Below are 144,179 nucleotides of genomic sequence, written 5' to 3' on the forward strand. Positions count from 1 at the left end.
TATTATTTTGTGAAGAATCAACAACAAGTGGGACACAATCATGAAGTGGAACGACATTTATTGGATATTTCAAACTTTTTTAACAAATCAAAAACTGAAAAATTGGGCGTGCAAAATTATTCAGCCCCCTTAAGTTAATACTTTGTAGCGCCACCTTTTGCTGCGATTACAGCTGTAAGTCGCTTGGGGTATGTCTCTATCAGTTTTGCACATCGAGAGACTGAAAATTTTTCCCATTCCTCCTTGCAAAACAGCTCGAGCTCAGTGAGGTTGGATGGAGAGCATTTGTGAACAGCAGTTTTCAGTTCTTTCCACAGATTCTCGATTGGATTCAGGTCTGGACTTTGACTTGGCCATTCTAACACCTGGATATGTTTATTTTTGAACCATTCCATTGTAGATTTTGCTTTATGTTTTGGATCATTGTCTTGTTGGAAGACAAATCTCCGTCCCAGTCTCAGGTCTGTTGCAGACTCCATCAGGTTTTCTTCCAGAATGGTCCTGTATTTGGCTCCATCCATCTTCTCATCAATTTTAACCATCTTCCCTGTCCCTGCTGAAGAAAAGCAGGCCCAAACCATGATGCTGCCACCACCATGTTTGACAGTGGGGATGGTGTGTTCAGGGTGATGAGCTGTGTTGCTTTTACGCCAAACATAACATTTTGCATTGTTGCCAAAAAGTTCAATTTTGGTTTCATCTGACCAGAGCACCTTCTTCCACATGTTTGGTGTGTCTCCCAGGTGGCTTGTTGCAAACTTTAAACGACACTTTTTATGGATATCTTTAAGAAATGGCTTTCTTCTTGCCACTCTTCCATAAAGGCCAGATTTGTGCAATATACGACTGATTGTTGTCCTATGGACAGAGTCTCCCACCTCAGCTGTAGATCTCTGCAGTTCATCCAGAGTGATCATGGGCCTCTTGGCTGCATCTCTGATCAGTCTTCTCCTTGTATGAGCTGAAAGTTTAGAGGGACGGCCAGGTCTTGGTAGATTTGCAGTGGTCTGATACTCCTTCCATTTCAATATTATCGCTTGCACAGTGCTCCTTGGGATGTTTAAAGCTTGGGAAATCTTTTTGTATCCAAATCCGGCTTTAAACTTCTTCACAACAGTATCTAGGACCTGCCTGGTGTGTTCCTTGTTCTTCATGATGCTCTCTGCGCTTTTAACGGACCTCTGAGACTATCACAGTGCAGGTGCATTTATACGGAGACTTGATTACACACAGGTGGATTGTATTTATCATCATTAGTCATTTAGGTCAACATTGGATCATTCAGAGATCCTCACTGAACTTCTGGAGAGAGTTTGCTGCACTGAAAGTAAAGGGGCTGAATAATTTTGCACGCCCAATTTTTCAGTTTTTGATTTGTTAAAAAAGTTTGAAATATCCAATAAATGTCGTTCCACTTCATGATTGTGTCCCACTTGTTGTTGATTCTTCACAAAAAAATAAAGTTTTATATCTTTATGTTTGAAGCCTGAAATGTGGCAAAAGGTCGCAAAGTTCAAGGGGGCCGAATACTTTCGCAAGGCACTGTATCTAACTGCCTGTAGCTCAGGATCTGAAGCAAGGATATGCATATTCTTAATATCATTTGAAAATAAACACTTTGACATTTGTGGAAATGTGAAATTAATGTAAGAGAATATAACACATTAGATCTGGTAAAAGATAATACAAAGAAAAAACATCTTTGAAATGCAAGAGAAAGGCCTTAACGTATTTTAGCATCAAGACTGCCCAGGTGTGCCTAATTGGTTTATTAATACATTTTCAAGTTCATAATTGTGCACGCTCCTCAAACAATAGCATGGTATTCTTTCACTTTAATAGCTACTGGAAAGTGGAATGTGCAGTTAGATTAGCAAGAATTTAAGCTTTCTGCCCATATCAGATATGTCTATGTCCTTGGAAAAAATGTTGTTACTTACAACCTAATGCTAATCACATTAGCCTACGTTAGCACAACCGTCCCGCGGGGGGACACCGATCCCGTAGAGGTTTTAACAGAGGTCAGACCGAGAGCTTGATAACTGTCATGTCAGTCAGTGCTCCTCCCCCCTATGCAAACAAACAGTCTTCATTGTAACCAGACAACATGGTTTAGTCAAGGTCAAAGTGTTCATGCTGCTGCCACTAACAATTTAGTTATTAATTTAAATACCAAAGGCTACTACAAGAAATGTGAAATACTAATTAAATATTTCAAATGCAATCAGGGAAGGACTGGTCATCTGGTATTTCAGGCAAATGCCAGATGAGCTGATCCATTTTTAGCCCAGTACAGCACACAGAAACAGTACAGTACACAGAAACAGTCTGCAAAATTAGAATTATCTGGCTACAACTTGGGGTCATAATGGGAAAAAAATGGGCCGGTGTGTTATAAATGCCAGGGATGATTTCTGGTCCAAGTCCGCCTCTGAATTAAATACTAAACCAAAAGAGTAAACAGCACATACAAGGGAAGGGAGTGTCCTCAGCACACAGTGGTTTATGGTAATCTTTTGCTGCCCTCTTGTGTCTACATGTGAGAAGACAGTTTTGGCATGGAGTCGCCACACCTCCCTGAAGAGTGCACCTGCTCACTCTCTCTAATGAATTAAAGAAATTCAATAAAAATACAATTTTATTGGTTGTATACACTTATTTTGCAGATGCTCATGTTTCTAACTCCAACAGTGCAGTAACACCTCAAAATACAAAACAATACACACAAATTCCCCAAAATAAAAATAAACACATTAAGAAATGTCAGAACGAGCAACATCAGAGTCCGGAATATATATATATATATATATATATATATATATATATATATATATATATATATATATACACACACACACACACACACTGAGTGTACAAAACATTAGGAACACCTGCTCTTTCCATGACATAGACTGACCAGGTGAATCCAGTTGAAAGCTATGATCCCTTATTGATGTCACCTGTTAAATCCACTTCGATCAGTGTAGATGAAGGGGAGGAGACAGGTTATAGAAGGATTTTTAAGCCTTGAGATAATTGAGATACGGATTGTGTATATGTCCCATTCAGAGGGTGAATGGACAAGACAGAAGATTTAAGTGCTTTTGAACGGGGTATGGTAGTAGGTGCCAGGAGCATCGGTTTGTGTCAATAACTGCAATGCTGCTGGGTTTTTCCACACTCAATAGTTTTCAGTGTGTATGAAGAATGGTCCCCTACCCAACGGACATCCAGCCAAGTGCAGGCCAGTGGTCGAAAACGGGTCATTGATGAGAGAGGACAATGGAAGCTGACACGAATTGTACAGCGCAACAGACGGGCAAAGTTATTCAACTCACAGTCGAGTACAACATTGGTGCCCTAGGGTATGGAGAAAACCACATGAGTACATGCATCCATCATGCCGCGAGTCAAAATTGCAGGCCGGTGGTGATGAAGGTGTGGGGTGAGTTTTCATGGCACACATTGGGCCCCTTGATAAAAGTGGATCAATGTTTGAATGTCACAGGATATCTGAACATCATTGCCAATCAGATGCATTCCTTCATGGAAGCAGTGTATCCACCTGCAAATAGATTTTTTCATCAGGATAATACCTATGCCACAAGGCTAGGATTGTCCAGGAATGGTTCCACAAACGGTTCCACAGCTTACTGCAGTGGCCTGCCCAGTCACCAGATCTCAATCCAATTGAGCATCTCTGGGATGAGATGGACAAGCTATTCGGAGTAGAGATCCACTACCAGCCAACTTGACACAACTGTGGAAACATTGGAATCAACATGGGCCAGTATCCCTGTGGATCTCTTTCAACACCTTGTAGAGTCCAATTGAGGCTGTTCTGAGGGAAAATGGGGTGCAACTCAATATTAGGAAGTTGGTCATAATGTTTGTACACTCAGTGTATAATGATGTGTATGGACAGTATATGAATAGAAGAGGTGTAGGATGAGCCTTAACAAGATTATGAAGCCGGTAAAACAGTATGTAAACATAATTAAAGTGACCGGTGTTCAATGACTATGTACATAGGGCAGCGATCTCTAATATGCAGGGGCGAGTAGAGATTGGATTATCGGCTAGTGACAGTGACTAAATTTAGGGTAGGTTCCTGAGCGATGCCCGGCTTGTGGTGACTATTTAACAGTCTGATGGCCTGGAGATAGAAGCTGTTTTTCAGTCTCTCTGTCCCTGCTTTGATGCACCTGTACTGCCTGTGCCTTCTAAATGGTAACGGTGTGAACAGGCCGTGGCTCGGGTGGCAGAGGTCCTTGATAATCTTCTTGGCCTTCCTGTGACACTGGGTGCTGTACATGTCCTGTTTGGCAGGCAGTGTGCCCCCGGTAATGCGTTGGGCTGATCACACCACCCTCTGGAGAGCCCTGCGGTTGCGGACAGTGCAATTGCCCATAACCTGACAGGATTCTATCAATGGTGCATCTGTAGAAGTTTGTGAGGGCCTTAGAGGCCAAGACAGACGCTATTGCGCCTTATTTACCACACTGTCTGTGTGGATGGATCATTTCAGGTTGTCAGTGATGTGCACACCGAGGAACCTGAAGCTTTATCACCCTCTCCACTGTGGCCCCGTCGATGTGGATGGAGCGTGTTCTCTCTGCTGTCTCCTGAAGTCCACAATCAGCTCCTTCGTTTTGCTGACGTAGGAGTGGTTATTTTCCTGGCACCTGTAGAGAAATGCTATTTCTTATACAGGTGACCAAACTATTGTTAATACAGGGCTACGACTCAAAGTAAAGCTTATGGCGTCCCCTACAGGATAGCTCCCGCATTACACTAATTGCCAAAACCAGCGCACACACACATAATCTCCTTTGTAGCTGAACATTGTGTGCCCGAAGAGGATTCTACGATGACGGACAGACAACTGAGCCAATGGCGGAAGACTACAGACTACACCCCAGCTGAACCAATCCAAAGATCCGATCTTCCAGAATCAACCTACTTTCTGTTCTATATATAAGTGGTGTACTGATTGTAACGGTCTCTTTGCCTGCAGTTCCGTACGAACCAGCGGAGGAGCCGTAGTTACGCTGTTCTAGATATCTTCACTCTGAATAAACTGTCGCTTGTCATACAATTTACCACCTTGTCTGAATCGATCCTTGACCGACTCGCCCGTCTACATATCTAATTTCTAACACACCACTCCACCAGGGCCCTCACCTTCTCCTTGTAGGCTGTCTCGTCATTGTTGGTAATCAGGCCTACCGCTGTTGTCTCATCAGCAAACTTGATGATTGAGTTGGAGACGAGTAAATAATGTAAGAAATAAAACAAAAAACTAACAAAATACTGAAAGTTGGCTAGAAACAGGGCGACCCTTTCTGTCATCACCATCTTGTCTGGCACTTTCAATGTAAAAGAAATGTCACTGCACTTTGGTTTGTTCCTCAGGACTTTGTTTCTTTCTAGGAACTGGCTAAGCTGGATGGCCTTATAGGCAAGATAAGGGCTTCTAAACCCAGTAATCACCACCCTTCTAGATGTACAGTCATTTGTGGCTGTGTTCAAGGCCATCTCATTACAGATAAACTTGATCTGAGGAAATTTGAGCTGTTGTTCAGAAACAACTATGGCGATTGCTGTTTTAAACTAACTGTCCAGTGAAAATATAACTTATAAAAGTTAATATTCTGTTAACTCATACCCAAATAATGTTGTTGACTCGTATTTGTGGCCAAAGCATAAATTGGAGAAAAAAACACCCCACCTCAAACTTGCATCTCAAACAGACCGTTTCATAAAACGCGAACTATTTCAAAGTAAAGGTAGCTGCGTCCCGGACTGTTCTCGGAGTAGTGGGCATGTCTAAAGAAGTGGGTGTATGAAAGCAATTGTGACAAGACATGAAGATCTGCCGCCAGGATAACCTAATTCGACAAGATTAATAATGACATTGCGCACAGTAACCTACACAATTGCAATGAAATGTGATACATTTAAAATGTTCACAACATAAATGTTTTTCCACACCCTGAGTGATTTCATGACACCATCATTTTGAGTTTCCCAAACGTCCTCAAGTTAATTTCGATGTGCCTTCCTACACAGTCATGTTTCCATGAATCTCTGCACTAGCTGGCAAGAACTGACAGAAAATCTGACCAATTACATGTGCGCTTTCGATACACCTACTTTTTTTTTTGAAACCTCCATTTCTTTCGATGCACCCAGTCTCTGGCTGCCATATTTGGGCTGCAGCTACCCTCTTCTCTGCTATTTCCTCATAGAACATGATGTCATGTTGGCTCATTGGCTGAGCTGGCCAATCATCGGTCGACTTGCATGAATGATATTAATGAGCAGTATAGGCCCACACCATTCTGTTTGTTGGGTATGCCCACACCATTGCAACACTTAAAAGCTGATTTTAGTGTTCAACACTAGCCATAAACCTCAACATATTTCCCTCGACGAGAAATGTAACAACTATTATCGCATGTCGACTTAAACTGCGCAAAACAATGCACCTGATTCTAAGTCGGCATGCGATAATAGTTGTTACATTTCTCTTTGGGGGGGAATATGTTGAGGTTTATCGCTAGTGTTAAACACTAAGTAATAACGTTGTAGACATACATTTTTCTTATCTTGGTGGCTGTACACAGATGCTCAGTAGCGCTGTATTATCGCCAGAGGCCTGGGTCAGATACGGTGATTTTCAAATCCTAGATGCTGCGTGAAACGGAACATCACATTACGTTCGGCATCGTAACAAACCGTGCAAACGTGTAAAAAACTGTCTTAATGCAGACGCAACTGACATGTTGCCACGACGCCAATGTAAAATACCCTAAAGTATAGCCAATCAATAATGAGAAGCAGCTCAGGAGTGTAGAAATGTACCAGGCTAGAGTGGAGTGCAAAACCTTTACCTTACTTACTGTCCTAAATGGATTACTCCTGGCTCCCTCGGAATTGCTCATAGGACAGGAGGGGACAAATTACACAGAACAAACCAGGATTTGTGTGTGTGTGTGGGCCTGTGCTTGTGTGTCTTGAGCAGCACTGCGTGGTAGGTTACTAATTAATTTAAAATCCTAGACTCCATGGTTTATTTCTAATACTGATTGCCTCCCACAAGCACTCTAAAATGTAATTTAAAAAATAAAGTAGATTAATTGATATGTTTAAGTAGATTCATTATTTTGCATTTCTTAACCTGGTTATTTCTGTAAAATAAAGTGGAACCGTTCATTCAGGCATTGTTTAGGCTCGACCAAGTATCAATGTATAGGCTACAGTAGCTGCCGGCAACAGTCAAGTGATTTTAAAAAATCTAGTTGCCCATCCCTGGCCTATAGAAATGTGTGTAATGTGGTGCATTGTTACATAAACAGATTGAAATCCAACAAACATCACCAGACTACTGCCTTCTGTCACCCCCTGAGAATGCTATTTATGGAACAAAATATTCTGTGTGGAGCAGTTTGGCTCTTGCCCCTCATCTCTTTAATATGTTTCCTGTCTTCAATAGGCTTATAGATCTTGATTTATTCCCCCACACTGGTCTCCGCCCCAAGGTCTCATAATACTCTTAACCAGCCACTGACCATTTAATCAATTTACTGTAGTATTTCAATTAATCCCATCACAAAGCACTCAGTTGACTTAACCATAGTCTTGTTAAACTCTCATGCAGCCTTGGTTTTGTTTAAATTAACAATGAACCCTCAGGTCAATGTATAGGCTACAGTAAGACGCGGCATTAGCATGAGACTTTCGATAGTTGCCCTTAGGCACAGATCTAGGATCAGCCTACCCTCTAATCCCAACCTTAATTAGTGGAAACTGCTAAATTGACCAGAGATCAGTGTCTAGGGGCAGCTTTATACCTACTGGGTGAATGGAGGTGGGGATGGTAGGGATGAAGGAGGAATAGGGGAGGAGACAATGGTTTAATTAGAAGACAGGGTGGAGATAAGGATGGGGAGGAGGGGTTAATTAGAAGACTGGTGGAAGTAAGGATGGGGAGGAGGGGTTAATTAGAAGACTGGTGGAAGTAAGGAGAGGGAGGAGAGGAGGGGTAATTAGAAGACTGGGTGGAAGTAAGGAGGGAGAGGAGGGGTTAATTAGAAGACTGAGTGGAAGTAAGGATGGGGGAGGAGTGGAGGGGTTAATTAGAAGACTGAGTGGAAGTAAGGATGGGGGAGGAGAGAGAGGTTAATTAGAAGACTGAGTGGAAGTAAGGATGGGGAGGAGTGGAGGGGTTAATTAGAAGACTGGGGGAAGTAAGGATGGGGTAAGAGTAGATGGGTTATTTAGAAGACTGAGTGGAAGTAAGGATGGGGGAGGAGTGGAGGGGTTATTTAGAAGACTGAGTGGAAGTAAGGATGGGGGAGGAGTGGAGGGGTTATTTAGAAGACTGAGTGGAAGTAAGGATGGGGGAGAGTGGAGGGGTTATTTAGAAGACTGAGTAGAAGTAAGGATGGGGAGGAGTGGAGGGGTTAATTAGAAGACTGGTGGAAGTAAGGATGGGGGAGGAGTGGAGGGGTTAATTAGAAGACTGGGGGAAGTAAGGATGGGGGAAGAGTAGATGGGTTAATTAGAAGACTAAGTAAGGATGGGGGAGGAGAGGATGGGTTAATTAGAAGACTGAGTGGAAGTAAGGATGGGGGAGGAGAGGATGGGTTAATTAGAAGACTGGGTGGAAGTAAGGATGGGAGAGGATGGGTTAATTAGAAGACTGGGTGGAAGTAAGGATGGGGAGGAGAGGAGGGGTTAATTAGAAGACTGGGTGGAAGTAAGGATGGGAGAGGATGGGTTAATTAGAAGACTGGGTGGAAGTAAGGATGGGAGAGGAGAGGATGGGTTAATTAGAAGACTGGGTGGAAGTAAGGATGGGAGAGGATGGGTTAATTAGAAGACTGGGTGGAAGTAAGGATGGGAGAGGAGAGGATGGGTTAATTAGAAGAATGAGTGGAAGTAAGGATGGGGGAGGAGAGGATGGGTTAATTAGAAGACTGGGTGGAAGTAAGGATGGGGAGGATGGGTTAATTAGAAGACTGGGTGGAAGTAAGGATGGGGGAGGAGAGGAGGGGTTAATTAGAAGACTGGGTGGAAGTAAGGATGGGAGAGGATGGGTTAATTAGAAGACTGAGTGGAAGTAAGGATGTGGAGGAGAGGAGGGGTTAATTAGAAGACTGGGTGGAAGTAAGGATGGGGGAGGAGAGGAGGGGTTAATTAGAAGACTGAGTGGAAGTAAGGATGGGAGAGGATGGGTTAATTAGAAGACTGGGTGGAAGTAAGGATGGGAGAGGAGAGGAGGGGTTAATTAGAAGACTGGGTGGAAGTAAGGATGGGGGAGTAGAGGAGGGGTTAATTAGAAGACTGGGTGGAAGTAAGGATGGGGAGGAGAGGAGGGGTTAATTAGAAGACTGGGTGGAAGTAAGGATGGGGGAGGAGAGGAGGGGTTAATTAGAAGACTGAGTGGAAGTAAGGATGGGAGAGGATGGGTTAATTAGAAGACTGGTGGAAGTAAGGATGGGAGAGGAGAGGAGGGGTTAATTAGAAGACTGGGTGGAAGTAAGGATGGGGGAGTAGAGGAGGGGTTAATTAGAAGACTGGGTGGAAGTAAGGATGGGGGAGGAGAGGATGGGTTAATTAGAAGACTGAGTGGAAGTAAGGATGGGAGAGGATGGGTTAATTAAAAGACTGAGTGGAAGTAAGGATGGGAGAGGATGGGTTAATTAGAAGACTGTGTGGAAGTAAGGATAGGAGAGGATGGGTTAATTAGAAGACTGGGTGGAAGTAAGGATGGGAGAGGAGAGGAGGGGTTAATTAGAAGACTGGGTGGAAGTAAGGATGGGGTTAATCAAAACTCAGGGACAGATTAGAGTTAGATCATAATCCCCTTCACCATCCCCAATGTCCCAATACTGTATAAACCCTAGAGACTTTAACAGGAACTGCAGCTCAGATGTCTGAAAATGAAAGATATACCTTGATGTCTTGTTATTATACAAGATACAATATTATAGTTGTCTTATACATGCAACAATACATAGAATTCATCATCATAGAAGTATATTGGATAGATGTAGGCTACTGTATAGGTCTTTACCAATAAATTGTCAGGTGCAGAGCGTACAATTTGCTTCTGGGGGGCAAGGATACCCCCAAGCTCTGCTAAAACCAATGGCTAAGAACATCCCGTGAATTGTTGTGGCATCCACAAGATTGAAATGGAATCAGACTCGCCACATAATTAATAACCTCGCTGTAAGAGCCAGCTCTAGCTTTTTGGTGGCCTAAGCAAGATTTGGTTGGGGGCCCAGCCACCAAGCAGGCAAACACATGTAGATGCCCGCCTCTTGACAGCAGAGGGAACAATTTAATTTTAAAGTACATTTCCTGCAATTCTACACATTCCGCTGTGGGGTGTAGAGAAAATGTTTCTGTTTTAAAGCAAGTTTTCTTCAGTTATAGACATTTTGCCATGGGGTGAACATTTTTGCCACTTTGTAACACATTGCATGCAATTCTACTTATTTTGCAATAGGGCAGAGAGGCATTTTTGCAGTTTTATAGCAAATTTCCTGCAATTCTACACATTTCCAAGACTTATGCCATGTTAATGATATCTGAGTGAGAGTGACTAACAAAATCAAAGTCCCCCCTCTGGAGGTCAGTGTCCCTTAGGACTTGTATGCTGATATGGCTAATTGAGTGACTGACAAAACAAGAGATGGGCAGCCGGTTATATATATATATATATATATATATATATATATATATATATATATATATATATGAGAGAACTTTAATCTCTTTTGCCCACTAGATGGTGATAATGGCTTTACAGTCAGTATTCAGCGTTACAGTGGCGACGTCAAGGTAGACTAGTGCCAAGTGATAAACTGAGCTAGTCTGGCTGCATTTACACAGGCAGCCCAATTCTGATATTTTGCCTACTAATTTGTCTTTTGAACAATCACATCAGATCTTTTCCAGAGCTGGTCTGATTGTTCAAAAGACCTATGGGTGAAAAACACATTTCCTGTGTTAATGCAGACTAAATGAGTCAGACATACCACAGGCTTAAAGATTGAAATCAAAGTTTATTGATCGCGTACAGAGTTTAGCAGATGTTATAGTGCGTGCAGCGAAATGCTTATGTTACTAGCTCCTAAAAATGCATTACAGTGCTTAATTTGAGCGAGATCTTGCCAGAACAGGATCAGGCACCTCGCAGTTTTGGATTGTTTTGTTACGAAAACATTTGCTAGGATCCGGTACCTCTCCTAGCATGCCAAATCATTTGCAATGTAAAAAAACTAATAAAAGCAATTGAGAGTTAATTCAAATTCACTTCTCTGTATTTCTCCTGGCTGCCCCCTGAAAAACACAATGTGAGATTCTAGGAATTGATTCAAGTGTTAAGGCTGGTCCGGGTTTATGGATTGCGCAACATTTTAGCCGAATACTGTGGCGAGGGTGACAAGCATGCCTGTATTTCTCACATAACTCAAACAAGATTCACTTTCTATGATCTCTCTCTGCTCTAATAGACATGAGCCTGCAACTCTCATCTCTTCAGCGTTGCACTTCATCATTTCTTTCCTTATGGAATCATAGCCGCGGGAAGGGTGCTGGAGGTGGTGCAGCATCCCTGATAAATATAAATACATTTGCCAAAGTTATAGAATTACTGTTGTCTGTTCAGAAAAAAAATAGAATTCTGAATACTACACCAGGAGTAGGCCTATAATTTAGCCACAGTGGTTCATTCGTTTTTTTTAAATGATCTAGCTGTGGATTGTTTGTAGGCCAATCACAAGCCATGCCTACAGTCGGGAACACTCAAATCTGTCAGTGAATAGCATGCAGCCAAAACAGGCCTTTTGTAATATTTCAAATACAATCGTGGGAAAACACAGGTTGGAAAGCAAGTGGGTCCTGCTAAAAAGAGAAGACTAATCTGTCTGTACCTTACAAGTTATCAACTCCCAAATAGGCCTATTGAGTGAACAGTGAAAAGCTTTTGGCAGGAGTGCATAGGCCATCGCCTGGTGAGTGAGCTGCCCATCATTGGGTGAGTCAGTGAAACTGGAAAGCTTGTTTAGGACTATAAGTTCCTCATATTGTACAATCTCTGTCTTCACACAGAGTGGCTACCCGTTATTTAGGGCAGATGGGGCAGATCCCCACCTGTTTTGAGCCCCACATTTGTTTTTTTGTGGAGTGATTTCCTGTTTTCTATGTTATTTTGGCATTAATACGTGTCACATATCAGTTTGTAAACCATGTAAAATAATATATATATAATTGAGTTAATAAAGCCGCATACTGTACAAACAGGGTCTCTTTTTTAGTTTTTTTTTAAGGCAGCTCCAAAATGCAGGTGTTTCAGCCTAGCTCAGTGCTTTTTGTGGTGGTGGTGGGGCAAGCCAGCAGAAAATATGGAGCGTTGCGCCGTGATTGGCTCTGTTCTGTCACTCATAGGAACACTACATCCCCACCAAGTCTAATATTAGAGCTAGAAAATTCAAGCCCCTTGAGTGCTGCCATAGAGTTACATTAGAAGTGCCCATCCAAGAAGGCTTAAGGTCATTGGCCACAGATTAAATTATGTCAAATCACATATCTACAGTAGCTTTGATTGAACTGATGTCAACATCATACTTTAAAAATCTTAGCTAGCAGTCATACATTTTCTATCTCGTCCCTTGGCGGTAACGTAGTGTCTCCATGAGTGACAGAACACTGAGCCAATCACGGCTCAATGCTCTGTATTTTCTGCTGGCTTGCCCCACCACCACAGGAAGCACTGAGCAAAGCTGAAACACCTGCATTTTGGAGCTGCCTTACTCAAGAACACAAAAGACCATGTTTGTATGTAGCTTTATTAACGCAATGATATACACTGCTCAAAAAAATAAAGGGAACACAAAAATAACACATCCTAGATCTGATCTGTGTGGCCTCCACGTGCCTGTATGACCTCCCTACACGCCTGGGCATGCTCCTGATGAGGTGGCGGATGGTCTCCTGAGGGATCTCCTCCCAGACCTGGACTAAAGCATCCGCCAACTCCTGGACAGTCTGTGGTGCAACGCGGTGTTGGTTGATGGAGTGAGACATGATGTCCCAGATGTGCTCAATTGGATTCAGGTCTGGGGAACGGGTGGGCCAGGCCATAGCATCAATTCCTCTTGCAGGAACTGCTGACACACTCCAGCCACATGAGGTCTAGCATTGTCTTGCATTAGGAGGAAGCCAGGGCAAACCGCACCAGCATATGGTCTCACAAGGGGTCTGAGGATCTCATCTCGGTACCTAATGGCAGTCAGGCTACCTCTGGCGAGCACATGGAGGGCTGTGCGGCCCCCCAAAGAAATGCCACCCCACATCATGACTGACCCACCGCCAAACCGGTCATGCTGGAGGATGTTGCAGGCAGCAGAACATTCTCCATGGCGTCTCCAGACTGTCACGTCTGTCACATGTGCTCAGTGTGAACCTGCTTTCATCTGTGAAGAGCACAGGGCGCCAGTGGCGAATTTGCCAATCTTGGTGTTCTCTGGCAAATGCCAAACGTCCTGCACGGTGTTGGGCTGTAAGCACAACCCCCACCTGTGGACGTCGGGCCCTCATACCACCCTCATGGAGTCTGTTTCTGACCATTTGAGCAGACACATGCACATTTGTGGCCTGCTGGAGGTCATTTTGCAGGGCTCTGGCAGTGTCCTCCTTGCACAAAGGGGGAGGTAGCGATCCTGCTGCTGGGTTGTTCCCCTCCTACGGCCTCCTCCACGTCTCCTGATGTACTGGCCTGTCTCCTGGTAGCGCCTCCATGCTCTGGACACTACGCTGACAGACACAGCAAACCTTCTTGCCACAGCTCGCATTGATGTGCCATCCTGGAGGAGCTGCACTACCTGAGCCACTTGTGTGGGTTGTAGACTCCGTCTCATGCTACCACTAGAGTGAAAGCACCGCCAGCATTCAGAAGTGACCAAAACATCAGCCAGGAAGCATAGGAACTGAGAAGTGGTCTGTGGTCACCACCTGCAGAACCACTCCTTTTATTGGGGGTGTCTTGCTAATTGCCTATAATTTCCACCTGTTGTCTATTCCATTTGCACAACAGCATGTGAAATTTATTGTCAATCAGTGTTGCTTCCTAAGTGGACAGTTTGATTTCACAGAAGTGGGATTGACTTGGAGTTACATTGTATTGTTTAAGTGTTTCCTTTATTTTTTTGAGCAATGTATATATATATTTTTACATTGTTCACACGCCTAGGCTATTTCTAGATGTCACGTTCTGACCTTAGTTCCTTTTTTATGTCTTTTATTTTAGTTGGTCAGGGCGTGAGTTGGGGTGGGCATTCTATGTTATTTTTTTCTATGTGTTTGGCCTAGTATGGTTCTCAGAGGCAGGTGTCAGTCGTTGTCTCTGATTGGGAGCCATATTTAGGTAGCCTGTTTTCTGTTGTGTTTTGTGGGTGGTTGTATCCTGTGTTAGTGTTTTCACCATACGGGACTGTTTCGGTTGTTTGTGCTTTTGTTAAGTGTTCTGTTGATTTATTAAATATATCATTATGGACACTTACCACGCTGCACATTGGTCTGATCCTTGCTACTCCTCCTCTGAAGAAGAGGAATTCCGTTACAATAGATTGAATATGGATTTATTGATCTCAGTTTGTCAGTATCAAAGTAGCCTCTCATTTCGATCATGTGAGGTATTCAAATATTTCTGCTGAAGTCTTCAGTCATCTAAAATGATATAGAATTGCATGAAATGCGTTTATAAAAGCCACATCTCACAGACCTTAGGCTACAAAAATGTTTCCCCATGTGTGCAACTTCTGCAAGCACCTCAGCTCTACTGCTCTACGCCAGTAGCAAAAGCGATGATAATGCATGCAATGCTTTATTATAAAGGTGATTTGTTTTCATGTGTTCCACTACCTCCTGAGGTTGAAGAGGCGCTGCTGCGCCTTCTTCACAACGCTGTCTGTGTGGGTGGACCAATTCAGTTTGTCTGTGATGTGTATGCCGAGGAACTTAACTTACTACTGTCCCATCGATGTGGATAGGGGAGTGCTCCCTCTGCTGTTTCCTGAAGTCCACAATCATCTCCTTAGTTTTGTTGACGTTGAGTGTGAGGTTATATTCCTGACACCACACTCCGAGGGCCCTCACCTCCAGTCCTGTGTCATGCCAACAGTAAAGCATCCTGAGACCATTCATGTGTGGGGTTGCTTCTCCGCCAAGGGAGTGGGCTCACTCACAATTTTGCATAAGAACACAGCCATGAATAAAGTAGGGTACCAACGCATCCTCCGAGAGCAACTTCTCCCAACCATCCAGGAACAGTTTGGTGACGAACAATGCCTTTTCCAGCATGATGGAGCACCTTGCCATAAGGCAAAAGTGATAACTAAGTGTCTCGGGGAACAAAGCATCGATATTTTGGGTCCATGGCCAGGAAACTCCCCAGACCTTAATCCCATTGAGAACTTGTGGTCAATCCTCAAGAGGAGGATGGACAAACAAAACCCCACAAATTCTGACAATCTCAAAGCATTGATTAGCATACCACTATGCATCCCACTGTTGGCTTGCTTCTGAAGCTAAGCAGGGTTGGTCCTGGTCAGTCCCTGGATGGGAGACCAGATGCTGCTGGAAGTGGTGTTGGAGGGACAGTAGGAGGCACTCTTACCTTGTCAAAAAAAAAAACCTAGGGCAGTGATTGGGGACATTGCCCTGTGTAGGGTGCTGTCTTTTGGATGGGATGTTAAATGGGTGTCCTGACTCTCTGAGGTCATTAAAGATCCCATGGCACTTATTGTAAGAGGGGTGTTAACCCTGGTGTCCTGGCTAAAGTCCCAAGCTGTCCCTCATGCCATCACGGTCACCTAATCATCCCCAGCTTACAATTGGCTCATTCATCCCCTGTAACTATTCCACAGGTCGTTGCTGTAAATGAGAATGTGTTCTCAGTCAACCTACCTGGTAAAATAACAGTATAAAAAATGTAATTCTGCAAGAATGGGCTGCCATCAGTCAGGATGTGGCCCAGAAGTGAATTGACAGCATGCCAGGGCAGATTGCAGAGGTTTTGAAAAAGAAGGGTGAACACTGCAAATATTGACTCTTTGCATCAACTTCATGTAATTGTCAATAAAAGCCTTTGACACTTGTGAAATGCTTGTAATTATACTTCAGTATTCCATAGTAACATCTGACAAAAATGTCTAAAGACACTGAAGCAGCAAACTTTAACACAAATATTAATTTCCAAATTCTCAAAACTTTTGACCACGACTGTAGGAGAAGAAAGTGTGTGTAAACCGGGACATGTTTGATCAAGTGCATGAAATCTAGGCTTATTATATTCTTAGAAGAGTATGAGTTGGCCTAGGTCCATAGAGAAGACAGGTTAGGAACCATAGGTGTCACAACAAATTGCAGTCATATGTTGTCATCATTAGGATGTTCATAATCAGTGAGTCAAATTTCCTGCTCACACAAGCTGGTAATGCAGTACAGTACTCATAGAAAGCAATATGTCAGTGAATAAATTGGTAGGTCTTATGTTTCTGAAGTGTCAACATCACAAGCAGATCTTGGAAGTCAGTCATATGTCATGCCTGGAACTGGTCTAGTCTGTAAACTACAGTATGTGGATTATGTAACTCACAAAATGAAGGCTATATTTAATTAGACCTTAAATAAAAATATAAAAGATAATGACATTTTAGCCCATGAAAAAAATACATTCATAGAAACAACACTATACTGATCTCAACACTGTATAAAATAATAGTAGTCTGTAGTCTGTAGTGTGTCCATCTTTCTATGGGTTACCTTCAGGTTATTGTAGGATATTTTGAAGTTGACTATTTTGTTATATTTACGTGTGTGTGTGTGTGTGTGTGTGTTAATGGGGTGATTGGTGGCTAATCGAGTGGTGTATGTGTATTCCTCTCTCAACTCAGTTTGAAGGGAGCGTGTCTGAATTTCGCGGCACACGTTATGCCCCCGGCTCAACCACGCCTCGCGTCGCACGGTAAAGTTCGACGGCCATATTGACTGTCTACACCTCCTCTCTTGCCCGGCGGTGAAACTGGCTCAGTCGCTTCATACATCACACTCCATACCAAGGCTGAGAAACAGCGGAGTGTCTTAACGGTAAACAAATCGATCTATTTTGGTCGCGTTGGATATATAAAGTAGACTACCCTGTGGACCCAGTTTACCATTTTCTGAACGCAGTCCATCTACTGAGGTGAGTTTTTACTGTGTGTATTTCTTCGCTGGTGGCTCCTAAACAGCTCAGAATGAAGAGGATTTGCCCTGTGCTCGACCGTGGCTGTTTGTCGTCGTTACGCAGGCTTGTTGCCTACCTAAGTATAGCCTACGTGCGCTCTATATGCATATTGGTATTAATCCCATTTTTTTGATGTAATTGTGTAAATATTTGGTATCATGTTCCACATTTCATTCAAGAGCATTACTGAGGTCCATCGACAATAGATCAACATTGTAAGCGCAAAACATTTCAAAAGTTATCTAATTAGATAAGCGCTTCATGACTAGTGTTGCACCCTTAGGCTACTGTGACTCAACATTAAGCTAATTGGAAACTTCATACACTTTAAAACGTTACATTTAATTAATTGTACTGGCATAGATAAGGATTTAAGTGTTTATTTAGAAATATATATAATTTGAGATTCATGGACATGCTCCCCATTGTGGCATAGTGGAAACAACGTTGTGCAACTTTGTTGCAAGTGATTATATGCAGCATTTGTAACAGCTGTTTCTTTTTGCACTCTTGCGACCAGGGTCCTCAAAATAGCTTGCCAGTGGAGTGTTTTTCTTGGGCTTTAGATTTCTTTTCGTGTTAGTAACTTAATTCAAATTTGACTTGTCTCCTCAGGCAGGGTTGCCAGGTTAATTAAGCTAACATGTCTAGCCCAATGACCATTCAAAACCGTCCCAAAAGGTCTGAAAACTAGACCATTTATGAATTTTTTCACATCAAGAGAGGTGTTGCCATATTTACACAATAAACCCTTTTTCCATAGAGTTATCGAGACAAATAAGAAGGAATATAATAGTAACTTGGGTTTAAAGCTAAATTTGGGTTTCAAAATTATAATTATTGCAAGCAATGACATGACATAAAAGGAATTTGAATATGTGGCAAGAGAAGAGACAATTCGCCCTTATTAATCTCACCAGATCATTTGCACAAGGGGGTATGGTATATGGCTAATATAGCACAGCTATGCATGATGCAACGTGGAGTGCCTGGATACAGCTGTTAGTCGTGGTATAATGGCCATATATCACAAACCCCTGGGGTACCTTATTGCTATTATAAAATGGTGACCAACATAATTAGAACATTAAAAAGTTATGTTTAATCATACCCATGGTATATGGTCTGATATATCACATCTTTCAACCAGTCACCATTCAGGGCTCGAACCAGGTTTATAATTGTAAATAAATCCCCTTTGCGCATGTGCATAACTGTAGATACATCTGACAGGAGAGTTGGACAGAGGATCTCAATCTCTGAGCAAGGAAAACTTGGTTAAACAAGGCCTACATCTCATTTAGCCTACACAAGATCTACATGTAACAGTATAGACTTTACGTTCGTCCCCTCGCCCCGACCTGGGCGCGAACCAGGAACGCTGTGCACACGTCAACAGTCACCCTCGAAGCACCGTTACCCATCGCTCCACAAAAGCCACGGCCCTTGCAGGGCAAGGGGAACCACTACTTCAAGGTCTCAGAGCAAGTGATGTCACCGATTGAAACACCACTAGCGCGCACCACCGCTAACTAGCTAGCCATTTCACATCGGCTACATAGGCATGATGAAAACTGAACAATTTAACAGCTTGCTTAGTTCAAATTAACTGACTAATTTATTCAACATGAATAACGAGGCGATTAAGAGGTAAGAAGTGTTTGTTTCCCGATAGCCTGCTGGAATAGGCTACTGAGGATGGGGTTATTTCAATGACTGAAATAAATATTAATAATATGTATATGAACTGAATATGCTTGTCAACAGCCAGTGTTTATATTTTAGAATTTGTTTTACCTGTAGCACAATCTGACTGCTATTACCGTCAATCTATTGCATTCTAACAATTGCGATAGAGCTTTGATAATTTCCAATTTAATTAACCAAACATGTCCATTAATAATTGCATAATAAGACAAGGCTACAACAACAATAAACTGAAGTTTAAGGCTATTTATTAAATTGGCTACACAAGTGGCACAAATTGATTTGCAATGACTCCAGTGATATTGTCATTTCATATTTATTGTATCAAATGGTAGCCGACAATGGCATATACATTAATTGGCTACTTGATGACCAACAGAGGCAAATGTATCATTCCTCAGATTTTGCCTACTGTCAGTTTCATTGAGGACTTTCTCCATAAAAAGAGCCACATGAGGAAGTTTCATAACCTCCATTTCAAATTTCCCCAATATCCAAGAGCTAAGCATGCATAAGCACTTCGCTTGATACCGTTTTCTTTAAGCATTAAACATTAGACTGCACTTTAAACCAACTACGGCCGACTTCATCTAGTGTGCCCAAAGTATTTTTCCAGTGCTTTGTCTCCATTATTTCTTGATGTGCATCAGCTTTAGCATATTAATGGTTTATGTTTAAAGAGTGGTGTCTCCATAATGACAATTTTCAAATCTAAATAGCCTACATACAACTGGCAGTGGCTGTTCTAGCTTGTATGGCTCCCTGGGTGACCCCCCCCCCTTCAAATTCTGAACTAACTGTAATTTATATTCAGACATTTGGAACACACATAATCATAACATTTAAAACTATATAAATATATATATACAAAAATAAGACTCATAAATATCAAAAAGAAGTAGCAAAGACAAATGGAAACAAGTTGTAGTATATAAATGATTACACTATTACCCTATTCCTAACAAAAACCACACAAATAAAACTAAATGGAACAAATCCTATATCCCACAAATACACAACTAGAATAACACACTTATAAAGAAGACAACCTGATTATTACACTACTGCACTTCAAACAAAAAATACAAACTATATTGCACAACTAATTGCTTTAGTACTGTACAAAGTTAGAGGTGTGCTATTTGATAGATTCTCCCCCTACCTCGGGCTTCCAGTTGGGAGACCTGAGGTCAACCTACCCCTGCCCCCTCCCCATCTCGTACTTCTGAGTGGCAGACCTTCCCAGCGAGCCCACTCCGACAAGGTTAATTGACCCGCATTCCCAAACAGTGACATGATATCATTGACGTGCCGTGCAAAGGAGCGATAGAAAACCGACCACGCAAAAGTCACCTTTCGGAATATATATATTTTAGTTTATTTTGTGCGGGCGCCCCATGCCGCTCCTGGGAAGATGCCGCCCTGAGCGGCTGCCTATGTCTAAATCTGCCACTGTCAACTGGTAATAAGTTGTCACAACATGCATGCGTGCTGCTCACACACACACCTCCGGTCCGACCCACCACTCACTCATCAATAGCCTGCCTCACTGCCTCAGCAGCAGGTCACAGTGAAATCTATATTTAAGAGGAATGCCATGACGGCCACGGTGCAACTTAGAAGTAGCCCAGAAACCTGCAACAATTACATTGTCACCTGCAAAATCGTTTTCAAATGAGCCTAATTTAGCGGGAAAACAGCGAACATGGCAACTCTGTTCTCAGGGCACCAAATTGTTCAGATCCTACAAACTACAATATGGGGTACAATGCATTTGGGCAGGTTGCGTTTTCCTGGCATCTGCCCAACCCAGTTTAGTCTGTTGGACCACCAGATGGTGAAGCATGATTCATCACTCCAGAGAACGCGTTTCCACTTCTCCGGGGTCCAATGGCGGCAAGCTTTACACCACTCCAGACAACACTTGGCATTGCGCACTGTGATCTTAGTCTTGTGTGCGGCTGCTCGGCCATGGAAACCCATTTCATGAAGCTCCAGATAACAGTCAGTTCTTGTGCTGACGTTGTTTCCAGAGGCAGTTTGGAACTCGGTAGTGAGTGTTGCAACCGAAGACACGATTTTTACCTGCTACGCGCTTCAGCACTTGGCAGTCTTGCTCTGTGAGCATGTGTGGCCCATGACTTCGTGGCTGAGCTGTTTCCACTTCACAATAAAAGCACAGTTGACCAGGGCTGATATTTGACAAACTGACTTGTTGGAAAGGTGACATCCTACAGTATGACGTGCCACATTGAAAGTCACTGAGCTCTTCAGTACGGGCCATTCTACTGCCAATGTTTGTCTATGGAGATTGTATGGCTGTGTGCTCGATTTGTATATACCTGTCAGCAACGGGTGTGGCGGAAATAGCCGAATCCACTCATTTGAATGGTTGTCCACTTCTCTTCACTATAGTGTACCTTAATTGAAAATGACTAAAGTAAAAATGATTTAAATTTTTTTTTTAATTGATAGCCAGAGGCACACTCCTAAACTCAAGACATAATTTACAAACGATGCATTTGTGTTTGAGTCCATCAGATCAGAGGCAGTAGGGATGACCAGAGATGTTATCTTGATAAGTGTGTGAATTGGACCATTTTCCTGTCCTGCTAAGCGTTCAAAATGTAAGAGGCATTGTCAAAAAAAGTTGCCAAAAATATAAAGTATAAAGTACAGATACCTCCAAACGACTTAAGTAGTACTTTAATGTGTTTTTACTCTCTTTATGTAGTGTTGTCTCTCGTTGTGATGTGTGTTTTGTCCTATATTTATATTGTATTTTATTACGAATCCCTTTTGGCCCGACAGTCTAGGGGGGATGGTAATGAGACCCATAACATAACTCATGCAAATTATAATTGTGACAAAGTAAAAGTGTGAACGAAATAACCACGACAACTGAAATTATACCGTCAAACTCAGGGTTTATTGTAAAACACATGGGTAATGGGGGGGAGCAGGAAAAGGGGCTGAGCTGGACCCAAGGAAAGAAACAATAAGCATCCAAAACACCCCTAAGCTAGACTAGCCTATTTTAACAACAGCTAACTAACTAACCAAAAATACAGTGGGTGGTCCGCCCAGTTCTAACTAGTGTTTTTAACAAAGTCTACCTACGGGTAGTGTATGCCCATGGGCGACTTGTCTTGGTTTCCCCTTTTCCCACCAGCAATCAAACAAACACCATAACCAAAAACAATACTCACAGGAGATGACAAAGTGATTTGGAGGTGCTCAAACAAAAGAGAGGTTAAGACACAAAGAGAGAGTGAAACACAGAGATCTACATACATGGCATTTACAGAGAGATTGAGCTCCAGAGCAAACAACTGATGGGGTTTTTAAACCAAGGGAAAGGAACTGTGATAGGGTAGGAAACAGGAGGAGGTGTGTCTTCTGATTGATGATTGATTGTTGACTGATTGGGGAGTGATGATGTTCACCTGTGAGGGGAGAAGGAGAGAAAAGAAACACACACAGGATACACACACAGGATACTTGTATCCGTAACATATTTATTTAAAAAATATTTTTGAATCCCAGGCCCCTGTCCTCGCAGGAGGCTTTTTTGCCTTTTGGTAAGCCGTCATCGTAAATAAGATTTTGTTCTTAATCGACTTTCCTAGTTAAATAAATTAAAATAAAATACTTTACCCCACTGCTATTGAGGAGGGGTTAAGGTCCCTTCTGGACAGGGCCTAACTATAAAAGTAATATATTACCCCCAATACTGGTCCGAAGTGATTCTGTTGCAATTTGTCTATTTTTCCACATTAAAAGTTGGAGATGGAACTCTGTGTTTATTGTTTTGGTATAACTGGCATCATTGCTTAAATGGCAAATGTGAGAGTACAGACATGCTACTGTAAATATACACATTTCTGAGAATATGGCAACCATGTTCTGGGTATGTTTCTATCAGAAGCAACACTACTACCTCGGACCTAATGACATTAGCATACACTGCTCAAAAAAATAAAGGGAACACTGAAATAACACAGCCTAGATCTGAATGAATGAAATATTCTTATTAAATACTTTTTTCTTTACATAGTTGAATGTGCTGACAACAAAATCACAAAAAATCAATGGAAATCAAATTTATCAACCTATGGAGGAGGTCTGGATTTGGAGTCACACTCAAAATTAAAGTGGAAAACCACACTACAGGCTGATATAACTTTGATGTAATGTCCTTAAAACAAGTCAAAATGAGGCTCAGTAGTGTGTGTGGCCTCCACGTGCCTGTATGACCTCCCTACAACTCCTGGGCATGCTCCTGATGAGGTGGCGGATGGTCTCCTGAGGGATCTCCTCCCAGACCTGGACTAAAGCATCCGCCAACTCCTGGACAGTCTGTGGTGCAACGCCACGTTGGTGGATGGAGCGAGACATGATGTCCCAGATGTGCTCAATTGGATTCAGGTCTGGGGAACGGGCGGGCCAGTCCATAGCATCAATACCTTCCTCTTGCAGGAACTGCTGACCCACTCCAGCCACATGAGGTCTAGCAGTGTCTTGCATTAGGAGGAACCCAGGGCCAACCGCACCAGCATATGGTCTCACAAGGGGTCTGAGGATCTCATCTCGGTACCTAATGGCAGTCAGGCTACCTCTGGCGAGCACATGGAGGGCTGTGCGGCCTCGCAAAGAAATGCCACCCCACACCATGACTGACCCACCGCCAAACCGGTCATGCTGGAGGATGTTGCAGAACGTTCTCCACGGCGTCTCCAGACTCTGTCACGTCTCTCACATGTGCTCAGTGTGAACCTGCTTTCATCTGTGAAGAGCACAGGGCGCCAGTTGCAAATTTGCCAATCTTGGTGTTCTCTGGCAAATGCCAAACGTCCTGCACGGTGTTGGGCTGGAAGCACAACCCCCACCTGTGGACGTCGGGCCCTCATACCACCCCCATGGAGTCTGTTTCTGTCCATTTGAGCAGATACATGCACATTTGTGGCCTGCTGGAGGTCATTTTGCAGGGCTCTGGCAGTGTCCTCCTTGCACAAAGGGGGAGGTAGCGATCCTGCTGCTGGGTTGTTCCCCTCCTACGGCCTCCTCCACGTCTCCTGATGTACTGGCCTGTCTCCTGGTAGCGGCTCCATGCTCTGGACACTACGCTGACAGACACAGCAAACCTTCTTGCCACGGCTTGCATTGATGTGCCATCCTGGATGAGCTGCACTACCTGAGCCACTTGTGTGGGTTGTAGACTCCGTCTCATGCTACCACTAGAGTGAAAGCACCGCCAGCATTCAAAAGTGACCAAAACATCACCCAGGAAGCATAGGAACTGAGAAGTGGTCTGTGGTCACCACCTGCAGAACCACTCCTTTATTGGGGGTATCTTGCTAATTGCCCATAATTTCCACCTGTTGTCTATTCATTTGCACAACAGCATGTGAAATGTATTGTCAATCAGTGTTGCTTCCTAAGTGGACAGTTTGATTTCACAGAAGTGGGATTGACTTGGAGTTACATTGTGTTGTTTAAGTGTTTCCTTTATTTTTCTGAGCAGTGTATATTGCTAAGAATGTGAGCGTAGGGGGATTCCCCAAGTGGGTCGCAAACCAAGGCCACTAACACCAATGACAAACACCTTAACCACTGTCCCAGTAAGGGATATCTCTAGGGCATGTGCTAATTGGGCCAGTACAGTTATGCCTTGTCCAGAAGAAACCGTAAACCCTCCTCCCTAGGCAATTGTGTAGATCTGAAACAACTTGATAGGGGTAAGCAATAGGGTGAAGGCACTTGAATGTCAGCTCTGTTAAAGGTACACTTAAGAAAAACTATTATTGATCATAGTGATCACTTTAACCATATCTAGTTACTTTAACCATATCTACATGTACCCACATACCTCAATCAGCCTGACTAACCAGTGTCTGTATGTAGCCTCGCTACTTTTATAGCCTCGCTACTGTTTTATTTCTTTACTTACCTATTGTTTATCTAATACCCTTTTTGCACTATTGGTTAGAGCCTGTAAGTAAGCATTTTCACTGTAAGGTCTATACCTTTTGTATTCGGTGCACGTGACAAATAAACTTTGATTTGATTCAGGAGTATCCTTATAAAACAGGTTAATATGCCCCATCAACATTAGATAACTAAGCCCTTACATCAATGACGAAGATATTCAAATGACCTAAATGATAACTGACATAGACATGGTGGCGTAGCAGCAAGATGTGAACCAAGAGGACATGTTGAATACTGTGTAAATGAACATGCACGATGTAATAATGTGTGTTAAATATATAAGTTGAAAACACTGTTAAAAGCACTGTGTGTGGAGCAGTGGTTAGCCAATCAGGGTCTTTCTTGATGGGCTTGGCAAAAGTAACAAGGTTTGATGTGTAATATCTTTTGGGGGGGTGAACTTTACTTTGGAACCATCAGGCGAGGTCATGACAGAGATCAAACACAGTGTCACTCTTGTGAGCCTTTCACCCAACTCTCTGGAAATTGTAATGCCCCCATAAGGAGAGCCTAGTACAGTTTCTTGTTGTTGTAGTGGGTTCTACATCTTCTTTTGTTTGTATACCCTCTGTAGTTTCACTCACACCACAACTGGAGATGTGGCCATCAGATCTGTAAACACACACACACACCCCGCAAACCCATTGGCCCATGTGTTCAGCAGGCCTTCTCCACTCGCTTGTACCACTGCAGTGAAAGTATGAAATGAGAGGGGAACAAGGTAACGGAGAGGAGGGAAACAGGATTTGTGAGGAGTACACTGACAGGGTGTGGAAAAGGCTTGTCACTTAGATGCCTGTAACTAGTTTTATGAGAGCTATAAGCCATGTCCTGTTAAAAGCTACTGCGTCAGAGAGAGCGAAAGAAAAATACAAAGGGAGAGCGATGAAAGAGTAATGTGTGTGGAGAGCAGAGCCTGTTACTTTCTGCATGAATGGTGACCTGGAAGCTGTATCCGTTTTGAGAGTGACGCTCAGGATTTGGTGAATGGAGGGGTCAGGTAACACACACACACTGCAGACCAGATTATAGCTTTTCTCTGCCTAAAAGTGAAAGTATTTGGCACCGGATGCTAATTAATGACCTCACAAAGTCGCAGGTTAAGGCTGCCCTGAGGTGGGTGGGGAAATCATAGGTCATCTTTCTCCCAAAGACTCACCGGAGGTCCTTTTATAGAGACTAATATAGCTAGAATATATAGAAACCAGTCCTGCTCTAGGGATGAAATCTAAGCACCTGTGTCACGTTGAGGACGGTAATAGATATGATTGCTTCCTCTACATGTTAGAGAGGCATGTCTGGCCTGATATTTCTATCTCAGCGTACCACAACGTTGTGCCCTACTAAACGCAGGGAGTCCAGGGACTTGACTACACCCTATAATTTATGAGGGAGATAAAAGGGAGATTAAAAAGTAGAGGAATAGCATGAAATGTCTATTTGGACTCAATACCTTATCTAAAATAGTTCCTGTGTCCTTCAAAAGGGTAATTATTACTCAGAAGTTAGAATAACCTTTTATTTTTCTTCCTTTGTGCTCAATTAGGGAGAAAGTTTAAGTTAGGAAGCAATGTGGAGCTTCTGCCCCTTCTTCCTCCATCATTCTCTAGTGATTCTGTCCACTCTTTTATCTCCTCTGTACCAGGTAAGTGGGGCAGGCTCAGCTTGGGTTCTCTACCTCCCCTATCACACTGCAGTATATCTGTTCCCCCAGTCTCTGCTAGGGAGAGAGAGAGGTAAAGGTAGAGTCAGATTACCGTTCCTCAGTAAGCCTGCTCCTCATTTCCTGCTTAGTTCTGCAGCCCTGCCTGCCTGGCTGGCTGCTATCACATCTCTCTGGGCTGACTTTCATTACTTCATTAGCAGAGCCTATTTCTGGCCTTTGCCATCTCAGGGCTCTGTCACCACAGGGACTACTTCAAGGCCTACCTGGCGCTCGAGCCCTCCCCCTCCCTCCCGCCATGTACGTTCCCCCCCATTTTCTCTTTTCACTGTTTGGAGTTGTTGTTCAGGAGCCAGCATATGTTTCCAGTTGGGAAGTGTAGTAACCACTACAACTGCCTCAATACAAAATAAATTGAAATGTGATGTAGTCACCATTTTCAGACTTGTTTACGTGTTGCTGTGCGTTTTGTTGCCAACCTTACTTAGCTACCTGACAACTTTACAGTTTTTACTTTTTAATTACCATTTATATTTTTAGTTTTTCCCTCACTCAACTTTTTTTCATTCAACTTTTTCACTCCGGACGCTTTATCAGGACGTGGTTCGTCAGGACCTCCATCAGCCGAAGCTAAGTAGTAACATTAACATGATGCCTTCTAATTAGTCGTTAACTAACTAGTCGCTGTACTCATAATATACAGGAGAACGATCACCTTACGAGGATAGCTGTGAGGATAGCTGTGCTGCAAGCCCAGCTTCAGACGCAAGGGAAATTTTAGTGTAGGAAAGGATGAAACGGCGTCTGTGCCACCAGTAAGTACAGATAGTAACGTTAGTATAAATCCCCTCGCACGGTCCCCGCAGCCGGACAACGTTCTCATGGCTTCTGGAGGGAAATGCTGTAGGAATGCTCAACTGGTGTCGCTCATTCATCCGACAAACTTTCAACCGGTTTTCCCCATTAAGCAGCGAGTCGGAGTCTGAGGCCGAGCCTTCTCTGGTCTCTACTCCTCCCATTACAGGGTCTGAGACACCGAAGCTTCCCACCATTAGCTCTGACAAATTGAAAACCCTAGTCATATGCGACTCCATTACCCGCAGTATTAGACTTAAAGTGAATCATCTAGCGAACATACACTGTTTACCAGGGGGCAGGGCTACCGACGTTAAGGCTAATCTGAAGATGGTGCTGGCTAAGGCTAAAACTGGCGAGTGTAGAGAGTATAGGGATATTGTTATCCACGTCGGCACCAACGATGTTAGGATGAAACAGTCAGAGATCACCAAGCGCAACAGCTTCAACGTGTAAATCAGCTAGAAAGATGTCGGCATCGAGTAATTGTCTCTGGCCCCCTCCCAGTTAGGGGGAGTGATGAGCTCTACAGCAGAATCTCACAACTCAATCGCTGGTTGAAAACTGATTTCTGCCCCTCCCAAAAGATAGAATTTGTAGATAATTGGCCCTCTTTCTGGGACTCACCCACAAACGGGACCAAGCCTGGCCTGCTGAGGAGTGACTGACTCCATCCGAGCTGGAGGGGTGCTCTCATCTTATCTACCAACATAGACAGGGCTCTAACTCCTCTAGCTCCACAATGAAATAGGGTGCAGGCCAGGCAGCAGGCTGTTAGCCAGCCTGCCAGCTTAGTGGAGTCTGCCACTAGCACAGTCGGTGTAGTCAGCTCAGCTATCCCCATTGAGACCATGTCTGTGCCTCAATTTAGGTTGGGCAAAACTAAACATGGCAGTGTTTGCTCTAGCAATCTCACTGGAATAAAGACCTCCTCCATTCCTGTCATTATTGAAAGAGATCGTGATACCTCACCTCAAAATAGGGCTACTTAATGTTAGATCCCAAACTTCAAAGGCAGTTATAGTCAATGAATTAATCACTGATCATAATCTTGATGTGATTGGCCTGACTGAAACATGGTTTAAGCCTGATGTATTTACTGTGTTAAATGAGGCCTCACCTCCTGGTTACAGTAGTGACCATATCCCACAAAAAAACGACGTTTTCGTCTTTTGAGCTTCTAGTCATGAAATCTATGCAGCCTACTCAATCACTTTTTATAGCTACTATTTACAGGCCTCCTGGGCCACATACAGCATTCCTCACTGAGTTCCCTGAATTCCTATCGGACCATGTAGTCATAGCAGAAAATCTTCAAATTTTTGGTGACTTTAATATTCACATGGAAAAGTCCACAGACCCACTCCAAAAGGCTTTCGGAGCAATCATCGACTCAGTGGGTTTTGTCCAACATGTCTCTGGACCTACTCACTGTCCCAGTCATTCTCTGGACCTGGTTTTGTCCCATGGAATAAATGTTGTGCATCTTAATGTTTTTCCTCATAACTTCCTGGACTGGACTATCGGACCACCATTTTATTACGTTTGCAATCGCAACAGATAATCTGCTCAGACCCCAACTAAGGAGCATCAAAAGTCGTGCTATAAATTCTCAGACAACACAAATTTTCCTTGATGCCCTTTCAGACTTCCTCTGCCTACCCAAGGACGTCAGAGGACAAAATTAACCACCTAACTGAGGAACTCAATTTAACCTTGCGCAATACCCTAGATGCAGTTGCACCCCTAAAAACATTTGTCATAAGAAACTAGCTCCCCGGTATACAGAAAATACCCGAGCTCTGAAGCAAGCTTCCAGAAAATTGGAATGGAAATGGCGCCACACCAAACTGGAAGTCTTCCGACTAGTTTAGAAAGCCAGTACCGTGCAGTATCGAAGAGCCCTCACTGCTGCTCGATCATCCTATTTTTTCCAATTTAATTGAGGAAAATAAGAACAATCCAAAAATGTATTTTTGATACTGTCTTTGAATGGTTTGTCCTCTGACAAATCAACTGTAAATTTCAGTGTTCCTCAAGGTTCCGTTTTAGGACCACTATTGTTTTCACTATATATTTTACCTATTGGATGTCATTCGAAAACATAATGTTAACTTTCACTGCTATGCAGATGACAAACAGCTATACATTTCAATGAAACATGGTGAAGCCCCAAAATTATCCTCGCTAGAAGCCTGTGTTTTAGACATAAAGAAGTGTATGGCTGCAAACTTTGTACTTTAATTTTAAATTTATTTCACCTTTTATTTAACCAGGTAGGCAAGTTGAGAACAAGTTCTAATTTACAATTGTGACCATGCCAAGATAAAGCAAAGCAGTTCGACACATACAACGACACTGAGTTACACATGGAGTAAAACAAACATACAGTATAAACAAATCTATGTACGATGTGAGCAAATGAGGTGACATAAGGGAGGTAAAGGCAAAAAAAGACCATGGTGGCAAAGTAAATACAATATAGCAAGTAAACCACTGGTGCAAAGGTGCAAAATAAATAAATAAATAAAATAAATACAGTAGGGAAAGAGGTAGTTGTTTGGGCTAAATTATAGGTGGGCTATGTACAGGTGTAGTAATCTGTGAGCTGCTCTGACAGTTGGTGCTTAAAGCTAGTGAGGGAGATACGTGTTTCCAGTTTCAGAGATTTTTGTAGTTTGTTCCAGTCATTGGCAGCAGAGAACTGGAAGGAGAGGTGGCCAAAGAAAGAATTGGTTTTGGGGGTGACCAGAGAGAGATACCTGCTGGAGCGCGTTCTACAGGCTATGCTATGGTGACCAGCGAGCTGAGATAAGGGGGGACTTTACCTAGCAGGGTCTTGTAGATGACATGGAGCCAGTGGGTTTGGCGACGAGTATGAAGCGAGGGCCAGCCAACGAGAGCGTACAGGTCGCAATGGTGGGTAGTATAGGGGGCTTTGGTGACAAAACGGATGGCACTGTGATAGACTGCACCCAATTTGTTGAGTAGGGTATTGGAGGCTATTTTGTAAATGACATCGCCGAAGTCGAGGATTGGTAGGATGGTCAGTTTTACAAGGGTATGTTTGGCAGCATGATGGAAGGATGCTTTGTTGCGAAATAGGAAGCCAATTCTAGATTTAACTTTGGATTGGAGATGTTTGATGTGGATCTGGAAGGAGAGTTTACAGTCTAACCAGACACTTAGGTATTTGTAGTTGTCCACATATTCTAAGTCAGAGCCGTCCAGAGTAGTGATGTTGGACAAGCGGGCAGGTGCAGGCAGCGATTGGTTGAAGAGCATGCATTTAGTTTTACTTGTATTTAAAACCAGTTAAGCATTAGGGGGCACTATTAAAATGTTTGGATGAAAAACGTTCCCGTTTTAAACAAGATATTTTGTCATGAAAAGATGCTCGACTATGCATATAATTGACAGCTTTGGATAGAAAACACTCTGACGTTTCCAAAACTGCAAAGATATTGTCTGTGAGTGCCACAGAACTGATGTTACAGGCGAAACCCAGATCAAAATCCAACCAGGAAGTGCCGCATTTGAAACCGCCTCATGCCAATGATTCCTTATATGGCTGTGAATGAGCTGCCAATGAGCTTATGTTTTCCACGTATTCCCCAAGGTGTCTACAGCATTGTGATGTCTTTTTACGCATTTCCATTGAAGAATAGACGTAAGGGACCATATATAGCAAGTGGTCACATGGTGTCTCCCGCAGAAAATCTTGCGTAAAATACTGAGGTAGCCATTTTTCCAATCGCTTCTTATGAGAAACCAATTGCCTCGACGGATATATTATCGAATATATATGTTAAAAACACCTTGAGGATGGATCCTAAACAACGTTTGCCGTGTTTCTGTCGATATTATGGAGCAAATTTTGAAAAACGTTTGGCGTTGTAGTGGTAGCATTTTCCGGTCGATTTCTCAGCCAAGCATGATGAACAAACGGGAGCTATTTCGCCTACAAAAATGATCTTTTTGGAAAAAAGGAACATTTGCTATCTAACTGGGAGTCTCCTGAGTGAAAGCATCTGAAGTTCTTCAAAGGTAAATGATTTAATTTGGTTGCTTTTCTTATTTTCGTGAAAATGTTGCCTGCTGCCAGCAGAGCCTAGCATAGTATTATGCCATGATAAACTTACACAAATGCTTATCTAGCGTTGGCTGTAATGCATATTTTGAAAAACTGAGATGACAGTGTTGTTAACAAAAGGCTAAGCTTGTGTTTGAATATATTTAATTCATTTAATTTGCGATTTTCATGAATAGGAAAAGTTTCTAGGGGTATTTATGTCCGCTGCGTTATGCTAATTTGTTTGAGGCTATGATTACAATCCCGGATCCGGGATTGCTCGTCACCAGAGGTTAAGAGCAATTGGAGGCCACGGAAAGAGTTGGATGGCATTGAAGCTTGCCTGGAGGGTTGTTAACAGTGTCCAAAGAAGGGCAAGAAGTATACAGAATGGCGTCGTCTGCGTAGAGGTGGATCAGAGACTCACCAGCAGCAAGAGCGACATCATTGATGTATACAGAGAAGAGAGCCGGTCCAAGAATTGAACCCTGTGGCACCCCAATAGAGACTGCCAGAGGTCAGGACAGCAGACCCTCCGATTTGACACACTGAACTCTATCAGAGAAGTAGTTTGAGAGTCAGAGTAATCATTTGAGAAACCATGGCTGTCGAGTCTGCCGATAAGGATGTGGTGATTGACAGAGTCGAAAGCCTTGGCCAGATCAATGAATACGGCTGCACAGTAATGTTTCTTATCGATGGCGGTTAAGATATCGTTTAGGACCTGAAGCGTGGCTGAGGTGCACCCATGACCAGCTCTGAAACCAGATTGCATAGCAGAGAAGGTATGGTGAGATTCGAAATGGTCGGTAATCTGTTTGTTGACTTGGCTTTCGAAGACCTTAGAAAGGCAGGGTAGGATAGATAGAGGTCTGTAGCAGTTTGGGTCAAGAGTGTGTCCCCCCTTTGAAGAGGGGGATGACCGCAGCTGCTTTCCAATCTTTGGGAATCTCAGATGACACGAAAGAGAGGTTGAACAGGTTAGTAATAGGGGTGGCAACAATTTTGGCAGATAATTTTAGAAAGAAAGGGTCCAGATTGTCTAGCCCGGCTGATTTGTAGGGGTCCAGATTTTGCAGCTCTTTCAGGACATCCGCTGACTGGATTTGGGAGAAGGAGAAATGGGGAAGGTTTGGGCGAGTTGCTGTGGGGGGTGCAGTGCTGTTGACCGGGGTAGGGGTAGCCAGGTGGAAAGCATGGCCAGCTGTAGAAAAATGCTTATTGAAATTCTCAATTATAGTGGATTAATCAGAAGTGACAGTGTTTACTATCTTCAGTGCAGTGGGCAGCTGGGAGGAGGTGTTCTTATTCTCCATGGACTTTACATTGTCCCAGGACTTTTTTGAGTTAGTGTTGCAGGAAGCAAATTTCTGCTTGAAAAAGCTAGCCTTGGCTTTTCTAACTGCCCTTGTATAATGGTTTCTAGCTTCCCTGAACAGCTGCATATCACGGGGGCTGTTCGATGCTAATGCAGAACGCCATAGGATGTTTTTGTGTTGGTTAAGGGCAGTCAGGTCTGGGGAGAACCAAGGGCTATATCTGTTCCTGGTTCTAAATTTCTTGAATGGGGCATGCTTATTTAAGATGGTTAGGAAGACATTTAAAAAAAATAACCAGGCATCCTCTACTGACGGGATGAGATCAATATCCTTCCAGGATACCCCGGCCAGGTCGATTAGAAAGGCCTGCTCGCTGAAGTGTTTCAGGGAGCGTTTGATAGTGATGAGTGGAGGTAGTTTGACCGCTGACCCATTACGGATGCAGGCAATGAGGCAGTGATCGCTGAGATCTTGGTTGAAGACAGCAGAGGTGTATTTAGAGTGCAAGTTGGTTCGGATGATATCTATGAGGGTGCCCGTGTTTACAGCTTTGGGGAGGTACCTGCTGGTTCATTGATAATTTGTGTGAGATTGAGGGCATCAAGCTTAGATTGTAGGATGGCTGGGGTGTTAAGCATGTTCCAGTTTAGGTCGCCTAGCAGCACGAGCTCTGAAGATAGATGGGGGGCAATCAGTTCACATATGTTGTCCAGAGCACAGCTGGGGGCAGAGGGTGGTCTATAGCAGAAGCAACGGTGAGAGACTTGCTTTTAGAGGTGGATTTTTAAAAGTAGAAGTTCAAATTGTTTGGGTACAGACCTGGATAGTAGGACAGAACTCTGCAGGCTATCTTTGCAGTAGATTGCAACACTGCCCCCTTTGGCAGTTCTATCTTGTCTGAAAATGTTGTAGTTTGGGATGAAAATTTCTGAATTTTTGGTGGTCTTCCTAAGCCAGGATTCAGACACAGCTATAACATCCGGGTTGGCAGAGTGTGCTAAAGCAGTGAATAAAACAAACTTAGGGAGGAGGCTTCTAATGTTAACATGCATGAAACCAAGGCTATTATGGTTACAGAAGTCATCAAAAGAGAGCGCCTGGGGAATAGGAGTGGAGCTAGGCACTGCAGGGCCTGGATTCACCTCTACATCGCCAGAGGAACAGAGGAGGAGTAGGATAAGGGTACGGCTAAAATCAATAAGAATTGGTCGTCTGGAACAGAGAGTAAAAGGAGGTTTCTGGGGGCGATAAAATAGCTTCAAGGTATAATGTACAGACAAAGGTATGGTAGGATGTGAATACAGTGGATGTAAACCTAGGTATTGAGTGATGATGAGAGAGATATTGTCTCTAGAAACATCATTGAAACCAGGAGATGTCATTGCATGTGTGGGTGGTGGAACTAATAGGTTGTATAAGGTATAGTGAGCAGGACTAGAGGCTCCACAGTGAAATAAGCCAATAAACACTAACCAGAACAGCAATGGACAAGGCATATTGACATTAAGGAGAGGCATGCTTAGTCGAGTGATCAGAAGGGTCCAGTGAGTAGTGAGGTTGGTTGGGGTCACGGCGATTCAGACAGCTAGCCAGGCCATCAGTAGCAAGCTAGCATAGGATGGAGGTCTGTTTTTATCCACCCTGTGCGTTTCCGTCGGTAGGATTAGTGGGGTTCCGTGTGGTAGAGGGGATCAATCCATTTCGCAAAAAAAAAAACAATAGATATATTTATATAGGCCCAAGAAAAATTCAAATAAAAAAAATTGTCCGATAGCTGTCTTATCGGCTGCTATCTGAATAGACCTAACGATTAGCGGACCGCAGATGGGCAGGTAACGTTGCGCCGGAGGAGCCAGCCGGATAACTCCCTCGGGCAGATAACGTCGGTAGTCCAGTTGTGAAGGTGATTGTAGCCCAGGAGTGACTGATGGAACTCTTCAGCTGGCTAGCCCCGGAATAATTGATGTTTGCTCCGGAATCGACGTAAGCCGATAGTCACACGGATAGCAGCTAGCTAGCTGCAAGATCCAGGTATAAATGTCCAGAGTTAGCGGTTGAAATCCGGGGACATGGAGAGAAAAATAGGTCCGGTATGTTCCGGTCCGAGCCGCGCCGTACAAAACTGCCGATAGATTTTCGAGCTAAAGGATAGCTGATGACCACAAACCATGGTTAGCTGAATACTAACGATTAGCCAGTAAAGAAGCTAACTAGCTTCTGGTTAGCTTCTGGTTAGCTTCTGGTTAGCTTCTGGTTAGCTTCTGGTTAGCTTCTATGGAGGATTACAGATTTGAGGTAAATAATACTTTCTTTTTTATTAAATATAAATTGGTGAGGCGGGTTGCAGGAGAGTGTTTTGAAGATGAGTTTGTGGAAAATAAAAAATATATATAAAAAGGTATGCGAAGAAAGTTGTATGTGTGTGTGTGTATATATATGTGTGTATATATATGTGTGTATATATATGTGTGTATATATATGTGTGTATATATATGTGTGTATATATGTGTGTATGTGTGTATATATGTGTATATATATATGTGTGTATATATGTGTATATATATATATGTGTGTATATATGTGTATATATATATATATGTGTATATATTATGTGTGTGTATGTATATATATATATGTGTGTATATATGTGTGTATATATGTGTATATATATATATATATATATATATGTGTGTATATATATATATGTGTGTATATATATATATGTGTGTGTATATATGTGTATATATATATGTGTATATATATATGTGTATATATATATACGGGACAAGACAAGACGAGGACAAAAGATGTCTTACTGCTATGCCATCTTGGAGCAAGATTTTAATTAATCTTGGTTGTACAGTCGTGTCAAATTAAACTGTGAAGGACCTCGGTGTTAATCTGGACCCCGATCTCTCTTTTGACGAACATATGACGGTCAAGGACAGCTTTTTTCCATTTACATAACATAGCAAAAATCAGAAACTTTCTGTCCAAAAATGATGCAGAAAAATTTATCTTTTGGTACTTCTAGGTTAGACTCCTGCAATGCTCTACTTTCCGGATACCCGGATAAAGCACTAAATAAACTGCAGTTAGTAATAAATATGGCTGCTAGAATCCTGACTAGAACCCAATATTTTTATTATATTACTCCAGTGTTAGCCTCCCTACACTGGCTTCCTGTTTTGGCAAGGGCTGATTTCAAGGTTTTACTGCTAACCTACAAATCATTACATGGGCTTGCTTCTACCTATCTCTCTGATTTGGTCCTGCCGTACATACCTACATGTACGCTACTGTCACAAGACGCAGGCCTCCTAATTGTCCTTAGAATTTCTAAGCAAACAGCTGGAGGCAAGGCCTTCTCCTATAGAGCTCCATTTTTATGGAATGTTCTGCCTATCCATGTGAGAGACGCAGACTCAGTCTCAACCTTTAGGTCTTTATTGAAGACTCATCTCTTCAGTAGGTCCTATGATTGAGTGTAGTCTGGTCCTTGCTGTCTCTACCTGGCCGGTAGGATTCTCTGCCTCTAACCCTATTACAAGGGCTGAGTCACTGGCTTACTGGTGCTCTTCCATGCCGTCCCTAGGATGGGTGCGTCACTTGAGTGGGTTGAGTCACTGATGTGGTCTTCCTGTCTGGGTTGGCGCCCCCCATTGGGTTGTGACGTGGCGGAGATCTTTGTGGGCTATACTCGGCCTTGTCTCAGGATGGTAAGTTGGTGGTTAAAGATATCCCTCAAGTGGTGTGGGGGCTGTGCTTTGGCAAAGTCCAGGGGTATCATCGGATGGGGCCACAGTGTCTCCTGACCCCTCCTGTCTCAGCCTCCAGTATTTATGCTGCAGTAGTTTGTGTTGGGGGGCTAGGGTCAGTCTGTTATATCTGGAGTACTTCTCCTGTCTTATCCGGTGTCCTGTGTGAATTTAAGTATGCTCTCTCTTTCTCGGAGGACCTGAGCCCTAGGACCATGCCTCAGGACTTTCTGGCATGATGACTCCTTGCTGTCCCCAGTCCACCTGGCCGTGCTGCTGCTCCAGTTTCAACTGTTCTGCCTGCGGCTATGGAACCCTGACCTGTTCACCGGACGTGCTACCTGTCCCAGACCTGCTGTTTTCAACTCTCTAGAGACAGTAGGAGCGGTAGAGATACTCTTAATGATTGGTTATGAAAAGACAACTGACATTTACTCCTGAGGTGCTGACTTGCTGCACCCTCGACAACTACTGTGATTATTATTATTTGACCATGCTGGTCATTTATGAACATTTGAACATCTTGGCCATGTTCTGTTATAATCTCCACCCGGCACAGCCCGAAGAGGACTGGCCACCCCTCCTAGCCTGGTTCCTCTCTAGTGTTCTTCCTGCGTTTTGGCCTTTCTAGAGTTTTTCCTAGCCACCGTGCTTCTTCACCTGCATTGCTTGCTGTTTGGGGTTTTAGGCTGGGTTCCTGTACAGCACTTTGAGATATCAGCTGATGTAAGAAGGGCTATATCAATACATTTGATTTGTTTTTTTTACATGAGTTTTATCCTGAACTGTCAATTATATCACTGACATTTTTTCTTTCTCTGTGTTAATGGTAACTGATCTGTACTTTTCTTTGTTATTTATAGTGTTAATAATAACTTATCTGCTCTCTCCTACAGGCAGTGGAGCCCAGGGCGAGTCAACGAGACGGAGGACGATTTCTTTGCATTTTCTCAGCAGAAGGGCAAGGCTGGAGAGAGGACAAAGATGCCCAAACCGGTGAGACTCACCTCAGGAAAAAATGATGAAAATGTAGATGTATAAACACATTGGGGAAAACCATATTTACAGGAGGTGTGAATGTTCAGGTTGTGTTGTGAATTTCACAATGTATTTTCCACCACAACACCTCAGGCTTTGTCCCAAAGTATCTTTCACACCATCCAAGAACAGCAGCCACATGTTAGGACACAGTAACCTGACTGTAGCAAACACTCACATACACCACAGGAGGTTGGTGGCACCTTAATTGGGAAGGACAGGCTCATGGTAATGGCTGGAGCGGAATTAGTGGAATGGTATCAAATACATCACACGCCTATTCGATGCCATTCCATTTGCGCCGTCCTACCCTCAGCAGCCTCCACTGACAACCACACAGTACCCCCCAACACACAAACAAAAACACAGAGTCCTGATTACCCACTTTAGACCTGTTTGGAGAAAACGCAAAGGCATCTTTTACTCTTATTTTGAACACACACACACACACACACACACATCACACACACACACGCTTATTTTGTTTGTAACAGGCTCAGAGCTTGGGGACAGACTGATTGAGAGCTCCTGAGAGTCTCCCTGTGGTTTACATAATCACTGTAAACCCTCCACTCTATAGTCCGTCAATCACTGTAAACTAGAGGTGTCAAACTCATTCCACGGAGGGCCGAGTGTCTGCAGGCTTTTTTTTTTTGGGGGGGGTTGGTTGTATGTGTTAGTGAGTACTTGTTTGTTGTGTGTGTACTTCATCTGTATATTTGTGTCGCTTGTAAGCATGTATCACCATTGTAGGATTATGGTGTGGGGCATGGTGGGACTTAATGCATTATTGATTTACTGAAACGTTTTGCACATGTCGCCCCTCTTGTTCGCCTCACTACTTTCCCTGCTCCACACCAGCATGCCTGCGCCCACCCGCCGGGGACACAGGCAGGCTTTAAATATTTCATAAGCCGGTTTTCATTAATATAATGGGAATTATCCAAGTCACTAAATCTAATTATCAAGTGTGAAGTTCACTCACCCATCCCTTTCCCTCAACCTTACCTTAGCACATAGAAAAATGTAGGCTCTACCTAATCCTCCACTCTCCACGTCTACCGTCGCTCTCCCCTGCTCTTTATTTTCTCAATACCTTTTGATGTCCTTCTAGTCCTCCCTCTCTATTTTCATCCTCTCCTAGTTTCTCCTTGTGCATATATTATGAAGACATTTTGTGATATTTTGGTTAGTTTTGGTCTTCGTTAAGGGTTTTGTTAATCTGTTCGTGCACACAAAATGTTTTGACGAAGCAAGCCGAAGTTCGATAGCTGAAGTCTACACCCCTTCGTTGGCGATTGGTCAACTGTAGGGGTGGCGAGAGTTTCTTTTTCTCGATTTCGTCCGAAAACTCAGTGTGATTCAACATGGCAAACGACAACTTCAAGCGTTTCTTAGCCAAGGAGGGACAGAAGTAAGCAAGACGGAAAGCAACATGCCATCTTCACCAGAGAATGAGGTATGTTGTATTTTCTATTGTAGTTGAGGAAAAGAGTAGCCATGTTTGCGAACTAAACCCAGCCAGCTAGCTCTAGCTTAGCAGCATACTCATGTAGAGAAAGCAAGCAAGCCAACCAATTAAACTAAAGATCTTTACAACTTTTTGATTAAACATAATTTTGTCAGAGAAAGAAAATCATAAGCTTCCCACATTGGTAACACCTACGTCAAAGTTCGGTATCAAGGTCCAGCTAGCTAAAATGTTGCAAATGTCTAGCTAGGCCAACTCGACTCTGCTCAAACATTTGCAACATTATAGTCCATTTTAGTCTTGATTAATGATATTTGATATGTTGTTCATTGGTTGTTTTGGATGGTTTGATTATGTGAACTAAAAAACCCTCTACTTTTTTTTATTTTCCAAGGCACAAACACCAGTGAATGGGGACAGCACTAGGTTTTGTTCTCTGCTCCCCAGCACTGACTGGTCATTAACCCCCAGCCCATCTCCCGCACTGAGCTGCAGTGCAGAATGGAAAACCATCTCTATGAAGGACCTGGGAAAACCTATCCTGGGCCCACCTCCAATACCTACTCACTGGCTTGCTCCTCACCAATGCCACAGAGCAGCAGCAGTAGTAGCAGGACTGTGAGAAGAAGGGAGAAAAGAGCTGCAGACTCAAACACATCACTCGTAAAGGCGTTGCGAAGACCGATCTCAAGATCTGGAGAACGTCATGCATTGAGCCACCCAGAGGTAAATCATTTCAGACTCTCCTCCTTTATTCTGATATCCTTTCCTTTCTTTTGTTGTCGTTTTTTCCTCCTCTCCTCACCATGCACACTGCTCACCACAGACACTCCTAACATGTTCCCCCTTTTCTCATCCTCCCCACAGAGCCCTGGCACCTATAGCTGATTTCTTGGATGAACTATTGACAAAACTCTGGTTGGAATTCGATCACCAGCTGCATGAATTTGTGCATGACTTCAAGATGACATGGACCGAACGACTGGGACCACAGTGAAATTAACAACTTGTTCTTGTTGTTCAGACATCTCAGGAGTCAGATTCTAGACAATTTTATTCCATAGACACTTGTCTTGTTGTTTGCACTTGTTGTTTGCGTGTCTGTTTTTCACAGACACATTTGTACTACTCTTCAAATAATTCCATTTGTCTGACACTTTAATGATATTTCATTGATGTGTTGTTTACATGTCTGTTCTTAGCAGACACTGTTGTATTGTGGTTTACTTTCAGAGCCCAGATGCAAGAATAAGGTTTATTTTTTGGTGTGCTGAAAAAGCTCTGTTTCTTCATCTCGATACAAGGTGTTTCAGTGCATTCTATTTGATAATCAAGTACTGACAATGTTGAGAAGAGCTGTGTGCTGCAGACCTTACAGGCTATCTTTTGTGTGGTGTAGTTCAATCTAAATTAACGCACACAGACATCATAAAAATGTGGTTTCAATTCATTAACAAGATTAAAACTACATTTTAGGACGAAATACTTTGGTTCACAGTGCACACAAAGAATGCGTGCCTCCATCAAGGGGTGTGTGTGTGAGCAGTCCAAACAGTCCTATTCTGCATGATAGGCTGGTCATGGGTTGAGTTGTCCTCTCCTAACCATGTCTTTTTGCACACATGCGGGGGGGGGTGAAGAGATCCCTGAGCTTGTTTCGCTTGCAAGCTGTGTCGCCCTGGCACGGGAGAGTCTGCCTGGCTCTTGGAGATTGTTGTCCCCAGGCCACAACCCACTTCCACTCTCCAGGTTGGTAGTTGCCAGAAGGGAGGGGAGTGTCCCCAAAAGCGGGAGACACTTATCTTGCTTTTCGGTTCATGAGCTTCATCTGTGGAGGACAGGTAGTTGTGGAAGGCCAGACAAGCCTTCAGAATGTCTTTAGCCTTTTCAGGGGTACACTCGATAAGCCGAACAAGAGTCCTCATCCTTGCAGCCATGATGCCGAATGCATTCTCTATGACAACAAGAGTGGCGGTAGTTGTAGGTACGCCCAGGTTCATTGAGATGGACACCTGTGAATGAGAGATAATAAGAATATATGTTAGATATAAAATATAGCCTATTTGGTAAAAACATTAATAATGCAATTTTCCGGAACCATATTCCAAAAGCCTTAATAAAATGGCATTTCTCATACAGATGTGCATACATCTATACAGTAACAAGGGAAATTAGAAACTGAAAAATTGATTCCAACATTCTATTATCAACATATCTGGATAAGGGCGACTCAGTTTCTCATGTAGGGAGAAAGCTGCATCTCCCAGAAAAACATGGACTTGGTTGTGGTGCCTAGTAGGACAGCTGGTGGTGGTAAATCAAGAGTCTTCTGCAGCAGTTTGGACCCAAAATAACTATGTTGAAACACTCAACCCTTGCTCTCTTGGCCGTATGTCCTTACATCCGTTTCTGTATCTTTCCTATTATATGTCTTGCTAGGTAAAAAAAAATCTAGTAGATCCCGGGCAAGAGGAGAGGGTGAGGTAATGGAGGTAAAGGGGATGGGTGAGGGTGAAGAGGGGTTAGGCAGAGGGTGAAGTGGGATGAGGTAGAGGAGGAGGATGGGTGAGGTAGAGGTCAATGGTTAAGAGTGGTGAGATAGATGAGGATGGGTGAAGAGAGGTGCGGTAGAGGAGGAGGCAGTGAAGAGGGGTAAAGCCGGGTCCTCTGTGCCTTAGCCCCTGGTAACCGGCTTAGCAACAAACAGCTGTGCATTTAATTAGGCCTGTCTGGTACCACAAACACACACACGCACACACACAGTTTACCATATGGAAAATCCGTACTCATCAAGGTTTTATTTTTTGGGTGGGGGTGGGTTATATCAGATTGAATATTGCAGATTGATGGAAGCCACAATGTAATTATCTGCATAATTTCCAATCCCCCTTATATATATATTTTGTAAATATACAGTACCAGTCAGAATTTTGGACACATCTACTCATTCAAGGGTTTTTATTTTTTTACTATTTTCTACATTGTATAATATTAGTGAAGATATCAAAACTATAAATAACACATGGAATAATGTTGTAACCAAAAAAAGTGTTAAAGAAACTAAAATATATTTTATATTTGAGTTTCTTCTAAGTAGCCACCCTTTGCCTTGATGACAGCTGTGCACACTTGTCATTCTCTCAACCAGTTTCATGAGGTAGTCACCTGGAATGCATTTCAATTAACAGGTGTGCTTTGTTAATTTGTGGAATGTCTTTCTTTCCTATTGAGCAATTCAGTTGTGTTGTGACGAGGTAGGGGATAGACATATTTGGTAAAAGACCAAGTCCATATTATGTCAAGAACAGCTCAAATAAGCAGAGAAACGACAGTCCATCATTACTTTATGACATAAAGGTCAGTCAATGCAGAAAATTTCAAAAACTTTGAAAGCTTCTTCAAGTGCAGTTGCAAAACCATCAAGCGCTATGATGAAACTGGCTCTCATGAGGACCGCCACAGGAAAGGAAGACCCATAGTTACCTCTGCTGCAGAGGATAAGTTATTTTTGGTTCCAACCCCGTGTCTTTGTGAGATGCAGAGTAGGTGAACGGAAGATCTCTGCATGTATGGTTCCCACTGTGAAGCATGGAGGAGTAGGTGTGGGGGTGCTTTGCTGGTGACACTGTCTGTGATTTATTTAGAATTCAAGGCACAGTTAACCAGCATGGCTACCACAGCATATTGCAGCGATACGCTATCCCATCTGGGTTGCACTTAGTCCCACTATCATTTGTTTTTCAACAGGACAATGACCCAAAACACACCTCCAGGCTGTGTAAGGGCTATTTGACCAAGAAGGAGAGTGATGGTGCTGCATCAGATGATCTCGCCTTCACAATCACCCGACCTCAACCCAAGTTGGACTGCAGAGTGAAGGAAAAGCAGCCAACAAGTGCTCAGCATATGTGGGAACTCCTTCAAGAGTTTTGGAAAAGCATTCCAGGTGAATCTGGTTGAGAGAAAGCACATTAGGCAGTCATCAAGGCAAAGGGTGTTTTTGGGTTACTACATGATTTCATAGTTTTGATATCTTCACTATTATTCCACAATTTTCTTATATATTTTCTCTTAACCCTACCACCCCTCCCCTAATTGGAGTCAACTAATGGACAACAAGACTTATGCTTCTAGTTCTGTCTTATACGTATGTATTGTATACATGTTCACAGACAGAGTATAGTTTACAATAGTTATCTTTTGTTTGTTTTTCAGAACTTTCATAAAAGTTCTGAACCTTTCTATTCTCATAGATTCTACATATTGTAAATTAAAGAAACATTTTTGTTATGAGTATAATTGTTATTGATCGATTGACTATGACTTTTTAAATCACCTAGCAGTGCCATTTGCAGAGTTAGCCCCAGGTAAATGTTGCAATTATTCAGCCATTCTTGAACCTGCGACCAAAAACAAGCTACATATGGACAGTAGTAAAAAAAAAAAAGATCTAATGATTCTGTCTCTTCGCAGCAAAATCTGCAGAGCTGGGATGGTTCTATACCCCATATACATGTATATAACATTCTATTGATCGCAATAATGTTGTATAATCAGTTAAACTGAAAGGTTTTGAATCCAGCGTTGTCTTGTGTATCAGTTCACAAACCATGTACCGATTCAATGGCACATCTCTTCACAACTATTTTGCTATCTACAAGTCACAGCTGTCTATCTTTTAACCAATTTTACCAATACTTATCAAGTGTTGCTTGGGTTGGGGATATGTAACGGGCTACCTTTGCTTTGGGGATCACTGGACAAAAAGAAATAGCCACTCAAGCATAAAGATGGTGTTATCGTTTTTTTTTGCCTGGTTTTCTAAGCCATTTCCAATTTACTTCCGGAATTCGCTGCAAAGAAACTGAATTGACCGCTAACTAGCAGACGTTGCTACTGTATGTATAGCCGAGTTGCAGTCAGAGAATGGAGGGTTTTGTCAGTTGGTGATCAGCTCCTATCAGTTCTGAGACATCATGCTCTGTTTGCTGTTCTATTCTACAGTATATGTCAGTTTCTCTCCCTCCCTCCCGCTCAGTTTCTCTCCCTCTCCCGCTCAGTTTCTCTCCCTCAGTTTCTCTCCCGCTCAGTTTCTCTCGCTCAGTTTCTCTCCCGCTCAGTTTCTCTCTCTCTCTCTCTCTCCCCAGCTCAGTTTCTATCCTGCTCAGTTTCTCTCCCGCTCAGTTTCTCTCCCTCTCTCTCCCCAGCTCAGTTTCTATCCTGCTCAGTTTCTCTCTCCCTCTCTCTCCCGCTCAGTTTCTCTCCCTCTCTCTCCCGCTCAGTTTCTCTCCCCGCTCAGTTTTCTCTCCGCTCGCTCAGTTTCTCTCCCTCTCTCTCCCGCTCAGTTTCTCTCCCGCTCGCTCAGTTTCTCTCTCCCTCTCTCTCCCGCTCAGTTTCTCTCCCGCTCGCTCAGTTTCTCTCCCTCTCTCTCCCGCTCAGTTTCTCTCCCTCTCTCTCCCGCTCAGTTTCTCTCCCTCTCTCTCCCGCTCAGTTTCTCTGGAACACGCATACGCACACACAAACATATTATAATTATTTCCTTATAGAAATAAGCTATTGATGGGTACTGCTATGACACAAAGGAATTGATCTTTACAACGCACCAGAATTACCTCCAATACCAGGATCTAGGCCACATAATCATTTCTTGAAGTGTTAAACGTGGTCTGCAAGACTTCTGTAGCTAGTCCTGTAGCAATTGAAGTGTATAATTATATATATTTGTATAAACTTTTGCATAAAGACCATTTAGATCGAACATAATCAATCTATGTTAGATTTGTGGAATATATATCGTGCAACCTTTCCGTTTTAAAGTGGTCCATCATGCGTTAATGATGCAGTGTTACTAAGGTCCCATCTCCCAGCCTAAGAGGTTAATCCTACAGTCATTGTTTTCTGTGCCCCAGTCAGTGTTTATATCCCTGTTTAGTGGTGTTGGGCAGCTTTTTACAATTACATTAAAGCAAGCCCGCAAGGTGTCTGCCACGTTGTCAGCCACCTGTTACGCACGTGCACATATGCATATGTGCAGACACGCTTACACGTGTGTGTGCGCACACACACAGTCTTGTATAAATAACCTTAAGTCCCATTCAAAATAATATTTTCCCTAGCCCTGAACCTAAAACTAACCCTAGCTCCTTACCCTAACCTTTAACTTAAACCCTAACCTTAACCCTAAACCTACAGTAGACCTAGCTCCTAAACCTAAAACTAACCATAAGCCTAACTGTAACCCTTAACCCCCTAGAATAGCATTTGACCTTGTGGGGACTAGCAAAAGTTGCTTGTTTATTATTCTTGTGGTGACTTCATACACATGGTTTGTAAAGATCTGTGTGGAAGAACTTGACTGACCTACACAGAGCCCTGACCTCAACCCCATTGAACACCTTTGGGATTAATTGGAAAGCCGACTGCGAGCCAGGCTTAATCGCCTAACTTTAGTGCGTGACCTCACTAATGCTCTTCTGGCTGAATGGAAGCAAGTCCCGTCAGCAATGTATAGGGGTGGAAAACCTTCTTAGAAGATTAGAGGCTGTTATAGCAGCGAAGGGGGGAACAACTCCATATTAATGCCCATGATTTTGGAATGAGATGTAATATGAGCAGGTACAGTGGGGCAAAAAAGTATTTAGTCAGCCACCAATTGTGCAAGTTCTCCCACTTAAAAAGATGAGGCCTGTAATTTTCATCATAGGTACAACTTCAACTATGACAGACAAAATGAGAAAAAAAAAATCCAGAAAATCACATTGTAGGATTTTTTAATGAATTTATTTGCAAATTATGGTGGAAAATAAGTATTTGGTCAATAACAAAAGTTTGTCAATACTTTGTCATTGATGAATCTGCAATAGGTAAGCAGCTTGGTTTGAAGAAATCAACTGTGGGAGCAATTATTAGGAAATGGAAGACATACAAGACCACTGATAATCTCCCTCGATCTGGGGCTCTACGCAAGATCTCAATCCGTGGGGTCAAAATGATCACAAGAACGGTGAGCAAAAATCCCAGAACCACACAGGGGACCTAGTGAATGACCTGCAGAGAGCTGGGACCAAAGTAACAAAGCCTACCATCAGTAACACACTATGCCGCCAGGAACTCAAATCCTGCAGTGCCAGACCTGTCCCCCTGCTTAAGCCAGTACATGTCCAGGCCCGTCTGAAGTTTGCTAGAGAGCATTTGGATGATCCAGAAGAAGATTGGGAGAATGTCATATGGTCAGATGAAAACAAAATATAACTTTTTGGTAAAAACTCAACTCGTCATGTTTGGAGGACAAAGAATGCTGGGTTGCATCCAAAGAACACCATACCTACTGTGAAGCATGGGGGGGGGGGAAACATCATGCTTTGGGGCTGTTTTTCTGCAAAGGGACCAGGACGACTGATCCGTGTAAAGGAAAGAATGAATGGGGGCATGTATTGTGAGATTTTAAGTGAAAACCTCCTTCCATCAGCAAGGGCATTGAAGATGAAGTGGCTGGGTCTTTCAGCATGACAATGATCCCAAACGCAGTTGCAAATGAGAACTTGTTCTCACATACCCTACCTGGTTAAATAAAAGGTGAAAAAATAAATATTTATTTAATTTAATATTTTTTTATTTTAAATAAACCGCCCGGGCAACGAAGGAGTGGCTTCGTAAGAAGCATTTCAAGGTCCTGGAGTGGCCTAGCCAGTCTCCAGATCTCAACCCCATAGAAAATCTTTGGAGGGAGTTGAAAGTCCGTGTTGCCCAGCAACAGCCCCAAAACATCACTGCTCTAGGAGATCTGCATGGAGGAATGGGCCAAAATACCAGCAACAGTGTGTGAAAACCTTGTGAAGACTTACAGAAAACGTTTGACCTCTGTTATATACCCTTTGTTGGCAATGACAAAGTATTGAGAAACTTTTGTTATTGACCAAATACTTATTTTCCACCATCATTTGCAAATAAATTCATTAAAAAATCCTACAATGTGATTTTCTGGATTTTTTTTTCTCATTTTGTCTGTCATAGTTGAAGTGTACCTATAATGAAAATTACAGGCCTCATCTTTTTAAGTGGGAGAACTTGCACAATTGGTGGCTGACTAAATTCTTTTTTGCCCCACTGTATCTACTAGAGGTGGACCAATTAGGATTTTTCAACGCCAACACCGATTATTGGAGCACAAAAAAAAGCCGATACCGATTTAAAAAAATAAATAATAATAATTAAACAAAATTAAATTAAATAAAACGTTTTTTCATTTGTAATAATAACACTTGCAACAATACTGAATTAACACTTAATGTAACTTAATATAATACATCAATAAAAATCAATTTAGCCTCAAATAAATAATGAAACATGTTCAATTTGGTTTAAATAATGCAAAAACAAAGTGTTGAAGTAAAAGTGCAGTATGTGCCATGTAAAAAAGCTATATGTGCCATGTAAAAAAGCTAACGTTTGAGTTCCTTGCTCAGCACATGAGACAGTTGGTAAGAGGTTTTAGGTTGTAGTTAATATAGTATTTATAGGACTATTTCTCTCTATACCATTTGTATTTCATATACCTTTGACTATTGGATGTTCTTATAGTCACTATAGTATTGCCAGTGTAACAGTATAGCTTCCGTCCCTCTCCTCGCCCCTACCTAGTCTCAAAACAGGGTCACATCGACAACAGCCACACTCGAAGCAGTGTTACCCATCTCTCCACAAAAGCCGCGGCCTTTGCAGAGCAAGGGGAATAACTACTCCAAGTCTCAGAGCGAGTGACGTTTGAAACGCTATTAGTGCATACCCAGCTAACTAGCTAGCCATTTCACATCTGTTACACCAGCCATTAGGTTGATAGGCTTGAAGTCATAACGAGCGCTGTGCTCCTCGTGGAGTGCAATGAGAGGCAGGTGGTTAGAGCGTTGGACTAGTTAACGGTAAGGTTGTAAGATTGGATCCCCCGAGCGGACAAATTGAAAATCGGTCGTTCTGCCCCTGAACAAGGCAGTTAACCCACCGTTCCTAGGCCGTCATTGAAAATAAGAATGTGTTCTTAGCTGACTTTTTTTTAAATCGGCAAAATCGGCGCCCAAAAATACCAATTTCAATTGTTATGAAAACTTGAAATCGGCCATAATTAATCGGTCGACCTCTAGTATCTATATACTTTTGGTCATGTAGTGTGTGTGTGTATATACAGTACCAGGAAAAATAAACAATTTAATTCATTTCAGAGTAAGGTTGTTACGAAACAAAATTTGGAAAATGTTAAGGGTTGTGAATACTTTCCCAATGCACTGTATATATATCAGTGCCTTCAGAAAGTATTCACACCCCTTGACTTTTTCCACATTTTGTTGTGTTAAGGCCTGCATTTAAAATTGATTTAATTTAGATTTCTTTTGTCACTAGCCTACCCACAACATCCCATAATGTCAAAGTGGAATTCAGGCTGTAACACAACATAATGTGGAATAAGTCCAGAGGTATGAATACTTTCTGAAGACACTTATATACGAACCAAACCCTTCATACAGCCCCATCCTAACCCTCCGTAACCCTAATTTACACAACACATAAAGACACAGTACTTACTGTATATATAGACACCAAAGCCGTAACCCAGCCGTAGCCCTGTCCTGACCTGCTAATTCACTGACTACCAACATGTCAACATCCTCCTCTAATAATACCTGACCTACTGCTTTCTATGTGCATGCTCTTCTAGCATTGCACCTCTCTCCTCATGCACACTCCTGATAGGTCCCCTCTCCTCATGCACACTCCTGATAGATCCGCTCTCTTCTTGCACGCTCCTGATAGATCCGCTCTCCTTGTGCACGCTCCTGATAGATCCGCTCTCCTTGTGCACACTCCTTTAGCCTGACTTCCTTAGCATATTCTCTTGCTCCTCTTTCCTAGTGCACAATCAAAAGGCACATCCTCTGCTTGTGCACACTGCTCCAAGTGTGTGCATGCCCTTCAAGCTTCTGTCTCTGGCATGCACACCCCTCTTACTGCTAGTGCATTGTGCCCAGCTGCATCTCTGCTGCTGCTGGCCGGTGATGTACTGTATATAGCAAGGCCAGTGCTGTCAGTCTGTCTGCTGAGTTGGCTAACTATGCACTGGGATATTTACTCCCTCTGTCACACGTCTTATTGCAGATCTCCGCTCGGCTCTGACTTGCTCTCTCTCTCAATTCAATTTCTAATTTCAATTTAATGGCCTTATTGGGAAACATATGTTTACAAAGTGAAATAAACAATAAAAATGTACAGTAAACATTACACTCACAAAAGTTAAAAAAGAATAAAGACTTCAAATGTCATCTGTCTATATACAGTGTTGTAATGATGTGCAAATAGTTAAAGTACAAAAGGGAAAATAATTAAACATAAATATAGGTTGTATTTACAATGGTGTTTTTTCTTCACTAGTTGCCCTTTTCTTGTGGCAACTGGTCACTAATATTGCTGCTGTGATTGCACACTGGTATTTCACCCAATAGATATGGGAGTTTATCAAAATTGGATTTGTTTTTGAATTCTTTGTGGGTCTGTGTAATCTGAGGGAAATATGTATCTCTAATATGGTCATACATTTGGCAGGAGGTTAGGAAGTGCAGCTCAGTTTCCACCTCATTTTGTGGGCAATGTGCACATAGCCGGTCTTCTCTTGAAACTCAGGTCTGCCTACTGCGGACTTTCTCAATAGCAAGGCTATGCTCACTGAGTCTGTTCTCTCTCTCCTCTCTCTTCTCTCTCCATGTGCCAGTCTCTTTCCTCTACCAGCCTCTACTCTTCCTTCCTCCCTTAGGTTATATCCGGTTGATACTGTACCACTGGCTCTGGCTGAGCCTGACTTGCTGCAGTCACAGACACACACTGAAGCAATGGAAGTTATTACACACTGACTGGGAAATAGATGGCCACATATTGGCACTGAAGCTACAAATGACCCATATAGTTATGATGGTCTAAATTAATATTGATGTTTGGTTATGAGACTTGTTATTTATTTGTTTATTAGGATCCCCATTAGCTTTTGCAGAAGCAGCAGCTACACTTCCTGGGGTCCACAATTAAACACAGAACATGACAAGTAACAAAACACTGATACATTGATAGACCAGGACAGTCACAGAAATGTAAAATACAATGATTTACAAACAATGTGTGTTTGTGTTTGTCCCTTCACAGTCCGCGCAATTCCATGAGTTGTTTTTTAATAATTAAAAAAAAAGGTAATTATGCTGTTTGCTTGAGAAATTGGAGATGGAACGGAGTTCCATGCGATCATTGCTCTGTATAAAATTGTCAGAGACCCCTGGTGGCATGTTAGGTGGTGTATGTATGGATGACTGAGTTGAATTTTTTTGATTATGCAGACAATCTGGAATTTTTGTCACATTAATATTTCTCATAAATACTAGAAGAGAAGCAGTTAATATCTTGTCAACCCTCAACCAGGAAAGACTGGCATGCATGTTGTGGATGTTAGTTCTGCATGTGTAGTTAAAGGCATGCTGCTCTGTTTTGAGCCAGCTGCAGCTTTTCTAGGTCTTTCTTTGCTGCCCTTGGCCATATTACCAGATAGTAATCAAGATGGGACAAGACCAGCGCCTGAACAACTAGTACAGAACCTCTTTTTATAACAGACATACCCCTCCCCATCTTCACAACGACTTTGTAAATATGACTTGCCAATGATAATTGACCATCCAATGTTATACCTAGGAGTTCAGCTTCCTCAATTTGCTCAATGGTCACAACCTTTAGCTGGTGTTTAAATCTTAGAGAATGTTTTGAACCAAATACAATGCGTTTCGTTTTAATGTATTTAAGTCAATTTTATTAATAAGCCACCATTATGATACTGACTAACTCCTCATATAGATTTTCAGTGAGCTCACTGGCTTTGGGTGCTGACATGTGTGGAATCACCCACATACATAGTCATTCTAGCTTTGTTTAAGACCAGTAGCAAATCATAAAAAATAAAGAAGAATAATGGCCCAAGGCAACTGCCCTGAGGGACACTGCACTGTACATATCTGATGTTAGAGAAGCTTCCATTGAACAACACTCTCTGGGTTATATAGGATAAATAACTCTCCAACCATGTGATAGCAGTTGATGTAAAGCCATAGCAAGTATGTTTTATTTATGTCAATAACATCAAAGGCTGCCCTGAAATCTAACAATACAGCTCCAACTATCAACTTATAACCAATCATCAGTCGTCTGAGTCAGTGCAGTGCAAGTTGAGTGCTCTTTTCTAGATGCATGCTGAAAGTCTGTAGTTACCTTGTTCTCTGAAAAATATAATTGTATTTCGTCAAACACTATAATCCATCAGTTTACTAAAAACGAGCAGCAAACTGATTGGGCGGCTGTTAGAGCCAGCAAAGTGCTTTACTATTTTTTATTTTCCATCAAGTTGTCTATACCTGGTGGCTTATCATTAATGGATAACAATAGTTTTTACAACTCTCCCACACTAATTTGACCAAACTCAAAAAGGCAATCCTTCTCTTTCGTTATTAGATGTTTTATACCAAAATATGATGCTTCACTGTTCAATGTAATTGTCACGCCCTGGTCTTAGTATTTTGTGTTTTCTTTATTATTTTGGTCAGGCCAGGGTGTCACATGGGTTTATTATTGTGGTGTGTTTAGTCTTGTTTTTTTGTAGGTATTGGGATTGTGGTATAGTGGGGTTTTCTAGAAAAGTCTATGGTTGCCTGAAGTGGTTCACAATCAGTGGCAGGTGTTTATCGTTGTCTCTGATTGGGAACCATATTTAGGCAGCCATATTCTTTGAGTGTTTCGTGGGTGATTGTTCCTGTCTCTGTGTTTGTTTTGCACCAGTATAGGCTGTTAGGATTTCGTGTTACGTTTTTGTATTCTGTTCGTGTTTTATTCGTTTATTAAACATGAATCTAAATTACCATGCTGCATTTTGGTCCGCCTCTCCTTCTCCGCAAGAAAACCGTAACAGTAATTTAATTTCACTAGTGAAATAGCAATTGAAATTAATGGCAATATCAAAAGGTTTTGTTTTATATGACCCATCAACTTCATTGAACGATGTAGATGTATTGGGTTTTCTGACCATGATGCTCATTCAAGGTACTCAAGTCTTTTTCTATTTTGTTTTATGTCATTTATATCTGTTTGGTAATATAATGTATAATTTTCTTAAGTTTAATCAACACATTTCTCAATTCACAGTCAAACAATCATCTGAGAAAAAAAAGAAAAAAATCATCTGAGCATGCCACGTCTTTTGCATTATTTCTTTGAACCATACCCTCTTTCAATTCATCATTAATCCAGGGGGCTCCAATGGTTCTCAGTTGCATGCTTGTGAATCATTTGTATGAATAATTGTACAAATGCTTCCGGTGTTGCATCTGGATTCACTTCCTCATGCACATCAGACCAACATACATTCTTTAACAAAAGAATCCTAAGAAAACATTTTGTATGATTTCTTATGAATTTCTTTAGGCCCAACCTTTGGCGCTTTGACTTTCCTTGTTATTGCCAAAACTTTATGGTCACTACAGCCAATGAAAACGAATATTGCTTTGGAGCAAAGTTATTCAGCATTATTGAAGATATGATCAAAGTTTGTCACAGATCCAACACTATTGGTATGTATTCAAGATGGTTGAGTGATAATCGGGGTTAGATTACAGGCATTAGGCACAGTTAGAAGTTTCCTCTTGAGACATCAGCTACAGTTGAAGTCGGAAGTTTATATACACTTAGGTCATTAAAACTAATTTTTCAACCACTCCACAAATTTCTTGTTAAACTATAGTTTTGGCAAGTCAGTTAGGACATCTACTTTGTGCAAGACACAAGTACTTTTTCCAACTATTGTTTACAGACATTATTTAACTTATAAATTCACTGTATCACAATTCCAGTGGGTCAGAAGTTTACATACACTAGGTTGACTGTGCCTTTAAACAGCTCGGAAAATTCCAGAACATGTCATGGCTTTAGAAGCGTCTGATTGCTAATTGACATCATTTGAGTCAATTGGAGGTGTACCCGTGTATATATTTCAAGGCCTACCTTCAAATTCAGTGCCACTTTGCTTGACATCATGGGAAAATCAAAATAAATCAGCCAAGACCTCAGAAAAATGATTGTAGACCTCCACAAGTCTGGTTCATCCTTGGGAGCAATTTCCAAATGCATGAAGGTACAACGTTCATCTGTACAAACAATACTACGCAAGTATAAACACTATGGGACCACGCAGCCGTCATACCGCTCAGGAAGGAGACGCGTTCTGTCTCCTAGAGATGAACGTACTTTGGTGCGAAAAGTGCAAATCAATCCCATAACAACAGCAAAGGACTTTGTGAAGATGCTGGGTGAAACAGGTACAAAAGTATCTATATCCACAGTAAAATGAGTCCTATATCGACATAACCTGAAAGGCCGCTCAGCAAGGAAGAAACCACTGCTCCAAAACCGCCATAATAAAGCCAGACTACGGTTTGCAACTGCACATGGGGACAAAGATCGTACTTTTTGGAGAAATGTCCTCTGGTCTGATGACATAATGACCATCGTTATGTTTGGAGGAAAAAGGGGGTGGCTTGCATGCCGAAGTACACCATCCCAACCGTGAAGCACAGGGGTGGCATCATCATGTCGTGAGGGTGCTTTGCTTCAGGAGGGACTGGTGCACTTCACAAAATAGATGGCATAATTGAGAAAGGAAAATTTAGTGGATATATTGATGCAACATCTCAAGACATCAGTCAGGAAGTTAAAGCTTGGTCGCAAATGGGTCTTCCAAATGGACAATGACCCCAAGCATACTTCCAAAGTCGTGGCAAAACGGCTTAAGGACAACAAAGTCAAGGTATTGGAATGGCCATCACAAAGCCCTGACCTCAATCCTATAGAAAATCTGTGGACAGAACTGAAAAAGTGTGTGCGAGCAAGGAGGCCTACAAACCTGATTCAGTTACACCAACTCTGTCAGGAGGAATGTGCCAAAATTCACCCAACTTATTGTGGGAAGCTTGTGGAAGGCTACCCAAAATGTTTAACCCAAGTTAAATAATTTAAAGGCAATGCTACCAAATACTAATTGAGTGTATGTAAACTTCTGATCCACTGGAAATGTGATGATAGAAATAAATGCTGAAATAAATAATTCTCTCTACTATTATTCGGACATTTCGCATTCTTAAAATGAAGTGGTGATCCTAACTGACCTAAGACGGGGAATTTTTTTACTTGGATTAAATGTCAGGAATTGTGAAGAACTGAGTTCAAATGTACTTGGCTATGGTGTATGTAAACGTCCAACTTCAACTCTAGTTTCTAACCAGTCAATGTTCAGGTCACCCAGAAAATAGACCTCTCTGTTGACTTCACACACATTATCAAGCTTTGCACACATAGTAGAGGTTGACCGATTTAATCGGAATGGGCGATTTAATTAGGGCCGATTTCAAGTTTTCATAACAATCGATGATTGGCATTTTTGGACACCGATTATGGCCGATTACACTCCACGAGGAGACTGCGTGGCAGGCTGACTGCCTGTTATGCGAGTGCAGCAAGGAGCCAAGGTAAGGTGCTAGCTAGCATGAAACTTATTTTATAAAAAACAATGAATCTTAACATAACTAGTGATTAACTACACATGGTTGATATTACTAGTTTATCTAGCTTGTCCTGCGTTGCATATAATCAATGCGGTGCCTGTTAATTTGTCATTGAATCACAGCCTACTTCGCCAAACGGGTGATTTTAACAAGCGCATTCACGAAAAAAGCACTGTCGTTGCACCAATGTGCACCTAACCATACACATCAATGCCTTACTTAAAATCAATACACAAGTATATTTTTAAACCTGCAAATTTAGTTAATATTGCCTGCAAACATGAATTTATTTTAACTAGGCAAATTGTGTCACCTTTCTTGCGTTCTGTGCAAGCAGAGTCAGGGTATATGCAGCATTTTGGGCCGCCTGGCTCGTTGCGCACTGTGTGAAGACCACTTCTTCCTAACAAAGATTGTAATTAATTGGCCAGAATTTTACATAATTATGACATAACATTGAAGGTTGCGCAATGTAACAGCAATATTTAGACTTAGGGATGCCACCCGTTAGATAAAATACGTAACGGTTCCGCATTTCCCTGAAAGAATAAACATATTGTTTTCGAAATTATAGTTTCCGGATTTGACCATATTAATGACCTAAGACTCGTATTTCTGTGTGTTTTTATTATAATTAAGTATGGTTTGATAGAGCAGTCTGAGCGATGGTAGGCAGCAGCAGGCTCGTAAGCATTCATTCAGACAGCACTTTCGCGCATTTGCCAGCAGCTCTTCGCTGTGCTTCAAGCATTGCACTGTTTATGACTTCAAGCCTATCAACTCCCGAGATTAGGCTGGCAAATACTGAAGTACCTATTAGAACAACCAATAGTCAAAGGTATATGAAATACAAATGATATAGAGAGAAATAGTCCTGTAATAACTACAACCTAAAACTTCTTACCTGGGAATATTGAAGACTCATGTTAAAAGGCACCACCAGCTTTCATATGTTCTCATGTTCTGAACAAGGAACTTAAACGTTAGCTTTCTTACATGGCACATATTGCACTTTTACTTCTCCAACACTTTGTTTTTGCATTATTTAAACCAAATTGAACGTTTCATTATTTATTTGAGACTAAATGGATTTTTATTGATGTACTATATTAAGTGAAAATAAGTGTTCATTCAGTATTGTTGTAATTGTCATTATTATATATATATATATATATATATAATATATATACTGCTCAAAAAATAAAAGAAACACTAAAATAACACATCCTAGATCTGAATGAATGAAATATTCTTATTAAATACTTTTTTACATAGTTGAATGTGCTGACAACAAAATCACACAAATTATCAATGGAAATCAAATTTATCAACCCATGGAGGTCTGGATTTGGAGTCACACTCAAAATTAAAGTGGAAAACCACACTACAGGCTGATCCAACTTTGATGTAATGTCCTTAAAACAAGTCAAAATGAGGCTCAGTAGTGTGTGTGGCCTCCACGTGCCTGTATGACCTCCCTATAACGCCTGGGCATGCTCCTGATGAGGTGGGGGATGGTCTCCTGAGGGATCTCCTCCCAGACCTGGACTAAGCATCCGCCAACTCCTGGACAGTCTGTGGTGCAACATGGCGTTGGTGGATGGAGCGAGACATGATGTCCCAGATGTGCTCAATTGGATTCAGGTCTGGGGAACGGGCGGGACAGTCCATAGCATCAATGTCTTCCTCTTGCAGGAACTGCTGACACACTCCAGCCACATGAGGTCTAGCATTGTCTTGCATTAGGAGGAACCCAGGGCCAAACGCACCAGCATATGGTCTCACAAGGGGTCTGAGGAGCTCATCTCGGTACCTAATGGCAGTCAGTCTACCTCTGGCGAGCACATGGAGGGCTGTGTGGCCCCCCACACCATGACTGACCCACCGCCAAACCGGTCATGCTGGAGGATGTTGCAGGCAGCAGAACGTTCTACACGGCGTCTCCAGACTCTGTCACGTATGTCACATGTGCTCAGTGTGAACCTGCTTTCATCTGTGAAGAGCACAGGGCGCCAGTGACGAATTTGCCAATCTTGGTGTTCTCTGGCAAATGCCAAACTTCCTGCACGGTGTTGGGCTGTAAGCACAACCCCCACCTGTGGACGTCGGGCCCTCATACCACCCTCAAGGAGTCTGTTTCTGACCGTTTGAGCAGACACATGCACATTTGTGACCTGCTGGAGGTCATTTTGATGGGCTCTGGCAGTGCTCCTCTTGCTCCTCCTTGCACAAAGGCGGAGGTAGCGGTCCTGCTGCTGGGTTGTTGCCCTCCTACGGCCTCCTCCACGTCTCCTGATGTACTGGCCTGTCTCCTGGTAGCGCCTCCATGCTCTGGACACTACGCTGACAGACACAGCAAACCTTCTTGCCATAGCTCACATTGATGTGCCATCCTGGATGAGCTGCACTACCTGAGCCACTTGTGTGGGTTGTAGACTCCGTCTCATGCTACCACTAGAGTGAAGGCACCGCCAGCATTCAAAAGTGACCAAAACATCAGCCAGGAAGCATAGGAACTGAGAAGTGGTCTGTGGTCACCACCTGCAGAACCACTCCTTTATTGGGGGTGTCTTGCTAATTGCCTATAATTTCCACCTGTTGTCTATTCCATTTGCACAACAGCATGTGACATTTATTGTCAATCAGTGTTGCTTCCTAAGTGGACAGTTTGACTTCACAGAAGTGTGATTGACTTGGAGTTACATTGTGTTGTTTAAGTGTTCCCTTTATTTTTTTGAGCAGTGTATATAAAAATCGTCTGATTTAATTGGTATCGGCTTTTTTTTGTCCTCCAATAATCGGTATCGATATCAGCGTTGAAAAATCATCGTTCGACCTCTAACACATATTTGACAAATACTGACTGTTAGCACTTGATGGCATCTAGCAGCACCACAAAAGAATAGGCTTTAGATGGGGCAGGTGAACGTTCAACTACAACACTTCAAAAACATTTAACATGAGATCAAATATGAGGAATATGGCTCTGAACATATACAGCAACACCTTCCTATAGGCATTCCTGTCTTTTCTTAAGATGTTATATCTCTGTATTGCTACTGCTGTCTGCCTGTTCTGAGGCCTCTGTGTTCTATAGATGTGATTAAGATGGCGTATGTTTTCATTAACGGTTAAAGGGTCTTATGACTTTTAGCTTTGGCGCAGACAGAGATCTGATATCCTGGATTGCATTGGATTGATTCCATTATTGCCCCTTGTGCAAATCTGAAACACTTAATTTATTTCCTGTTTTGTCTCCATCTTTGGCCTACATCTCAGCTCCTAGAACAGAACTACACTGCACTATTCACTCCAAGTTCAGCTGGCATTGAGGATTTCTTTTTAAAGCGGTGAATAATTCAAACCCAGAGTTCTGTTTCTGTACCAGAGGAATTTACTCATTGACGCGCTAAAGCAGTGGTTTTCAATCCTGGTCCTGGGGACCCAAGGGGTGCACATTTGTTTTTGCCCTAGCACCACACACCTGATTCAAATCCTTTTGATGAGTTGATAATTTGAATCAGCTGTGTAGTGCTAGGGCAAAAACAAATGTGCACCCCTTGGGTCCCCAGGACCAGGATTTAGAACCAGTGCGCTAAAGGGCCATCAGAGAATCCTCAGTCAAATGGCTGCTGCTGCTATTCTGGTGCCAAATGACTGCTATTGTACCCTCTTTCTGTGAAGCTCAGTGCCTCAGGACGAGAGGAGAGGGGGAGAGAAATGGGACAGAGAGAGAGTGAGAGAGGGGATCATTTCAACAGAGCAAGTGTGACTCACTTAGATTCTGGCCCAGAGCACTTTCTGGCTTATTTTGTGTCTTATGAGCTGCATCATGTGAATTGACAGGAGTTTTTTGTGTGTGTGTTTCGTCTTCAGGGGGTATGTCTGTGGCACAGCCCTCTTGGATGCATCGTTGCGCAACTTTTTAATTTAAAAAATAATTATTTAACCTTTTATTTAACTAAGCAATCACATAAAGGGGTAGTTGACATCAATTCTAAAGTGAGAATGAGAGCCTGTCTGACTTGTGTGCTCGTGGCGTGCATATGGAGTGTGTGAGTAGATGTCCTACAAGAGGTTAGAGATATTTCTAGAAGAATGATAAGAAGTGGAGCACACACACTTACATGTCTTCAGCAGAAGACTGCACAGGTGCCCACTCAACACAGTCCGATAACTCCAACATCCACGTGAACACGTGTTAGGCTACAGTATATGCCGCTAAAGCCCTTGGCCCTCTCTTTTCAGTTACCCAGCAGTGGTGGTGTATCAGTGGACTCTCACATTTTACTGCTGTACATTAACAGTATGTGTTCTCTTCTCTCCAGCTGTGAGATGGAGGGATGCAGCTAAGGAGACTGGCTGAGGGGGAAGGGAGGGGGAGCATGCTGCCAAGTGGGTTCTGTGTGACACACATATCTGTGGAACATTAACATGTGTATCTGTTTCCTCTGAATTTGCTGTGCTCAAATTGGTCTCGTCAAAACCAGCACCTTGGAAGAGAATTACCCTGCTGTGCACAAATGTTTCCTCACCTTTTGCTCAAAGTACTGTCTGTGTTTATGAACATATGAGTTACTAATGGGTATTCTGTCTGTCTGTCTATGTAGATCAATGTGCGGGTCACCACCATGGATGCAGAGCTGGAGTTTGCCATCCAGCCCAACACCACCGGCAAACAGCTCTTTGACCAGGTAAGCATGGAGTTGACTTAGAACAGGCACACACACACTATAGAGGGTCAACGAGGCTGGGAGCTGGTCTAGTTAGAGCCTGTATGGGTATTGTCAGGAACAGAGAGGAAGAGACTGAGACAGAGAAACAAAGCAGTCATTGTGCAGAGCAGTGACAGAGAGAGGCCAGTGGAGACTGAGACAGAGAGGTGGGAGGCCAGTGTGTGTGTTGTGTGAAGAAAGGGCAGCTTTCAGTAGCAGAACTCGGGTGGGCTACAGGAGACTGCTGGAGCAGCAGAGAGGGATAGGCAGAGAGATGTAGAGACATTGTTTGCATGTGTTTCCCATGGAAGCTGATTGAGACAGGAAATGGCTATGTATGTGAGTCGAGGAAATGCTGATATTTGAAACCTTTTAACTCGTAATGTGGTTTACGTTGACAGTCAGTTCAATTTGCGACTCCATTCCAGTCCAAAGATTGTTAGAAAATAGTTATCTCTGTAGTGCTGGACTGGAGCCCAGCTCTGACTCAGCAGGCATCCTCTTCTGCTGACTGGAGCCCAGCTCTGACTCAGCAGGCATCCTCTTCTGCTGACTCTGCTGGTCACGCAGGCAGAGTCATATCAGTGGACACACTGGACTCCAATGACACACTCAGTCACTGGACTCCAATGACCTTTACTTACACTCTTGCATGCACACCATGTGATAATCGCTACAACACACACAAAGACACACACACTACAAGATACTCTGTTGCATTTTCTACAAAATAATTTCTCTCTAACTCACTCACTCTGTCTGTCTGTCTGTCTGTCTGTCTGTCTGTCTGTCTGTCTGTCTGTCTGTCTGTCTGTCTGTCTGTCTGTGTGTCTGTGTGTCTGTGTGTCTGTGTGTCTGTGTGTCTGTGTGTCTGTGTGTCTGTGTGTCTGTGTGTCTGTGTGTCTGTGTGTCTGTGTGTCTCTGTGTCTCTGTGTCTCTTCCTAAAATCGTGATTTGTTCAAAGCACCGGAACTAATACTGCTTTTTGTCTAATGCATCCTGTTGTACCATGGCTGATCTATGGTACCATTTCTGTTGAACTGGTCTGTCCACGAGAGATGAAACTCAGCCTAACCTATGACCTGACCCATCACCTTATTATGTACAGTCGTGGCCAAAAGTTTTGAGAATGAGACTAATATTAATTTCACAAAGTTTGCTGCTTCAGTGTCTTTACATATTTTTGTCAGATGTTACTATGGAATACTGAAGTATAATTACAAGCATTTCATAAGTGACAATTACATGAAGTTGATGCAAATAGTCTATTTGCAGTGTTGACCCTTCTTTTCCAAGACCTCCGCGATCCACCCTGGCATGCTGTCAATTCACTTCTGGGCCACATCCTGACTGATGGCAGCCCATTCTTGCATAATCAATGCTTGGAGTTTTTCAGAATTTGTGGGGTTTTGTTTGTCCACCTGCCTCTTGAGGATTGACCACAAGTTCTCAATGGGATTAAGGTCTGGGGAGTTTCCTGGCCATGGACCCAAAATATCATTGTTTTGTTCCCAAAGCCACGTAGTTATCACTTTTGCCTTATGGCAAGGTGCTCCATCATGCTGGAAAAGGCATTGTTCGTCACCAAACTGTTCCTGGATGGTTGGGAGAAGTTGCTCTCGGAGGATGTGTAGGTACCATTCTTTATTCGTGGCTGTGTTCTTAGGCAAAATTGTGAGTGAGCCCACTCCCTTGGCGGAGAAGCAGCCCCACACATGAATTGTCTCAGGATGCTTTACTGTTGGCATGACACAGGATTGATGGTAGCGCTCACCTTGTCTTCTCCGGACAAGTTTTTTTGCTGCCCTTCTTGACACCAGGCCATCCTCTAAAAGTCTGGTCCTCACTGTGCACGCAGATGCACTCACACCTGCCTGCTGCCATTCCTGAGCAAGCTCTGTACTGGTGGTGCCCCGATCCCGTAGCTGAATCAACTTTAGGAGACGGTCCTGGCGCTTGCTGGACTTTCTTGGGCACCCTGAAGCCTTCTATACAACAATTGAACCGCTCTCCTTGAAGTTCTTGATGATCCGATAAATGGTTGATTTACGTGCAATCTTACTGGCAGCAATATCCTTGCCTGTGAAGCACTTTTTGTGCAAAGCAATGATGACAGTACGTGTTTCCTTGCAGGTAACTACTGTTGACAGAGGAAGAACAATGATTTCAAGCACCACCCTCCTTTTGAAGCTTCCAGTCTGTTATTCAAACACAATCAGCATGACAGAGTGATCTCCAGCCTTGTCCTCGTCAACACTCACACCTGTGTTAACGAGATAATCACTGACATGATGTTAGCTGATCCTTTTCTGGCAGAGCTGAAATGCAGTAGAAATGATTTTTTGTGATTCAGTTCATTTGCATGGCAAAGAGGGACTTTGCAATGAATTGCAATTCAACTGATCACTCTTCATAACATTCTGGAGTATTTGCAAATTGCCATCATACAAACTGAGGCAGCAGACTTTGTGAAAAGTAATATTTGTGTCATTCTCAAAACTTTTGGTCATGACTGTATTACTGCCCCCCATTAGTGACATCCCAAAAAAACACTTTTCAACACACATGGCTCCTAGCCTGGCCCATGCATGCTTTCTGAACCGAACACTAAAACTGAAACTAAATCATATTACAACAAAATAGATGTATTTTTAGACAGCTAAATAAAAACTAGCAAATCAGGTCTGAAATTCCAAATTCCAAATAAAATTCAGTAACATATTTAATCAATCTAATATGTATTTTCCCCAATAGCACAAAGAGGCTGCAGAGATAACAGAGAGAGCCTGCAGAGTTCTGTCTCACTATCCAGGTCTGTGCACAAACAATTCAAGCTCCTACTTTTAAAAATCCACCTTTCCAGAAACATGTCTCTCACCGTTGCCGCTTGCTATAGACCACCCTCTGCCCCCAGCTGTGCCCTGGACACCATATGTGAATTGATTGCCCCCCATCTATCTTCAGAGCTCGTGCTGCTAGGTCACCTAAACTGGGACATGCTTAACACCCCGGCCATCCTACAATCAAAGCTTGATGCCCTCAATCTCACACAAATTATCAATGAACCTACCAGGTACAATCCCAAATCCGTAAACACAGACACCCTCATAGATATTATCCTAACCAACCTGCCCTCCAAATACACCTCTGCTGTCTTCAACCAAGATTTCAGCGATCACTGGCTCATTGCCTGCACCCGTAATGGGTCTGCGGTCAAACGACCACCCCTCATCAATGTCAAACTCTCCCTAAAACACTTCAGCGAGTAGGCCTTGTAGCACAAACTCAAAAAGGTTCTGGGACACTATAAAGTCCATGGAGAATAAGAGCACCTCCTCCCAGCTGCCCACTGCACTGAGGCTAGGAAACACTGTCACCACCAATAAATCCACAATAATTGAAATTCTCAATTAACATTTTTCTATGGCTGGCCATGCTTTCCACCTGGCTACCCCTACCACGGTCAACAGCCCTGCAACCCCCACAGCAACTCGCCCACGCCTCCCCATTTCTCCTTCACCCAAATCCAGATAGCTGATGTTCTGAAAGAGCTGCAAAATCTGGAACCCTATAAATCAGCCGGGCTAGACAATCTGGACCCTCTCTTTCTAAAACGATCTGCTAAAATTGTTGCAACCCCTATTACTAGCCTGTTCAACTTCTCTTTCGTATTGTCTGAGATTACCAAAGATTGGAAAGCTGCCGCGGTCATCCCCCTCTTCAAAGGGGGAGACAGTCTAGACCCAAACTGCTACAGACATATCTATCCTAACCTGCCTTTCTAAGGTCTTTAAAAACCAAGTTAACAAACAGATTACCGACCATTTCAAATCCCACTGTACCTTCTCCGCTATGCAATCTGGTTTCAGAGCTGGTCGTGGGTGCACCTCAGCCACGCTCAAGATCCTAAATGATATCATAACCACCATTGATAAGAGACAATACTGTGCAGCCGTATTCATCGACCTGGCCAAGGCTTTTGATTCTGTCAATTACCACATTCTTATTGGCAGACTCAACAGCTTTGGTTTCTCAAATGACTGCCTTGCCTGGTTCACCAACTACTTCTCTGATAGAGTTCAGTGTGTCAAATCGTAGGGCCTGTTGTCCGGACCTCTGACAGTCTCTATGAGGGTGCCACAGGGTTCAATTCCCGGGCCGACTCTTCTCTAAATACATCAATGATGTCGCTCTTGCTGCTGGTGATTCTCTGATTTAGCTCTACGCAGACGACACCATTCTGTATACTTCTGGCCCTTCTTTGGACACTGTGTTAACTAACCTCCAGACGAGTTTCAACGCCATACAACTCTTCCTCCGTGGCCTTCATCTGCTCTTAAATGCAAGTAAAACTAAATGCATGCTCTTCAACAGATTGCTGCTCACACCTGGCCGCCCATCCATCATCTCTACTCTGGACGGTTCTGACTTAGAATATAGCCTCCTTCACTCATGCTGCCAAACATACCCTCGTAAAACTGACTATCCTACCGATCAACGACTTCGGTGATGTAATATACAAACTAGCCTCCAACACTCTACTCAACAAATTGGATGCAGTCTATCATGGTGCCATCCGTTTTGTCACCAAAGCCCCATATACTACCCACCACTGCGACCTTTACGCTCTCGTTGGTTAGCCCTCGCTTCATATTCTTCACAAACACACTGGCTCTAGGTCATTTACAAGTTTTTGCTAGATAAAGCCCCGTCACTGAAGCTGGAGACTCTTACTCCCTCCCTAGCTTTAAGCACCAGCTGTCAGAGCAGCTCACAGATCACTGCACCTGTCCATAGCCCATCTGTAAATAGCCCATCCAACTACCTCATCCCCATACTGTATTTATTTATTTTGCACCTTTGCAGCCCAGTATCTCTACTTGCACATTAATCTTATGCATATCTATCACTCCAGTGTTTAATTGCTATATTGTAATTACTTCACCACTATTGGCCTATATATTGCCTTACCTCCCTTACCTTACCTCATTTGCACACACTGTGTATAGACTTTTTCTACTGTATTATTGACTAATTACTGACTGCTTCTTCCCTAAATAGTTCTTGCATAGTTTGGAGGAAATTGGCTCCAATTAAGCGTTGCAAAAGGGAGTGATAGCCTTCCTCCTTCAAGATCTCTTTACCCTGTACAAATCTCCCACTTTACCACCATCAAAGCACCCCCAGACCATCATAATGCCTCCACCATGCTTGACAGATGGCGTCAAGCACTCCTCCAGCATCTTTTCACTTTTCACCTCAAACTTTAGATTTGTCTGTCCATAGCACCTTTTTCCAATCTTCCTCTGTCCAGTGTCTGTGTTCTTTTGCCCATCTTAATCTTTTCTTTTTATTGGCCAATCTGAGAGATGGCTTTTCTTTGCAACTCTGCCTAGAAGGCCAGCAACCCAGAGTCAGTCGCCTCTTCTTTGTTGACGTTGAAACTGGTGTTTTGAGGGTACTATTTAATGTAGCTGCCAGTTGAGGACTTATGAGGCGTCTGTTTCTCAAACTAGACACTCTAATATACTTGTCCTCTTGCTCAGTTGTGCACCAGGGCCTCTCACTACTCTTTCTATTCTGGTTAGGGCCAGTTTGCGCTGTTTTGTGAAGGGAGAAGCACAGTGATGTACGAGATCTTCAGATTCTTGGCAATTTTTCACATGGAATAGCCTTCAACCCCAGAACAAGAATAGACTGAGTTTCAGAAGAAAGTTATTTGTTTCTGCCCATTTTGAGCCTGTAATCAAACCCACAAATGCTGATACTCCAGATACTCAACTTGTCTAAAGAAGGCCAATTTTCAGCTGTGCTAACATAATTGCAAAAGGGTTTTATAATGATCAATTAGCCTTTTAAAATTATGAACTTGTATTCGCTAACACAACGTGCCATTGGAACACAGGAGTGATGGTTGCTGATAATGGGCCTCTGTACGCCTATGTAGATATTCCATTCAAAATCAGACGTTTCCAGCTACAATAGTAAATAACAACATTAACAATATCTACACTATTTTTGATCAATTTGATTTTAAAAAACAAGGACATTTCTAACTGACCCCAAACTTTTGAACGTGTGGGTGTGTGTGTGTATGACCGATGATAATGAAATAATAATAAAACACAAACAGGCCTCGTTCAATACAAGTGTGTGTTTGAGAGAATGGGGCCACAGAGGGAGTGAGAAATGGACCGAGTAAGATTGAGAGGAGAGTTAATGATGTGTTGTTAGTGAATGATGTCCCTGGTCAGCGGTGCTCTATTGACTGTAAATCACATCAGGCCTGATGGTTGAGCCGGCACCTGAGAGAACACACCCTCAGGGGCATTTCTGAGAGAGAGAAAGAGATGTCGTGTGAATGGAGAAAAGAGGAGTGTTGTAAAAAAGTGATGTTCTCCCACTTATGGGTGAAACAGTGAGGTGGCTCACACACTTGAGCCTCAATGGTGAGCAGGCTTTGGGCTAGGGTGAATCTGGGTTCTCAGTGCTATGTGAGGCCTAACCTGCTAATCATTGACGCACATTGTGTTTGTGTTTTCAGGTGGTGAAGACAGTGGGCCTCCGGGAGGTGTGGTTCTTTGGCCTGCAGTACACAGACAGTAAAGGCTACAGCACGTGGCTCAAACTCAACAAGAAGGTGACGCAGCAGGATGTGAAGAAGGAGAACCCTCTGCAGTTTAAGTTCAGAGCCAAGTTCTTCCCGGAGGACGTGTCTGAGGAACTCATCCAGGAGATCACACAGAGACTCTTCTTCCTGCAGGTAACACACACACACACACACTCATACTGAACAAAAATATAAACGCAACATGTAAATAGTTGGTCACATGTTTCGTAAGTAAGTGAGCTTTTCTCCTTTGCCAAGAACCCATCCACTTGACAGGTGTGGCATATCAAGAAGCTGATTAAACAGCATGATTATTTGCAGCTTGTGCTGAGAACAATAAAAGGCCACTTTAAAATGTGCTGTTTTGTCACACAACACAATGCCACAGATGTCTCAAGTTTTGAGGGAGCGTGCAATTGACATGCTGACTGCAGGATTGTCCACCAGAGTGGTTGCCAGAGAATTTAATGTTAATTTATCAACCATAAGCCGCCTCCAATGTTGTTTTAGAGAATTTGGCAGTACGTCCAACCGACCACGTAACCACGCCAACCCAGGACCTCCACATCTGGAGTCTTCACCTGCGGGATCCTCTGAGACCAGCCATCCGGGCAGCTGTGGGTTTGCTCAACTGAAAAGTTTCTGCACAAACTGTCAGAAACCGTCTTAGGGAAGCTCATTTGCGTGCTCATCGTCCTCACCAGGGTCTTTACCTGACCACAGTCCGGCGTCGTAACCAACTTCATTGGGCAAATGCTGAACTTCGATGGCCACTGGCATGCTGGAGAAGTGTGCTCTTCACGGATGAATTCCGGTTTCACTGTACCGGGCAGATGGCAGACAGCGTGTATGGCTTCGTGTGTGTGCGAGTGGTTTGCTGATGTCAACGTTGTGAACATAGTGCCCCATGGTGGCGGTGGGGTTATAGTATGGGCAGGCATTAGCTACAGACAACGAACACGATTGCATTTTATTAATTGCAATTTGAATGCACAGAGATACCGTGATGAGATCCTGAGGCCCATTGTCATTCCATTCATCCGCCACCATCACCTCATGTTTCAGCATGATAATGCACGATCCCATGTCACAATTCCTGGAAGCTGAAAATGCCCCAGTTCTTCAATCACCAGACATTGAGCATGTTTGGGATCCTCTGGATCGACTTGTACGACAGTGAGTTCCAGATCCCGGCAATATCCAGCAACTTTGCACAGCCATTAAAGAGGACTGGGACAACATTCCACAGGCCACAATCCACAGCCTGATCAACTTTATGCGAAGGAGATGTGCCACGCTGCATGAGGCAAATGGTGGTCATACCAGATACTGACTGGTTTTCTGATCCATGCTCCTACCTTTTTTTTAAAGGTATCTGTGACCAACCGATGCATATCTGTTTTCCCAGTCATGTAAAATCCATAGATTAGGGCCTAATGAAATGATTTCAATTGACTGATTTCCTTATATGAACTGTCACTGTAAAATCTTTGAAATTGTTGCATGTTACGTTTATTTTTGTTCAGTATTTATTGGTGTCCTTCATACTCACAATGTACATTGCAAATCCAAACAAAGTACTTAAACAAGTGTGTGTGTGTTCCCTGCCCATGCCAGGTAAAGGAGGCCATCCTGAATGATGAGAACTACTGTCCTCCAGAGACAGCTGTGCTGCTGGCCTCCTACTCTGTCCAGGCCAAGTACGCAGACTACAACAGAGACCTCCACAGGCCTGGCTACCTCACCTCCGACCGCCTGCTGCCACAGAGGTCCGTACCCCACACGCACCTCTCTCTCTCTGTCCCCTCTCTAACCCTCTCTGTACAGAAGAGACCTCCACATTTCCACCTTCACTTCCTCTGCCCCTCTCTGTCCCACTCAAAGAATACCAGGGGAAGAGTCTTGCTGTCATAGTAACTCAGAGAATCTCTATTGAAATTGCTCCTACAATGGTTGAGGAGTCTGGAATGTCCTGCTACTTAATGAATTCTCTCCATACTCCCCCGCTAGTGTGTGCTGGAGGGAGGGATTGTGTGCTTTTGTAAAGGAGTTGTTCTTCAGTAGAGTGGCTTGCCCCTCCCTCACTATAAATCTGTTCTGTCTTTTGATGCTAGGCCTCTAGTGTGGCCCTTTTTGAATAACCCTGGTTGAATAACCCTTTGTATGTTTTTGTGTGTCCTGCAGAGTCTTGGAGCAGCACAAGTTGACTAAGGAGCAGTGGGAGGACAGAATACAGACCTGGCATGAAGAACACAGAGGCATGCTCAGGTAGGGCTTTGTATAAGGGTCTATATGTGTGTTTCTTATTGAGTCTGTTAGTGTCAAACTTGCTTCTCTACACAAGTTGTAATGTGTGTTTGTGTCCACAGAGAGGACTCAGTGATGGAGTATCTGAAGATAGCCCAGGACCTGGAGATGTATGGCGTCAACTACTTTGAGATCAAGAACAAGAAGGGAACAGAGTTGTGGCTGGGTGTGGATGCGCTGGGACTCAATATCTACGAACACGAGGACAAGTGCGCAATACTGATATACAGTTTTTTGTTGTTGTTATTTTAGAGTGGAAGGTGGAATATGCCATTCATCCACTAAGGTGGAACGTAAGAGAGCATACCTGAGCATGGCCTTGTCAGATATACTCCATGACACTATCGCCCTCTGCTGGGCATGGATGGTGCCTCTAGCTTAATTTAATACTACACTGATATGGGTAGGTAGTTACCTTCACATGGCATAGTACTGTACTAGCATAGTGTTGAGACAGTCTGTATTTTTCCTTCCCTTCTCCCCAGGTTGACACCAAAGATTGGCTTCCCCTGGAGCGAGATCAGGAACATCTCCTTCAGCGACAAGAAGTTTGTCATCAAACCCATCGACAAGAAAGCTCCAGTAAGTCAGTCTACCAGGAAGGTAGGGTTAGGTTTAGGCTTAGTCAGTCTACCATGAAGGTAGAGTTAGGTTTAGGCTTAGTCAGTCTACCGGGAAGGTAGGGTTAGGTTTAGGTTTGGTCAGTCTACTGGGAAGGTAAGGTTTAGGGTTGGTCAGTCTACCGGGAAGGTAGGGTTAGGTTTAGGGTTAGTCAGTCTACCAGGAAGGTAGGGTTAGGTTTAGGGTTAGTCAGTCTACCAGGAAGGTAGGGTTAGGTTTAGGGTTAGTCAGTCAACCGGGAAGGTTGGGGAAGGTTTAGGGTTGGTCATTCTACTGGGAAGGTAGGGCTAGGTTTAGGGTTGGTCAGTCTACTGGGAAGGTAGGGATAGGTTTAGGGTTGGTCAGTCTACTGGGAAGGTAGGGTTAGGTTTAGGGTTGGTCAGTCTACTGGTAAGGTTGGGGAAGGTTTAGGGTTGGTCAGTCTACTGGGAAGGTTGGGGAAGGTTTAGGGTTGGTCAGTCTACTGGGAAGGTTGGGGAAGGTTTAGGGTTGGTCAGTCTACTGGGAAGGTTGGGGAAGGCGGGAGGAAACAATACAACACAATGTACAATAAACATTGATAATATAATAAAGACATTGCACTAATCTGTAAATTAGTCAAATGAGTGCTAAATTCCTTAAATGTAAAATTACCTGCAAAATGAGTCAACCCCTTTCTCTTTTCCTTTTCTCCCCTCCCTCCTCTTCCCTCCACTCCTTTCCTCCTTCCTCTCTCCTCCCTGCCTTCCTCTCCCTCCTCCTCTCCCCTCACTCCTCCTCTCCCCTTCCTCTGCCTCTCCCCTCCCTGCTCTGCCTCCCTCCTCCTCTCCCCCCTCCTCTTTTCCTCTCCTCTCCTCTTTCCTCTCCCATCCTCTTTTCCTCTCCCTTCCTCTTTTCCACTCCCTTCTTCTCCTACTCTCTCCTCCCTGCCTCTCCCTCATCTCCCCTCTCTCCTCCCTGCCTCTCCCTCCTCTCCCCTTTTTCTCTCCACTCCTCTCTCTATAGGATTTTGTGTTCTATGCCCCGCGGTTGCGGATCAACAAGCGTATCCTGGCGCTGTGCATGGGGAACCACGAACTGTACATGAGGAGGAGGAAGCCTGACACCATTGAGGTTCAGCAAATGAAGGCCCAGGCCAGGGAGGAGAAACACCACAAACAGATGGAAAGGTACAGAAAGAACACATGCAAACATGTAGTTGTGATTCTGACCAGAAGGGGGCAGCATTGTATAAAATATCTCTGTACCAGAGCTATATAAAGGGTTGATCTCTGTATTCCCTTGATTCCTCAAAGGAGGTGAGAAGAGCCGATATTGGGAATTACAGAAATACAATTGAAATATTAGGCCGATCCACCATCCTAACACTGCTCTCGTGTGTCTAATGAGGCTATTTAGAGACAGCTATGGACTGAATATCTCTGTATTGCTCTTATGTGCATTTTTGTGTTTTACCTTTTTGTAAAGCATCTTGAAGTTGCAGAAAGTTGCACCAGTGTTGTGATCATATTTTATACAACAAAATATTGAATGATATGAGTAAGATATTCAACAATTAATTACATTTAATTTGAATATATTATTAGCCCAGGCATTTTCATCAACTGAACTATGCCTCTTTTGTTTTACAGAGCCCAGCTAGAGAACGAGAAGAGAAAACGAGAGCATGCAGAGAAGGAGAGGGCGAAGATAGAGAAGGAGAAGGACGAGCTTGTCGAGAGGCTCAGACAGATTGAGCAACAGACGCTAAAGGCCCAGAAAGGTATCTACAGTTGAAGTTGGAAGTTTACATACACCTTAGCCAAATACATTTAAACTCAGTTTTTCACAATTCCTGACATTTAATCCTAGTAAAAATTCCCTGTATTTGGTCAGTTAGGATCACCACTTTATTTTAAGAATGTGGAATGTCAGAATAATAGTAGAGAGAATTATTTATTTCAGCTTTTATTTCTTTCATCATATTCCCAGTGGATCAGAAGTTTACATACACTCAATTAGTATTTGGTAGCAATGCCTTTAATTGTTTAACTTGGGTGAAACGTTTCGGGTAGCCTTCCACAAGCTTCCCACAATAAGTTGGGTGAATTTTGGTCCATTTCACCTGACAAAGCTGGTGTAACTGAGTCAGGTTTGTAGGCCTCCTTGCTCGCACACACTTTTTCAGTTCTGCCCACACATTTTCTATAGGATTGAGTTCAGGGCTTTGTGATAGCCACTCCAATACCTTTACTTTGTTGTCCTTAAGCCATTTTGCCACAACTTTGGAAGTATGCTTGGGGTCATTGTCCATTTGGAAGACCAATTTGCGACCAAGCTTTAACTTCCTGACTGATGTCTTGAGATGTTGCTTCAATATATCTACATAATTTTCCTCCCTCGTGATGCCATCTATTTTGTGAAGTGCACCAGTCTCTCCTGCAGCAAAGCACCCCCACAACATGATGCTGCCAACCCTGTGCTTCACGGATGGGATGGTGTTCTTTGGCTTGCAAGCCTCCCCCGTTTTCCTCCAAACATAACGATGGTCATTATGGCCAAACTGTTCTATTTTTGTTTCATCAGACCAGAGGACATTTCTCCAAAAAGTACGATCTTTGTCCTCATGTGTTGTCCTCATGTGCAGTTGCAAACCGTAGTCTTGGTTTTGGTTTTGGAGCAGTGGCTTCTTCCTTGCTGAGTGGCCTTTCAGGTTATGTCGATATAGGACTCGTTTTACTGTGGATATAGATACTTTTGTGCCTGTTTCCTCCAGCATCTTCACAAGGTCCTTTGCTGTTGTTCTGGGATTGATTTGCACTTTGATTTGCAAAAGTACGTTCATCTCTAGGAGACAGAATGCGTTTCCTTCCTGAGCGGTATGACAGCTGTGTGGTCCCATGGTGTTAATACTTGCGTACTATTGTTTGTACAGATGATCGTGATACCTTCAGGTGTTTGGAAATTGCTCACAAGGATGAACCAGAGTTGTGGAGGTCTACAATTGTTTTTCCTGAGGTATTGGCTGATTTCTTTTGATTTTCCCATGATGTCAAGCAAAGAGGCGCTGAATTTGAAGGTAGGCCTTGAAATACATCCACAGGTACACCTCCAATTGACTCAAATGATGTTAATTTGCCTATCAGAAGCTTCTAAAGCCATGCCATCCCTTTCTGGAATTTCACAAGCTGTTTAAAGGCACAGTCAACTTAGTGTATGCGAACTTTTGACCCACTGGAATTGTCATACAGTTAATTTATAAGTGAAATAGTCTGTCTGTTAACATTTGTTGGACAAATTACTTGTGTTATGCACAAAGTAGATGTTCTAACCGACTTGCAAACTATAGTTTGTTAACAAGAAATTTGTGGAGTGGTTGAAAAATTAGTTTTAACCTCTCTAGGCTAGGGGGCGGTATTTTCACATCCAGATGAAAAGCGTGTCCAAAGTAAACTGCTACTCAGGCCCAGAAGCTAGGATATGCATATTATTAGTAGATTTGGATAGAAAACACTCTGATGTTTCTAAAACTGTTTGAATGATGTCTGTGAGTATAACAGAACTTCTTTGGCTGGCGAAACCCCGAGGACAAACCATCTGGGAATTTTTGTTGTTGTTGAGGTGACAGTGTTTTCAATGTTTTTTCTATGCGGATCTAGATTTCTGAGGCACTTGCTTGCAGTTCCTATCGCTTCCACTGGATCTCAACAGTCTTTAGAAATTGGTTGATGTTTTTCCTTTGTGTAATGAAGAAGTAGGGCTTTTCAGAACGAGGGTTGAGTCTAGTGTACTGTTGTGGTTGGGACGCATGACCTGAAGCTCGCTCCACTTTGTTTTTATCCGCTATTGAACACAGTTTATCCCGTCTTAAATTGTATCGAATATTTATGTTAAAAACAACCTAAAGTTGTATTAGGAAAGTTGTTTGAACAAAGATTACAGGTAACTTATTAGATATTTTGAAGTCATGTTGAGCGAGTTGGAACCAATGTTTTTCTGTATCAAACGCGCCAAATAAATTGACATTTTGGAGATATAACGATATAATCGATATAAACTAACAAAATGACAATTTTTGATGTTTATCGGACATATTGGAGTGCCAACAGAAGAAGCTCTTCAAAGGTAAGGCATGAATTATATCGTAATTTCTGAGTTTTGTATCGCATCTGGCTGGATGAAATATTATTGTCTGTGTTTGTTTGATGGGGTGCTGTCCTCAGATAATAGCATGGTTTGCTTTCGCCGTAAAGCCTTTTTGAAATCTGACACGGTGGCTGGATTGTCAAGAAGTAAAGCTTTAATTTGGTGTATTGCACTTGTGATTGTATGAAAGTTAAATATTTCTAATAAATTAATTTGAATTTGGCGCTCTGCCATTTCACCGGATGTTGTCAAATCGATCCCGTCAATGGGATTTTATCCCTAAGAAGTTTTAATGACTCCAACCTAAGTGTATGCAAACTTCCGACACGCGCATGTACATTACACACATGCCTGCATTACACACGCGCACACACACTTACATGCATGCATTACACATGCGCACACACACTTACATTACATGCATGCACACAAATTACATGCACATGCATTACACACACACCAACAACGGATACAACTTCAGAGGAACAATGTAAATGGGACTGATCATCTCACTTATTTTACATGTCACAGGTTACCATGCAACCAACACCCTGGAGTAACACTTACACCCGCTGTGGTTCACAGCTGGTGTTCAGACAAGTTCACAGCTATAGTACGTAACACTGGGATTTGCATACTAGCTCTTGTTAGGAGGAGTGAGGAGTCATTTAGAGACCATAGGAGGACTGTTAGCTGTTTTATCATGTTACAGGGAGGGGGACATGAACATTCATTCTCTATAGTGTTGGCCCTAGCACCACGGCTGTCATAACCGAAAAGGACAGAACACACCTGGGGGGTATTTACATAGTGAACGGCTGGAGGGAGAGCGTTAGCTACAGCCCTGAAATCCCCAGCAGATCTAACGAATCACTGCAGAGCCATTCTGTTGGTAAAAGCCAGTTTTGCTTGGCTGATATAAAAAATGATTTGATCCTGAAAGGGCCATTCCAATCAGAATGATTGATTTCTACAGAATGTTGCCTCTAGAAATGCTCTCATCAAATATAGGTCGGGCCTTTCTCAGAGGTATCTCTCTATATAAACATTTGTGTTCCAGATTATTGGGAGATTATTCAAGTCCTCCTCTTGTGTTTCATGAGATGAATGTGTGAATGTGTGTCAGGAAAGATGGGTGCTGTAATGAACACGATGGGAGACAGAGAGCTGGTTTCAAGAGCAGGGTGCAGCAGGTGTTTATTGTAAAGGACCACAGGAGGAAGCAGGTAGCTGGGTCCAGGGGCAGGCAGAAGGTCATACACAGTGGGTCCAAAAAGGCAACAGTACAAGCAGGGAAAAGACTAACGTCATCCGGGAGATCAGGCAATAGGTAGATAACAGGAAATCCAATAGGGTAAAGTACAGGCAGGGAATAGGCAAAAAGTGTAATTAGTTTTTGCCTGCCTCACTATCATACACGGGAGGTTTCAATTACGGGAAAAACAGAGCTTCGAATAGAAGTGTGTCACAAAACAAACAATACCTCACAATGATGGGGTGCAAAGAACTGAATGAAATAGTGTGTGATGATGATGACATACAAGTGTGTGATCAGAATTCAAGTGATTGGGATCTGGAGAGTGAGCTGTGTTCAGGGGATCTATGTATTTGAGAGTGTGAGTTGAAAGCAAACGCTACAGGTGCGACTCTCGCTAAGACCTGCTTATATTTGTTATACAGTACATTGTTGTAATCAGTACTTGTGTGTGTGTGTGTGTGTGTGTGTGTGTGTGTGTACACTCATACAGAGCTGGAGGAGCAGACACGCAGGGCCCTGGAGTTGGACCAGGAGAGGAAGAGAGCGAAGGAGGAGGCAGAAAGGTTGGAGGGAGAGAGACAGGCAGCGGAGGAGGCCAAGGCAGCGCTGGCTAAACAGTCCGCTGACCAGATGAAGAACCAGGAACAACTGGTAACACTTCACCACTTTCGATCAGTGTCCTGTTAACATACTTTCAGTGCATCCTTCTTTCCTTCCTTCCTTGAAGAAATCACTGATTTTATATTAAATTATTGATGAATGCAATATAATAGACACCCTACTCGACTTCCTATTGATTGATTACCTGAAGGAAGGATGTACATATACCTACTGTAGACATGTATACAGCAATTCTCTAAGCCATCGGTCTCTTCTGGATTGTCCAACACACTAAAACCTTTGTAAACACTCTAACCTACAACATATCTGCACTGTACCTGCTAAGTTATTAACACGTCAATACCTATGGTTCTATGTAAATGAGTGACACTGACTGACCTCTTGTAAACACCTCCCTTGCTTACAGAAAATGTATGGATGCTTTTACGACATGCATTCCAAAGGTGATTTGTTTATTCCTCATGGTATTTAACCTGGAATCCCATAGCTCTACTAATGGCTTACAGCTCCAAATGACTGACAGTAGGCTTATTGCTCATGTAGCTGTTTCCACATCAAATTTGATTGGTCACATATACATTTTTAGCAGATGTTATTGCGGGTGTAGCAAAATGCTTGTAACAAAATGCTGGTGAGTTACCACCGCTCTAATATCCAAAAGTTATTTCCGGCTGTATGTAATAATGCAAAGAATGCGTTCTGAGCTACAGTAATAAGGTGTGAAATAACATCTCTCAAAAGTACTGCCAAGTTGGTAGAGTTACGAGTGATACGGAGAGAGGGAGACAATAAGCCAAAGAGACTAGACACCTTGTCATTGGGTGTAGGGAAATAACATTTATACAGTGTTGGAAGGCCCTGAGGCAGTAACCTTTAAGGGAAAAGGAGATACCTAGTCAGTTGTACAACTGAATGCATTCAACTGTAATGTGTCTTCCGCATTTTACCCAACCCATCAAAATCAGAGAGGTGCTGGAGGCTGCCTTTATCAACATCCACGTCATCAGTGCCCGGGGAACAGTGGGTTAACTGCCTTGCTTGGGGATTTGATCCAGCAACCTTTCAGTTACTGGCCCAACGCTCCTACCCGCCAGGCTACCTGCCTATTTTGCATTGATAACTAAATATATTCTCTGGGTACTGACAGATATCTGTGATTGAGGTGTTAATGTGCAGACAGCGTGCCCCAGGGGAAGTTCTCTGCTCTCACCACCCCCCACTCTCTCTTTGGTATTTCAAATCATATTTAATGGGTGGTATTACATGGTTAACAGTACTCACCATGAAACCATGTGTCAATTACATTTTCATACTGGTTGGCCCATTAAACCTCATGGGCGCCATGGTCAGCTCTTGCAGTCTGGTGGCCAGTGTGTTGGTGTGTATGTCTGACAGAAGAGTGCTTTGTGCTTGTCTCTCGCAGGCCGCTGAGCTAGGAGAATTCACTGCCAAAATCGCTCTGCTTGAAGAGGCCAAGAGGAAGAAGGAAGAGGAGGCGACTGAATGGCAACACAAAGTAACGGCTACCTCTCTCTGATCCAGTGGCAGCTACTGAGGGAAGGATGGATCATAATAATGTCTGGAATAGAGTTAATAGAATGGTATCAAACATAAACATATGGTTTTCATGTGTTTGATACCATTCCATTCACTCCATTCCAGCCAGAACACTCAGTTCCAGCCATTATTATGAGCCATCCCCAGCAGCCTCCACTGCTCTGCCCCCTGGGACTGACACATAAATAGTGTCTGTATCCAAATGTGTGGGGCTGTATGCCCTCAAACCAAATAATTTAACAGCATTCATAAGATCTAATATACACTGAACAAAAATTTAAAGGCAACATGTACAGTGTTGGTTCCTTGAGCTGAAATAAAATATCCCAGAAATGTTCCATACGCACAAAAAGCTTATTTCTCTCAAATTGTGTGCACAAATGTATTTATATCCCTGTTAGTGAGCATTCGCCTTTGCCAAGATAATCCATCCACCTGATAGGTGTGGCGTATCAAGAAGCTGATTAAACAGCATGATCTTTACACAGGTGCACCTTGTGCTGGGGACAATAAAAGGCCACTTTAATAGGTGCAGTTTTGTCACATAACACAATGCCACAGATGTCTCAAATGTTGAGGGAGCACGCAATTGGCATGCTGACCGCAGGAATGTCCACCAAAACTGTTGCCAGAGAATTTAATGTTAATTTCTCTACCATAAGCCGGCTTCAACATCATTTTAGAGAATTTGGCCATGCGTCCAACCGGCCTCACAACCGCAGACAACGTGTATGACATTGTGTGGGTGAACAGAGTGCTCCATGGTAGAGGTGGCGTTATGGTATGGGCAGGCATAAGCTATGGATAAGGAACACGATTGCATTTTATTGATAGCAATATGAATGCATAGAGATACCGTGATGAGATCCTGAAGCCCATTGTCGTACACTGCCATCACCTCATGTTTCAGCATGGCCCCATGTCGCAAGGATCTGTAAACTATTCCGAGAAGCTAAACATGTCCCAGTTCTTCCATGAACCGCATACTCACCAGGAATGTCACCCATTGAACATGCTCTGGATCTACATGTACGTCAGTATGCTCTAGTTCCCCAACATTCCACAGGCCACAATCAACAGCCTGATCAACTGATCAAATCATGTAAAGGAGAGGAGTCATGCTGCATGAGGCAAATAGGGTTCACACCAGATACTGACTGGTTTTCTGATCCACGCCCCTACTTTTTTTTTAAGGTATCTGTGACCAACAGATGCATATCTGTATTCCCAGTCATGTGAAATCCATAGTGAATTTATTTCAATTGACTGATTTCCTTATATGAACTGTAACTCAGTAAAATCTTTGAAATTGTAGCATGTTGCGTTTGTATTTTTGTTCAGTATATGTATGAGTAAGAGCTGAGTTTAAAATTGTGTGCTTGAGCCAGAACAATATGTTTTTAAGATGTTATTGTGTCCCTTATTTGCATGTTAACCCCTAGTTTAGTATGTGTGTGTCTGCGTGAGTGTTTTATTGTTTTTGGAAAGTCTCTGGTCTACTCAGGTCCCACACCGGCAAGCACTTTAAATACAGGTGTCCCTGTCTTTTGACAAAGTTGTCTTGAAATGTGTTGGTTTGTGTGTGTGTAAGCAATAATGTTTTTGTGTTTCCTGTTCCAAATAGAATATTGAAATGTGTCAGTACTGTATGATTGTTATATATGATACAATAGATGAGTAGTTTATTGAACACCAAGTGACAAACAGTTATTCCCACATTAACCCTCCCTCCAGGCCATCTCAGCCCAGGAAGACCTGGAAAAGACTAAAGAGGAGCTGAAGTCTGTGATGTCATCACCCCCGGCGCCGGAGCACGATGAGCAAGATGAGACGAACGCAGAGGGCAGTACCGAGCTGAACAGTGACGGGGTCACCAGCCACCGCAGCGAGGAGGAACGTGTCACAGAGGTCCAGAAGAACGAACGCGTCAAGAAACAGCTGCAGGTAAGCTCAGGAAGACGTGGCCTCACATCATTAGGATGGATAGACCCCATACAGGCTCAACAAGATAAAAATCAAATACTGTTTTATTGGTCACACGCATATTTAGCAGATGTTATTGTCGGTGTAGCGAAATGCTTGTAGCTATCAACTGCAAAAAAATGTAGGGTTATGTTTAGGGCTAGTGTTGGGGTCAGTAGATCAACAGTTTGCTGATAATATGTTGAACAATACACCATCTGTCTACAACTGTCAAAATGAAGTGTTCTCTGCTTTCTCCTCTCCCTCTTTGTCAGGCTCTGAGTTCAGAGTTGGCTCAGGCGAGGGACGACACCAAGAAGACCCAGAATGACATGCTACATGCGGAGAATGTGAAGGCTGGGAGGGACAAGTACAAAACCCTGCGCCAGATCCGACAGGGCAACACCAAGCAGCGCATTGACGAGTTCGAGTCCATGTAAGAGTCAGCGCCCTCCCACCCTCGCGTTGCCATGATAACAGCTAACTTTCTTGGATAGCCGACCCTGCTCGTTCCCACCCCGTTCCCCCAAATCCGTACTTGCAAAAAGGCCAGAGGTGTGTGGATTCAATGTCCCACCCACTACTCCTTGCCAAAGCTCTGCCCACTAGCGGTTGGCCAATCAAACCGCTCCATGCTTAGAGCTCCACCCAACCACATCTGGAATCATCCAATCTGGAATGACAAGCAACATATCCTGCCGAAATGAACTTCTCCTTGAGCAAAGGATAATTTAACCCTTGCATGTCTGATGTAAGAATGGATTTTTTAAAAATAATGTAGAGAGAAATTAGTGAATATTTTGCTTTTATTGAGAGAATTGCCATTTGTAGCTTTTTGATGTTGTTGACAAGCATGTATGTAAAGCTTTAAATATCGTACCTTTTTTTTTGTGATCAAGTATTTAAATGGTTTTCTTAAACTGCCTTATTCGTCTCATTTCATTTACATTACTTCAGTTTTGGTTTCATATTTAACTGTGGTGAGTTAGCTGTGCTCTAGTCATGGGTCCGCTGATGTTGAACCAGTGGTTTAATTCCTGCAGAATTTGAACACAGCTTTTTATTTGTCCCTTCTAACCTATACGTTTGATGTGTTATTCACCGTCCATTGACAGTTTTGTTAACATATATTTTGGTCCACAATAAAGAATCCATGTATATTTCTTACTTCCAGTCAGTTAAAGTATTTATCCCAGGTTGGATGAGGGTAGAATGGGAGGGAGGCAGCAGTTCAATATTATATGAACGGAGTGGTATGAGGAACTGTTTATTTTGAACATTCCAGATGAATCACCTTCCAGGCATTTTAAGAATGCGTGAAGGGAAAATAACCATTAAACCACCTGAGACATTTTAGTGGTCTAAATCATGGTTTTGACACTAAGGTTATGTAACAAATGATATGTCTAGCTCCTCCTACAACTGGTAAAACAGTCTCTAGTCTAGACCGACGGGTTGCCTCCCACAATGTAACCAATGTTCCAGTCTGGGAAATCTAAGACTAGGTAAAATAGTAATGTCAACTGTGTTATCCTTAAATGTCAACCAAAGTACAGTATGTACTATATGTACCGACCTCTTCTAGATGTGAAATCATTTAAGTGAAACCCATAACTAACATGGTGGTAACCCTTCCAAAGTACATGTGTAGTGTTGTGGATGACAACACACCAGGTTATTCATTCAACTTCATCACCACAGTAAACGTAACCACTGTTTTGATTTTAAATTTAATTTCAGATGTCGCAGTTTATTTATGTACGCATCACCTTCAGACATTCCGTTCAGTATGACAATAATAAAAAAAATAGATATAAAAGTTGTGAAGAATATTTCAGGTAGGCCTATTTGAATTGACATGCAAAAGTGGAGGAAAGTCTAGCATTATTATCATGATGTTGAAATGACGAGCTTCTTATTAAGTGTCATTAACCTGTCATCCCATTCAGTGTAGGATACAGTACATGTCTGACATATGCCCCCCAAGTGTTGACATTTCATTATCACATGATACACACATGCCTCACTAGCATCCTACTGTATCTAAATTAACCTGAGAACAATTTTGGCAGCAAACCCATTCCTTTCCCCCCGAAAAAGACGATCGTCACCACCTTGAGTAAGGCTTTATTGCTTTATTATTCATAACTCATAAGGAGTCAACATTTTCCATTTGGCCTCAGTTCCCTGAATCAGCAAGTAAGACTGCTACACATGCCAGAGTATTATAAAGAGTCACGTGCTCTGGGGTTACGGTACTTAAAGCTCATTGTTTTAACATGTGTTGCCCCCCCCACACACACACATTCACATACTGTACAGTCACTAAGGCAAGAACATCAACATCACATCAGGTCACAGTTCTCCATTTTCCTCCATTACATTTTGGCTTGAAATGACCCATGTTGACCTGTGAAGAGAGGATCATCATAATACATATATAACATAGGCTAAACCTCAATCATTTTGCCAATTGCTTTGATCCCTGACGGGAATACTGCATCCCAACCTTATTTTTTTCACTTTTATAAGGCATTTATTAGATTTAACAGTTTTATTGTAGCACAAATTATGTTGGATTTAAAGCACAACAGGGATGAATATTTAAATAAATTATACATGGTATTTGGAGAAGTGTCTGACAAACTGTTTTTTAAACCTGAATTGTAGGCCTTGGATACAGACGGACACAATGAAACAAACAGTCAAATAGAATAATATACTAACCAGTCAGATGAAATAAAATAAAATTAACCAAATTCCAAAATGATAAAAAAATTGGTGGAAGAAATTCAACCAAGTATTGTATACAAAAACCAGCACATATACCACAGGAGGTTGGTGGCACCTAAATTGGGGAGGACGGCCTCGTGCTAATGGCTGGATCAGATTAAGTGGAATGGTATCAAACACATGATTTCCATGTTTGATGCCATTCCATTTACTCAATCCAGCCATCATTAGGAGCCGTCCTTCCCTCAGCAGCCTCCACTGACATACAGTATACATACACTGTCTGCAAACCGAACAAGTCACCTCATCAAAGGGTGTTTCATTATAGCAGAGATTAACAGTAGAGTACAGCACAGGCCATATCCAGTGACACTGAGGAAAACCACCCAAACAATTCCCCTCAAATATCTTAATGCTGATAAAAAATTAAAAACCTCACACAGAATTCCAAAAACATCTCTTTAAAAAATCTGAACATGGAAAAATATTACATTTTTTAACTGAACATGGTTCAGACTATCATCAGATGTGGTTAAAAGAAGCACAATGCCATGTAGAGGCATTTAATACTCTGCCACACACAGAAGCACACTGGCACATAGTGCCCTAGAAAGGTGCTACACGTTGCTCAGCTAAAAAAATGCACTTTTGGCTGTTGTCATGTTGAGAAACTGGTTCCAGAGACTAAGTGCTGTCTTTGTCCAGTCAGCGGTGTTCCACTGATCCTCTGAAGGGATAGCCTTAGTTTGAAGAGAGAGCTGAGAACCACTGTACAGAAATATATTAAGAGAAAGATCATGACTGTCAATAGAGGCTGATTGTGAACAAATAATGGCTTCACCATAAAGCTGACCCCCACAGTCACACTCACATGACTGAGACCACCCAACACAATTTCAGTTCAACAATAATAAAACAACAACCCACCTTTTCCTGTCGATCAGTGCTATCCGGAATCCTTGGGACATCCCTACCTTAAACCCTCACCTCCATCCTAACCATTACCTAACCCAAACCTTAACCATTTCAAATGTCAACTTCAATGGGGTAGGGACGTCCCAAGGAACCCAGATATCACATACCTTTTCTGTCCTCTCTGTATGCTGATCATCAATCACAGTACAGTAGTTTGAAGAAATTGCATTTGATGCCCTTTTCTTTCACAAATACTTCTTAAAACACAATTTTTTAAAATCCCAAAATATATACTGAACAAAAGTTGCTCTTGTGTAATGATAATGCTGTTTAATCAGCTTCTTGATATCCCACATCTGGATTATCCTGGCAAAAAAAGAAATGCTCATTAACAGGGATGTAAACATTTGAGAGAAATATGCTTCTTGTGCGTATGGAAAATATCTGGGATCTTTTATGAAACATGGGATCAATACTTTACATGTTGCGTTTATATTTTTGTTCAGTATATTTTAGAACAGTAACAAATGTGACCAATTACGCCACATATACTCAAAATACCTTTTGTATAAATATTCTCATATAAAACAATGATCTGGTTTAAGTTAATATGATACAATTTGTATCAATGAGGAGAGGCATTCTCTTGTTCACTAAAGTATGTGGTGGTCAGGTTACCTTGGCAACACAAGTCCAGTGTTTTGGACTGCTGTGTGTGAGTAAGGCACAGAGGTGTCATTGCCTAAATATTTATTATATTCACTCAGTGATAGTGACAACTTGCAATGGATTCTAAGCCAGGAGGTAGAGCCTAGAAATACCCTGTCCACAGACTGAAGTTACAGTTGTCTGTCTGTCTGGATGGTTACACCAGACGTCTTCTCTTGTAATGATACCCTCTTTAACTAAAATACTCTTACTCATAATGAAAATGACAAAGGGACAAATCAATTAACACATTCATACGTAAAAGAAAATATATATTAAAAAAACTGTTTAAACGAACAGTGCACCTGCACTAGTTTGAATATCCTCAAGAACCATCTTGATATGATTTCAATGGCCAGAATGTTTTTTGGAGGACAAAGAAAAATGAGTAAAAAAAGGAAAAGAAAATCAATATCGCAATCTTCCATGCTGTGAAGTAAGTTTTTGGTCTCTCCCCAGAGAGGAACTAGCTCCTGTATGTAAGAGTAAACAATAATCTGGGGTTTTCACATGAACTTTATCAGGCCTTTAACAGTTGGAGTTCCTGCGTTTCACTTCTCTAAAGGGGAAATTCATCAAATCTTTCAACAATGATATCAAATTCACCACCTGTTTTAACAATTCTCTAATGAGAAATGACAGGGATAAAATGAAATCAGTGTAGCTTGGACTTATGGATTTGCTTTGTCTTTACATTTAAATGTTTGGAAGTGTCATTTTATGATGACAAACCATACCCTAGATTTGGAATCCCATAATTCACCCTGTTTTGACACCTCAGGACTTTCCCTAACTCTGAAGCACCCTGAAACACTTGAGCCCTCCTTACCCTATGATATGATTTCCAAAAATAAAATAAAAATCATAAATAAATCTATCAAAAGTGCCATTAAAAAATATTAAAAGCTATAGAAATAATTTAAAATATATTACAAAATAAATAAATTAAAGCAACACATCCCATTCAGAATCTCCGGAATACTGACCTTAAGTGCTGAAGGTGTTCTCATACCACACAACAGTAATGAACGAGCAGAGCAGTGAAAAAAAAACACAAATAATATTTGATGGAAAAAGATAAAGCATCTTCCCCTGCATCGTAGATGTTTTGGGGAGACTATAGAGTTGAGCACGCCACTTATTTCCTCTGCAACAGTAGTGTCAGTACTCAGTAGCCAGCCTGGGACTTCTCAGTCAGGATGGCTGCAGCCAGCTGCTGGGCGTCCATCACATGGGGGTTCCTCACCATCACCACCCTCACCAGCTCTCGGGGGAAGATGTTACACAGGTTGACAAACACATTCTCCCTCACGTCCTGGTATCTGCCCAGGCCAGGGGGCTCCTGGTGCTGGGGGGCCGTAGAGTGGTGGGTAAGAGGTGGAAGATGGGAGGAGGAAAGGGATTGAGGATGGGGAGAGTGTGTCCCCCTGGGCCAGGGCGAGTGCCAGGGTTTTTTGCGGCCCTCAGGCAGGGACTGGAAAGTGAAAGGCTCGTAGCAGGCCTGGGGGAGATGCTTGTAGTGGGGGTCCCATCTGGCCAGTCGCTGCTCCTGTCCTGGCCCAGGGTAGATCCTCCTTGGGTGGACAGGGGATTGCTTGTAGAGGCTGTTGTTGTCCTGCCAGGTGGAGCCCCCCAGGTTATGCCCCAGAGGAGAGCTGTGAGAGTGGGAGTGGGAGTGGGGGCTTGAGGTCTGGGATAGAGGTTGGGGAGGGTAGTTCCCAGAACAGCCAGAGTGGCTCCCCACAGACGGTTGCTGAATATGGGGAGGAAGGTAGGAGAGCTGGGCCTTGAAGTGGTGGAGGGAGGAGGGAGGATCCTCCAGGCTGCTCTGAGCTAGAGGGTAGCCATGGTGGGAGCCTCCATGGGGGTGCTGGGTCAAACCAGGGGGTGGGTGGTTGGGGTGATGTGGGTAGCAGCTAGGGCAGTGATGATGGTGGTGATGGGGGTGGGGATAGTGGCACTTGAGGCTGTCATCCAGCAGGGGATCAGGGGAGAAGGAGTCTGAGCTCACGCTGCCCTCGCTGCTGCAGTCAGACACCATTGAGCCCATCCGTAGGTCAGCTGGGAACAGCCGATCGGGGCTCCGCGGCACTACCAGGCTTAGGCTGGAGTAAGCCCCCATCAGGGAGTGGTAGCTTAGCTCTGGGGATTCACAGGTGGAGTATGACTTTGAGTGAACAAGCCCCGACAGCCCTGGAGCTCTGGAGGAGGTGTTCCCCCAGTCCTGAAGAGAGAAGCTGTGGCTGGAAGGAGGTCCCCCAGGAGCAGAAGCCAGGAGGCTGCTGCTGCTGCTACTGCTGCTACTCCCTCTGCGGGCCTCTGCTTTAGTCCTCCTGCCCAGATGCTCTTCCAGGAGGTCGTTGTAGGAGGGGGCGCAAAGGCTGGGGTCCGACTGTCTCTTTGGGGGAGCTTGGTGGGGGTCTGGGATCCCGTCTACCCTGGAGCTGCTGGACATGCTGTGACTCTTCACCATCAGAGCCTCGCCCACCATTTTGGAGGAAGAGGTAGAGGATGAAGAGGAGTTCTTGGCACGCAGCTCATCGGCCACAGCGCGTTGGGGCTGACTGCCTCTCTCAGGGTGGAAGAACTTACACTTGTGGCCGTAAGTGCACTTCTTCCCTAAGGAGAGAATACAGGATGGTTAACTCTCAATTTTGAGACAAACCAAAAGAGGCTGAATGAATAATGCATAAGAGAGAATGGCTAGGTGTTACCATAGGGACATTGCTGCTTCCTGTGTTCTGGGATAACTGGTCTCTTCCTCAGGAAGTTCTCCAGACTGGGACCATGGCGACCCAGAGGATCATCAGGAGGCATGAACCTGGACACAACCACATACCAGACACACCATCAGATATCCACATATCAATCCCCTTGGAAAAACAACTCCAGATACTAATAGTGATAGGCTCTTTGTCCACTGTGTTGGTGGGACTTCCATACTTGTCATTGACGAACGTATACATGAGCAACCGCTCGTCAATGAACTTCTTCCACTCTGGCTTCTCATTGGCCAGGTCCCGGTAGTTGTCGTTAGAGACGATGATGCCGTCGGACTCATAGGCCAGCTTGACGATGAAGCGGTCGTCGTAGCAGACCACCCGGCGGCCCTGGACCCGACGAGAGGGAGTGAACACAAGGATCTTGTCTTTCTCCAGATGCCGCAATATCTCCTGGTCTGGAGAGAGAAGAGAGAGAGAGAGGTATGCATTATGTAACGCAATTGCAGAGGCCAAATTGAGCTCCGTAACACATCGCCATGCGCCTTTCAAATTTTGTAATAATGTGGAGGGCTCTGTATAGCTCCATATAGTTCCCCATTCACATGATTGGTTGACGGTAGGTGGGGGTCCTGTATAGATACAAACTCACTTCCTTGACACTAAGGTAACCTGCCTAAATGACTACCGACCCGTAGCACTCACGTCTGTAGCCATGAAATCCTTTGAAATGCTGGTCATGGCTCAGATCAACACCATTATCCCAGAAACCCTAGACCCACTCCAATTTGTATACCGCCCCAACAGATCCACAGATGATGCAATCTCTATTGCACTCCACACTGACCTTTCCTAGCTGGACAAAAGGAACACCTATGTGAGAATTTGTTTTATTGACTACAGCTCAGCGTTCATCACCATAGTTCCCTCAAAGCTCATCACTAAACTAATGACCCTGAGACTAAACACTTCCCTCTGCAACTGGATCCTGGACTTCCTGATGGGCCGCCCCTAGGTGGTATTGGTAAGTAACAACACATCCTCCACGCTGATCCTCAACACAGGGGCACCTCAGGGTTGCGTGCTCATTCCCCTCCTGTACTCCCTGTTCACTCATGACTGCATGGCCAGGCACAACTCCAACACCATCATTAAGTTTGCCGATGACACAACAGTGATAGGCCTGATCACCAACAATGATGAGACAGCCTTTAGGGAGGAGGTCAGAGACCTGACCGTGTTGTGCAAGGACAACAACCTCTCCCTCAACGTGATCAAGACAAAGGAGATTATTGTGGACTACAGGAAAAGGAGGACCGAGCACGTCCCCTCATCGACGGGGCTGTAGTGGAGTGGAACAGGTTAAGAACTTCAAGTTCCTTGGTGTCCACATCACAAACAAACTAACATCGTCCAGGCACACCAAGACAGTCGTGAAGAGGGCACGACAAAACCTATTCCCCCTCAGGAGACTGAAAATGATTTGGCATGGGTCCTCAGATCCTCAAAAGGTTTTACAGCTGCACCATTGAGATCATCCAGACGGGTTGCGTCACTGCCTGGTATGGCAACTCGGCCTCCGACTGCAAGGCCCTACAGAGGGTAGGGCGTACGGCCCAGTACATCACTCGGGCCAAGCTTCCTGCCATCCAGGACCTCTGAACCAGGCGGTGTCAGGCCCTAAAAAGGCCCTAAAAATTATCAAAGACTCCAGTCACCCTAGTCATAGACTGTTCTTTCTGCTACCGCACAGCAAGCGGTATCGGAGCGCCAAGTCTAGGTCCAAGAGGCTTCTAAACAGCTTCTACCCTCAAGCCATAACACTCCTGAACAGGTAATCAAATGGATACCCAGACTATTTGCATTGCCCCCCCACCCACGCTGCTGCTACTCTCTGTTATTATCAATGCATAGCCACTTTAATAACTCTACCTACATGTACATAATTACCTCAGTTACCTTGATGCCGGTGCCCCCGCACATTGACACATTGATTCCGTACCGGTACTCCTTGTATAAAGCCACACTATTGTTATTTACTGCTGCTCTTTAATTATTTGCTATTCTTATCTCGTACTTTGTTTAGGTATTTTTTAAAATCTGCATTGTTGGTTACGGGCTTGTAAGTAAGCATTTTGGCGCATGTGACAAATAACATTTGATTAAATTTGATTCCTTCACAACAGCTCTGCGCTGCTCTACAAAGCGCAAGAAGTGTGAATGCCCTGACTTCTGCAGAGGCCGTATCACCGTAAATGATGCAAGGCCAATAAAGATGTCAGTTTGACCATGCAGCGCATTTAATGGTGAGATGTCACATGGTTAGCTCTGACAAATTAGCTCTGACAAATTGAAAACCCCAGTCATTGGCGACTCCATTACTCTCAGTATTAGACCTGCAGTAAAGAATAGTTCAGCGATCATATGCTGTTTACCAGGTGGCAGGGCTACCTACGTTAAGGCTAGTCTGAAGATGGTGCTGGCTAAGGCTAAAACTGGCGAGTGTAGAGAGTATAGGGATATTGTTATCCACGTTGGCACGAACAATGTTAGGATGAAACAGTCAGAGGTCACCAAGCGCAACATACCTTCAGCGTGTAAATCAGCTAGAAAGATGTGTCGGCATCGAGTAATTGACTCTGGCCCCCTCCCAGTTAGGGGGAATGATGAGCTCGACAGCAGTCCCACAACTCAATCGCTGGTTGAAAACTGATTTCTGACCCTAGAATTTGTAGATAATTGGCCCTCTTTCTGGGACTCACCCACAAACAGGACCAAGCCTGGCCTACTGAGGAGTGATGGTCTCCATCCTAGCTGGAGGGGTGCTCTCATCTTATGTATGAACATAAGCAGGGCTCTAACTCCTCTAACTCCACAATGAGATAGGGTGCAGGCCAGGTACCAGGCTGTTAGCCAGCCTGCCAGCTTAGTGGAGTCTGCTACAAGCACAGTCAGTGTAGTCAGCCCAGCTATCCCCATTGAAACCATGTCAATTTAGGTTGGGCAAAACTAAACATGGCAGTGTTTGCTCTAGCAATCTCACTGGAATAAAGACCTCCTGCATTCCTGTCATTATTGAAAGAGATTGTGATACAGTATCTCACATCTCAAAATAGGGCTACTTAATGTTTGATCCCTCACTTCCAAGGCAGTTATAGTCAATGAACTCATCACTGATCATAGTCTTGATGTGATTGGCCTAACTGAAACATGGCATAAGCCTGGTGAATTTACTGTGTTAAATGAGGCCTCTCCTCCAGGTTACACTAGTGACCATATCCTCTGCGCTTTCTGCAAAAGCGGATGTGTTGCTAACATTTACGATAGAAAATTTCACTTCCCCCCCATAAATGACCTTATTCAGCATTCTTCCCTGAATTCCTTTTGGACCTTGTAGTCTTGGCAGATAATATTACATTTTTTGGTGACTTTAATATTCAGATGGAAAAGTCCACAGACACACTCCAAAAGGCTTTCGGAGCCATCATCGTCTCAGTGGATTTTGTCCAACATGTGTCCGGACTTACTCAATGCCACAATCATACGCTGGACCTAGTTTTGTCCCGAGGAATAAATATTGTGGATCTTAATGTTTTTCCTCATAATCCTGGACTATCGGACCACCATTTATTAATTTTGCAATCACAACAAATAATCTGCTCAGACCCCAACCAAGGGTCATCAAAAGCCATGCTATAAATTCTCGAACAACCCAATGATTCCTAAATTCCCTTCCAGACTCCCTCCACCTACCCAAAAACATCAGAGTACAAACATTTTACCTTGTGTAATACCCTAGATGCAGTCGCACCACAAAAAACTAAAAACATTTGTCATAAGAAACTAGCTCCCTGGTATACAGAAAATATCAGAGCCCTGAAGCGAGCTTCCAGAAAATTGGACCTGAAATGGCACTACACCAAACTGGAAGTCTTCAGATTATCTTGGAAAAACAGTACTGTGCAGTATCGAAGAGCCCTCACTGCAGCTCGATCATCCTATTTTTCCAAATGAATTGAGGAGAATAAGAACTTTCTATTTCGCAACAAAGCCTCCTTCACTCATGCTGCCAAACGTACCCTCGTAAAACTGACTCTCCTACCGATCCTTGACTTTGGCGATGTCATTTACAAAATAACCTCCAATATTCTATTCAGCAAATTGGATGCAGTCTATCACAGTACCATCCGTTTTGTCACCAAAGCCCCATATACTACCCACCACTGCAACCTGTATGCTCTCGTTGGCTGGTCCTCGCTACATATTCGTTGCCAAATCCACTGGCTCCAGGTCATCTATAGGTTCTTGCTAGGTAAAGCTCCGCCTTTCTCAGCTCACTGGTCACCATAGCAACTCCCACCCGTAGCATGCGTTCCAGCAGGTATATTTCACTGGTCATCCCCAAAGCCAACACATCCTTTGGCCGCCTTTCTTTCCAGTTTTCTGCTGCCAATGACTGGAACAAATTGCAAAAATCACTGAAGTTGGAGACTTATATCTCCCTCACTAACTTTAAGCGTCAGCTGTCAGAGCAGCTTACCGATCGCTGCAGCTGTTCACAGCCCATCTGTAAATAGCCCATCCAACCAACCACCTACTGTACCTCATCCCCATATTTGTTTTTGTTTTTTTCTGCTCTTTTGAACACCAGTATTTCTACTTGCACATCCTCATCTGCACACATCACACCAGTGTAAATTGCTAAATTGTAATTACTTCGCCTCTATCGGACTATTTATTGCCTTAGCTCCTTACTTAATTTACACACACTGTATACAGATTTTTCTATTGTTATTGACTGTACATTTGTTTATCCCATGTCTTGACCTTGTGACCTTGACAACTTCATCTTCCTGGTAGAAGAAAATGGCTGCCGTCAGAATCAGCACATTTTATGGAAATTTCAAAAGAAGTGTGTAATTAATAATGATCATTTTTGTCAGTTTGATATTCAAATGACTTCTAGCGAGTGAATATCCCAGGAATAGTTAAAACCTTTTGTGACTAGGGGGCAGTATTTTCATTTTTGGAAAAATAACGTTCCCGTAGTAAACTGGATATTTTGTCAGGACAAGATGCTAGAATATGCATATAATTGACAGCTTAGGATAGAAAACACTCTAAAGTTTCCAAAACTGTAAAAATATTGTCAGTGAGTATAACAGAACTGATATTGCAGGCAAAAGCCTGAGAAAAATCCAATCCGGAAGTGCCTCATGGTTTGAAAGCGCTGCATTCCAATGCGTCCCTATTGAGCAGTGAATGGGCTATCAACCAGATTACTTTTTCTCCGTATTCCCCAAGGTGTCTACAGCATTGTGACGTAGTTTTACGCATTTATGTTGAAGAATACCCGTAAGCGGCTACATTACGCAAGTGGTCACCTGATGCTCTCAGAGTGATTCTCGCGTAAAATACAGAGGTAGCCATTATTCCAATCGGTCCTACTGAAAAACCAATTGTCCCGGTGGATATATTATAGAATAGATATTTGAAAAACACCTTGAGGATCGATTATAAACAACTTTTGCCATGTTTCTGTTGATATTATGGAGATAATTTGGAATATTTTTTCAGAGTTTTCGTGACTGCAATTTCCGGGCGATTTCTCAGCCAAACGTGAAGAACAAACAGAGCTATTTCGCCTACAAAAATCATCTTTTTGGAAAAAAGGAATATTAGCTATCTAACTGGGAGTCTCGTGAGTGAAAACATCCGAAGCTCATCAAAGGTAAACAATTTAATTTGATTGCTTTTCTGATTTCCGTGACCAAGTTATCTGCTGCTAGCTGGACAAAATGCTATGCTAGGCTATCGATAAAATTACATAAATGCTTGTCTAGCTTTGGCTGTAAAGCATATTTTGAAAATCTGAGATGACAGGGTGATTAACAAAAGGCTAAACTGTGTCTCAATATATTTCACTTGTGATTTTCATGAATAGGAATATTTTCTAGGAATATTTATGTCCGTTGCGTTATGCTAATTAGTGTCAGTCGATGATTCCACTCCCTCATGCGGGATGGGGAGTCACTAGAGGTTAAATGAGTTGGCAGGACTGTGTAATAATTGTTTCACATTAAATAAGAGCTAAGTAAGAGCTTATTAAGAAATCCCCTCTATAGTGGACACCCAGATGCCACAATTATGTTTTTCACCTACTGTGCCCATTGACTATAATGTACAGTTGTGGCCAAAAGATTTGAGAATGACACAAATATTAATTTCCACAAAGTTTGCTGCTTCAGTGTCTTTAGATATTTTTTGTCAGATGTTACTATGGAATACTGAAGTATAATTACAAGCATTTCATAAGTGTCAAAGGCTTTTATTGACAATTACATTAAGTTGATGCAAAGAGTCAATATTTGCAGTGTTGACCCTTCTTTTTCAAGACCTCCGCAATCCGCCCTGGCATGCTGTCAATTAACTTCTGGGCCACATCCTGACTGATGGCAGCCAATTCTTGCATAATCAATGCTTAGAGTTTTTCAGAATTTGTGGGGTTTTGTTTGTCCACCAGCCTCTTGAGGATTGACCACAAGTTCTCAATGGGATTAAGGTCTGGGGAGTTTTCTGGCCATGGAAATCAAATCAAATCAAATCAAATTTTATTTGTCACATACACATGGTTAGCAAAATAGTTGAAATGCTTGTGCTTCTAGTTCCGACAATTAATGTAATCTAACTAACAATTCCAAAAAAAAACTACTGTCTTATACACAGTGTAAGGGGATAAAGAATATGTACATAAGGATATATGAATGAGTGATGGTACAGAGCAGCATAGGCAAGATACAGTAGATGATTGTACAGTATATACATATGAGATAAGTATGTAAACCAAGTGGCATAGTTAAAGTGGCTAGTGATACATGTATTACATAAGGATGCAGTCGATGATATAGAGTACAGTATCAACGTATGCATATGAGATGAACAATGTAGGGTAAGTAACATTATATAAGGTAGCAAAATATTGATGTTTTGTTCCCCAAGCCACGTAGTTATCACTTTTGCCTTATGACAAGGTGCTCCATCATGCTGGAAAATACATTGTTCATCACCAAACTGTTCCTGGATGGTTGGGAGAAGTTGCTCTTGGAGGATGTGTTGGTACCATTCTTTATTCATGGCTGTGTTCTTAGGCAAAATTGTGAGTGAGCCCACTCCCTTGGCTGAGAAGCAACCCCACACATGAATGGTCTCAGGATGCTTTACTGTTGGCATGACACAGGATTGATGGTAGCGCTCACCTTGTCTTCTCCGGACAAGCTTTTTTCATAATGCCCCAAACAATTTAAAAGGGGATTCATCAGAGAAAATGTGAGGCAGATGCACTCACACCTGCCTGCTGCCATTCCTGAGCAAGCTCTATACTGGTGGTGCCCAAATCCCGCAGCCGAATCAACTTTAGGAGACGGTCCTTGCGCTTGCTGGACTTTCTTGGGCACCATGAAGCCTTCTTCACAACAAATGAACCACTCTCCTTGAAGTTCTTGATGATCCGATAAATGGTTGATATAGATGCAATCTTACTTCAGCAATATCCTTGCCTGTGAAGCCCTTTTTGCGCAAAGCAATTATTGCGGCATGTGTTTCCTTGCAGGTAGCCATGGTTGACAGAGGAAGAACAATGATTCCAAGCACCACCCTCCTTTTGAAGCTTCTAGTCTGTTATTCGAACTCAATCAGCATGACAGAGTGATCTCCAGCCTTGTCCGTGTCAACACTCACACCTGTGTTAACGAGAGAATCACTGACATGATGTCAGCTGGTCCTTTTGTGACAGGGCGGAAATGCAGTGGAAATGGTTTTGTGGGATTCAGTTTATTTGCATGGCAAAGAGGGACTTTGCAATTAATTGCAATTCATCTGATCACTCTTAATAACATTCTGGAGTATATGCAAATTGCCATCATACAAACTGAGGCAGCAGACTTTGTGAAAATTAATATTTGTTATTCTCAAAACATTTTTCGCCCTTACTGTACATGTTTTCATAATTAAATCCTAATTACCACTACAGAGGACAATTTTGCTCTTACCATGAAATATAAATAACAATTATTATTTTTTTAAACAAAAAAAACAATTCCAAACATTTTTTGGGGGGTCTCAGGAGGATAGATCACGGTTTTTAAGGGTTAATGTCCTGAGATTTGAGCATCCTCAATTACCTAAAATGTGTTATTGGTGTTACTGTCCTTTGACAGTAAAGGGAAGACACAAATGTTGGGAGAAAGAGGTGATTTAAAACAGGAGTGAGGGTGGAGTTTAATCAAAATAAGGTGGGGGTTTGGAGAGTTATGGAATGTTGGGGGTGCACGTGGAAATGCTGGTTAACCTGTGATGAGAGTGTCCGGTCTGGACTGTTCCTTTCTCCAGGCGGGCACAAACACAGTGATGTCACGGTGACCGCGCTCAAGGAACCAATCAACAGCCAGCTGGATGCCGTGACAGGAGAACACTTCCTTATTCCCATGGCTGTTGAAAAACATACACAAATCCATGGTCATGAAATTCTTGGCGTCTTCATTTATTTCTATAATACTACAGAATAAAGATTAGAAGAACTAGTGGATAAGGTTTTTCAGAGTGAAAAGGAACCTGAGTAAAGTGTTTCTGAATGCAGCAGCAGTTTGTGTTGACTCACCTCATGGCTACATTACTCCCATCCACCACCACAGGCCTGATGTTCTCCTTGTCATCCAACAGCAGCTGGGAGGAGCAGTCCAGCCTGCAGGAGTCCAGAGAGGAGGAGGATAAGGAGGAGGAGGAGGGCGAGTGGGAGGTGGCTGACCCCACAGCCTGATCCGTTTCTGACTTGGTGCCCAGTTTGACCAGTTCTCCCAGTATGTCATTGATGAGGGCGTCGGGCCCTAGCTTCCGCACAACCAGCAGAACCAGCTCCTCAGAGTAGCCCAGCTTCAGGGCAAACTCCATCTTGGAGCGATACTCTGTGAAGGGGTTGGTGGAGTGTTTTGGGTCTCTAGAATGGGGGCTCTGTGCCGGGCCCTGCCCAGCAGGGTGACAGGGGTGTGGTTGGGTGGTCTGAGCGTCAGAACCAGAGCCATGTTGGACCCCTCGCTCATCCTCGCTGTCCGACGCAGCACTCTCTTCAGAGGAGTTACTACAACTACTACTACTGCTGATGCTGCTACTACTGACACTGCTATGGGTGCCTCCTACCTCCGTCTCGTCCCTCTCCAAGGCTCCTGAGTGGGTGCCAACTGTGGCACTCAAGCTGGCCTGGCGGTCGGTGCCTTCCACGTGGAGGTAGTCCAAATCCAGCTCCAGGTTGAGGATGTGGCCTGTTTCATCCTCCAGATGGTCCTTCAGGCCCATTAAGCCGTCTCAAACATCCAGTATCTAACACCGGACCTCTGACCCCGGACGACCCCAATGTCACTGCTGCTGATAGGCTGCTCTCTGACCAATCCTGAGACAGAAGCCTGGGGGAGAAGGAGGGGCATTGGTCAGACTGGTTTCCTCCTGTAAATCTGGGGAATTTTCAATACTTTTCTATCTGAACCTTTCGTAATGTTACAATTAACCCCCAAGTGATTTGACTTCTATTTCCTAACTTGTTGAGATACTTTATAACAGCCAGAGTAAATCACTGGGCCCAGCCCTCCCTTAAATCACTGGGCCCAGCCCTCCCCATGCTGCAGGCGGTAGGTAACCTTGAAGAGCTCTAATTGAGTAACCTGAGCTGTAGTAGAGCTTATTAAGCGTTAGGCTGAATGACACACCAGATGCATTTCCAAAAGGGCAGGTTTAAAACCATCATCTCCATCATTCACTTCAACTGATTTGCATTTTATCAGCGATGAGATCAGCAGTCAGAGAAGCTCTCATCAACGTCGGTGTTAACAACACACCGTGCTAAGACACACAAACCTGGCAGAATTGACACTCAATAACATACTCTGCATTGCACCTACACCCATACAGGAGAATGCAGGATGGTATTTTTTTGTCTTGACATGATTTAACCTCTTGAAGCTAGGGGGCACTATTTTTATGTTTGGAAAAATAACGTTCCCAAAGTAAACGGCCTATTTCTCAGGACCAGATGCTAGAATATGCATATAATTGACAGATTAGGATAGAAAACAAAATAATGTCTGTGAGTATAACAGAACTGATATTGCAGGCGAAGCCCTAAGGAAAATCCAATCAGGAAGTGCCTCTTATTTTGAAACCCTTCTGTTCCTATGCATGCCTATCCTCCATTTAAAGTGATATCAACCAGATTCCTTTTTCTGTGGCTTCCCTAAGGTGTCAACAGTCTTTAGACGTAGTTTCAGGCTTTTATTTTGAAAAATGAGCGTGAAAGATCACATTGCGTAAGTGGATAGGTGGAGGCTCTCAGAGTGAGTTTTTGCGCTACACAGTAAAGCGGCCATTGTTTCTCACGCTGTTATTGAAAAACCTACACACTCGGTTGATATATTATCGAATATATATTTTAAAAACTACCTGAGGAATGATTATAAAAAACGTTTGACATATTTCTGTGGACATTATGAAGACTATTTGGAATTTCCGTCTGCGTTGTCGTGACCTCTCTTTCCTGTGGATTTCTGAACATAACGCGACAAACAAACGTCGGTATTTTGGGTATAAAAATAATCTTTATGGAACAAAAGGAACATTTGTTGTGTAACTGGGAGTCTTGTGAGTAAAAACATCCGAAGATCATCAAAGGTAAACGGTTAATTTGATTGCTTTTCTGATTTTCGTGACCAAGCTTCCTGATGCTAAGTGTACATAATGCTATGCTAGGCTATCGATACATTTACAGGAACGCTTGGATTGCTTTCGATGTAAAGCATAATTTCAGAATCTGAGACGACAGGTGGATTAACAAAAGGCTAAACTGTGTTTTGCAATATTGCACATGTGATTTCATGAATATTAATATTTTTTTGTAATATTATTTGACTGTTGCGCTATGCTATTCAGCGGTTGCTGACGAAAATGATCCCGCGACAGGGATGGGTAGCGTCAAGAAGTTAAAGGGGACTCTTTACATCCACCACCTGATGTTCAAACTAGGATCAGTGGTTGTGTGCTGGGGTTTGTGATTGGCTGAAAAAAAGAAAGACTTGTTCTAATGGGCCAGCCTCCTAATTTCTCAGTGACCCCTTTAAAAGGGACATGTATTACAGCATCATCTGAACACGGTGACACACTAATGTAGGGACCCAGGGAAACCTGGACTCAGGGGTATACGCAATATAATAAACAATTAGGGTTAGGAGTTATTTATTTATTTATTTCACCTTTATTTAACCAGGTAGGCAAGTTGAGAACAAGTTCTCATTTACAATTGCGACCAGGCCAAGATAAAGCAAAGCAGTTCGACACATACAACGACACAGAGTTACACATGGAGTAAAACAAACATACAGTCAATAATACAGTAGAAACAAGTCTATATACGATGTGAGCAAATGAGGTGAGATAAGGGAGGTTAAGGCAAAAGAAAGTCCATGGTGTCAATGTAAATACAATATAGCAAGTAAAACACTGGAATGGTAGATTTGCAGTGGAAGAATGTGTAAAGTAGAAATAAAAATAATGGGGTGCAAAGGAGCAAAATAAATAAAATAAAATAAAATAAATACAGTAGGGAAAGAGGTAGTTGTTTGGGCTAAATTATAGGTGGGCTATGTACAGGTGCAGTAATCTATAAGCTGCTCTGATAGCTGGTGCTTAAAGCTGGTGAGGGAGATAAGTGTTTCCAGTTTCAGAGATTTTTGTAGTTTGTTCCAGTCATTGGCAGCAGAGAACTGGAAGGAGAGGCGGCCAAAGAAAGAATTAGTTTTGGGGGTGACCAGAGAGATATACCTGCTGGAGCGCATGCTACAGGTGGGTGATGCTATGTTGACCAGTGAGCTGAGATAAGGGGGGACTTTACCTAGCAGGGTCTTGTAGATGACATGGAGCCAGTGGGTTTCGCGACGAGTATGAAGCGAGGGCCAGCCAACGAGAGCGTACAGGTCGCAATGGTGGGTAGTATATGGGGCTTTGGTGACAAAACGGATGGCACTGTGATAGACTGCATCCAATTTGTTGAGTAGGGTATTGGAGGCTATTTTGTAAATGACATTGCCGAAGTCGAGGATTGGTAGGATGGTCAGTTTTACAAGGGTATGTTTGGCAGCATGAGTGAAGGATGCTTTGGTGCGAAATAGGAAGCCAATTCTAGATTTAACTTTGGATCGGAGATGTTTGATGTGGATCTGGAAGGAGAGTTTACAGTCTAACCAGACACCTAGGAATTTGTAGTTGTCCACGTATTCTAAGTCAGAGCCGTCCAGAGTAGTGATGTTGGACAGGCGGGCAGGTGCAGGCAGCGATCGGTTGAAGAGCATGCATTTAGTTTGACTTGTATTTAAGAGCAATTGGAGGCCACGGAAGGAGAGTTGTATGGCATTGAAGCTTGCCTGGAGGGTTGTTAACACAGTGTCCAAAGATGGGCCAGAAGTATACAGAATGGTGTCGTCTGCATAGAGTTGGATCAGAGACCCACCAGCAGCAAGAGCGACATCATTGATGTATACAGAGAAGAGAGTCGGTCCAAGAATTGAACCCTGTGGCACCCCCATAGAGACTGCCAGAGGTCCGGACAGCAGACCCTCCGATTTGACACACTGAAATCTATCAGAGAAGTAGTTGGTGAACCAGGCGAGGCAATCATTTGAGAAACCAAGGCTGTCGAGTCTGCCGATAAGGATGTGGTGATTGACAGAGTCGAAAGCCTTGGCCAGATCAATGAATACGGCTGCACAGTAATGTTTCTTATCGATGGCGGTTAAGATATCGTTTAGGACCTTGAGCGTGGCGGAGGTGCACCCATGACCAGCTCTGAAACCAGATTGCATAGCAGAGAAGGTATGGTGAGATTCGAAATGGTCGGCAATCTGTTTGTTGACTTGGCTTTTGAAGACCTTGAAAGGCATGGTAGGATAGATATAGGTCTGTAGCAGTTTGGGTCAAGAGTGTCCCCCCTTTGAAGAGGGGGATGACCGCAGCTGCTTTCCAATCTTTGGGAATCTCAGACGACACGAAAGAGAGGTTGAACAGGCTAGTAATAGGGGTGGCAACAATTTCGACAGATAATTTTAGAAAGAAAGGGTCCAGATTGTCTAGCCCGGCTGATTTGTAGGGGTCCAGATTTTGCAGCTCTTTCAGAACATCAGCTGACTGGATTTGGGAGAAGGAGAAATGGGGAAGGCTTGGGCGAGTTGCTGTGGGGGGTGCTGTGCTGTTGACCGGGGTAGGGGTAGCCAGGTGGAAAGCATGCCCAGCCGTAGAAAAATGCTTTTTGAAATTCTCAATTATAGTGGATTTATCAGTGGTGATAGTGTTTCCTATCTTCAGTGCAGTGGGCAGCTGGGAGGTGTTCTTATTCTCCATGGACTTTACAGTGTCCCAGAACTTTTTTGTGTTAGTGTTGCAGGAAGCAAATTTCTGCCTGAAAAAGCTAGCCTTGGCTTTTCTAACTGCCTGTGTATAACTGTATAACTGCCTGCATATCACGGGGGCTGTTCGATGCTAATGCAGAACGCCACAGGACGTTTTTGTGTTGGTTAAGGGCAGTCAGGTCTGAGGAGAACCAAGGGCTATATCTGTTCCTGGTTCTAAATTTCTTGAATGGGGCATGCTTATTTAAGATGGTTAGGAAGGCATTTAAAAACAAAATAACCAGGCATCCTCTACTGACGGGATGAGATCAATATCCTTCCGCTGAGATCTTGGTTGAAGACAGCAGAGGTGTATTTAGAGGGCAAGTTGGTTAGGATGATATCTATGAGGGTGCCCTTGTTTACGGCTTTGTTGGAGGTACCTGGTAGGTTCATTGATAATTTGTGTGATATTGAGGGCATCAAGCTTAGATTGTAGGATGGCTGGGGTGTTAAGCATGTTCCAGTTTAGGTCGCCTAGCAGCACGAGCTCTGAAGATAGATGGGGGGCAATCAGTTGGTGTATGGTTTCCAGAGCACAGCTGGGGGCAGAGGGTGGTCTATAGCAGGCGGCAACGGTGAGAGACTTGCTTTTAGAGGTGGATTTTTATAAGTTCAAATTGTTTGGGTACAGACCTGGATAGTAGGACAGAACTCTGCAGGCTATCTTTGCAGTAGATTGCAACACCGCCCCCTTTGGCCGTTCTATCTTGTCTGAAAATGTTGTAGTTTGGGATGAAAATTTCAGAATTTTTGGTGGTCTTCCTAAGCCAGGATTCAGACACAGCTAGAACATCCGGGTTGGCAGAGTGTGCTAAAGCAGTGAATAAAACAAACTTAGGGAGGAGGCTTCTAATGTTAACATGCATGAAACCAAGGCTATTACGGTTACAGAAGTCATCAAAAGAGAGCGCCTGGGGAATAGGAGTGGAGCTAGGCACTGCAGGGCCTGGATTCACCTCTACATCACCAGAGGAAAAGAGTAGGAGTAGGATAAGGGTACGGCTAAATGCAATGAGATATGTTCATCTAGAACGTCTGGAACAGAGAGTTAAAGGAGGTTTCTTGGGGCGATAAAATAGCTTCAAGGTATAATGTACAGACAAAGGTATGGTAGGATGTGAATACAGTGGAGGTAAACCTAGGAATTGAGTGATGATGAAAGAGATATTGTCTCTAGAAACATCATTGAAACCAGGAGATGTCATCGCATGTGTGGGCGATGGAACTAATAGGTTGTATAAGGTATAGTGAGCAGGACTAGAGGCTCTACAGTGAAATAAGCCAATAAACACTAACCAGAACAGCAATGGACAAGGCATATTCACATTAAGGAGAGGCATGCTTAGTCGAGTGATCAAAAGGTTCAAGTGAGTAGTGAGGTTGGTTGGGGTCACGACGATTCAGACAGCTAGCCGGGCCATCGGTAGCAAGCTAGCATAGGATGGAGGTCTGTGTTTAGCCACCTCGTGCGTTTCTGTCGGTAGGATTAGTAGGGTTCCATGTGGTAGAGGGGATCAATACAATCGCAAAAAAAAACAAGTTATAGCTATAGATGCCCAAGAAAGAAAAAAAAATGTCCGATAGGTCTATTCAGATAGCAGCCGATAAGACAGCTAACGATTAGCGGACCGCAGATGGGCGTTCAGGTAACGTCGCGACGGAGGAGCCAGCTGGATAACTCCCTTGGGCAGATAACGTCGGTCGTCCAGTTGTGAAGGCCCGGTGGGGCTCCGCGTTGGCAGTAAAACGGGTCCGGATAGGTGATTGTAGGCCAGTAGTGACTGATGGAACTCTTCACCTGGCTAGCGCTGGAATAATTGATGTTTGCTCCGGAATCGACGTAAGCCGATAGTCACACGGATAGCAGCTAGCTAGCTGCGAGATCTAGGTATAAATGTCCAGAGCTTGCGGTTGAAATCCGGGGACATGGAGAGAAAAATACGTCCGGTATATTCCGGTCCGAGCCGCGCCGTACAAAACTGGCGATAGATTTTCGAGCTAAAGGATAGCTGATGACCACAAACCGTGGTTAGCTGAATACGAACGATTAGCCAGTAAAGAAGCTAACTAGCTTCTGGCTAGCTTCTGATTAGCTTCTGGTTAGCTTCAGGCTAGCTTCTGGTTAGCTTCTGGTTAGCTTCTGGCTAGCTTCTGGCTAGCTTCTGTCTAGTTTCTGGCTAGCTTCTGGCTAACTTCTGGTTAGCTTCTATGGAGGATTACAGATTTGAGGTAAATAATACTTTCCTTTTTTAAAATATAAATTGGTGAGGCGGGTTGCAGGAGAGTGTTTTGAAGATGAGTTTATGGAAAAGCAAAAAAATATATAAATAGGTATGCGAAGAAAGATGTAAATATATATACGGGACACGACAAGACGAGGACAAAAGACGTCTGACTGCTATGCCATCTTGGCGACAATTTAAGGTTAGGGTTAAGGTTAGTAGTTAGGTTAAAGAGTTAAGGTTAGGGGAAGGGTTAGCTAACATATTAAATTGTTGCTAAGTAGCTAAAAAGTAGTAAGTAGTTGCACAGTTGCCAATTAGCTAAAATGCTAAAGTTGTCAGTGATGAGATTTGAACACGGAATCATTGGGTTGCTAGACTTTTGCATTATACTAATATTTCATCAATGTGCACAAGCAGTTGTCCTATAGCCCTGTATTTACACCAGACCACTGCACATCTAACTTAAGGGAATGTCTGGAGTGGTATATGAGTGTGTTTAAGTGTGTGGAGTGAAATATGAGTGTGTATGAGTGTGTGTGTGTGTGTGTGTGTGGAGTGATATATGAGTGTGTATAAGTGTGTGTGTGTGTGGAGTGATGTATGAGTGTGTATATGTCTGTGTGTGTCTGCATGTTTAAGTAGGGTAAAGGTGGGATCTCAGTACTGGAAAAAAGGCCTCCTAATGACCTGCCCCTCAGTATCCAAGCTGCTGCCCCATTGTGGGTCGCTATGAATGCCACAAGATGGCTGAAATAATTTAGTCCTCTAACAACAAAAGCGGCACAAACAAAGAAAGAGAGAGTGTGTGTGTGGGAGGGTGATATGGGGGAGCTAAAGTGTGTCTGGCTTGCCGTCCCCAAACAATGCTGCTGCCATCCCAATCTGGACTCCTCTGACAGAGCATTGTTCCACAGCGGCATGTGGTGTGCACAGACAGAGGATGGGGCTATTCAAACACACACACACACCACACACACACCACATACACACACCACATACACACACCACATACACACACACACAATTACCCCATTAAAATCAGAACAGATGTACTACTTGTGCGGGCCTGAGTCACTGCTCATCAGATGGAATCCGCAAGTGTTTAAACATGATAAGACACACTACACACACATCTACATGAACACACTCACCAACACACACACACCAACACTACACACACACAAACACAAACACACCAACACGAACACGAACACACACACCAACATGAACACACACACACCAGCACACACACACACGAACACGAACACACATACCAACATGAACACACACACACCAGCACCACACACACACGAACACGAACACACATACCAACACGAACACGAACACACACACCAACATGAACACACACCAGCACTACACACACACAAACACGAACACACACACCAACACCAACACGAACACGAACATACACACCAACATGAACACACACACACCAGCACTACACACACACAAACACGAACACACACACCAACACCAACACGAACACGAACATACACACCAACATGAACACACACACACCAGCACTACACACACACACACACACACACACACACACACACACACACACACACACACACACACACACACACACACACACACACACACACATGAACACACACACACCAACACTACCCACACACCAACACTACACACACACTCTTATTCTCTCTCTCTTTAAACACAAACACACAACCTCCAAATTTTACCCAAACAATCTTCCAAACAAATACAGACACCATTAAAATCTTCCATAAGCAGTGGATAAGGAGGTCAGATTATTTCCATGTTTCTACATATCATAGATATACTCATTCTCCCCATGAAGATAAGTAGTACAGTGCAGTTCTCAGTCCATTGATTGTACTGTAGTCAGATGGAAAGGACCATGGCTGAATAGACACTGAATTTAAATGACAATGTAGAGAGTTCCAAGGCTTTGAGATCAGATCAATGAATGCCCAAGGTCCTTTGACTCATTTATAGAGGACTGTGTCCATTTCTTCTTTATTTTTCTTATTTATATGATGATTTAAGTGTAATCTTGTTTTATTAAACACAACAACAGAAACCAGAACAATTCTGTATTAGAGATGAAGAGAAACTTGAATGGCTATTTAGAAAATAAGTGACCCTGGTTGCACATTTTATTTTGCATACAGTAACCACAGACACTAGCAGTCCTAGAAACGCCACAACTGCTCTTCTCTCTGCGCTGCCTCAGTCTCCAGCAAAGATGAGTGGAAGTAAATGTAAAGCTATACTTCCAGCTGGAGAGAGATACAAATAAAGACAAAGAATGATATGGAAAAATGGAAATAAAGGGCAAGCTAGATCTAGACATGGAGATAGAGACAGAGATGGAAGTGGGCGTTAAGGTCCTACTACAGTGAGCAGATGCTGCGGCCTCCTTCTCAGTGTTCGAGACGGTTGTACCTGGGGCTGGGGGAGAGAGCCAGGGTTAGCCCCATTAGGCCCTGCTATCTCCCCTGGGGCTGGGGAAGACCTGACCTATTCCCCTCTGAATGCTGAGCCATGACACTGAAGTCTGCACTGAGCCAGGGACAAAGAAAGGGAGGTAAGAGGAGTGAAAGAGAGGGTGGAGGAGGGACAGGGGGAGTGTATAGGCAGCAGGGGCAACAGATGCCTACTGAAACCACAGGGGACCATGGAAACTGGCGCTCAGTAAAGGCTGATACATATCACCACTGTCATGTGACCCAGTAATGGACCTCACTTTCACCCCTCAGCACAGACATGAACACACATTTCCATTTGCTCAGTCGTTCACTCATTTTATATTCTGCCCCCCCCATCTCTCTCTCTCTCTTGCTCTTGCTTCTCTCTCTCGCTCTCTCAATTAAATTAAATGGGAACATTGCCAAAGCAAGTGAAATAAACAAAAGTGAAACATTTTTAATATTAAAATGTAACAGTAAATATTGCACTCAAAAATACATTTCATGTCTTATATTATCAGCTATGTACAGTGGTTTAGCAATGTGCAAATACTTCTAGTATGAATAGTAGAGGAAGATAAATAAACAAAAATATTGGTGTTATTTACTATGTTGTTTGTGCTCCACTGGTTGCCCTTTTCTCATGGCAATGTGCCACAAATCTTACTGCTGTGATGTGCACACTGTGGTATTTCGCCTGACAGATAGATATGTGAGTTTATCAGTGTTTGATTTGTTTTAAAATTCTTTGTGGGTCTGTGTGATCTGTGGCAGGAGGTTAGGAAGTGCAGCTCAGTTTCCACCTCATATTGTGGGCAGTGTGCACATAGTCTGTGTCACGGGTGTTGTCGGATGAAGGATGAGACCAAGGCGCAGCGTACTTTGAGTTCCACATACTTTATTAACGAACTGAAACTTTAGAAAAGACAAAACAATAAAGAATACAACAACCGACCAGCTTCGTTGTGTAAACTACCTGCACACAAACAAAGACAAGATCCCACACAGAAGGAGGGAAAAGGGCTGCCTAAGTATGATCCACAATCAGAGACAACGATAGACAACTGCCTCTGATTGGGAACCAGACTCGGCCAGAAACAAAGAAATAAAGAACATAGAATGCCCACCCAAATCGCACCCTGACCAAACCAAAATAGAGACATAAAAAGGCTCTCTAAGGTCAGGGTGTGACAGTCTGTCTTCTCTTGAGAGCCAGGTCTGCCTATAAGTGGCCTCTATCAATAACAACGCTCACTGTGTCTGTACATAGCGACAGTGGACAGGTTGTCTCTCTCGCTCTCTCAGACAAAATATTCACTGTATCGTAATATACTGTATGCGAAAGTATGTTTTATTTTCATTGGCAGCAATCCCTGACCTGTCTTTCCCCTGTCATTAAACATGAAGACTGGTGACTCTGAAAGCGCCTGACTACATGGATTGAACAATTTGATCTTTCAAACATAAACTGTATCTTTAGCCCAAAGGTGAAATGAAAAGCTTCAACACTAACACACTCCATCTTGTATTGTCTACTCCAACACTGTTTTCTGGGTTAGAGCTATCTGGGATCCTTGGGCCATCCATACCCATAACCCTTACCTAACACTAACCTTAACCATTGTAAATGTAAACTTCAATGGGGTAGGGATGCCCTGGTTGCTATGTTCAGAGTATAAACATAATAATGTATGCCATTTAGCAGACGCTTTTATCCAAAGCAACTTAAAGTCATGCATACATACATTTGACATATGGGTGGCCCCTGGAATCAAACCCATAACCCTGGTGGTGCAAGCACCCTGCGCTACCAACTGAGGACCACATATCTATGTTTAGGACAATTAGCATCTTACATCTTTGCTGTTTTACTGATAGTATACCGGTATTATTGATTGTAGTCTATTTATCAATTCATTTATCATAGATATCAAATGAATAAATAATCAAACTGGGATAAAGCTTATCTATCATTTAGATATATTTAAACTGTTTCCAACCAAGATTTCGGAAAACAAAAACACTTAATCAAACACAACACAATTGTGCACTAAACTGTGCAACGGTCAGGATCAGACAGAGACAAATTTGATTTCAGATGTAGTTTTTACACTTGTTGTAACTATAAAATGAATGTATATAACTACCTATACAAATGTTTATTAAAAGACTTACCACAGGCTTCAAGGAAGAAGAAAAGAACAGCAACACAAATACAGAAGGAACTCCTAAAGATATGCTCTGGACAGAATAGCTTTGGTCATTCCAGCATGCCAGGACTTTCACAGCTTTTTCTAATTTTTGTACGTACAAATCCAGGTTCTATGTATCCAGCAGAGAATGAATAAAGTGACAAAAAATCCAAACAGAGGTGTAGTGAATCAAGCTTCCTTGTAGCACAGTGGTCCAAACTCAACTCAACTCAATGCCTTTTTAGGTTTGGTAGTGCTGCAGTCTGGTCCCAAGGCAGAAGGATTGAACAATGTGAGTGTGAACAGATGGAGCTGCAGTGTCTACCATTCATTTCCCCATTACACACAGTCTGCCTAGTGACCAATAAAGGCACAGCAGTGACCACCACCAAGCCCTCTACTCCGGCACACATTTATTCACACACGCAAACATACACACACAAACTCACTCACTCACTCACTCACTCACTCACTCACTCACTCACTCACTCACTCACTCACTCACTCACTCACTCACACACACACACACACACACACACACACACACACACACACACACACACACACACACACACACACACACACACACACACACACACACACACACACACACACACACACACACACACACACACACACACACACACACACACACACCACACACACACACACACACCACCCTAAACCCACTACCTTGACCCCCCCCATCAACACACACAAACCCACACACACCAATATGGCAATAAAATAAGCACCTCTCCCTTCCCTCCAGCCCTCCAGCTCGAGCCATGAATGGACAAGGGGCGTGCACTGACAATGGCAGTCAAACAAAAGGGTCCCGGCCGGCAGGCAGCTGCAGAGGCACCAGGCTGCAGCCATTACAGAGCGGGAACACCTGGCTCACTGGGGACCACTGTCTCCCTTGGCTCCTTGTCCCCCAGAGGGTGGGGGTGGGCAGACAATGAGCTGAATTATGTTAAAAGTAGTGCATATTCCTAAATGGTGTTAGAAGAGATGGAATGGGGAAGGGGAGGATGGGGAAGAAGGAAAAAAGAGGGGAAAAGTTAAGATGGGGTTGTGGAGGGAGACCCTGCAAAAGCTTTCAGTGTCATTGGAGGTCCAGAGAGAAAGAGAGAGGGTTGATATCTCTCTGTCAGGAAACATACCTAATGGTGCCTACACACCTAATGGTGGCTTCACACCTAATGGTGCCTTCACACCTAATGGTGCCTACACACCTAATGGTGCCTTCACACCTAATGGTGCCTACACACCTAATGGTGGCTTCACACCTAATGGTGCCTTTACACCTAATGGTGCCTACACACCTAATGGTGCCTACACACCTAATGGTGCCTTCACACCTAATGGTGTCTTCACACCTAATGTTTCCTTCACACCTAATGGTGCCTTCAGAATCACTACACCCCAACTTGTAATTACAAGTGAAGGGAGACACTGCAAAAACGTTCAGTTTCATTGGAGGTCCAGAGAGAAAGAAAGAGGGAGAGCAAGAGAGAAAGAGAGAGAGAGAGGGGGATGAGGGCAAGGGGGTCCTAATTGTTTGGAAACACTTCAACAAAATGGTGCACTCTTTTCAAAGGAATCGGATAGCGACAGACAGGGATTACTTTTGGACTTTGAGGTTATCAAAGAGTCAGTGTGAGGCAACAGTTAAACAACTGGGGTTGGTAACTCTCTGTCCCTGAGAGCCAGGGAGATGTCACATTACATTTCCTCTCCAGTTACTGTGACAACATGTATCCCATTATCACCTACAGACACATATTTGCATATAACACAGAAACCCCAAATGCAATATTTCCCAGGCACAAAGCCAAACTGAACGCTCCACACCGCTTTAACAAACAATAGAGAGACGTATATGTTGGATTCTCCCTCTGCATAAACAAAACACAGAACAAGCAAACTCATGCCTTACATCTAAAAAAATAGAGTCTCACAAAAGGCATCTTAGAGGTGCTCCAACACGTTTTAATTCGATAAAAAGAAAAGTGTTGACATAGTGAATGGCACTAAAACCAGTGATGCGTATCTATCTCTAGTCTTGTTGAGATCTGTTGCTAATGGTACCTTTACTTACACCTATGGTGCCTTCACACCTAATGGTCCCATCAAACCTAATGGTGCCTTGAGTTTCAGAAGATTAGCTTGAACTACACCCGACTCGTAATTACCTGAGTTTTCACGAATTGTGACTTTTCATCACCTTTCACCTGTTCAACCAAAAGATGACAAGAAATCAATTTTTGACAACAAAACTCAGCAAAACAATAAACCCACATTTCACTGTCACCTGCGTTTATTTTCAGCAAACTTAACATGTGTAAGTATTTGTATGAACATAACAAGATTCAACAACTGAGACATAAACTGAACAAGTTCCACAGACATGTGACTAACAGAAATTGAATAATGTGTCCCTGAACAAAGGGGGGGTTCAAATCAAAAGTAACAGTCAGTATTTGGTGTGGCCAACAGCTGCATTAAGTACATTAAGTTCTTGCTGTGAGATGTTACCCCACTCTTCCACCAAGGTACCTGCAAGTTCCCGGGCATTTCTGGGGGGAATGGCCCTAACCCTCACCCTCCGATCCAACAGGTCCCAGACATGCTCAATGGGATTGAGATCTGGGCTCTTCGCTGACCATGGCAAAACACTGACATTCCTGTCTTGCAGGACATCACGCACAGAACAAGCAGTATGTCTGGTGGCATTGTCATGCTGGAGGGTCATGTCAGGATGAGCCTGCAGGAAGGGTACCACATGATGGAGGAGGATGTCTGCCCTGTAACGCACAGCGTTGAGATTGCCTGCAATGATAAGCTCAGTCTGATGATGCTGTGACACACCGCCGCAGACCATGATGGACCCTCCACCTCCAAATCGATCCCCCTCCAGAGTACAGGCCTCGGTGTAACGCTCATTCCTTTGACGATAAACGCGAATCCGACCATCACACCTGGTGAGACAAAACCACGACTCGTCAGTAAAGAGCACTTTTTGCCAGTCCTGTCTGGTCCAGCGACGGTGAGTTTGTGCCCATAGGCGACGTTGTTGCCTGTGATGTCTGGTGAGGACCTGCCTTATAACAGGCCTACAAGCCCCCAGTCCAGCCTTTGTCAGCCTATTGAGGACCGTCTGAGCACTGATGGAGGGATTGTGCGTTCCTGGTGTAACTCAGGAAGTTGTTGTTGTCGTCCTGTACCTGTCTCGCAGGTGTGATGATCGGATGTACCGATCCTGTGCAGGTGTTGTTTCACATGGTATGCCACTGTGAGGACGATCAGTTGTCCATCCTGTAGCACTGTCTTAGGCGTCTCACAGTACGGACATTGTAATTTATTGCCCCGACCACATCTGCAGTCCTCATGCCTCCTTGCAGCATGCCTAAGGCACATTCACGCAGATGAGCAGGGACCCTGGGCATCTTTCTTTTGGTGTTTTTCAGTCAGTAGGGGGGCATGGTCAGTGATCAGGGGGAACTTCCTCCCAAGGAGGTAATACTTGTGGGTGTCGAGTGCCCACTTCACGGTGAGGCACTCCTTCTTGACAATGGAGTATTTCTTCTCCCTCGGGAGGAGCTTCCTACTGACATACATGATGGTTTGCTCCTCGCCTTCCTGCTCTTGGGACAAAGCGGCCCCTACCCCGGTGTCAGACGTGTCTGTCTGGACGAGGAGGTTCTTTGAGAAGTCCGAGGTGACGAGTACGCGGTGCGAACACAGTGCATCCTTCAGGGCCTGGAACGCCACCTCTGTGTCTTCTGTCCATCGCACCGTCTGGGGTAGTTGTGCCTTTGTTAGATCTGTGAGGGGAGAAGCTATTGCTGCAAAGTTAGGTATGAATCTACGGTAGTAGCCTGCTAACCCCAGGAATGACTTTACCTGCCTCTTGGTTCGGGGGACTGGCAATCCCCTAATGGCAGCAATTTTTTTTCTTGGGGTTTCACATTTCCCCTCCCGATCTGAAATCCCAGATACTTCACTTCGGCATAGCCCAGCTTGCACGTGTGGGGGTTCGGGGTCAGACCTGCATCCCTTAGCGCATCAATCACGGCCTGTAACTTACGCAGTTGTGACTCCCAATTGTCACTGTGCACAATTATGTCATCCAGATACGCCGCTGCGTACTCACTGTGCGGCCGCAGAACTCGGTCCATGAGTCGCTGAAAGGTCGCTGGTGCCCCGTTGAGCCCGATTGGCCAAACCCGGTAGTGGTATAGCCCCCCTGGGGTGGAGAAGGCAGTCTTCTCCCGGGAGGCCTCTGCCAGGGGCACCTGCCAGTACCCCTTCGTCAGGTCCAAGGTGCTGACGTATCTTGCAATTCCCAGTGGTTGATCAGTTCATCCACCCAGGGTAGGCATCAAACTTACTGACCTCGTTCAGGCCCCGGAAGTCATTACAGAAGCGGACCGTTCCGTCCGGTTTCGGAACCAGCACTATGGGGCTAGACCACTCACTGTGTGACTCCTCCAGCTGGACCGCCACCCTCCGGGCATCTGATATCCGGTATGGCCGTCTACACACTTTTTCTCCCGGAAGGGTGCGGATCTGATGTTCCACCCGGCCTGTGCGCCCCGGCACCTCAGAGAACACGGCCGTATTCCACTGGACCAACTCTCTGAGCTCTTGTTGTTGGGTCGGGCTGAGATCTTCCCCCATTGCCACTTTGACTGAGGGCAGGCCCTGCTGTGGCCGTGTCCACGTCACGCATAGCGCCTCGTGTGCGTGCCATTTCTTCTGTAAATTCACATGGTAAAGCTGGAGGGGTTTTCTCGGCCCCGGTTGGCGGACCTTATAGTTGAGGTCACCTACCCGCTCAATGATGTCGAAGTGCCCATGCCATGTAGCCAGGAATTTACTCTCCGTGGTAGGGATCAACACCAAGACCTTTTCACCGGGTTGGAACTCTCGTGGTTGGGCCCCCCCAGTTATATATATGCTCCTGAGCACATTGCGCCTGGGCCATGTGCTCTCTCACCACTGGCCAAATCACAGTCATCCTCTCCCTCATCTCCTCCACATGTTCTATTATGCTGCGAACGGGGGTCGGCTGTTCTTCCCAGGCCTCCTTGACTAGGTCCAGCAGCCCGCGGGACCGACGGCCATACAGGAGCTCAAAGGGGGAGAACCCCGTGGATGCTTTGGGTACCTCGCGCATTGAAAACATCAGGTGGGGCAGCAGCTGGTCCCAGTTCCTCCCGTCTCTCTCGATGACCTTCTTCAGCATCTGTTTAAGGGTCTTATTGAAGCATTCCACCAGCTCTTTGGTTTGTGGATGGTACACACTGGTCCTCACCTGTTCGATTCATAACAGATTGCAGACATCCTTCATCACACAAGACATGAACGCGGTGCCCTGGTCTGTCAGGATTTCCCGCGGAATACCCACCCGACTAAATAAATGGAAGAGCTCCCGTGCGATACTACCTGATACAATAAGTTATGCTTGATTGCGAAGTGGTAACAGTACGCCATCCACTGCAATCAATTGGCCCCTAGCGTTCTGGAGATTGGGGTCTTCTAATTGGGCCATCCCGAACTGAACCATGAGGATTCCCGTGTCGGGAGGTCCGTCCAGGGCCTCCACCTCCATAAAGGGGAGCCTGAGGTCTTCCTCGCACGGTGGATCGCTTGCCGGAGCGGGGTCGCTGATCAGAGTCCAGCAGCCGCTGACGTCATCAGTTTGGGTCACCTTCCCGCAAGGGCTGGTTCCGTCTTGGCCCCCTTCAGCTCCTCGCCTCTCTTTGTGTTGGTCACCCTCCTTGCCGCGTCTCCTCTCTCCGCTGGGGCCCCTCTCAGCAGGTCCTGGGTGTTCTGGTGAATTTCCACCTCTGTCAGCAACTCCTCCAGGCTCTGGGAGTTCTGCATGCTCACCATCTTCTTCATCTCGTAGGGCAGGGCCGAAGATATTTATCCAGGATGAGCTTGTCGAGCATCGGGAGGGACGGTAGTTCCGTCAGTAGCCAGCCCTTGGTCAGCCACAAAAGGTTGCTCATCTGAGCATGGGGGGACAGGGTGGGGTCAAAGGCCCAGTCGTGGACCAGTTGTGCGCGGCGTGCGAGATTGAACCCATAGCGGCTTAGTATCTCCCGTTTGAGTCCCTCATAATTCGCGGCCTGGTCCGTGTTCAAATCAAGGTAGGCCTTCTGGGCCTTCCCAGAGAGGTAGGGTGCCAACAGACTGGCCCACTTGGGCTTGGGCCATCCTTCTCGCTGTGCCGTCCTCTCGAAGGTGCACAGATACGACTAACACGTCATCTTCCACCCTTAACTGAACCAGGAACTGATTCGGGCCAGACTCCTGAGCCCTCCCAACCTTCAGCTGGGCTACCTCCTCTACCAGTCTGCGGTTTTGTTGGTGCTGCTCCTCCAGTGCTTGCTCCTGGAGAGCCTATTGCTTCTGCTGGCTGAGGATGAACTGAGCCACCAGCTCCTCCATGGTAATCTCTGCACACTCGACCCCACAGCACCCAAAGCTACTGAGCTTCCCTCATTCTCCACCATATGTAGTAAACCATGGGGTGGTGGGTTGAGCGTACAGAGATTGACAAAGGGACAGGGAGGCTTTAGTCCACAAAACAACTTTACTAAGACGGAAAATAAATATATCAAAGATATCACTTCGGTTTTGCTCGGTCTTTCTTATCTCTCGTAACTGGTGTCCGTCTCTCCCCCTTCTCCCTGTTGAAATGTATTCCAGGTGACTACCTCATAATGCTGATTGAGAGAATGCCAAGAGTTTGCAAAGCTGTCATCAAGGGTGGCTATTTGAAGAATCTCAAATTCTCAAAATGTATTTGTTTAACACTTTTTTGGCTACTACATGATTCCGAATGTGTTATTTAATAGTTTCGATGTCTTCACTATTATTCTACAATGTAGAAAATATAACAAATAAAGAAAAACCCTTGAATGAGTAGGTGTGTCCAAACTTTTGACTGGTACTGTATATGTATGCTGGGGGGAATGTAGGTATTAACAGGTTTGGGGCTGCAGTAGTGGACGTGTGGAGGGTCTTCATGAATGTGAAAGTGTTTTTGGAAGGTGAGTTTGAGGCGGGACATAAGGGTTTGCAGTTGCCTATTTGAGTGTGTGTGCCTACGTACAGTATGTGCGTAACGCTGTGAGTCCATACGTATGTGTAATCGCAGGCGGGCGAGGTATCCTTGGCAGTTTGACTTGCGTTGCGGAGCGGTGCAGTGCAGTGCAGTGGGTGACTCAGCTGACAGATTTCCCCTGGGGAGCCATGAACTGGCCATCTGCGATATAAACAGCTGTCCTCCTCCTCCTTCTCCTCCTCCACCTCTCTGCCTGCTTCTCTGCCTGCCGGTCCGGCCCTGCACCTTCCTGCGCTAGTCTGTTTATAGAAGAACACACCACTGCGCTGTTCTCCTCTCCTTAACTGGCTCATCTCAGCCTGGAACTAATGCAGCCTGCTCTCCTCACGTGGTTTGATTTAAATCCTTAATTAAAGAAGATGTGTTGGTCTCTTGAAGACGTTGTTACACATGCAAAAGAAGGTGAATTTATTTACACTGAACAAAAATATAAATGCAACATGCAATAATTTCAAACATTTTACTGAGTTACAGTTTAATTAAACAAGGAAATCAGTCAGTTGAAATAAATTAATTAGCCCCTAATCTATGGAGTCCACATGACTGGGAATACACATATGCATCTATTGGTCACAGATACCTTAAAAAAGCTAGGTGCGTGAATCAGGAAACCACCGTTTGCTTCATACAGCACAACACATTTCTTCGCATAGTTGATCAGGCTGTTGATTGTGGCCTGTGGAATATTGTCCTTAGCTTATGCCTGCCCATACCATAAGCCAATCGCCACTATGGGGCACTCTGTTCACAACATTGACATCAGCAAACCGCTCAACCACATGATGCCATACACGCTTTCTGCCATCTGCCTCGTTCAACGGGATTCATCCGTGAAATGCACACTTCTCCAGCATGTCAGTGGCCATCGAAGGTGAGCATTTTCCGAATTAAGTCGGTTACTACAACAAACTGTTGTCAGGTCAAGACCCTGTTGAGGACAACGAGCACGCATATGAGCTTCCTTAGACGGTTTCTGACAGTTTGTGCAGAAATTCTTTGATTGTGTAAACCCACAGCTTCATCAGCTATCCTGGTTGTTGGTCTCAGACGATCCCGCAGGTGAAGAAGCTGGATGTGGAGGTCCTCGGCTGGCGTGGTTACACGTGGTCTGCGGTTGTGAGGCCGGTTGGATGTACCAAATTCTGTAAATCGACATTGGAGACAGATTATGTGTCACGCCCTGACCTTAGAGATCCTTTTTATGTCTCTATTTTGGTTTGGTCAGGGCGTGAGTTGGGGTGGGCATTCTATGTTTTCTATTTCTGTGTGTTTGGCCGGGTGTGGTTCTCAATCAGAGGCAGCTGTCTATCATTGTCTCTGATTGAGAACCATACTTAGGTAGCCCTTTCCTACCTGTGTTTTGTGGATAGTTATTTTCTGTTTTGTGTGTCTGCATTCAGACAGAACTCTTTTGTTTGTTCTGCTTTGTTATTTTTTGTTCTAGTGTTCAGTTTTATTAAAAATCATGAAGACGTACCGCTCTGCACCTTGGTCCTCTTCTTCAAACAGCCATTACATTAGGGGAGAGAAATGTACATTAAATTATCTGGCAACAGCTTTGGTGGGCATTCCTGCAGTCAGCATGCCAATTGCACACACCCTCAAAACTTGTTGCCTTGTGTTGTGTGACAAAACGGCACATTTTAGAGTGGCCTTTCATTGTCCCCAGCACAAGGTGCACCGGTGTAATGATCGTTCTATTTAATCAGCTTCTTGATTTGCCACACCTTTCAGGTGAATAGACAGTCTTGGCAAAGGAGAAATGCTCACTAACAGGGATGTAAACAAATGAGTTCAATTTTTTTTGTTTGAGAAATAAGCTTTATGTGCATATGGAACATTTCTGGGATCTTTAATTTCAGCTCACGAAACACTTTACATGTTGCATTTAGATTTTTGTTCAGTGTAGTTGTAAAGTGCCATATCTGATTATCTGATACTAAAAGATGAACAGTGATTGAAAAAAGATGGAGGAAGGAAGGGGACAGAGGGTAGCGCCTCCTCTTCAACCCAAGTGCCACACTTTTTTCAGGCAAAGGGCCTCTAAAGGGGAAGAGGTAGTCCAGAAGCCCAGCTGATGCTCTGTCCTTATATCTCTACTCACCACCACACATGGACACTCTCTATTGTGCAAACATACACAGCATGGGGCCCTGTTAGATTCCTTAGTCTTGCCGTCTTCTCCATAGGGGGGAGCATGTGTGAGGGCTGTTAGTATTGTGTTGGGAGGTGTGCATGCTCGGTGTGTGTGGTGTGTATTTGTGCACATTGGTTTAAGTGATCCTGAGGGCAGTAGGCCTAAGGCCAGTCCATTGTACCTCTACGACCCCCCCCCCTGCCCCCACCACCACCTGCTGTTTATTCAGAGCTGTTGGTTAATAGTGATGGAGTGGATTCCTCCCCTACAAACCCAGAGAAAAGGAGTAAAGACTTCACTGAGATACTATGGCCTAACTCAACAACACTTTCCTCATCATCCAAGAAACAATGTGCCAGTCAGACTAGCACACTAGGAATCCCAGTGTACTCCCTAACAGAGACTCTGGCAGGACATGCCCTATACAGACCTCCCCAGTCATTTCTACATGGTGCTGCTGCCACATGATATATGACACAGAGACAAGGTCAAATGTGACACCACACGATTCCCATTCATTCACTTCAATCACTTTTAATATGCTTTCTATATTGGTGGACAGCCCTTGAACACCCATAGCAGTGGTAGTGACTACATTGCCGATCACAGATTAATGCCTGGGTTATCTGTATATCTATATATCTATGTGGTTGTCATTCATTGTGCATCTGGTGCTTTTAGCTCTCTCTGATTAACTCATGATGGATCGGACCCCACTGGCCTTGCCCCTGAAAGGTTGGGGTTCGGACAGGGGTTTGGACAGGGGTTTGTTTGGTTCAGGGGGTCCAGAGAGAGGGGTGTGGAGGAGAAGGGAGGCAGGGGGGGACAGCAGGGCGAGTGCCATGTCACTGGGGCCAAAGAGGAACAAAGCCGGGGAGCAGGTCTCCTATGGCCCCGTGCCAGCTGTTAAGCCAAACATCATCTCCATCACTACCCCCAAACACCCACCCTTTCCCATCTGAATGGGAGTGTGCTGGCTTCTGCTGATACATACATGCACATGCATACACACAAACACACACACACACGCAGTCGGCCCAGGGGGCCATGGTCATGTCTGGGGCCCACTAGAGACTAGGGGAAAGAGCACATGGGAACATGCAGAGAAACGTGTAAATACATCCACAAAACATCCACATGCACAGCAGTCACAACTATAATAAACTTGATGACTGAGAAATGGATGTCTTTCAAGCAGAAGTTGTTGGATGATGAGAGAGTGATGACAAAACTAAAACAACTGTTCCAGACATATGCTGCTTAGATAGATCCTTTGGATGATCACATATTTCGACAGAAACCATTAGCAGATTTTGGCTGTGATTCAACAATCCAAAACTGGCCTTGATGAACACAACCACCTATAAAACAGTTATAAGTCAATGAGTTGAATAAAAACATATTTTGCACTTTGCAGTCTCATACACAATTACCATAAGTGGTAAACCGTAATGTTGTAAACACAATAAGAGGCATGGAGAATGAGACTAATCCTGTGCTGCTGGAGGAGAGGCACAGTCCCAGAGGGCAGTCATCATTTACTAGTGAATCTTTGTTTTCATTTCAACAACTTACTACCTATTTTGTGCTAACTGCCTTGCTTTTAAGATTGATGCAAAAGAAATCCACTGGTGTACATATGCTTGACCCGTTTTTATTGCAGCTTTTCACGTCTTGATTGCTGAATCATTAACACGTATTTTTACTCTGACAATCGTAACTGGTACTATCCCCAGGGTTTGGAGGGCAGCCCATGTACCTCCTCCCCACAAAGGTGTTTAACCTGGTGACCTAAATAACTATCGCCCTATTTCTAAACATTCCTGCCATGCAAACATATAAGAATCTTTGATCAATTCTCAGTTAAGATCTTTCCTGTTTGCAAAATGTATTCAAAATGTTCATCAATCTGTCTTCAGGCCAGGTCATAGGACCATCTCTGCTTCATCATTGTTTATAAATGATATAGTTAACAGCAGGCAACATTGTGCTGCCCTTTTAATTGACCTGTCAAAGGCTTTTGACACTGTGGACCACTTATTATTAATTCAAAGGTTGTCCAAAATTGGCCTGGATCAGGCTGCATGTAACTATTTTAAAAACGACCTGAGAGACAGGACAAAATGTGTATTTTCTAATGATGTTAAATCAGGTTTCCTTGATGCTACAAAAGGTGTCCAAAAGTGGTCGATTTTGGGTCCTGTACTTTTTACTATCTATTTTAACAATATTTGTTTGTCTGTAAAAAAAAGGAAAGAAAGAAAAAGTAAGCTTCACTTGTATGCGGATGATACTACTGTGTATTTTGCTGCCACTTCTGTTGACAAGACTCTGTCTGATCTACAGTCTGTCTGCCTTCATTGTTTTACAGAAAACCTTTATTGACCTCAAACTAGTATTGAATGCGGGTAAAACTAAGTAAAAATTGTTTTCTAGCGAGTGTTAAAAGGACACAAATTATTTAAGCATTTGTACTTCGGATGGTGCCCTCTTAGATCGTGCCCTGCTTGCAAATATCTGGGCATCTGGATCGACCACGGGCTGTCTTTTAGTTAACATATTGGCTTCTTCTATTTTCTTCCTCTATAGAAAAACACTACCGGTCAAAACTTGTAGAACACCTACTAATTCAAGGGTTTTTCTTTATTTGGTCATCCCTACTGCCTCTAATCTGGCAGGAATTAATAGTATATCTTGTGTAAATTCATCCGGTGTAGATATATATACAGTGGGGCAAAAAAGTATTTAGTCAGCCACCAATTGTGCAAGTTCTCCCACTTAAAAGATGAGAGAGGCCTGTAATTTTCATCATAGGTACACTTCAACTATGACAGACAAAATGAGAAAAAAGAAATCCAGAAAATCACATTGTAGGATTTTTTATGAATTTACTTGCAAATTATGGTGGAAAATAAGTATTTGGTCAATAACAAAAGTTGATCTCAATACTTTGTTATATACCCTTTGTTGGCAATGACAGAGGTCTTCACGAGGTTTTCACACACTGTTGCTGGTATTTTGGCCCATTCCTCCATGCAGATCTCCTCTAGAGCAGTGATGTTTTGGGGCTGTTGCTGGGCAACACGGACTTTCAACTCCCTCCAAAGATTTTCTATGGGGTTGAGATCTGGAGACTGGCTAGGCCACTCCAGGACCTTGAAATGCTTCTTACAAAGCCACTCCTTCGTTGCCCGGGCGGTGTGTTTGGGATCATTGTCATGCTGAAAGACCCAGCCACGTTTCATCTTCAATGCCCTTGCTGGTGGAAGGAGGTTTTGACTCAAAATCTCACGATACATGACCCCATTCATTCTTTCCTTTACATATATCAGTCGTCCTGGTCCCTTTGCAGAATAGCCCCAAAGCATGATGTTTCCACCCCATGCTTCACAGTAGGTATGGTGTTCTTTGGATGCAACTCAGCATTCTTTGTCCTCCAAACACGATGAGTTGAGTTTTTACCAAAAAGTTATATTTTGGTTTCATCTGACCATATGACATTCTCCCAATCTTCTACTGGATCATCCAAATGCTCTCTAGCAAACTTCAGACGGGCCTGGACATGTACTGGCTTAAGCAGGGGGACACGTCTGGCACTGCAGGATTTGAGTCCCTGGCGGCGTAGTGTGTTACTGATGGTAGGCTTTGTTACTTTGGTCCCAGCTCTTTGCAGGTCATTCACTAGATCCCCCCGTGTGATTCTGGGATTTTTGCTCACCGTTCTTGTGATCATTTTGACCCCACCGGGTGAGATCTTGCGTGGAGCCCCAGATCGAGGGAGATTATCAGTGGTCTTGTATGTCTTCCATTTCCTAATAATTTCTCCCTCAGTTGATTTCTTCAAACCAAGCTGCTTACCTATTGCAGATTCAGTCTTCCCAGCCTGGTGCAGGTCTACAATTTTGTTTCTGGTGTCCTTTGACAGCTCTTTGGTCTTGGCCATAGTGGAGTTTGGAGTGTGACTGTTTGAGGTTGTGGACAGGTGTCTTTTATACTGATAACAAGTTCAAACAGGTGCCATTAATACAGGTAAAGAGTGGAGGACAGAGGAGCCTCTTAAAGAAGCGGTCTGTGAGAGCCAGAAATATTGCCTGTTTGTAGGTGACCAAATACTTGTTTTCCACCATAATTTGCAAATAAATTCATTAAAAAATCCTACAATGTGATTTTCAGGATTTTTTTCTCATTTTGTCTGTCATAGTTGAAGTGTACCTATGATGAAAATTACAGGCCTCATCTTTTTAAGTGGGAGAACTTGCACAATTGGTGGCTGACTAAATACTTTTTTCCCCCACTGTACCTGCTCTTATTACATCTCATTCCAAAATCATGGGCATTAATATGGAGTTGTTCCCCCCTTCGCTGCTATAACAGCCTCTAATCTTCTAAGAAGGTTTTCCACCCCTATACATTGCTGACGGGACTTACTTAATTGTAATCCCATGCTGTGTTGGCCCTTTTATGGTGGAACAGACCAACATAACTTTGGTTTTCTTGGTGTTTAAAACAAGTTTGTTCTGGCAAAAACAATCCCTGATATTTTCCAAATCCACTTGTAGAGCTTGCTGTACCAGTTGAACCAATTGTCTTGCTGTATAAATTGTAGTATCTTCTGCAAATATAATAGCTTGAGTTTCCGATAAGGCAAAAGGAAGGTCGTTGGTATATATTAAGTAAAGAAGTGGCCCAAGGCAACTGCCCTGCGGTATTCCACAGTTTAAAGTATGAGGGGAAGAAAATGAACCATTGATATTGGTGGACTGTTTTATGTCAGTTAGATACGACTGTACCCAATTCTATGCTACCCCCTTAAAACCATAATGAAATAATTTTGTCAAATTAATTTTGTGATCCACTAAATCAAATACTGAACAAAAATTATATGTACTTCAGTGGAGCTGTAATCTGGGGAGCAGCATAGCAAAGTAAAATATTGTCCATAAGAGCATAACCTGTAGATTCTCCATCGGGCAATGACTTCAATAGGTTTAACACCTCTTCTACTGACACCATTTGTAGACAGAAAGAGCAGGTTTTGTTGCTCATAATATGATCATCAATCCATTGGACAATAGCTTGTTTGGAAGAATGGGTGTTTACATTATCGCTCAGTAAATACATTTTCTTTGTAAAAAAAACTGCAAAATTATTGGCAGTATCAGCTGGTTTTGTTATTGTTCTCCCACCACCAACCTCGACACTAGATGGGCATGATGAGATAGATGTACCAAGTAAGCACTTAACTGTATTCCATACCTTTGTCACTACTCCCGCCGAAGTTGGCTCCCCAGCCTGTTCGGGTGGTGCTCGGCGGTCGTCGTCACCGGCCTACTAGCCGCCACCGATCCCTTTTTCCTTTCGTTTAGTTTTGTCTCATTAGTTACACCTGTTCCTATTTTGTGTGTGCTTGGTTTGCTTCCCTATTTAGCATGTGGAACCCGCCCCTTTGTTCTGCGGGATTATTTTGGAGTTCACGTTTGTGTCGTTGGTGTGGTTTGTGCTCAGGACCGTGTTACCCGTTGTTTTGGGTTGGTCAGTATTTTGTGTCCTCTGTGTTTGGGCATTTACTTTTGCTGCCGGAATAAAGTGCATCTTTCCCCTGGAACTCTCTGCTCTCTGCGCCTGATTCCTATCTACACACCTAGTCAGCCGTGACAACCTTTCTAGAATCATTTTTTAAATCAATAAATAAAAGCATTTTTGTTAAATAACGTTTTTTTCTTATGACTTCATTTAACTGCATAATTACATAGTGTTCTATAATTCTGTGAATCAATTTCTACTTTAGATTTGGCTGCTATAACTTTGCCATATTTCTTTGAGAAAAATACTCATCATCAATCCATGGAGATGGATGAGCCCCAAATGCACTCTTTCTAACTGGGGCATGATGGTCCATTACATCAGTGAGCAAATCAATAAAACATTCTGTAGCGTGATTTAAATCATCCTCTAGATAAATCAGCTCCCATCAGCTCCCAGGGTACAGTAGCCAAATTATTTTGTAATAGCTCATGATTAAATGTTTTAAAATGTATCATGACCACAATTCTTGGGGGTTTCTTTTGAACCTTGGTGTTCATGGTTATGGTCACAATGTTATGGTCTGTCCAGCCCACTGGCATTCATCTGGCTTTTAAGAATTGCAATGGTATATTACAGAAGATCAGATCAATGCATGTGTCAGGATGGTGACCCAACTTAGTTGATGATCTAGCAGTATCATTAACCATTTGTTTCAAACCACAGTTCTTGGGATATCTCATACATTTAGTTATTTTTTTATTATTATGATCATTCCAATTTATATTAAAATCACTCAAGATAAATACATATCTATTACTATCTGTGGCCTGGTCAAACCCAGTGCATAAGTTATCCAGACAGGACACCTTAGAGCTAGGAGGTCTATACACACATCCTACCAATATGGGTGCCTGATGAGGCAGATGTACTTGAGCCTATAGTGCCTCTATTTGACATACATTAAGGTCATCCCTCCCATTAAAAGGTATATGATTCTGAATGTACAGAACTACACCCCCACCATTCCTATTCATGCTCCTTCTAAGTAGACTATATCCACGAATGTTCATTTGCCCATCATTTACAGATGCATCTAAATGCGTTTCAGTGAAAGCCAAAATAGGAATATTATTTATGTTGACCAAGTTAAAAACCTCATGTATTTTGTTGGGAAGGCTACATACATTAACCTGAGCTATATGCAGTCCTTTCCTTGTCAGGAGGAGATCAATAGAGCATGTATTGGTTATAGTTGAAGTTGTCATGATACACTACAACACACAAACTCAGATTTGTACATTGAATTAAAACAGCCAGGGAGTTACTCTAGAGTCCCGATACAATTTCCTGTTGATGTAAAGTTTATCCATGACCATGGAAATGTTTTGATTCAGGCATTGCTTTTCATTCATGATGGGATACAGTTTTTTCTCCTTTCATTGATATCCGTGGGGAAGTGATAATTTATTCCCAAACCAGTGTTTCAGAGTTCTCTGCCCCTGCTCTTCGCCATTTCCTTTTGCTTAAAATTGTCAAAACATGCAATAATAGCCCATGACCTATTCCCAGAGGCCTTACCAATTACATAGTCTGGAGAAAGTGACATTACACACAACATCAGTGGGCAGTTTCAGTTGAGTTGACATAAAGTCTCAGGACAGTGTCCTCACAGCTTCTGCTGTTGTCATTCTACGGTATCCCTGAAAAGATTAGCTTGTCCGCATTGATTGACACTGCACATCAAGCAATGTTTCTTTAAGTTATTTGTTCTCCCTTTGCACCACCTCCACCTTGCCATGAATAGAATCTACAGTTTGTTCATCCTTGGCACCACCTCCACCTTGCCATGAATAGAATCTACAGTCATGACATGGCCCTTTCTGGGTATAGATGGTGGCTTCCCTCTCTCTCTCGCTCTCTCTCTCTCTCTCTCTCTCTCTCTCCTACACCCAGGTTCTGTTATCTCAGGTTGTAAATTCCTGGTGGAGACTCTTACCCCTTGGCCATGCAGAAAGAGAGACATAGGGAGAACAAAGGATTTCACATGGCAAACTCCTAAATCCCCAAAATGGGAATTTGAAACAAAATGTCCACTTGTCAGTAGGTGGGAATGGTCTGTGGACACTTAAGGGACGGGTATGACGAGTGTGTTTCAACTGATGACAGGAAACACACTTAACTATATCTCTAAATGTCTACATTTTTCAATTATGGGGTTTGTATCTAATTCTTGTAAATTAATGAGTAGAGATGAAACAATTTGTGAAATTATGTAATGTGATGTTAAACCTTTAATGTGAGAGAATTATATTCCCTTCAAAGGTTAACTAAGTACTTGGCCCGCCCCGGTGAGCACAGACATGATCCGGTGTCATGGAACAGCCTTTTCCTATTGTTACGAATAAAACCCACTTCTGAGGAAATCCTCTTTAGACCAGGCGTACCTCGGTGGACACTGAGGTTGCAATGGTTGTTGAATTCCTAACCATACCATGTGGAGCATTGGCTACACGGCGGGAAATGGTTAAACTCTGAGACCATTGAGCCTGACTGTTAAGGCTGTGCACTGCTAATGGAGAAGTCAGGTGCAGGAGAGCAGGGAGTATTGAACAAGTGCACACTTTATTATGGCAGTAGAGAAAATAACAGAAGAACGCAGCTTCTTGAAAACCTCCAGCCCACAAGGTAAAAGTGTAAGGCGCGATAAATGTACAATACAAGACACTGCAATACAAAATAAACAAACTGTGTGCAAAAGACATGGAAACATGAAAACTCAGTCTGGCGCGTAACGATAACCACATAACACGAAACAATTTCACACAAAGACATGGAGGGGAACAGAGGTTTGTATGGAACAGAGGTGTGTATGGAACAAGACAAAACAAATGGAAATATGAAAAATGGAGCAGCGATGGCTAGAAAGCCGGTGACGTCGATCGCCAAATGCCGTCCGAACAAGGAGAGGGGCCGAATAAGACCAAATCTTAGATACTAATTACTAGTCTGCAGCTAGAAATTACGTAAACCTGGAATTGTGAATACTGACATCCGCCGAAACATCTATTCTATGAGAACATTTCTGAATGGTACTTTGAAGTATCCATTGATCTTCAGGGAAGCAGAGAGAGAGAGACGCTGATGAACTGACTCTCCACAGATGGACCTGATTCCAACAGAAATCATGACGACACACTGAGTGTAAATATATTTTGATTGAAATTATTCCCGAATGAGTGAGCGTTCATGTGCAAAGGATTAGCGTTTCAATTAATATAATTATCAACTGTATAGTGATTCTGTCAGGGTTTTCGCTGCTGGTCATTCGAGTCAAGTGCAGGAGAGCAGAGAATAGGTGATCAGGCGAAACAGACGGGCGCAAACAGCTACAACTCAAGCCAACCGGAAAAGTGACAAGCACAAAATACCGTCAATAATATAACAATAAGGTTCACCAATAATTCCACAAATAGGGTACAGGTGATGCCTAGGGTGAAAAACCAGACTGGCGCAATACAACAAACACAAAACAAAACAATTTCACACAAAGACATGGGGGGAACAGAGGAATATATATATGCAGTGTGATTAGGGAATGTAAACCAGCTGTGCGGGGAACAAGACAAAACAAATGGAACAATGAAAAATGGCTAGAAGGCCGGTGATGTCGACTGCCGAACGCCGCCCGAACAAGGAGGGGAGCCGACTTCGGCGAAAGTCGTGACAGATTCCTTTTGTCTTTCCCACATGTTCTCAGTCCACACCCACTTCCCTTTGTCCACCAAGCAGTCATATCAGCTTAGCCCACTAGGGAACCTCCCCTTTTATTTCCTTGTAACCATATCTACCGTTGTTTGTTTATGCATTTCTCTGATTATTTAGTTAGTTAATAAATAAATGATTAATAAATAAATGATAAATAAATGATTCATAGTAAAGGCTGGGTTCGTGCAGATAACCAACAATTTACGACATTTGGAATGAGACTAAGCGAGGTAAAGAATAATTCATTGATTAGAAGACTAATTGATCAGATATTAAAATATCTGAAATAAGATTTTCCTTGGTGCCCCAACTTCCTAGTTAATTACATTTACATGATTAGTTTATTCATGTAATAATAATTACAGAGAATTGATTTGGATAAAATAAGTCTTCACTTTTAATGATGCCAACGACACGACAACAGTACCTTTCAGCTCTGTTCTCTTTCCTTAGATCATCAATCTGACATTGGCTGAATTCTAGACGGTCAAATAATGCATTGATGTCCTCTCGTAATATATCCAAGAGATCAAGTTTGACATTAGACCGGTGGAGATCTGTCCTTTGGTCTGATGAGTCCAAATTTAAGATTTTTGGTTCCAACCGCCGTGTCTTTGTGAGACGCAGAGTAGGTGAACTAATGATCTCTGCATGTGTGATTCCCGCCATTAATTATGGAAGAGGAGGGGTGATGGTGTGGGGGTGATTTGCTGGTGACACTCAGTTATTTATTTAGAATTCAAGGCACACTTAACCAGAATGGTTACCACAGCATTCTGCAGCGATTCGCCATCCCATCTAGTTTGCTCTTAGTGGAACTATCATTTGTTTTTCAACAGAACAATGACCCAACACACCTCCAGGCTGTGTAAGGGCTATTTGGCCAGAAATGAGAGTGATGGAGTGCTGCATCAGATGACCTGGCCTCCACAATCCCCCAACCTCAACCCGATTGAGATGGTTTGGGATGAGTTGGACCGCAGAGTGAAGGAAAGCAGCCAACAAGTGCCCAGCATATGTGAGAACTCCTTCAAGACTGATGGAAAAGCATTCCAGGTGAAGCTGGTTGAGAGAATGCCAAGAGTGTGCAAAGCTATCATCAAGGAAAAGGATGGCTACTTTGAAGAATCTCAAATATAAAATGTATTTTGACTTGTTTAACACTTTTTTGGTTACTACATGATTCCATATGTGTTATTTCATAGTTTTGATGTCTTCACTATTATTCTACAATGTAGAAAATAGTAAAAAATAAAGAAAAACCCTGGAATGAGTAGGTGTGTCCAAACTTTTGACTAGTATATACAAAAGTATATGGACACCCCTTTAAATTTGTGGATTTGGCAATTTCAGCCACACCCGTTGCTGAGAGGTGCACACAGCCATGCAATCTCCATAGACAAACATTGTCAGTAGAATGGCCTTACCGAAGAGGTCAGTGACTTTCAACGTGGCACCGTCATAGGATGCCACCTTTCCAACAAGCCAGTTTGTCCAATTTCTGCACTGCTAGAGCAGCCCGGTCAACTGTAAGTGTTGTTATTGTGAAGTGGAAACGTCTAGGAGCAACAACAGCTCAGCTGCAAAGTGGTAGACCACACAAGCTCACAGAACGGGGTCGCAGAGTCCTGACGTGCGTAATTCGTAAAATCATCTGTCCTCGGTTGCAACACTCACTACCGAGTTCCAAACTGCCTTTGGAAGCAATGTCAACACAATAACTGTTAGTTGGGAGCTTCATGAAATGGGTTTCCATGGCCGAGCAGCCGCACACAACCCTAAGATCACCATGCGCAATGCCTCTTCTCAAAATTTGAGTTAAGCAACATTGAACCCCTCCTTCCCTCATGCCACCTTAAGGGGGAGCTCTTGCAGAACAGGTGCTGCAGGCTGGGGGGCAGGTCCATGTAGCCCCCCTCCCCCATATCCCCCAGCTGAATGAGGATGACACTCATCTCACTGTGGACCAGAGCCTGGTGGAGCCCCACATAACAGACAGTCAGTCTTCTGCAGGGGTCAGTGAGGACGAGTAGCCCACTGGCCCTCTGACCCTTGACCTCCCGACCCTGAGCCTGACCCTGAGCTTGAGCTGGGGATCAGGATGACCATCAGCCGCCTGCTCGGCAGCATACATCAGCCTCCAACAGTCTGGGGACACAACAGAGGAGTGGAAGAAGTTTATGTTTTTAACAATTTATTACTGTTAAATTAGCCTCTTAGAGGGAAGGGAACTGTCTAAAAGAATTTACCTTCTCCAGGTAAGTTGTTTCTGCTGTGGATGAAAAGTCTTAAGCCTCACTTCTGCTGCAGGACAGTTTCTCACAAAGTGACACTTTCTCCTGCATGCCTTGGTCTACACCAACCATCTGGTAGACAACTTTAAGCATCTTAGACCTTCCGATCTGAAAACACAGATAAAAAAGAGTTTTCTGTCTAACCTCTGCATGTAGGCCGTCATTGTAAATAATAATTAGTTCTTATCTGGCTTGCCTAGCTAAATAAAGGTTCAATAAAAAATTAATTAAAAATAAAGAGTGGATTCTAGAGATTAAATTAAATTCTATTTGAACTGAAATGTAGTTATTTTATCTTAAAAGGCCAATGATTTATTACTTAAATTCTTTAATTTGAGCAAAATGAGCATAATTTTACTTTGAGCAGATAGGCTTTGAGCAGATAGGCCTACTGCAGACTATAGGCCTACTGCACTGCACAATGAGTGGGCCCTATTTAGACTTCCCCTGTGTGGTGTGACTAAAAATCATGTGGGAGAATAAACACACTAGTACATCATAATTTAGTATCCTAGGTCTAGGATCCTAGGTCCTAGGTATAGGATGCTTAATTACATGTGCATTTATACTGTAACAACTTTTGTAGTTAACTGTAACTACTTATAGTTATAATGTAATAAAAACATGTGCCTGGTTGTAATTGTGGTCTGTAATTACAGAACTGTAACAAATGCTTGTACCATACTTATTACAAATGTGCAAGTTTACACTAATTCACCAACTTAGTGTTTTGAGCTGCATCTGATTCATGAACAACTTTGGCAAAGGTTGCGATCCCTTGTGGATGTACTGGGTGTCTGAGAGATTATAGCCTATGCTCAATAGACACTAATTACTTAAACATTAATGTGCATTGTTCAAAATATATATCCAGTCAATGTTGTTGCTAGCACTTGCCCATAAAATAAAGCATACCATCTGGGTCAACTTGGTTGAGCTAACGAAAACAGATTTAATGCGAGTGTCATCACACACCATTTCAAAGCACATGTGATGTTTGCCTAAGTGCAATGTAATTACTAGTTGTTACACAGCATATAGCTAGTTAAAATGAAGTGCATCTAGAGGGGAACTTGCATGTGATGAATGTGTACTTACACAGTACATTACCCATCCTGAAAACCTGGCCCTCATTTTAAAGTTTCTGGAAGAGTGATCCAAGTGGGAGAATAAACACACTAATACATCATAGAATACATGCAATATTCTCATACGTAGCATGTAATTACTAGTTGTTACACAGGTTTTAGTTCATTAAAAAGTATTTACTTGTAATTACAGTGTACAGTAACACTTTACTTGACACCCAACATAATAACGAGTTATGACACGGTCACAACCATGTCATAATATGTCATAACCATGTCATAATATGTCATAACGGCTGACATAACTTGTCATAACCTGTCATAATATGGTCATAACACTGTCATGACCCATATATTTACAGCTGTTGTGAGATCCATTGCGTTATTTTATGGCTGCATATTAGTGTCAAAACCCACATTTATTAGAAATGTGTTTTTTCCCTGCCAGGAAGATTTCTTTCGTTTTAAAGTTTGTTTCTTAAGTCTTTTGTTATTGAAATTGGGTTTAATTGTTTATATACTAAATACCTAACTAATCACACAGAATTACACATACACATAATTAAATCATAACTTGATTACAAATTACGTCATAAAGGAAAACGGCCCTAGCCTGGCGGAACAGATATGACAGCTTGTTACACAAAAGAAAAGGGGCTGGGTTTGAGTGAAAGAGCTGGAAGACTGAGGAACAAAGGGAAGAAGCTGTGCTATTGTAAATACAGTATCTTGTGAATTCTAAATTACCGCCCATTTGGAAAAGGAAAATGCAATAAATACAGTATATCACAAAAGTGAGTACACCCCTCACATTTTTGTAAATATATGAGTATATCTTTTAATGTGACAACACTGAAGAAATCACACTTTGCTACAATGTAAAGTAGTGAGTGTACAGCTTGTATAACAGTGTAAATTTGGTGTCCCCTCAAAATAACTAAACTCACAGCCATTAATGTCTAAACCGCTGGCAACAAAAGTGAGTACACCCCTAAGTGAAAATGTCCAAATTGGGCCCAGTTAGCCATTTTCCCTCCCTGGTGTCATGTGACTCGTTAGTGTCACAAGGTCTCAGGTGTGAATGGGGAGTAGGTGTGTTAAATTTAGTGTCATCGCTCTCACACTCCCTCATACTGACTGGTCACTGGAAGTTCAACATGGCACCTCATGGCAAAGAACTCTCTGAGGATCTGAAAAAAATAATTGTTGCTCTACATAAAGATTGCCTGGGCTATAAGAAGATTGCCAAGACCCTGAAACTGAGCTGCAGCACGGTGGCCAAGACCATACAGCGGTTTAACTGGACAGGTTCCACTCAGAACAGGCCTCGCCACCAGTTTCCCCCCACCTTCTGATGTTCCCAGAATCTCTATGTTAACCAAGGGTTTTGCAAATGTAACCTCAGTAGTGTAGAGAGAGGAAAAAGGGGGGGAAGAGGTATTTATGACTGTCATAAACCAACCCCCCAGGCCAACGTCATGACACCAGTCATCAGAAACAGAGCATCGGTGTCGGTGCATGTCTGACATCAATGTGTGCGCAATTACAATGATGATTTATCATGGTCAATTTTTTTAAAAGTCAGAACATAAACATACTGTTGACAATTAGGCTATGGTGTAATATAATGTTTGCCTTGTGTGGTAGGTTTTGTGGGTTTTCACACTCTAATGTAGGGGTCATAACCAGCCATAAAATAACTCAATATATTGTGTCACAACAGGTCTAAATATACACTATATACACACAAAAGTATGTGGACACCTCTTCAAATTAGTGGATTTGGCCACAGCGTTATTGACAGGCGTATACAATTGAGCACACATCCATGCAATCTCCGTAGACAAACATTGACAGTAGAATGGCCTGATTGAATTGCTCAGTGACATTCAAGGTGGCACCGTCATAGGATGCCACCTTTCCAACAAGTCCGTTTGTCAAATTTCTGCTCTGCTAGAGCTGCCCCGGTCAACTGTAAGTGCCATTATTGTGAAGTGGAAATGTCTAGGAGCAACAGCGAAGTGGTAGGCCACACAAGATCACAGAACGGGATCGCCGAGAGCTGATGTGCGTAACTCGTAAAAATCCTCTGTCCTTGGTTTGCAACACTCATTATCGAGTTCCAAACTGCCTCTGGAAAAAAGGTCAGCACAATAACTATTAATCGGGAGCTCCATGAAAGGGGTTTTCATGGCCGAGCAGCCACACACAAGCCTAAGATCACCATGCGTATTGTCAAGCATTGGCTGGAGTGGTTGAAAGGAGTAGTTGTTCCCAAACATGTTATAGTCCCGTACCCCTTCAAACATTCAACCTCCAGCTCCTTCACCCCCAAGCACCAGGGTCGGCGCACTCTCAAATGTTGTTTTTTATGTCTTTGTGTTAGTTTGGTCAGGGCTTGAGTTGGGGTGGGTAGTCTATGTTCTTTTTTCTATGTTGTATTTCTGTGTTTGGCCTGGTATGGTTCTCAATCAGAGACAGCTGTCGATTGTTGTCTCTGATTGAGAATCATACTTAGGTAGCCTGTTTTTCCCATTTTGGTTGTGGGTGATTGTTTTCTGTTTTGTGCGTATACCTTACAGAACTGTTTCGTTTTTGTTCTCGCTCTTTATTATTTTTGTCATTTCAGTGTTCAGTTTATTTTGTTTATTAAAATGAACACTTACCACGCTGCACCTTGGTCCTCTTCTCCTTCACCCGACGAAAACCGTTACAGAATCACACACCAAAAAAGGACCAAGCAGCGTGGGAACCAGGAGCAGAGGGTTCTGGACTCCCGGACTTGGGAGGAGATACTGGAAGGCAAGGGACCCTGGGCACAGGCTGGGGAATATCGCCGCCCCAAGGAAGAACTGGAAGCAGCGAAAGCTGAGCGGCAGCGATATGAGGAGGTAGCATGGCAGCGCGACAGGCACAAGAGGCATCCCCCCCAAAATTGGGGGGTGGCACACGGGGAGTGTGGCAGAGTCAGGTTGGAGACCTGAGCCCACTCCTCGTGCTTACCGAAGGCAGCGTTGTACTGGTTAGGCACCGTGTTATGCGGGGGAGTGCACGGTGTTGCCGGTACGTGCTCATAGCCCAGAGCGCTATAGGCCAGCCCCCCGCAAGTGCCATACGAGAGTGGGCATCCAGCCAGGGCGTGTTGTGCCAGCTCAGCGTGTCTGGTCTCCGGTACGCCATTTCGGCGCAGGGTATCCTGCGCCGGCTCTGCGTGCTGTGTCTCCGGGGCGCTGGGAGGGTGCAGTGTGTCCTATGCCTGCGCTCTGCCCGTGCTGGGCGAATGTGGGCATTGAGCCTAAGGGAGAGGTGTGAGTAGTATACACCAGATCTCCAGTGCTCACCCACAGCTCAGTTCAACCTGTGCCTGCACTCTGGATGGTCCGGGCTAAAGTGGTCATCCAGCCTGGAGGAGTGGTGCCAAGGCTGCGCACCAGAGCTCCAGTGCTCCCCCACAGCCCGGTCCATCCGGTGCCTCCTCCACGCACCAGGCCTCCTGTAGGTCTCCCCAGCCTGGTGGGTCCTGTGGCAGCCCCACGCACCAGGCTGTCTCACCGTCTCCTCCCTCCAGGTTCTCTCTCCAGGCCAGAGCCGCCCGTCTGTCCTGACTTGCCAGAGCCGCCCGTCTGTCCTGAGCTGCCAGAGCCGCCCGTCAGTCAGGAGCTGCCAGAGCCGCCCGTCAGTCAGAGGCTGCCAGAGCCGCCCATCAGGAGATGCCGGAGCCGCCCGTCAGTCAGGAGCTGCCGGAGTCGCCCTTCACTACGGTGCTGCCGGAGTCTCCCGTCTATTCAGGGGCCGCTGTTAGGGTCCCCAGTATGAGGTCGGTGGCGAGGGTCGCCGCTCCAAAGGCGCCACTTAAGTGGACCAAGACTATGGTGGAGTGGGGTCCACGTCCTGCGCCAGAGCCGCCACCGCGGACAGACGCCCACCCAGACCCTCCCCTATAGGTTCAGGTTTTGCGGCCGGAGTCCGCACCTTTGGGGGGGGTACTGTCACGTTTTGACCTTAGTTCCTTTTTTATGTCTTTGTGTTAGTTTGGTCAGGGCTTGAGTTGGGGTGGGTAGTCTTTTTTCTGGGTTGTATTTCTGTGTTTGGCCTGGTATGGTTCTCAATCAGAGACAGCTGTCGATCTTTGTCTCTGATTGAGAATCATATTTAGGTAGCCTGTTTTCCCCATTTTGGTTGTGGGTGATTGTTTTCTGTTTTGTGCGTATTCCTTACAAAACTGTTTCGTTTTCGTTCTCGCTCTTTATTATTTTTGTCATTTCAGTGTTCAGTTTATTAAAATGAACACCTACCACGCTGCACCTTGGTCCTCTTCTCCTTCACCCGACGAAAACCGTTACACACTGGGCAACAACTGATTGAATCAACGTTGTTTCCTCGTTATTTCAACAAAAAAGATCAATGTGATGACACTGAATCAACGTGGAAAACTGATTGGATTTAGAAAAAGTTACTGCATCCTTTTTTATCACCAGACTTTTAATCAAAATCCAATAACATGGTGAAATGTTTTGTTGATTTCGCGTTGAATTCACGTTAGTTGATAACTTAACCAAATGTAAATCAAAATTAGGCGTTTAACTGACATCTGTTCACAGTGGGCAGATAGGTCACATTCATTCCCCCAAAAATATTGATTTCAAAAATAATATGCTATTTATCCGAAGACAGGCTATCCATAAACTAACACAAAAAACTTGGATGTCTCACATGGTTTGAGAGACAGAGCCATATATTTAAATAGCATAGTTGTTTCGAGATAAGCACCCGTAACAACAACACATGACTATGAATGACTGAATAATGATGATGACTTTTGAAAGGTAGATAAATAATTTTCATAAGTGAAAGGTACAGTACTATCTACATTGTATGTAGGCCTATAGTAGATATAACTACAAACTGCCTTTGCACTCAGTCGATTAGTGTAGTTGAGGGGTCACAGAGTGTAAGTGCAGCCTGTAGCCTCCCAGTGGACAGGATTGAGTTTGACACTTGAAACATCCTTTTTAATAACATGTTTAACAACTAATTAGAAGCTGTTCGTGTGTGTGTGTCTGTGTGTCTGTGTGTGTGTGTGTGTCTGCGTGCTCACCTTGTCCCCAGGTGTGTGTGTGTAGGTGTCTGCGTGCTCACCTTGTCCCCAGGTGTGTGTGTGTGTGTGTCTGCGTGCTCACCTTGTCCCCAGGTGTGTGTGTGTGTCTGCGTGCTCACCTTGTCCCCAGGTGTGTGTGGGTAGCTGTGTAACATGAGAAGGTGTGAGCCAGAGAAGAGTCTAAATGTCATGAGAACAGATGGTTGGGAGATGATTAGATACAGCAGTAGCAGCAATATTTGGCAAACCAACATCAATGCAGCCAAACCATTCACACAGACCTCAATAAATACTGACAGAAAGGACAGAAACATGATCGTTTTTCTCTTTATTGCATGTCATGAGTAAATGATAGGCAGCTCTTTACAAACTCAAAGGCAACCTACAGTAGACCATCTTGTGCTTTTATTTTATTTTCATAATAGTCAACCCTTTTTTATGTAAGTAGACAGGCAGGTTTCTCAGAGGTCCGAAAAATGTAGTTTTCCATTGATTTAGAGCATGTGATACCCCGCATTCCCTCATGCCACCTTAAGGAGGCCCTCTTACGGAACAGGTGATGCAGCCTGGGTGTAGGTGTGTGTATCCCCCTGCCCCATAAACCCCAGCTGGATGAGGATGACACTCATCTCACCGTGGACCAAAGCCTGGTGAAGCCCCACCTGACAGACAGTCATAGTCTTCTGCAGGGGTCAGTGAGGACGAGTAGCCCACTGGCTCCGCTGACCCTTGCCCTCCCAACCTCCCGACCTGAGCTTGAGCTGGGGGTCAGGATGATGTCATGACTGGCCTGCTCGTGTCAGGTTATGGTGGACCACAATCCTACAGAGAGATCTCTCACACCCAGCAGAGGGGAAGAGATCAAGAGGTATGGAGATGGGGGGGGCTTATGCGACATCACGCCCATTGTAAATCAGACAAAATTCCTTTGTCCTCTCACTATGGAGAACCAGCCTCAGATCATTAACATGCTATAAATGGACTTTGGGACGATAGGTTTCATCAACCACATTGATAGATGGAATATGAAAATTAATTTCATTTTTGTTAAGTTATTAAAAGTTAAAGGATGGCATTAAAGCGAAAACATTGTAACTTTAAGAGTTGTCCTAATATATGCTGGATGTTTGCATATTGTACGTTGTGTGGAAAATGTCCAGATCAAAGAGAATGTTTTTGTAAAGATGAAATGTGAAACTGGTTGTCTAAATTGGATCTGAGTAAAATCCAGACCTTGCCTGGTGCTTGGTACGCCCAGATAATTGCCCTAAAAGGTGAAAATGCCCATTTCTGATCCGAGGGTATAAAACTTGTGAGTTAAGAATTTACAACCAGCCTAAGTGACCTGAGCTGCAGCCAAGGTCTGAGTAGTCAGCAACCCCAAAACGCAACGCGAGGTTGAAGACAAAGGAACCTTTTATCTATCTATTTTACTGATGAGTAGAGGGTGAATTCAAGCAGGACCACCTGGTCACCACTCTCCATCGAATCGTGTGCTAACACTGCTTTCATCCCTACGCTGTGAGCCCCGAGCTACAGGGCTGGCTGTTCTCAAAAGACCCCTTTCAGATCAAGGGCAAGGAATACAGACCACTAAGACAAAGGACACTGACACCGTGAGGACAACCAGAGAGTTACACCAGGGAAGTGCGTCATCAGAGAAGCAGAAATGGTCCATGCAGAGACCCCCATCGGAGACCTTCAACATGTAATTACATCATTATTTTCTGACCCATAAGAGTGGCAGTTCGGGGCAAGGTTAGGGTTAAAATAAGCATAGCTGACAAATGCACCCAACTGTATTTTTCTCTCGTGTACTCTCTCTCGTTCTCTTTTTTAAATCACCATGTTATGTAACACGTGTCATATTGTGTTGGCCTGTTTTGAGCTGTTTTGTACTAAGTTCTAATCAATAGCCTAGACTGTATGTTTGTGTATGAGTATCTTATATTATCATTTTAGCTTGTTTGTAAATAAATAATCAACTGAACTCGTGTGGTACGGACTCATTGGTGGGACTCGGGGTTGTGCAGAACTACGGATTATGCGACATTCAGAATGAGACTGTAGACTGTAGAATTGATTAATTACCGACTGTTGTAAAATCGATATTCTGATAGTCTTTGAGTTAATTTGGGAAATAGAAACTCAATAAAACCAAACTTTCCCATGGTTCCCCCGGTTAATGAGTTAATAATTACCTAATTCATTTAATCATGTAATTATGAATCGTTAATCATTCGATGAGCAGTAGTCGACACATTAATCAATACAACATCACGAAAATGACCATCAGCCTCCTGCATATATCAGCCTCCACCAGTCTGGGTACACAACAGAGGAGTGGAAGAAGTTTATGTTTTTAACAATTTATTACTGTTTATTACTCTCCACGGAAGAGGAGAGCCACACACTTGAACTCTGACTGGAGGTCTTTGATAATCACGGTGTCTATGGTCAGGATAGCCATGAAGATACTCTGCCTTGAAGATATTTCCACACCTCTACTAGAACTGGGAAATGCCAATGACCTCACGATATGATATTATCACGATACTTAGGTGCAAATATGATATGTATTGCGATTCTCAGGATTATCCTGATTCTTTACGTATTGCGATTTGATAGTGATTTCATTGCGATTCGATGTTCCAAACATATTGCTCACCATATGTCTGTTTTGATCAGTCATGGAAATAAAAAACTGAAAATAAATTGGCTCTCTATTTAAAAAGAAGATGTAGAACAAGTTTTTAAGGAAAAATACTGGAGTTGTGGTGACAATAACTAGAGAAAATATGTTATTAAAACGACACAATATATCAGGGTCTCAACTTTGGTTCTAGAAGTGGGGGGCATAACCTGGCAGAGGGTCCTCCCTCAGAATTTCTTTGGGCATCTAAGCTCATTACCTGCATTTCTACTAGGGCTGGCTGTCCAAGAGTATTATTTTAACTAGTTTACATACTTATCTCATATGTATAAAGATATCATCAAATCTTGGTCCACCAACTGCAGAACTATTATTTTAACTAGATACATAATTAATAGCTTCAATTGATTGGTAAACATTTTTCAACGTATATTACAGACAGAAATACTCCTCAACACTGCCTCAGACGATACCGCAGGTGAAGAAGCCGGATGTGAAGGTCCTGGGCTGACATGGGTACATGTGGTCTGTGGTTGTGAGGCCGGTCAGAGAAAGGAACATTTAATTATCTGGAAACAACTCTCGGGGACATTTCTGCAGTCAGCATGTCAGCAGTCATCAGTCAGCATGCCAATTGCATGCTCCCGCACGCTCCCTCAAAACTTGAGACATCTTTGGAATTGTGTTGTGTGACAAAACTGCACATTTTAGAGTGGCCTTTTGTTGTCCCCAGAACAAGGTGCACCTATGTTATGATCATGCTGTTTAATCATATTCTTGATATGCCAGACCTGTCAGGTGGGTGGATCATCTTGGCAAATAAGAAAATCTCACTAACAGTGATGTAAACAAAGCTACAGTATGTTGGACGAGGTCTCTATCTCAGTAAAGATTTAATCAATTAAATCAAATGCTGAGCAGACTGACAGAGCAGTCATCAATCCACAGCCTACTTACCTTGGACTTTTAGTCCCCTGGATGCAGAAGTGGTAAGAACCTTCCCACTGTGCTCCCACAGGCACACACACACACACACACACACACACACACACACACACACACACACACATGGGTAGATACCCTCATCTGCTTTGGAAGTGCCGTAAACTGACAGATAACTCTCACATTCGTTTGGAATTAAAGACAAAACAGCAGACAAACATTTAAAGCAGAGCTTGATGATGAGTTGGGTGTTAGTGCTGGGCTACAACAAAAACACATGCAACCCTTAGGAGCTTTAGCACAAGAGTTGAGAACCAATGGTACATCGCTTGTGTTAGTATTCCGGTTAAGTTTCCTTTCCCATCCTGACACAGTTGTTCCACAAGGGTCAGGACATGGGATAGCGATGCTGTCTGCTAGCTCTGAGATATGGCTGAACAGGACTGAGTTGTTGAACAGTTGGGCTTTGACCACAATCACCTCTGTCACAGACATGAGGCAGGTGTCTGCTGCCTTCCTCCTGGAACATAGATACATTAAAATATGCAGTGTACAACAAGCTATCAGAAATACACACACAAGTTTGAATTTAATCTGGACCCGTAATGAAACACTGTCATAACTAATGATCTTCTCTAACATATCAGCCATTATATTCAACAGCTATTGATAAGAAGAACATTGTCCAGTTCAACACACTTCATCATATTTTAAATGTACAGTCTAAAATAAACAAATAAAGTACAAAAGGTATACACAGCCGATGTGGTTCCTGTACCATTAGAGACTGAAAATAGACTTACTAAGTCAGTGGAGACCTTGGTTGAGACCATGCAGTTTCCAACCCATCCACAGTTTATACTGACACTACTGTAAATAGTACCAGGCCAGTCGTACCAGTGTATACAGTACCACTACACTGACACATTACACTAATAGCTCTGTTATTGATAAAAAGCCTCTCAATTTGCACAATTTACGCATTTCTTAAGAGGACACTCGATCACACTGGTATCTCAATCATATAAATTGAAAAAGAAAATGCCCAATGCTTGTTCACCATCAAAAACATGTTGTTCTTTATTATAAAAGCTTAAATACTTGGTTAAATAAAAGCATTTCTTTTTAATGGTCAGCGAGTGCTGTGCCTTTTCCTTTTCAATGATGATACATTTTTTGGGTTGCATCTTGACTCATCTTGATCGCCCTCCACTTCTTTCCATCTTAATCATTAAAAAAATTTTTTTTAAAAACAGGTCATTGTCACGCCCTGACCATAGTTATCTATGTTTTATGTGTTATTTTGATTAGGTCAGGGTGTGACGAGGGTGGTTATGTGTGTTTTTGTCCTGTCTAGGTTTTTTGTATATCTATGGGGTTTTCGTATGTCTAGGTAATGTAGGTCTATGGTGGCCTGAATTGGTTCCCAATCAGAGGCAGTTGTTTATCGTTGTCTCTGATTGGGGATTCTATTTAGGTTGCCATTTTCCATTTTGGTTTGTGGGTTATGTTCTATGTTTAGTTGCCTGTTTGCACTAGTCATATAGCGTCACGGTTCGTTCTTTTCATTAAAAGAGTTATGTACGCTTATCACGCTGCGCCCTGGTCTCCTAATTATGACGATAGTCATAGTATAATTCAAGGCTTGACTTGGGGTCACAGTTCAATTACACAGCAAAAGGTCTCCAGGAATAAGCTCCAGGACCAAGGTTGGCCATCCAAGCCATAGAGCAAAATATCCATATAAAGACATTATAGACATTGTCAAATAACTAATACAGTTCTGTGCTATAGTATGTCCCAGGTGTTTGATAAAGTTCTATACTACGGTACATTGCAGTTGTTGGCTGAGGATTCAGACCCCCTTTTTGGCTCAGAGGGCATGTGGTATCTCATACACTTCCAGAAGTAGCCATTAGGGGCTGCAGTTGAGCTGCTGTTTCCAGAGCTGGGCCTCCACCTCATGGCTTCCTCCTAATGTAGCTTAGTGACTCAAGCAGGGAGGTGTAGTCTACCTTGGCATCTGTCTCCACCAGGACCACTCGGAGCCCATGTTGGATCAAAGTGTCGTATAGGCCAATCTGTTGGTCTTAGCCAGGGTGGTCCTGCAGCTTCTGTTGCAGTGGTAACTGGTAATCAGGATTCATGTTGGAGTCCAGAGGGGATCCACTCTGGGCTGACAGGAGGATTATGAGTCGTCTGCTTCTCTGTAAAGTATCAAATCAAATGTATTTATATAGCCCTTCGTACATCAGCTGATATCTCAAAGTGCTGTACAAGAACCCAGCCTAAAAACCCAAACAGCAAGCAATGCAGGTGTTGAAGCACGTTGGCTAGGAAAAACTCCCTAGAAAGGCCAAAACCTAGGAAAAAACCTAGAGAGGAACCAGGCTATGAGGGGTGGCCAGTCCTCTTCTGGCTGTGCCGGGTGGAGATTATAACAGAACATGGCCAAGATGTTCAAATGTTCATAAATGACCAGCATGGTCAAATAATAGGTCTGGGACAGGTAGCACATCCGGTGAACAGGTCAGGATTCCATAGCCGCAGGCAGAACAGTTGAAACTGGAGCAGCAGCACGGCCAGGTGGACTGGGGACAGCAAGGAGTCATCATGCCAGGTAGTCCTGAGGCATGGTCCTATGGCTCAGGTCCTCCGAGAGAGAGAAAGAAAGAGAAAAAGAGAGAATTAGAGAGAGCATACTTAAATTCACACAGGACACCGGATAAGACAGGAGAAGTACTCCAGATATAACAAACTGACCCTAGCCCCCCGACACGTAAACTACTGCAGCATAAATACTGGAGGCTGAGACAGGAGGGGTCAGGAGACACTGTGGCCCCATCCGATGATATCCCCGGACAGGGCCAAACAGGAATGATATAACCCCACCCACTTGTCCAAAGCACAGCCCCCACACCACTAGAGGAATATCTTCAACCACCAACTTACCATCCTGAAACAAGGCCGAGTATAGCCCACAAAGATCTCTGCCACGGCACAACCCAAGGGGGGCGCCAACCCAGACAGGAAGATCACATCAGTGACTCAACCCACTCAAGTGACGCACCCCTCCCAGGGATGGCATGAAAGAGCACCAGTAAGCCAGTGACTCAGCCCCTGTAATAGGGTTAGAGGCAGAGAATCCCAGTGGAAAGAGGGGAACCGGCCAGGCAGAGACAGCAAGGGAAGTTCGTTGCTCCAGAGCCTTTCCGTTCACCTTCACACTCCTGGGCCAGACTACACTCAATCATATGACCCACTGAAGAGATGAGTCTTCAGTAAAGACTTAAAGGTTGAGACCGAGTTTGCGTCTCTCACATGGGTAGGCAGACCATTCCATAAAAATGGAGCTCTATAGGAGAAAGCCCTGCCCCCAGCTGTTTGCTTAGAAATTCTAGGGACAATTAGGAGGCCTGCGTCTTGTGACCGTAGCGTACGTGTAGGTATGTACGGTAGGACCAAATCAGAGAGATAGGTAGGAGCAAGCCTATGTAATGCTTTGTAAGTTAGCAGTACAACCTTGAAATCAGCCCTTGCCTTGACAGGAAGCCAGTGTAGGGAGGCTAGCACTGGAGTAATATGATCAAATTTTGTGGTTCTTGTCAGGATTCTATCAACCGTATTTAGCACTAACCGAAGTTTATTTAGTGCTTTATCTAGGTAGCCGGAAAGTAGAGCATTGCAGTAGTCTAACCTAGAAGTAACAAAAGCATGGATTAATTTTTCTGCATCATTTTTGGACAGAAAGTGTCTGATTTTTGCAATGTTTCGTAGATGGAAAAAAGCTGTCCTTGAAACAGTCTTGATATGTTCGTCAAAAGAGAGATCAGGGTCCAGAGTAATGCCGAGGTCCTTCACAGTTTTATTTGAGACGACTGTACAACCATTAAGATTAATTGTCAGATTAAACAGAAGATCTCTTTGTTTCTTGGGACCTAGAACAAGCATCTCTGTCACTTCCTTATGTCTGAAACACAGGCTTCTAGCGAGGGCAATTTTGGGGCTTCACCATTGTTTCATTGAAATGTACAGCTGTGTGTCATCCGCATAGCAGTGAAAGTTAACATTATGTTTTCGAATGACATCCCCAAGAGGTAAAATATATAGTGAAAACAATAGTGGTCCTAAAACGGAACCTTGAGGAACCCCTAAATTTACAGTTGACTTGTCAGAGGATAAACCATTCACAGAGACAAACTTTCCCGACAGATAAGATCTAAACCAGGCCAGAACTTGTCCGTGTAGACCAATTTGGGTTTCCAATCTCTCCAAAAGAATGTGGTGATCGATTTTATCAAAAGCAGCACTAAGGTCTAGGACCACAAGGACAGATGCAGAGCCTTGGTCTGATGCCATTAAAAGGTCATTTACCACCTTCTCAACTGCAGTGCTATGATGGGGTCTAAAACCAGACTGAAGCATTTCGTATACATTGTTTGTCTTCAGGAAGGCAGTGAGTTGCTGCGCAACAGCCTGTTCTAATATTTTTGAGAGGAATGGGAGATTCGATATAGGCCGATAGTTTTTTATATTTTCTGGGTCAAGGTTTGGCTTTTTCAAGAGAGGCTTTATTACTGCCACTTTTAGTGGGTTTGGTACACATCCGGTGGATAGAGAGCCGTTTATTATGTTCAACATAGGAGGGCCAAGCACAGAAAGCAGCTCTTTCAGTAGTTTAGTTGGAATAGGGTCCAGTATGCAGCTTGAAGTTTTGGAAGCCATGATTATTTTCATCATTGTGTCAAGAGATATAGTACTAAAACACTTGAGTGTCTCTCTTGATCCTAGGTCCTGGCAGAGTTGTGCAGACTCAGGACAACGAGCTTTGAAGGAATACGCAGATTTAAAGAGGAGTTTTAAGCTAGTCTCTTATGAGAAATGGTTTTAGTTTTTAGTGGTGCAACTGCATCTAGGGTATTGCGCAAGGTTAAATTGAGTTCCTCAGTTATGTGGTTAACTGATTTTTGTCCTCTGACATCCTTGGGTAGGCAGAGGGAGTCTGGAAGGGCATCAAGGAATCTTTGTGTTGTCTATGAATTTATAACATGACTTTTGATGCTCCTTGGTTGGGGTCTGAGCAGATTATTTGTTGCAATTTCAAACGTAATAAAATGGTGGTCCGATAGTCCAGGATTATGAGGAAAAACATTAAGATCCACAACATGTATTCCATGGGTGTGATAATATGCGTTCTTGTAGAGAGGTGTAGGAGTCAGGCGCAGGAGAGCAGGGATGTCTGAGAAGCGTTTTTAATAATATAGTCCACCAATACAAATGGCACAGGAAAAATCCCAAAACTACGCTCTGAATACTCGTGCAAACAAACGGAGGAACAAACACAGTTCCGACACTTTACATACACGTGCGTAATAGCGAAAAAACAACAAACATCAAATACAATCGAGCGCAATACACACAAGTCTAATCCTGCACGAATTACGGCAGGTAACAGGTGCCCTATATACCCACAGAAATCAAAGCAATTGAAAACCAGGTGTGAAAAGAAACACAGACAAAACAACCAGAAAAAGAAAAAGGGATCGGGTAGCGGCTAGTAGACCGGCGACGCCGAGCGCCGAGCGCCGCCCGAACAGGGAGAGGAGTTACCTTCGGTAGAAGTCGTGACAATGGGACAAAACTAGGTCGAGAGTATGACTGTGACCGTGAGTAGGTCCAGAGACATGTTCGACAAAACCCACTGAGTCGATGATGGCTCCGAAAGCCTTTTAAAGTGGGTCTGTGGACTTTTCCATGTGAATATTAAAGTCACCAAAAATTTGAATATTATCTGCTATGACTACAAGGTCCGATAGGAATTCCGGGAACTCAATGAAGAACACTGTATATGGCCCAGGAGGCCTGTAAACAGTAGTTATAAAAAGTGATTGAGTAGGCTGCATAGATTTCATGACTAGAAAAAAAGACGAAAACGTCATAAACATGGGAATTTAGTCTTATTTGTTGAACGGGGATTATGCAGTAGATTTAAGATTCAAAGTGCCACGATTGAGTTTTCTGTAAAGCAAATTTTATGTGCCTAATTGGTCTAGATTAAGGCCGGGATTCAAACTGATTGTGGGTTGTCAACAGTGCAGCTTTTAAAGGCAATGTTCCCGCAATCCCAGAGATCGCAATTACGGTGAACACTGTATATGTCGGCTCAATTAGAAAGTGCCTTTAAAAGCTGCATTGTCAACAGCCCGCTATCAGATTGAATCCTGGCCCAAAGCAGTAACATGACAGAGCATTAGCAAAACTTCAATAGAAATGTGTTTGTGTGTGTGTGTGTGTCTGGGTACCTTCTCCAGGGATGTCGTCCTGGCCTGCTGACAGAGTGTGTATCCGTATCGTCTCTCCAGCAGCTCAGATAGATAGAACCTGCAGAGCAAATGTCTCTGCCCTGGACAACCCATGGTGCTTTCAAGACTACTGGGAACAAAACAAAAAAATTAGGAATCATGATGACGTCACATCAGTGATCTTCATGTCGTATATCTAGAAAGAGGCCAGAGTTCCGAATTTACAATTCCGAGTTCCCAGTTGTCTTGAACTCACTAAAGTCAGATTTTGCAGTTACAAGTTAAGTTGTTTTGAGCACGGCACAAATCATGCTTCATTGACAGCATGGCCAATGTTGACTTTTTAGAATTTTAAACTAGGAAAAAAGAGCCTTAATCTTAGACTTGGGACCACACAGCCACTCCACTGAATAGCAGGCTAGTGATTGCTTCGCAATGCTTGCAGTTAGCCACACTGATTCCTTCCAAACCACTCATTGAATTTGCATCCAATGTGCGTCTTTATGTTGAATGGCCGATGAGCACCGATACACTTTGTCTATCATTTGTCTTCCTTATTTCTCTTCATATGATAAGGATTAAAAAGGATTGGCCAGTAGACTATCGACTTGATTCATGAGGATGACTGCTAGCTAGACTTTGAAAGTATGATGTTGATCAGTCCAATCAAAGCTATTGTAGATTTAATGTGATTTGACGTCATTTTATCTGTGGCCAATGATCTTGAGCCTCTTCGAAGGGCACTTCTAATGTAACTCTATGGCAGCAACCAAGTTTCTTGAATTTTCTAGCTCTACCCTTAGACTTGGCAGTGACGTAGTGTCCCCATGAGTGACAGAGCACTGAGCCAATCACGGCGCAACGCTTCGTATTTTCTGCTGGTTTGCCCCACCACCACAGAAAGCACTGAGCTAGGCTAAAACACCTGAATTTTGTAACTGCCTTAATCAAGAAAACAAAAAAGAGGCCATGTTTGTATGCGGCTTTATTAACTCAATGATATATATATTTTTTAACATTATTTACAAACTGATGTGTGAACATATTAATGCCAAAATAACATGCAAAACAGGCAAGCCCCCAAAAAACCAAAACATTTTGGCTCTGCCCCACCTGCCCTGAATGACAAGTCGCAACTGGGCGGCACCCACATCTCCATAAAAGAACCTTCCAGAAATGAAAATCTTCCACTCTTAATGTGCAGGTGATAGGTCATGTG

The 144,179-nt window shown here is 43.4% G+C and overlaps 2 protein-coding genes, 1 long non-coding RNA gene and 1 pseudogene across 7 annotated transcripts; 2 read left to right on the forward strand and 2 right to left on the reverse strand.

The window, feature by feature from the left end:
- Positions 1–16,991: 16,991 nt before the first annotated feature.
- LOC112233735 (radixin) lies at positions 16,992–81,191 on the forward strand. 5 transcript variants are annotated; one of them, XM_024401547.2, is made up of 14 exons: positions 16,992–17,263; positions 37,567–37,666; positions 59,416–59,499; positions 66,065–66,283; positions 67,748–67,899; positions 68,315–68,398; positions 68,500–68,646; positions 68,923–69,019; positions 70,043–70,206; positions 70,669–70,799; positions 74,911–75,071; positions 76,465–76,557; positions 78,333–78,542; positions 78,836–81,191. In XM_024401547.2, exons 2-14 carry the CDS (start codon positions 37,655–37,657, stop codon positions 78,998–79,000), a joined length of 1,719 nt encoding a protein of 572 aa, XP_024257315.1. In that variant the 5' UTR covers positions 16,992–17,263; positions 37,567–37,654; the 3' UTR covers positions 79,001–81,191. The 5 variants fall into 5 exon arrangements, with proteins under 5 accessions (XP_024257315.1, XP_024257316.1, XP_024257317.1 ...); XM_024401548.2 differs by having other exon boundaries at positions 16,992–17,166; XM_024401549.2 differs by lacking the exon at positions 16,992–17,263 and adding an exon at positions 37,039–37,057.
- LOC112233802 lies at positions 38,982–40,844 on the forward strand. The gene is made up of 3 exons (XR_002950798.2): positions 38,982–39,167; positions 39,574–39,905; positions 40,047–40,844. It is a non-coding gene; the product is annotated as an uncharacterized LOC112233802 (long non-coding RNA).
- Positions 81,192–81,226: 35 nt separating the features above from the next.
- Positions 81,227–85,961, reverse strand: LOC112233737 (probable ribonuclease ZC3H12C). Its single transcript, XM_024401551.2, has 3 exons — positions 85,860–85,961; positions 85,631–85,737; positions 81,227–85,535 (listed from the first exon to the last, which is right to left on the reverse strand). The coding sequence occupies exons 1-3, from the start codon at positions 85,880–85,882 to the stop codon at positions 84,085–84,087; spliced, it is 1,581 nt and encodes a 526-aa protein (XP_024257319.2). The 5' UTR covers positions 85,883–85,961; the 3' UTR covers positions 81,227–84,084.
- A 52,165-nt stretch (positions 85,962–138,126) lies between these two features.
- LOC112233719 overlaps positions 138,127–144,179 on the reverse strand; it is a 14,747-nt pseudogene continuing 8,694 nt past the window's right edge.

Source organism: Oncorhynchus tshawytscha, linkage group LG03, assembly GCF_018296145.1.
Source record: "Oncorhynchus tshawytscha isolate Ot180627B linkage group LG03, Otsh_v2.0, whole genome shotgun sequence".
NCBI classification, from domain to species: domain Eukaryota; kingdom Metazoa; phylum Chordata; class Actinopteri; order Salmoniformes; family Salmonidae; genus Oncorhynchus; species Oncorhynchus tshawytscha.

What these genes read in the sequence shown, in the direction of transcription:
- LOC112233735 (XM_024401546.1), top strand. An exon ending in GACGCTAAAGGCCCAGAAAG is followed by an intron (nt 70,800 to 74,910) that starts GTATCTACAGTT and finishes ACACTCATACAG; the next exon opens with AGCTGGAGGAGCAGACACGC. An exon ending in TGAAGAACCAGGAACAACTG is followed by an intron (nt 75,072 to 76,464) that starts GTAACACTTCAC and finishes TGTCTCTCGCAG; the next exon opens with GCCGCTGAGCTAGGAGAATT.
- LOC112233737 (XM_024401551.2), bottom strand. Translation starts at nt 85,882, where the DNA reads ATGTATACGTTCGTCAATGACAA. An exon ending in TATACGTTCGTCAATGACAA is followed by an intron (nt 85,738 to 85,859) that starts GTATGGAAGTCC and finishes GGTTGTGTCCAG; the next exon opens with GTTCATGCCTCCTGATGATC. An exon ending in GAAGCAGCAATGTCCCTATG is followed by an intron (nt 85,536 to 85,630) that starts GTAACACCTAGC and finishes TTCTCTCCTTAG; the next exon opens with GGAAGAAGTGCACTTACGGC.